At 38.1% G+C, this 104,341-nt stretch overlaps 10 protein-coding genes, 5 long non-coding RNA genes and 1 pseudogene across 28 annotated transcripts; 8 read left to right on the top strand and 8 right to left on the bottom strand.

Moving 5' to 3' along the window:
• Window positions 1-5,218: 5,218 nt before the first annotated feature.
• Window positions 5,219-14,144, bottom strand: LOC126587677 (pyrophosphate-energized vacuolar membrane proton pump-like). The gene is made up of 10 exons (XM_050252770.1): window positions 13,809-14,144; window positions 11,970-12,544; window positions 11,501-11,880; window positions 11,285-11,371; window positions 10,871-11,201; window positions 10,369-10,779; window positions 10,207-10,266; window positions 9,906-10,106; window positions 6,721-7,829; window positions 5,219-6,525 (listed from the first exon to the last, which is right to left on the bottom strand). The coding sequence occupies exons 1-10, from the start codon at window positions 14,053-14,055 to the stop codon at window positions 5,529-5,531; spliced, it is 4,398 nt and encodes a 1,465-aa protein (XP_050108727.1). The 5' UTR covers window positions 14,056-14,144; the 3' UTR covers window positions 5,219-5,528.
• On the top strand, window positions 9,427-9,751 carry LOC126592154 (uncharacterized). The gene is made up of 2 exons (XR_007612602.1): window positions 9,427-9,509; window positions 9,579-9,751. It is a non-coding gene; the product is annotated as an uncharacterized LOC126592154 (long non-coding RNA).
• Window positions 14,145-20,044: 5,900 nt separating the features above from the next.
• On the top strand, window positions 20,045-22,454 carry LOC126592146 (uncharacterized). Its single transcript, XM_050257896.1, has 4 exons — window positions 20,045-20,305; window positions 20,755-20,798; window positions 21,050-21,242; window positions 21,554-22,454. The coding sequence occupies exons 1-4, from the start codon at window positions 20,242-20,244 to the stop codon at window positions 21,856-21,858; spliced, it is 606 nt and encodes a 201-aa protein (XP_050113853.1). The 5' UTR covers window positions 20,045-20,241; the 3' UTR covers window positions 21,859-22,454.
• A 138-nt stretch (window positions 22,455-22,592) lies between these two features.
• Window positions 22,593-26,850, bottom strand: LOC126592138 (uncharacterized). The gene is made up of 3 exons (XM_050257890.1): window positions 26,689-26,850; window positions 25,427-25,779; window positions 22,593-25,248 (listed from the first exon to the last, which is right to left on the bottom strand). The coding sequence occupies exons 2-3, from the start codon at window positions 25,768-25,770 to the stop codon at window positions 22,719-22,721; spliced, it is 2,874 nt and encodes a 957-aa protein (XP_050113847.1). The 5' UTR covers window positions 25,771-25,779; window positions 26,689-26,850; the 3' UTR covers window positions 22,593-22,718.
• A 7,658-nt stretch (window positions 26,851-34,508) lies between these two features.
• LOC126587672 (uncharacterized) lies at window positions 34,509-37,446 on the bottom strand. The gene is made up of 2 exons (XM_050252758.1): window positions 34,710-37,446; window positions 34,509-34,522 (listed from the first exon to the last, which is right to left on the bottom strand). The coding sequence occupies exons 1-2, from the start codon at window positions 37,444-37,446 to the stop codon at window positions 34,509-34,511; spliced, it is 2,751 nt and encodes a 916-aa protein (XP_050108715.1).
• A 167-nt stretch (window positions 37,447-37,613) lies between these two features.
• Window positions 37,614-38,723, bottom strand: LOC126592131 (uncharacterized). The gene is made up of 2 exons (XR_007612601.1): window positions 38,658-38,723; window positions 37,614-37,841 (listed from the first exon to the last, which is right to left on the bottom strand). It is a non-coding gene; the product is annotated as an uncharacterized LOC126592131 (long non-coding RNA).
• A 7,266-nt stretch (window positions 38,724-45,989) lies between these two features.
• Window positions 45,990-49,047, top strand: LOC126611893 (monogalactosyldiacylglycerol synthase 2, chloroplastic-like). Its single transcript, XM_050280214.1, has 6 exons — window positions 45,990-46,693; window positions 46,987-47,159; window positions 47,566-47,869; window positions 48,001-48,225; window positions 48,329-48,466; window positions 48,549-49,047. The coding sequence occupies exons 1-6, from the start codon at window positions 46,364-46,366 to the stop codon at window positions 48,810-48,812; spliced, it is 1,434 nt and encodes a 477-aa protein (XP_050136171.1). The 5' UTR covers window positions 45,990-46,363; the 3' UTR covers window positions 48,813-49,047.
• A 2,704-nt stretch (window positions 49,048-51,751) lies between these two features.
• Window positions 51,752-54,176, top strand: LOC126585027 (actin-related protein 2/3 complex subunit 3). Of its 2 annotated transcripts, XM_050249433.1 has the most exons (6): window positions 51,752-51,918; window positions 52,222-52,285; window positions 52,516-52,624; window positions 52,725-52,994; window positions 53,727-53,906; window positions 54,007-54,176. In XM_050249433.1, exons 2-5 carry the CDS (start codon window positions 52,283-52,285, stop codon window positions 53,873-53,875), a joined length of 531 nt encoding a protein of 176 aa, XP_050105390.1. In that variant the 5' UTR covers window positions 51,752-51,918; window positions 52,222-52,282; the 3' UTR covers window positions 53,876-53,906; window positions 54,007-54,176. The 2 variants fall into 2 exon arrangements, with proteins under 2 accessions (XP_050105390.1, XP_050105382.1); XM_050249425.1 differs by having other exon boundaries at window positions 53,727-54,176.
• Window positions 54,177-54,753: 577 nt separating this feature from the next.
• Window positions 54,754-58,861, top strand: LOC126584968 (ubiquitin C-terminal hydrolase 22-like). The gene is made up of 3 exons (XM_050249349.1): window positions 54,754-55,909; window positions 56,031-56,155; window positions 57,698-58,861. Exons 1-3 carry the CDS (start codon window positions 55,014-55,016, stop codon window positions 58,468-58,470), a joined length of 1,794 nt encoding a protein of 597 aa, XP_050105306.1. The 5' UTR covers window positions 54,754-55,013; the 3' UTR covers window positions 58,471-58,861.
• Window positions 58,862-59,328: 467 nt separating this feature from the next.
• On the bottom strand, window positions 59,329-68,485 carry LOC126584994 (protein SRG1-like). Of its 6 annotated transcripts, none has more exons than XM_050249389.1 (5): window positions 68,347-68,485; window positions 60,971-61,225; window positions 60,324-60,571; window positions 59,907-60,225; window positions 59,329-59,816 (listed from the first exon to the last, which is right to left on the bottom strand). In XM_050249389.1, the coding sequence occupies exons 2-5, from the start codon at window positions 61,199-61,201 to the stop codon at window positions 59,577-59,579; spliced, it is 1,038 nt and encodes a 345-aa protein (XP_050105346.1). In that variant the 5' UTR covers window positions 61,202-61,225; window positions 68,347-68,485; the 3' UTR covers window positions 59,329-59,576. The 6 variants fall into 6 exon arrangements, with proteins under 6 accessions (XP_050105346.1, XP_050105371.1, XP_050105363.1 ...); XM_050249414.1 differs by having other exon boundaries at window positions 60,971-61,213; XM_050249406.1 differs by having other exon boundaries at window positions 60,971-61,240; window positions 68,347-68,482.
• On the top strand, window positions 61,935-75,457 carry LOC126585043 (uncharacterized). The gene is made up of 3 exons (XR_007610274.1): window positions 61,935-62,471; window positions 63,840-65,332; window positions 75,150-75,457. It is a non-coding gene; the product is annotated as an uncharacterized LOC126585043 (long non-coding RNA).
• Window positions 65,433-67,962, bottom strand: LOC126585036 (2-oxoglutarate-dependent dioxygenase 11-like; annotated as a pseudogene).
• On the top strand, window positions 67,255-67,660 carry LOC126585051 (uncharacterized). Its single transcript, XR_007610275.1, has 2 exons — window positions 67,255-67,376; window positions 67,539-67,660. It is a non-coding gene; the product is annotated as an uncharacterized LOC126585051 (long non-coding RNA).
• On the top strand, window positions 68,876-74,093 carry LOC126585057 (uncharacterized). Its single transcript, XR_007610278.1, has 2 exons — window positions 68,876-68,912; window positions 73,943-74,093. It is a non-coding gene; the product is annotated as an uncharacterized LOC126585057 (long non-coding RNA).
• Window positions 75,251-86,024, bottom strand: LOC126584975 (protein SRG1-like). Of its 3 annotated transcripts, none has more exons than XM_050249357.1 (4): window positions 85,412-85,859; window positions 76,326-76,573; window positions 75,831-76,161; window positions 75,251-75,708 (listed from the first exon to the last, which is right to left on the bottom strand). In XM_050249357.1, the coding sequence occupies exons 1-4, from the start codon at window positions 85,646-85,648 to the stop codon at window positions 75,472-75,474; spliced, it is 1,053 nt and encodes a 350-aa protein (XP_050105314.1). In that variant the 5' UTR covers window positions 85,649-85,859; the 3' UTR covers window positions 75,251-75,471. The 3 variants fall into 3 exon arrangements, with proteins under 3 accessions (XP_050105314.1, XP_050105328.1, XP_050105321.1); XM_050249371.1 differs by lacking the exon at window positions 85,412-85,859 and adding an exon at window positions 76,892-77,270; XM_050249364.1 differs by lacking the exons at window positions 75,251-75,708; window positions 75,831-76,161; window positions 76,326-76,573 and adding exons at window positions 83,766-84,312; window positions 84,438-84,765; window positions 84,931-85,178 and having other exon boundaries at window positions 85,412-86,024.
• Window positions 86,025-86,839: 815 nt separating this feature from the next.
• Window positions 86,840-101,454, bottom strand: LOC126613827 (codeine O-demethylase-like). 6 transcript variants are annotated; one of them, XM_050281433.1, is made up of 4 exons: window positions 101,338-101,450; window positions 88,476-88,653; window positions 87,961-88,211; window positions 86,840-87,632 (listed from the first exon to the last, which is right to left on the bottom strand). In XM_050281433.1, exons 1-4 carry the CDS (start codon window positions 101,412-101,414, stop codon window positions 87,065-87,067), a joined length of 1,074 nt encoding a protein of 357 aa, XP_050137390.1. In that variant the 5' UTR covers window positions 101,415-101,450; the 3' UTR covers window positions 86,840-87,064. The 6 variants fall into 6 exon arrangements, with proteins under 6 accessions (XP_050137390.1, XP_050137389.1, XP_050137392.1 ...); XM_050281432.1 differs by lacking the exon at window positions 88,476-88,653 and having other exon boundaries at window positions 101,160-101,445; XM_050281435.1 differs by lacking the exon at window positions 88,476-88,653 and having other exon boundaries at window positions 101,181-101,445.
• Window positions 101,455-104,341: the final 2,887 nt, after the last annotated feature.

Here is a 104,341-nt window from a genome sequence, read left to right as displayed (position 1 = left end):
TTCTTTCTGTAGTCAGCAGCAATGATTCAAGAGTTGGATACGTGATAGGAGTATCACGAGCTTATGCAGCGCTCACAGTCATCTCGAACGCTGGTCTTAGATTGTTCAACACAATCTAAACAAGTTCTTCATCACTCACAGGTGGCAGCAAGGGCAAGGTTGTCAGCTATCGCATTTATGCGATCCAGGTAATCCGCCACAGATAGATCACCTTTTTTTGGTTTGCAGCAACTCATTTCTCAAGAACAAAATTCGATTTTGGGAGGTGGATGCATACCTTTGCTCAAGAGCTTCCCATGTAGCTCGACCAAATCGTTTGCTTGCCACCACAAACAAAACAGACGCGGTCAAAGATCCATTAATCCAGTTGAGGATCATTTGATCCTGTTGAACCCAGGTTGAGTACGCAGGATTCACATTGGTGGAGCCAGCAACATGCTTTGGAGGACACATCAGTGTGCCATCAACATATCCCATCAAGTCCCTACTTTTTAGAATAGGAAGCATTTGAGCCAACCACAGTGGGTAGTTAGTTCTATCAAGTTTGATGTTCACAACAGTGGAAAAGGGGTGGAAGGTGTTATTTTGGGGATTGGGGTTAACAGGAAGGACATTATTTTCACCCATGGAAGCGTTGATGGAAAAGATAACAGGCGAGGATCTTGTCGTTACACAAATCATAAACCAACAGTTTACAAATATTTGAAAATGTATCCTACAAACAAGGAACCCTAATCAGATAATAGTTGTCAACTAAACTGAACTCTCAAAGTGTGCTGGACTCCTTAATTCACGGTGGGTGAAAGTTGGCATTGACTTCGTCTAACAAGGCCAATCCATATGAGGCAACTTCACATGTATTTAATTTGCCAAGGCGAGGACCATGTGACCATCCTAATCAGTCCAACGTCGACAAAAGGCAGCTTTTCTTGCAGGAACAAGTCACCTCCTCTTCTTCCTCTTTCATTCCTCTGGTGAGAAGAACGCCGGTCGATAAATACACAACAAACTCTCTCCACAGAAGAAACCCATCAAAGATTCCAAAACGAAAAGAAAATGGCGGAGAAGGGCAATCAGAGAAGCGATGAAGAGATGGCGAATTCGCAACCGGAGCAGCATCAGCTGAAACGGAAGAAGAGAATCCGATTGGGAATCTACATTACCGTGTTTGTTGTGTTTCAGATCATAGTGATCACCACACTAAGCCTCACCGTGCTGAAGGTGAAGACGGCGAAGGTGAGACTTGGCGCCGTCAACGTCCAGAATCTCACGGCCGCCCCTGCAACGCCCTCGTTCGACATGACATTCGCAACCCAAATCAGTATCAAGAACACAAATCTCGGTCGCTACAAGTTCGACGCAAGCACTGTTAAGTTTGACTACGATGGCGCGACTGTCGGGCAAGTTAACGCTCCCAAGAGCAAGGTCGGAATGTGGTCGACCAAGAAGATTGATGTCACGGTGAGTTTGAGTTCCAAGGGGCTGCCGAGCTCGAAAAACTCCGGACTTCGCAGTGAACTGAGCACCGGGGTTTTGCGGCTGACAAGCGAAGCGACGGTGAGTGGAACGGTGGTGCTCATGATGGTGATGAAGAAGAAGAAGTCTGCGAAAATGGACTGCACTCTGGAAGTTAACTTGTCTACCAAGAAAATTCAGTTTTTGAAATGCGAGTGAAGAAAAGTGACAACTTTATGATGATATGTGTTGTATGTATTATGTATAGCTCCTTAATTAATTAAGATTTCTTTATGGGGTGTGCTATCTACACATCATTTTTTACTTCTCACACACCCCTTGTTAATTTATGTCCGTTGATCTTCTTCAATTCATCTGATCTGATGGCCGAAAACCAAAAAGGTGTGGAAGAAGTAAAAAATGGTGTGTGGATATCACACCCCTTTCTTCAACTTTTGTTTAATGTACCATTTTTTACTTTCGAGGGGTAAAATTCATTTATAAAGGGAATTCCAATTTTCTTTCGTCAACTTTTTTTCTTCTAGCATTTCGATTGAATAAATTAAAATAGAATAAAAAACCACAGGATAAGTGCAAATAGAAAAACGGGAGTGTAAAGACGATTACCCTTATCCAACCCGCATTTTGTTGGATTGGACTGGATTACACAATTTATGTTGTTACCAAAGATTAGGGCATAGAAAATTCCACAACCAAATTCCAAATAAATATCCTTAGATATTATCTATTAAGATAAGATTTGATGATTAGGATATAATTAAGACACGTGTGTTCCAATAAAATAATAAGAAGTGTATGCTCACCATACATCTAATTAATTGACACGTGTCATTTCACTCAATCTTGGTTAATTTTTTTCAAAATTGAAAAACTAACATTTAATATGAAAGTTAACTAGAGTTAACTGAAATGACATGTGTTAATTGATTAGGTGTATGGTGAGTATACACCATAGTTTATGATGGTGAGCAAAAATGCTCTCAAATTTATCAACACATGGTTCTGCATGTATTATTGAATCGAAACGCTACATAATAGTGATCCCTTTCCTTATACACCATTCCCTTTTTTCAAATTGACTTCTATTTCCAGATGGAAAATTACACATAAGCCTAGATGGCATGAAAATAAAAAGAATTCGATTGAACACCCACAAATAACACAATGAAAGAAAGAAATTATGTTTTTTTTTTGAAAAAAAACCTCGACTGTACTTGGAGATTTTTATTTATAACGAAAAAAAAGTTACACGTAGTCCGGGGTCATAATTAGGCCTGGCAATTCCTGACACGACCCGATAACCCGACACGACACGACACAAAATTAACAGGTATTCGGGTCGACACGATAACGAATCGGATCGTTATCGGGGAACCCGATAAGCACATGTTAAGATAACGGGTTGATTTGGGTATACACGTGGGTAACACGATACACGATAAGCAAAATATTAATTTTATAATTTTATAACCCTAAACAAATACTATAATTATATATATATATATATTAATTTAACAATTTTATATCCCTAAAAACTATAATAATTATATATATATATATATATTAAATTTTAAATTAAATTTTATACCCCTAAAAACAATAACAATTAATATGCGTCTGCCATCCGCCCTTTGAAAGAAAAAGGGAGGGAAAAAGTTTTCAAAAAAAAAAGGAGGGAAAAAAGAAAATGATAAGAAAAGGAAACAAAAAAGAGAGGGAAATATGGGTGTACTAGTACCACTGTACCGTGTAATGCAGGTGAGATGAGGTGCCCGCCCTTTGAAGAAAAAGGGAGGGAAAAAGATTTCAAAAAAAAAAAAAAGGGAGGGAAAACAGAAAATGATAAGAAAGGAAACAAAAAAGAGAGAGAAAGATGAGATACGCATCCTACGAAACTAATTTTAACGATCCAACCATCAAACATGTTTGTATATGTTTAGAGATCGTATACGCCAAAAATTGCAAAAAACAAACATTAAGAGATCAAGTAACGGGACAAAACTTTTCGACGGTTATAAACGAAAAAACACGATTTAACGGTTATTTAAACTCCGATTTTGATGATTTTTTTACATCTACACTCCTTGACCCTATATGAATACAATGAATAAACTCGATCTTCAATTTAAAATATTTACAATAGTGGATACCACAAAATCTTATGTTTTACTTAATGAAAGTATGAATAAACTCTCAAGTATTAGTGAATCTATTGTTTTTATGGGATACGCATTCTACGAAACTAGTTTCAACGATCCAACCGTCAAACATGTTTGTATATACTTCAAGATCACATACACCAAAAATTGAAAAAAACAAACATTAAGAGATCAAGTAATGGGATAAAAAAATCTGACAGTTATAAAACGAAAAATCACGATTTAACGGTTATTTTAACTCCGATTTTAATGATTTTTTACAGCTACACTCCTTAACCCTATATGAATACAATGAATGAACTCGATCTTCAATTTAAAATATTTACAATAGTGGATACCACAAAATCTTATGTTATACTTAATGAAAGTATGAATCAACTCTTAAGTATTAGTGAATCTATTGTTTTTATGGGATATGCATCCTACGAAACTAGTTTCAACGATCCAACCGTCAAACATGTTTGTATATACTTCGAGATCACATACGCTAAAAATTGCAAAAAACAAATATTAAGAGATCAAGTAACGGGACAAAACTTTTCGACGGTTATAAACGAAAAATTGCAATTTAACGGTTACTTTAACTCTGATTTTGATGATTTTTTTACAGCTACACTCCTTGACCCTATATGAATACAATGAATGAACTCGATCTTCATTTTAAAATATTTACAATAGTGGATACCACAAAATCTTATGTTATACTTAATGAAAGTATGAATAAATTCTAAAATATTAGTAAATCTATTGTTTTTATGGGATACGCATTCTACGAAACTAGTTTCAACGATTCAACCGTCAAACATGTTTGAATATACTTCGAGATCACATATGCCAAAAATTGCAAAAAATAAACATTAAGAGATCAAGGAACGGGACAAAATTTTTCGACGGTTATAAAACGAAAAATCACGATTTAACGGTTATTTTAACTCCGATTTTGATGATTTTTTACAGCTACACTCCTTGACCCTATATGAATACAATGAATGAACTCGATCTTCAATTTAAATATTTACAATAGTGGATACTACAAAATCTTATGTTATACTTAATGAAAGTATGAATAAACTCTTAAGTATTAGTGAATCTATTGTTTTTATGGGATACGCATTCTATGAAACTAATTTCAACGATCTAACCGTCAAACATATTTGTATATACTTCGAGATCACATACACCAAAAATTGCAAAAAACAAACATTAAGAGATCAAGTAACGTAACAAAACTTTTCGACGGTTATAAAACGAAAAATCACGATTTAACGGTTATTTTAACTCCGATTTTGATGATTTTTTATAGCTACACTCCTTGACCTTATATGAATACAATGAATGAACTCGATCTTCAATTTAAAATATTTACAATAGTGGATACCACAAAATCTTATGTTATACTTAATGAAAGTATGAATATGCTCTTAAGTGTTAGTAAACCTATATATTAAATTAAATTTAAAAATTTGACTAGTAGTGTATAAATGTTTTTTTATTAAGCTCTTATTTTCGAGTGTAGATGTAGTATTTAAACGATAAATATGTTTTAATATTTTGAAATAATATTTATGTGGCAATATGTGATATGTGCAAATTTAAGAAAAAAATATATTTTTCTTAACGGGTCGGGTCACTTTACCCGTTTGTTAAGGACATGTTAAGATAACAGGTGTGACACGACACGACCCGTAAAGATAACAGGTGTTACACGAAAACGACATGAACACAGACACGATCCGTTTGCCAGGCCTAGTCATAATCCTAACCCCTTGTAATACAAGAACAAAGAATAAAAAATACATGAAAAAGAAAGAAAATTATGTGAAAATGCAGATAAATATGTTACTGAAAGATCACCATAGCAAATCAAAGACAGCAAAATAGGTCATCCTTGACTTAGTGCAGATTCACTCCGGATGGTTCTGGCAACAACGGTTGTTCCTGCGTAACTTGAGACTCATCCAACTTCCCAAAATTTTGCTCACTCTGGGATGGTTCTGGCAACAACGGTTGTTCCTGCGTATCTTGAGACTTATCCGAAGTCTCAAAATTTTGCTTCCGAACAAAACCATGCAAGCGCCCGAAAAGCTGCTTCCTTAAAGATTGAAATGCCATGTCCAATCTCTTCAGCTGCTCCATTGCATTTACATTGTACATGAACAAGCCGTAGTAGAGATCAAAGCTATCTCCCGCTGTATTCTCCACCAAATTCAACAGAGTCTCGTAACCTTTTGTGTTGATTGGTGTCGACTCCAAACCCAATTTCTCCAAAATCCTTCCTACAGTGTGTGTAATGAATTGTGAGCCTGCTGCATGCTTATCATGTTCTGCACAAGACATTTCCACCATTCGGCACCCTTCTCGTGCAAAGATATCAAGAAATTGCTCACACCGTGATACCCTAGATTCTTCACTTCCAATCCTGACCTCATCATAAACAAAAGAGAGACCATTCCACCCGTTCTTACCACTTTCTGGTCCGAACATAGGATGCGTGCATAGAATATCAAATTCCGGCGGCAATGTTTGAAGAAAGAGATTTCTTGGAAATTCTTTCACTGAAAGAACATCAACAAATAAAGTATTTCTCTTAAGCCTATGCAGGGGCAATGACCTCAAAACTTTCTCGGTTGAAAGAATAGACGTACAAAGTAGTATCACGTCAGGATGTTCTTCACATAAATCATCCACATCAGAGAAGTATGAAACGCCTAGTTTGTGAGCCACTTCAGAGTAATCTGATCGAGAGAATGCTAGAACCTTATGGCCTTGCCGTACAATAGTCTTAGCAAGGAACTGGCCAAAGTTACCAAAACCGACAATTGCAATCTCTAGCCTAGATTCATCAGAAACCTCTGCTTCTTGGTCATGTGGTCGAGCAATTTTCGGCGATCTGAAGGAAACCATTAAAATTATTTTGTTAACAACTCCCCTAATTAAATGGTCCATATATCATCAATCCAAACACCAACCAAACCAAGAAAACCAACAACTTCATTTCGAAAACAAGAACAAAAAAAGCATGCAGTTCAAAGCAAGGAAAGTTGAAACTGTTAACATTAAATTTTAAAGTTGGAACATTACCGACCTCGAAGCTCTAGAAGAAGATGCCAATGCAGGTCCATTCTGAGCCCGATTCGCATTATCCTCCTGCAAAGTTCTTCCCTTCTCCGCATTGCCAAAGATCTGGTCTCGCACAGAATTGTGCAGAAGCCCGAAAATCTTTTTCTTCATAGCCTCCAAAGCCACGTCTAACCTCTCCAACATCTCCAAGGTATTCTTGTTGTACATAAACAGCCCGTAATACAAATCGAAGCTATCCCCTTCCGTGTTCTTCACCAAATCCAACAATGTCTCATACCCTTTCGTATTGATCGGAGTCGACTCCAAGTGCAACATCCCCAACACTCTCCCAACCGTGTGGGTGATGAACTGAGACTCGGCCGCGTACTTATCATGCTCGGCGCAGCTCATCTCCACCATCCTGCACCCTTCTCCCTCAAAAATGCTCAGAAACTTATCACACCGCGAAACCCGCGATTCTTCGGACCCAATCCGGACTTTTTCGTAGACGAAAGGAAGCCCTTTCCACCCGTTTTTGGCGCTCTGGGGTCCGAACATCGGGTGGGTGCAAAGAATGTCGAAGTGGGGAGGCAGATACTTGAGCAGCAACGCCTTGGCGAACTCCTTGACGGAGAGCACGTCGACGAACAAGGTGTTGCGGCGGAGGCGCTGGAGAGGCAGCGATTTGAGGACGGGCTCGGTGGAGATGATGGAGGTGCATAGCAGGATGACTTGCGGGTGCTGCTCGCAGAGGTCGTGGGGGTCGGAGAAGAACGAAACGCCGAGGTCTTGCGCCGTTTTGGAGTAGTCGGATCGGGAATGGGCGAGGACGGTGTGGCCTTGCGCGACGAGGGCCTCGGCGAGGAATTGGCCGTAGTTGCCGAAGCCAATGACGGCGATTTTGAGCATGCTTGCGTAGCGGAATTGGGCGGCGAGCTTGGACTCGTAGTCGTAGAATTGGGTGGAGTCGATGGATCGGATTTTGAGGGAGCTGCGGCGGAGAGGGCGGGTGGTTGTTGGGTTTGGGGAAAGGTTGAGGCTTTGGGGGTTTACGAAGGAGGAGGGAGATAGATATGGTTTGGGTGGCGATGGGTAGTGGAGGCGGAGAGATAACATTTTAGGCGGCGGGCGGAGAGGTCAACTCTCGAACGGAATTAGATCATGATTGGGCTGCGCCCAAAAATTTTGACCGTTGGAGCTGGGTCTTACTTAAAAGATGGCTAATTCTAATTGGGTTTAGGGTTTAGGAAGGGATGATTTTTCTCGATCGCTATCAAGTGATGGCAATGCTCATCATTGTACTTATTATTATTGGATGGAAAATTTCAAAACTTAAATTATTTTAATGTTTAAATAAAACGGTAAGCATTAGTATCGCTCGAGAATGATGAGCAAAAGTATTATCGAAGGAAAGAGGATTCGAGGATTTTGCCTCCAAATTGGTAAATTACTGTCCCCCCGTATATAACAGTAAAATATAAGTTGGTTTTTGAGAAGTTTAACTATAAAACATAAGTTGGTTTCTTTTCAAATTGTTTTTCTTCTTATACGAATGATCACAAGGTAAAAGGAGATTCGAACTCTAAACTTTGAGTGTAAACATGAATACTCTTAGGGGGTGTTTGTTAGGAGAGACTGGCTTAGACTAGCTTAAATAAGACTATAATCCTATGTTTGGTAAGGCTCTGGACTAGAATAAGTGGGACTCGCCTCGACTACGAGGCACTCCGCTCTTCGCTAAACCTCATTAGCTAGTCCCCTGCTTTCGCTTGGTATTAAGCAGGACTACGGAAACGAGGCGAACATCCAATTCCAGTTCACGGGCTTCGCTTCTTTTTCTGCATCGTTGTCATCATGGCCAGGCCGTCGGTGGTGCTTGGAATCGGGAAGTTGGCTTTTTGAAAATTGGAGGAGTTCTCGGGAGGGTTGGGTCTTTGGAATTGAGAGGGCTAAGATTTTTTTTATTTGATTTGGGGATTTTGAAAATCGAAGGGCAAGACCTCCAAACCACAAACTCACCCCATCTTCCAGATATGCTCACGAATTTCAAGTGCAAAGGAGAGGGATGGAAGATTTGGATGTTGATTGTGAAAAGCTTCTAGTATGCAAACCAGATCTTGATTGTATAAAGGCTCTGCATTTTGACAGCGAGGTAATTTGGATTCCAATACCCCAATACAAATTCTCTTAATCGATGAAGAAAATTAAGAGATTGATGTAGGATTTAACAGAGAGAAAATGATGGGGAAGAGATAAACGATGAAGGATATAGGAAGGAAGGGAAAGAAAATGTTCTTGGTTCCATTCATCTCCAGACTTCACCCCTTTTATTATTAATTTTTGTTTAATTTTTAAGTGAATTAAAAATGACCAAAAACTTAGTCCAGCTTAGTCCGATACTGCACCAAACGTCTTACTAAGTTAGTCCAACTTAGTCTAGTCTAAGCCAGTCCAGCTTAGTTCATGAAGCTAGTCCAGTCCGAGATAGTCCGGTGCAACAAACGCACCATTAATCAACTGAACAAGCTCGTTACTTCAAATTGTTGTATTACCAATTGTTTGTTAATTTTTTAAGGACAAATTGACCATTGTTGTTACTTATAGTTAATATGATAAACATTTTCACATTTTTAAGATGATTCGAATCGAAAGTAAGGCGACATGTCGTCCTGATAAACTTTCCTAACCTATATTTACAGCACGGATGCTAAAACATTATTGTTGAATGAGAGCAAAAAGCAACCACACAATGTCTTCAAAACCCGTCACATTTGCATCCCCGTTGTATGAAAGTGATCTCTCAACGAGTTCTAAGTTACTTTAGGCTTGTCATTTGCCATTTGCCAAAGCAAAACCGGACGCTAAAACTAACTGGCTGGAAAGAGAAAACAACACAAAACCGCAGAAGACCGAAAGGCGATATGCATTAATCTAGTACAATGTAAGAAAATGGACAATGACCAGTTCTGAATAATGAAAGTTACAGAAGAAAATCCAAACTCTACTAAGTTCGACCATTATCATCGTCGTTATCATCATCGTCATCATAAACCCTCCTTCAGAAAGGGAAAAATTTGTCTGTCAATTCTCCCGTTGGTTACTAATTTGAGTCCCATCTTCTATTATTTCGCGGAGGACATTGGAAGGAAGGATCAGCAGATGAACGGAGAGGAACAACTTCCGGGTTTCTGTTGCACCGTTTTCAACTTAAATCTTGAAAAGCAGGCCACCGTGTGTGGCAAAGAACGGAGCAAACACAAGAGACTCAACGGCCATGAGCTTGATGAGAATGTTGAGCGATGGTCCAGATGTATCCTTGAGAGGGTCTCCAATGGTGTCACCGATGACAGCAGCTTTGTGGCATTCTGATCCTTTTGGACCAAGGGTCCTTGCATGCTCCGACGCACCAGCCTATTACACCGGCCAAAATCCAGACGTTAAGACCAAGCAAAAAGCCGATACAGCAAGCATAACCACAAAAAGGCATTTGTAAAACCCATCAAATGCTTACCTCAATGTATTTCTTGGCATTATCCCAGGCACCGCCCGTGTTGGACGCAGAAATGGCAATCTACAAATGCAAATAGGTGTTATTCAGATATAGCATAATTGTCCCAAACAATTGACGAGTGAACAGAAGAAAGATTCAATCCAGCAACTCGATCAGCATTACCTGTACACCGGACACAAGGGATCCAGCAAGAACGCCAGCGAGAGTTTCCACACCAAAAAAGATCCCAACAATGAGCGGTGTAAGCATGACAAGGGCACCAGGCGGGATCATTTCCTTGATGGAAGCATCAGTCGAAATCTTAACACATGTAGCGTAGTCCGGCTTGGCAGTGCCCTCCATGAGACCGGGAATGGTATTGAATTGCCGGCGCACTTCCTCAACCATCTTTAGAGCTGCACTTCCCACACTCTTCATTGTCATGGCAGAGAACCAATACGGAAGCATTGCGCCCACTAACAAACCAATAATCACTTTCGGGGTCAACACATCAACTGTTTTGATACCAGCACGGCTGACAAAGGCACCAAATAGAGCAAGGGACACAAGAGCAGCAGAGCCAATTGCAAATCCCTACAAACAGAAGCACATGTGACTCAGTGACGTTTAAATTTTAATAATAACTATCGGACAATCAATGAATACTTGAGAGAAAATTTCAAACCTTTCCAATAGCAGCAGTGGTGTTTCCTGCAGCATCAAGAGCATCAGTTCTCTCTCTTATTCTGTGGCTCATGCCTGCCATCTCAGCAATGCCTCCAGCATTGTCACTGATGGGACCATATGCATCAATCGCTAATCCAGTTGCAATGGTGCTCAGCATTCCAAGGGCAGCTACGGCAATCCCATACATAGCTGCAAAGCTAAAACTAACAAAAATGCTGACTGCAATGGCAAAAATAGGAATAATGACGGATTTGTATCCCAATGCAAGGCCAAAAATGACATTGGTCGCAGCTCCAGTCCGGCAAGAATCAGCAACATCTTGCACAGGGCTACAGCATAATTCAGAGCAACCGTTAGATTCAAAGACAATTGAATTACATATGGAACAGTAAACGCCAAGAAAACTAGTTACCTGTACGCATTGCTTGTATAATACTCTGTTACAAACCCAATGATAAGGCCAGCCCACAAACCAACACAGACACATAAGAATAGCTGCCTGCAAATGCAATTCAGTGTTCAGGTAAAATAAATCAGATAGAGAAACATACAAGTAGATCTATAACCGCACAGGCCTCCTTAATCACAGCACTGATTACAATAAATTTTCAAAAAAAGCAAAGCTTACCAGTTCTTCACAACTTTCTGTGTTCCGAAATTGAAGATTGTGAAGGAAGATGGAACAGAAATCCATGTAGCAATCGCAACTCCAACGGTCATGAGTACAGTGGAGATTATGAGCTGCCTCTTCAATGTTGGCTCAATTTCCTTTACAGCCTTGATCTCAAAGAAATCGGTTGCAAATAGGGTAGTGAGCAAACAAACAAGGATGCCGATGGAACTGACAATGAGAGGATATAGCATTGCAGTTAGCTCGTGATTGATCCCGAATGAGGAAATGGAAGCAACCACAAGGGCAGCACATGATGACTCAGCATAGGATCCAAAAAGATCAGATCCCATGCCAGCAATATCTCCAACATTGTCGCCAACATTATCAGCTATCACCTGTACAAATGGAAAACATCAGTTTTAGAAACACGGAGAATTAAATTAATAACTTGAAACAAACTTCCAAATGGTGGTGTATCTCTTACAGCTGGGTTCCTTGGGTCATCCTCGGGAATATTTCTTTCAACCTTGCCGACAAGATCTGCACCAACATCAGCAGCTTTGGTATAGATGCCTCCACCAACCCTGCCAAAGAGAGCCATGGAAGATCCACCAAGACCATAACCAGTTATAGCCTCGAAAAGACCACCCCAGTCATCACCGTAGTACAACTTGAAGACATTGATAGCAATGTAAAGAACCAACAGACCACTTGAAGCGAGGAGAAAGCCCATCACAGCTCCTGATCTAAATGCAGTAATAAAAGCCTTCCCAACACCTTTTCTTGCCTCCAACGTTGTTCTGGCATTTGCGTAAGTAGCAATCTTCATCCCAAGGAATCCAGAAACCACTGAAGTTACAGCACCAAGCAAAAAGGAAATGGTGCTGAAGATGGCAGTGGCGAGAGCTGGTTTGCACATCTTGGTTTGGTCATATGTACATGCACGGCTACTTGTACTAAATCCCTCGACGGATCCAAGGAAAAGGAAGATCAAGATTGCAAAAGCAACCATGAAAGCACCTACATATCTGTATTCCGTGAAGAGGAACGAGGTTGCTCCTGTATCACACAAGCATCAAGTTAGTGAAACATAAACTTTACCAACAATACAAGATCAAAGTTACCAATTCCACAATCACTGGCATTGAACCGAACGAGTCCAATAAACAATCATTGGACATGATCATACGTGGTTAAGATGAATTAGACTTAAGGAGGGATGTTTAACCATAGCACATTACAAAAAAATCAAATCTTAAAATTGCAAAAATTGGAACTGAATGTTTTTGGCTAGTGGAATATTTGGTAATGCCAGATTCAAGGGATATGGAATTTGATCATTTTGCAAATATTCCACTAGCCAAAAACATTCAGTTCCAATGAATCCCGCGTAGCCAGGAATACAATTCCAAATTGGCAAGATTAAATCATGTTAAATTAAGACATTCCAAATCCAGACTAAACTATATGAAGCTGAGACTCAAAGCTCAGTTAACATAATACATTTTGTTCCCAAGTTTAATAACAATAACAGTAATCCTAGAATTGTGACACAATATATATATATAGGAGACGGATCCGTGACACCACTTTTTTAAACCACTTTTGACAAAAGTTTTTGTGACGCCCACTCTATAATATATTTCAACTATTCGACTGTCAATCTTTTCAATATTCCTCAAAGATCATGTCTAACAAAAATCACTCAAATCTGAAATCATATGACCGTTGGATTTAGGGTTTAGGGTTCTTTGTAAAATCATACTCGTTCATTTTCTTGACTACAAATGAATGTCATATTGGTTTTAAATTTGTCTATTTTTTTTTTTGTAAGGATGATCTATTCAAAAGAAAGACGTTCTAGATTATTGAAATACATTACAAAGTTTTCGTAAAAAGTTATGTAAAAAATAGTGTCACAAATCCGTCCATTATTTATATAACTATATTGAAAACATAAGAAAATTAAAGTAAACATCTCACTGAATTCTTTTATACATAAAAAATACACAGATTTTCAGTACTCCAGAACTATCGACCGTAACCCTAGTAAACATATTAATAATTTAATCACACATTAAACACAGCTGGTAAAACGACGTCGGATACACAAAAAGGTGACAACTTTATTTTTTGCTCTGTTTGGCCTGCAAACTGGAGAACTCAAAGCTCAAAAAAAAGGGACACGATCACAACAATTAAGCATATAAACCGAACCCCGAAAACCAAATGAACAAATCCGACGCCGTTTTATCAATCAGAATTTCAAAAGACGTGAACTTTAGAGAGAGAGAGAGAGAGAGAGATGGTTGTGGAAATGGACCTTCTGAAATGGCGTTTTGGATTTCGGCGCATTTGAGGACGACGTTGTGGTCGTTACCGCCTTCTTCTTCCTCGATGAGGTACTCGTTGTGCCCATTTTTCCCGGAGTTGGAGTCCCGGCCGCCGCCGGGGGAGAGCTTGACCTGCGAAACGTACATCCACTGGACCAAGGAGAAGGCGATGCCGATCACCGCACACAGCGGGATCAAAATCTCGGCCCAGAGATCTGGGAGTATCGTCGCCCCCATAGCTTCTTTGCCCAGAAGAGGAAACACAGAGAAACAGAGGAGGCTTTGGAGTTGTAGAGAGAGAATGCGAACGAGGATGCGTCTGTGGATGGTTTGAGTGGGTTTATATAAGTGAGAGCGAGGATTAGGAGGGTGGCTTTTTAATTATATTTAATTAAAATGATTAAAAAAAATTAAATAAAGTATTAAGATTAAAAAGTTAATTAAGGAATAAAATTAAGGAAATTAGCAGTTTGTAGGGAGTGATGTTTAGGTCTATATCCATGGAAAATGTCCGAGTCTGAGGTATTAATTTTTTTACCACAGTCAAAATCTTTGCTTTCTCTTTTTTTTTTTCTTTTTTTAGATGATCTTTCCCTATTAGATCCTAAATTTGCTCAATTAATCTCTGTTATTTAAAAAAAATATATCATCCATAATTACAAAAACTTAATCTTTTTAAGTGAGCAGAAACAATCAACACGGTAATATTTTGTTACTAACCAATCAAATCTCGAATCTTTCTGTTAATCTATATGTCTGTTTTTACTTAACACGCTTTTCAGTTTTTTATCGTTGAATATAACAAATTAAAGAAAATTAATAACAAAAAATTAATAATTTTGTTTAAGAGGTAAAAATTAATGTTAATTATTTACCGTGGTTAACAAGTTGGATTTATAATCAGTGGCGGATGCATCGAAGGGCAGGCTCAGCTGAACCCCCGAACTTTGGTGAACGTCCATGGATACCTTAGGTGTTGACCCTCTAAATTTTGATGAATGTCCATAGATACCTTGGGTGCTGCCATTTTGAAGATTAGAGTTGGCTTCATACATGCCCTCCAACTGACTTCTGGCCTATCAAGACTCGGTGAATGTCCATGGATACCTTGGGTGCTACCCCTTGCATACATTAACAGGTGGGCAATATGTCTTTCCAAATGACTTTAGGCCTATCAAGACTCGTTGAAATGACTATATGCATGCTATTTCTAGTAAAAAAAAATTGCGCGCAATGCTCTATTCTTACTAACCCTCATAATATTATTTCTTGAATCCGCTACTATTTCTAATTCACGTATTTGTTATTACAGTGTGACAAACTCATTGAATACTCTCTCGCCAAACATGTTAAACATGACAATGACACCTTTCCTTAGCCAAAAGGAAGTTTCTAACTCTCCAATACCAAAACGACAAGTGAAACCGATGGAAAACGACACACTGTCTCATTAACACTAGCAAATAACAACACTACCACCTACATCGTTCTGTTAATGTACGAGAACTCATGACATGCTGTTGTGTTCACGGATTAGGTTTTATGTTTTCAAATGACCGGAAATGCTTTTGTTTAAAATATTTTTAAATTATTATCTAATAAAAATACAAGTGAATTTTAAAAAATTATTTAAAGTGTTTTTTGCAATAAACACTAAGGATTCGTTTAGATGTACTTTTAAAATGATTAAAAGCGTCTTTAGATAAAATGTTTTTGAATTCCAAAAATACTTAAAGTGTTTTAGGTATGAAACATCAATTATGTGCTTCTTTTAAGAAACACTTTAAGTACTTTTATAAGATTTACTTATATGTTTACTAAAAATTAATTCTAAAAATATTTTCACAAAAAACGTTTGATCATTTTAAAAACACATTTAAACAAACTCTAAAACTTTTTAGAACCAAAAACTTATTTAAGCCCTAAACGATGAAAATCGGGTGAAAGCTGACGTGGAACTTATTCGGATAACTCTTCACCGAACGTTTATTCCGTGCCCCCTACGGATCTTTCCTTCTTTGCTAAGCGTTTTATCCTCTTTGCAACTTTTTTATTTTTTATTTTGTTGTGGATTTGTATTCCTTTTTTTTTACTTTATTGGCTGACACGTGTGATTATTATTTGGAAGTTAAAAAGTCCATGTTATTCACATTCTATCTCTCACTACATGCAAATGATCCACCAAATTATGTATTTGAAGGACCCCACTTCATATTCTTCTTCCGGATAGATTTTTCAATATGCCGAAAATACTTCTCTGTACATCATGGTAATAATAAAAGTAGTTAATTTTTTTTTAAGTATCTAATCGCTTGTATTATGACACTTGATATTTTAAACCATTTTCTCTAGCACATTAAAAAATTTCTCATCCTCGTAATTATTACAATCTCATATTTTTTAACCTTTCGTTGTGTAATTAGCGAACGAAAAATATAGCTTGAAAAACGAGGATATAACAACGTATGCGCACGTAGTTTTCACGCTTGCATGTCTGCAATATCTCTCTTATTTATAGAATATATTTTGAAAGAATATTCTACCAGCAAAAAAATGGAAAAATCAATACATGATACGTGTGGAATACGATGAAGATTTGCAGTATGTAGACGACGAGAGAAAGTTGCAAAGGTTGTAGATGAGATAATGATCAACTGTGACGAAAAAAAAAGAATAAATAACGGTTAACAATAGCAATTATTTACATCTATTAATCAGTGCTAAAAATTATCCTAATTGTCTACTTAGTTAATATATTTTTTGTCGTCTCGTATTAATTTATTTGTTGGAATTGTAAATGTGTAGATTAAATTTACAAACTAAATGATATGTTATCAATAGGAAATGAGCAAGTTTATCAACGTTAAAGTAATAATTCAATCACTAACTTCCATGTCACTTAGTTTACAAAATTTAACTTACAAATTTAGTCTTTTTAGCATTACTCTTGTGGTTTTTGTCCCCGTAAATATGACGGGAACAATCATGCATGTGGTTGAGTTGGGACGTGAGACATTATCCTACCACCTATATTTTAATAGAAAATTTAATATAATTTATCTGCATGCACATAGAGATCGACCGTCGAATAAATAATTGATCTGCATGCATATATGGTTGGGTGGTTGGTTGGCTGAGTATAGTGAAGGTGAGACTGTGTTATCATGTCCGGCCAGTAGTCGTCCATGCCAGCAGAGCCTTTCCCTTCAAGTTTCTCCACCTTGCAGTTGCACCATTTCCGATAGATTTGGCTCACCATAATTCTTCATAATCTACATCTGAAGGCCTCATGGCATTGGTTGCTAACCTTTTGGAGTCTCTTCTTGTTGATTGTTACCACACGAATAAGAGTAATGTTATTCTAAACACACAGAATTGACGTACTTAGATATGTATAGATGAGTTTTACACAATAATAACATACATTTCTTTTATATCAGCAGTGTATGAGTTATGTATGTTTAAATGTAATTATTTGACACATAAATTATTGTTTACGATAAATTCTATAACAATTGAAATACATTTTTTATATAGAAAAGGAGACTAATTGGTGTCTTCGCTATACAGTTCACTCTTTCAGGGACCGAGAAGAAGCACTTTAGCCTTTTCTAACCACCATCGTGTGATTCACTAGCATAAAAATTTGAATTATAAAGTGTCATGTAGAATACGGACCTGAAATTCATCTTCAATCATTGAGCCACCCTGCAGTGGTTTATAACAATTGAAATATGAATATAGAAATGAAAATTTGATTCCGATAAGAAGATGAACATGATTATGCCAATTATGCATAGTGACTAACGTGGCATCAAACTCAACAAATATTCTAAGAATTAGAAAAAGATAAAATTCGAAACGAGAATAATAAAAAGCCAGGAAAAGACTATAGTATATGCAAGTGCCAAGTGTTTTTCGGACACGTGGACTGTAAAGTGAGGTAGTCCGAAGTCGAGTCAAGAGAATTTTTGAAAGTGCTTATGTGGAAAGTCGTGGATATTTCATCTTCCATCTTATCCCACGCGGAACCACCACAAGTGTTGCGTGAAAAAGCCATTCACAAGAAAAGTGCTTTTATCTATCGTTAAATAAGCGATGTTAGAAAAGTCATCTAATTAATTATATTTTGTAAGCTACAATGTACATAATGTGACGATTAATCGTTAAATTATTTTTTTAATCACGAAAAAAGAAAAATAATAATCAATTGTCACATCACGTAATCTACATATATAACACATTCATGTCAAAATGAAATCTAACTGGTAGTAAGGCGCCAAAGAGGGAAATAATATGGTTATTAACAATCCGAAATATTCTTTTAAGTATGTGACAATTAAGCGTCTCCAACCATGCTTTTTTATTTTATTGCAACGTTTTAACTAAAATTATTACAAAATTTGCTTTAAGAGCTCTATAAGAAAATTGTACTCCAACTGGACTCCCTGCTTTAGAAAATCTTAATGAACCTAAGTCAATAATTAGCCAATCAAAATTATTTATTTATTTAAAATAATATGAAAACAGTAAGCATTAATTAGAGATAGCAACTATAGGAGAAATTTTTTATTGTGACAGGAACACAGATGATAATTGGTACATTACGTGTTTTTATGTAAGTAATGGGAAATTTTACTTTCAAAGTTATTAACTTTTTGACGCACATATCTTCCCATTTGTATAATGACACGTGATGTACCACCTCGTATACCGGTCACATTGAAAAATCTCTTCAATTATAATTATAGGAGCTTCTTTCTCCCTACCTATATTTTAAGCTTCACTATAGCAGTAGAACAAAAGCAACCATCAGATTCAAAATGAACCATTGTTCCAATAAGTACATCGTCCGACTCAACTCTAGACTTTGTCTTCGTGACTTTGTAATGCATTTGGTTTGAGCAATTATACTACTGAAAATTACAATTTAACTTTCTTAGAGTGTCAAATAACAGCTCCCGAAAGAAATTGAGAATGATGCTTGTATCATTACGTGGGTTACGGGTTACCCCACTTTTGTCGATCTTCGTTCTACCTTCGAAGTCCACTTCGGCCGACGATGGGGGCTTGAATTTCGAGTCGTAGATCTCCCTTTGGGCCTTTAACCACCATTGCAATTTGCAATTTAGAAATAGAGTTTGAACCTATAATTTTCCTTTGAACTCTTTGTACACAAAAATAAAATAAAAAATGAATCTAAATAATATTTTTGTGCCATCCAACATCGTATTGGTCTCACATCCTCACTTATGTTGGTGATTGCCATATGCAATAGTCATGTTCAATAATCCTCTTATATGGTGGAGATCTTACTTCAATACCTAATCCTAAAGAAGATTTCAAATACAATTCACATAAATAATGTTAATCGTCTATATAAATTTTAATACCTAGTTGTGATTATCCTTATTACCATTACGTAACTTTATTTTTTTGGTGAGCTAAAGTTTGAGGAGATGTCACTTAATACTGCGATCTAGTGTTATTCTTCTTCAATTATAAGTGAGAGGTCTTAGGTTTGATTTTCGTCAAAGGGAATTTGAACCCATTATTGCTAATCCATTGTGAGACTTAGCTTACTTCCCACCCCTTTAATGTATATAATATCGTTTGTTCAAAAGTTTGGGAGAGATTAGTTACTTTCACCACTAGCGTTAGGGCATACCTACAATCTCGAGCTGAAAAGACTTACTCGTGACACCTAACTACCAGCTGTCACCGATATGAATTTACGTAAGAATTTACATATTACACACCAATGCGAATTACTGGCTCCAAGACTCAAACTTTGGTGAGGAAACACACAAAATTAAGACGTTACCAACTAAGCCAACTATAGTTGGCAATTACGTAGCTTTATTGTCATATTGTATATGCCTCGAAAGTTTTAGTAAATATCGTATTCCTTTGAGAAATGTCGTACTGTGAATGCCTCGAAAGTTGTTGTAAATATCGTATTCCTTTGAGAAATGGCAAATGCGAAGCATTAAAAGGGTCATTAAAAAGGAAAATATGAGCTACTCAATATTACGGTTTGGTGGTATTCTTTTTCTTTGAAAGTGAGAGGTTTTAGGTTCAAATCTCGTGGATGGTGAATTCGATATCAAGTTAGGTTCTGATCAAACTCTCCATCATCTTAATGTAAAAATATCGATGTACTTACAAAGAAAAAAAAAAAAAAGTGGGTTGGGTTCTGATGTGCACGTGTTCCCTTAATCACTTTCACCTCCACCACATCTGAAACTCTCTCTCTCTGTATCTCTCACCGTTTGGTTCCATTACATTGCGTACATTTGGTGACCGTACGTTCGAGTTCGAGAGACAAAAGCAAGAGTGTTTGTCCGCTGAGACCGCAGAGCCACAGATCGAACTAAAACCCCAAACACAGAACCTCTTCCTTCATCTGATCATTCAATTGCTATGAGCAAGAGGAAGCTCCCCTCTGATGATCACAGCCCTCCATCTTTCTCTCCTCGTTCTTCGGGTAATTAATCTTCTTTTTTCATGCCAATTTATCGTAAAAATGCCATGAAACAAAGAAATTTAATCTAAAGAAATCAACTTTTCTAAAGGGCATTCACCGAATTATCAAAAGACTCCACCTTTGTTTTTTGTTTAATTAAAACCCCAAATTTGGTCCTTTAATCCAAATGTTGCAAGTTATTGTGTTTCTTTGTTATTTTACTTTCCCATTTGGTATTATTATCTGTTAGTTGATCAATTACTTTTGTTTGCCTTCTTAATTAGTTCAGAAAAAAGCCGGAATTGGAATTTGAGTTTTTTTTTTTTGCCAATTTTATGGGGTTTTGTTGGCATTTACAGCCTCAGAACACGAGATTCGATCGAAAAATAGCCAATTTGATTGTGTTGGAAAACTGTTTAAGTGAATTTTTAATGACTTGTATTTGTTTGATGTTTTTGGGGATATTGCAGACACCATGCCGTGTTCTTCTGCAATGGAATTATTAACACAAGAGGTTAGCTGTTCTTCCCTTTTCGTGGTTTCGTGGTTTCGTGGTTTCGTGTTTTCGTGTTTTCGTGTTTTCGTGTTTCATCGACGTTGTATAATGAGTTGTTGATAAATTTGTAGGTTTAATGAACCTCTTTTGATCGACATTTTGCAACTCTGTTTACAATTTCTTCCTATTTCGTGTATTTGGAGTAGTAGTTATTTGTATTTTTTTATCTTTGTTTGAAGCTACTGAATCCCTACCCTTCTGTTATACAGCATCATCCAAGCCTCGGGCGATCAATGTTCTTTAAACGCTCACGTCATCACTATGCGCACCAGTACTCTCGACGTAACTCTGGCAATCTTGCTAACCCATCAACCTCTCGCGGAAAAGGAGTGCCTTTGCGTGACGATAAGCTCTCCTATAAGTTGGCTACTCAATCCAGCTCCGAGGCCAGACGTCATTCAGGTTTTATATTGAATTGTCCCCTTTTTCTTCTCCTTATTTTGTTCAACTTCAAAAGAACTTAATTAAGCTTTTTAGTATTTATGGAAGGTCTCGAGTATCGAGACAACGAGTGAGAACTCTAGTATGCTACATGGATGAATATTTCCTATGTCAGATAGGAGTGTAGGAATTTACTTCTTTGTGTATTGGATGACTATATATTCAATTTTCCAATGTGCTCAATTTATTTCCTTGATCATGACTTTTCTTGAAGAATGCTGTCAGAACTCTTGTTTTGCTGTATTGACTTTATTTTTTCAATTCCTCCCCAGAAACCAAGGAAAAACCTTTTCTTCTGCCAGCAAGAATTAGATCTGGTTTCTTGACAACGGATGCTGTATCACCAGATCCAGGGAAGATGGTATGTGCGATTTGTGACAAGCTGTTGAGGCGCAAACCTTTCTTTCTCGGTAGCACACAGTCTTCTACTGAAGTCTCTGTTGTAGCAGTTTTAGTTTGCGGCCATCTTTTCCATGCAGATTGTTTGGAGCAGAAAACAAGTTTTGAAGATAGACACAACCCCCACTGTCCGTTGTGTGCGGGATTATTGCCCAAGGTTGAAGATTCAAGAGAGTAGGGATAGTGAGAACAGCATTTGGGATTTTGTACTGGAAACCTTTGAGGCCTGAACTGTATTTTCTTGCGAACACCAGTCTACAACTGAACTCCGTGGCAACCTACATTTGCAGCCATGTTTTCATGAGACTGTTTCAAGCACAAAACAAGTTTGAAGACAGATGCTACCCACCTTCTCCATTGTGCGTGCCCGAGGTTCAAACCTTCAAGGTTGGATTCGAGCAGGCAGAGGTTGGTAGTAAAGTTGTTAACTTGACTCCATTAATAGCCTAATATTGATAATCTTGATGAAAGAATCACAGATGGATCCGTCGGAAGCTTTCTTGAGCAGATTAACTCGTAGACAGGCTAAAACTTTCGGTTTGTACTCCAACGTTGAAGTGCAGTTTGTATTCATCAGTAGCTAATGACTGTTTTTAATGCCCTAGAAGTTAGAGGAAGCAAACTTTGTGATCATGTAATGTACAAATTCTAGCTGTTTTCTACATTTCTGCAAATTTCATTTCTCTCTGTAAAAACGACCTGGAAGGCCGATGACGCGTTCACGTGTAACGGGTGATTATATTTTATGTGAAGTCATGTGATGAGTGAGACAAAGAGATGGCGATAAATTCAACGCTGATGGTGACAGTTAACCTGTTAACACATGCTTTGTTGGAACAGCAAGATTCGTAGTACACATTTCAGGAACAAGACGATTCAAATGCGAAATTTACGAATTTAAAACTCTAGACAAACTCAAGAACAAAACAACCTCGTTGCAAACCTAGTTCAAAGAGACCGGTTCGGAAAATGTCGATTAACACTGTACATGAATTCATAACAAACAAGCATCCAAGACGGTATGATTCAAGGATTACATCAAGGGATACTTGATGGAGGATCTACGGGAACGATACTTGATGAATGAGCATCTACGTGGTCGATACTCAACGGAGCGGCATCTATGGGGACGATACTTGATGAAGGAGCATCTGTGGGGACGATACTTGATGGAGGGGCATCGACGGGGATGACGCTTGATGAAAGGGCATCTACGAGGACGATGCTTGACGAAGGAGCATCTACGGGGTCCATACCTGATATAGGAGCATCTATGAGGTCCATACTTGACAAAGGATCATCCATGGGTTCCTTGCAGGTTTTTTTATTATGCCCTGAATCCTTGCACCTAGAGCAAAAAACTGTCCTTGCCGACAAACTCTTTGTTTTGGCCTGGCTTTTCTTTTCTTGTTGCTTGGAGACTGATGGAGGAAGCACATGTGCTGCATCAGTAATCTCACCATCCGAAGACTCGAAAGGGGCCAATGCAGAGTTTATGGACTCAGAATACGTCAAACGATAGGTGTCAGATTTATAGTAACTCGAACAATAATCATACACATCCCTACCAGTGCAGTTGAAGACAGCAATAGCATGGCAGCATGGTAGACCACTTGCATTCCAATCCAGACAACTACAGTACCGTTCACTAATATCCACAACGTTGATGGAATCCTTGTGAACCTCAAAGAGAGTATCGGATGAAAACAAGACTTTAAGACCATATGCGCAACAGGCTTCTTGTTGCAGTTTTTCCTCCTTGGATGGAGTAAGTTTTGTGGGCCACTTACTTGAATCTGTTCGACGAGTATTTATCAACTCCATCAACTTAGAACATAGCGCTTCAATCTTTGGCACAATGGGTAACTCCTGTACTTCCTCTATCCACTTGATGTATGTCTCTGCAACATCTGATGTGAAATGGTTATAGGGCTCTCCTTTAAATAATGCATTTGTCCAACATTCTGGTTCGATTTGCTGGACCCAGGCATAAGCTCGAGCAGAAACCCGTCTAATTTGATCAATACTTGTTTTAAACCCATCAAGTCGGATTGCATGGGCGGCAGCCATAAAATTGATTGGCAAGGAACCCTTCCCATCTCCATGGTATGGACCATTCAAGTTTCTCATGAAGCTTTGCAGAAGGTGGTGCATAGAATATCCATGGTGGGCATTCTCAAATACTTCGAGCACTGATTTCTTTAGTCCCTTCTCTCTATCCGAGACAAAAGTTAAGGATTGAGTGGTTGAAAGTACTGATCTTAACTGCTCCAAAAACCACCGCCAGTTATCATCATTCTCAGTGTCAACGATAGCAAATGCAACCGGGAAAAGACCGTCATCTCCATCCAAAGCAGTAGCTGCCAAAAAAGTCTCATGGTATCTTGATTTTAGAGATGCAGCATCGAGAAAAAGAATAGGGCGACAACCATGCTGAAAACCATGTACTGAAGCATGAAAACTCACAAATAGGCGCTGAAATTTACTCTCATCACTAGTGAAAAGCTTAATATTACTGCCAGGATTTGCCTCTGTCATCTTCTCACAAAATCTCGGTAACTGGTCATATGCCTCTTTATACGAACCCAGAAGTCGCTCCTTGGCATCCTCAACTGCACGCCAAACATGAGTGTAGTTCACAGCAATCCCAAAATCTTGACGAATGATGTTGGCAAGTTCTTTCGTCTTGAGATGTGGGCGCTCAAGTAATCTGTCTTTCACGATGCTAACCAACCAACTTCGTTTTGGATGATAAGATTTCATGAACTCTGATTCACAAGTATGCGTTTCAGTCATACTCTTTATCCTAAACTTTTTCACAGATGTGTCCCAAGATGCAAAAATTTTCCAGGAACAGTCTTCGACTATACATCTGCCACTTGCACGGTTAGTATCATTCTTTTTTAACTTATACATGAAACGATGGGCAACGGCATATTTTTGCAGCGCATCACGAAATTCTTTAGCACTGTTGAATTCCTGTCCAATGCCAGTGATAGCATTTTTCCATATTTTGAGTAAAAGTTCAGGTGGAGCATCATTTGATTCCACTAGACTAGCCTGGATAGGGTCATTGCTAGTACTACTATCTTTACTGTGGAGGATATCTTGCCTCTCATCCACGTCATCAGTTTCTGTAGCAATGTTCCGGCTAGGAATATTCTTCTTCTTGGACATATGTTTTCTTTTCTCCCCAACATGGTCAGTGACAGAACCAATGGTAGGACCGTTGGCACCAATTTTCCAGGCAGCAGTGCGCCTTCGCTTCTTAACGGTATCAGCAGGGGTACAGTTCATATCAAATACGTCCAAGCTGTGCTGACTTGCATCAGCAGTAGCAGATATGGAACCAGTTGGAATGGAACTAGTAGCATCCGCATTATTGGTGGATGTAAACGCAGGGGACATGGTAGGCATATGCGCCACTCCACCTGCAGTTTGGGTCCTTTCTTCCACAGACATAATACATCCAGGTTGTTTTGATAGAGGACTAGCATGTAAAGTGGCAGCTGAAGTCGTGAAGGCGGGAACAGGGGTCACCGATTCAGCCACTTTTATCCCACATGCCCTGCAAATGAGAATTTAAACTTTCAACGCAAGAAAACTTAGAAACTTACAATATGTTGTAATTACTAGTCAATATGCTTCAACTATTGTAAAGAGGGCAAATGGGCAATATGGCAATGTCATCATTTCTTCAAAAGCAAGGAAATTGTGATCCAATCAAACAAAACAAAAGAAAGTACCTTTTTGGTGTGTTGAAGGCCTCGGCATCAAAACCTGCTTTCCCCTGGACAAAAACATCAGCAGTTACTGAATTCCCATGGAATTCATACATCCTTTTCAGGTCCTTATCATTGGATAAAGTGATGAGAGTTCGCGTATTTCCAGGGAGAAAATACTTCATGATCACTGATTTATATTCTAAATTCAACATTTCAGCCAATTTTAACTTGAGATCATCAAATCGGGTTTCATGATTGATATCTACTGCCTGTGCATCTCCTCCCGTATATGACATGGATCCATCATCCTTGACAACAAATTCCCCACCAGATTGGCAGATCAGGATAAGCTTTGTCCTCGCCATCACAACGACCTTCAAACATTCGAATAAAAGAATTAAAAGCTATAGTTTATAAATATGCTAAATTCATAATTCAGTTCCCAAAACTATCTACTACTTTCAAAGTTTACCACGATCTAAATAATAAGTACGCAAAAGCCAACCGTGTCTTAAACATCAGTTACTATTGTCGATCAAAAATGAATTCACAAATGTTAGTATTTAATTGTTGAGTCTCACATTCTGGTGTATTTTTCATGCCTGCGGGCGCAGAGTGTGTGTATACTATTAGCTACTTACTAGAGCTTGTGTGCATACAATATCGAAAAACCATTGTCCCACCGGGCCTGCTTTACTAACATATACAGCCAAGCAACCACTATAAACAAAGCAAAAACCCAGCTAAAAACATCAATGGAAGCACACCAGGAACTGTAAACACTCCCTATAAAATTACAACAACAACAAAACCTTATCCTACTAAGTCGAGTCGGCTATATGAATCCTAGAACGCCACTATGTTCGGTTTTGTGCCAAATTATCAGAAAACAGCATGTGGGTTATCATCTGATCCCACCATCACCAACAACCCAGCTCCTAAATCAGTAAATTTCCCGGTGGGTTAACGGAAAAACAGTTTAAAGAAGTCAACCAATCCAACCCAAATGATCATCCTCTGAGAAATCCAGCAGATTAATCCCCCTTTTCCGAAAAAAAAAAAAAAACCATTAATTCAAAGTCCAAGATCACGACTTTAGCCCCCCAGAAAAACCCAAACATTCAACTTAATTTCCAGAATTATATGAACACTAACATTGGTTGAATTGGGTTACTAATTTACTCCTCCATGAAATTTATTTGTTACCGACATACCAGAAAGACAGTATTGGTATAAAGAATTTAACTTTTAGGTGTGAGGGGAGAGAAGAAGAAAGCGCTTACCAGAGAAGGAGGTGCAGGGTGTGATGAAACCCTAGATTTTGGGGCCTTCTGGAAATAACGATAAAAGAGGTGAATGATGCAAAAGACTTGAAAGCATAGAATGTCAAAAGGGCTCTTTGGAGAATTAGGGTTTTGGAAAATTCCAAACTTAACCCCAGTTAGTCACGCTTCCAAAATTCATAGAAACCATTTTATTTTATTATTTTTTATTTTTTGTAACAAACGATAGCATTGGAGGTTAATTAGTTAGTTGTTAGAAGGAAAAAGAATTGGTGAAGATCAAGCCCCCACCAGAGTGCATAAATATAATTGTTTTCCATTACTATTATGGAGCTTCATCTGCATCATTCATCCATTTTTAATTCTACACAATCTTATTTAGACAAACAGAGAAAAATAGAAGGATAACATGTTAACTATTACTACTGTCTATTGATATTTTTCTTCATTTGAAAGTGAGAAGTCTCAAGTTCGACACATGGATAACGATGACACATTATATTTATGTTGAGCTCGATACTTAGTGACTATCTTATTGTGTAGTCTAGCCTAATCTCTTTTCTTTAATATAGAAAAGTACGGCATAAGACAAGACTATCACAATGTAATGATTAATCTTCACTTATAGTTCCGCTTCTTGCTTTAATATAAAGACTTGTTGGAATCTGATTGGTCCAACAAAGAGTCGAATCTATGACGTGGGCTTCAAATGTGGCATCAAATGTCACCGGTGGCGCCGGTAGTACACAACAATTTTTTACCCAATTTCCGAATAAAGCATAAACATTTACAGAGGCCTGCATGACCTGTTTTTCATGACCATAAGGAGAAACTTGACTAGTCATTTCATCCACCCCACCTCTTCCTTTAAGTAATAAGATTTGGTGTATCAATATTAATGGTTGACAGAAACTCTAATGAACATAAATACAAGGCAAGGTTCTTGCTCATACCATGAAAAAACTTAGATGAAACGTCCTATTAGTTCGAGCTGAAGGGGTCGTGAGTGTGCAGAAGATTTTGGCTAACTAACATATTACTTTTCAAGATTGCAATGCGATTTCCATCGTAAGAGAAGTCTGCACATGTTTGAGTCTTTTCTGCACAGTTCTATCAAGTTGATTCATCTTTACCACATGACATGTTGACATAAAAAACACTATCAATCAATTATAGTCTATGGGTTCTTCCATATTAGTGTTTTTAGTTGTTATGAGATCTATGAAGTCTATCTCACACACTCTTAAAAGTTTTATGTTTTTCCAAAACGAAGAGTTTATAAGAGAACAAAATACAAGACTAACACAAAATTAGGAAAGTAATCTATCCTAATATGTTTTTTTTTTTTCTCAAAAAGAAGCATTTATAGGGTAGCTCTCACAAACAAGCGGGATTTTCTCTATTAAAGTTCTACATGCCCCATATTTGTGAGATCTGCCATTCAAATTAGATGATCAGGTTATCCTACCGAAAATTTTCTCCCATAAGAGACTACACAAGTATGCTCGATTTGGTAGTCTCAATCGCCATTGAGTGTCCCAAAAAAGCAGAAAAGCAAATGATACAAGCTAAATGAGAAATGGACATTCCTTTACTTTTTCTCCTCACTTTCTCCCATCCTCCCCAACGGCTCCACCTCCATAGGACCACCATAAACAGCCCTAAAGGTACGTACTTCCCCAGCTGTGCTATAAGTCTCTCATCATATCAACAATAAGAAAAAGGCCAAAGCAAAAGGCTTACTATACACAAGATCTCATCAAGGAAGCTGCTGCTTCTGCTGCTCTGCACATCATTGTCCCACATAAAAAAACACAAATGCTCTGGAGTATTTGATACTTCGAGCTTTATAACAGTTAGATCTTGGTTTTTATACAAACATTTAGTGGTGAAAAAATCCGAGGTATCCCAGAGTATCATAGAAAACCTCGAGAAAACAGATAATATCAAACGTAAACACTGTACTGCATTTTCTAAAAGTGAATAGCATTTTACCCTAAAGAAACCAAAAGAGATGATATATAACGAACTGTATAAACTGTTGGAAAGAAGAAGCGAGGAAACTTCACAGTTCATCATCTTCTGTTCTTGGAAGTTTTGACTGTTTGTTTGTGCCCTAATTTTCTACTGTGGAGTGACGACACGCTGCTAGGGTTTTTATTCTGCGATTATTGTAAGACACCATGAAGAAATGCTCTTCTTCTAGTAGGTTTTTTTTTAGGGAATTCTAACGAAAAGCCCACGGTACTTTTCACTTTAATGAAAAACCAAATTTTTACACTAAAAAGTCAAATCTAGTACTATTCACTTTTCCCTTATTTTGTCTTTATCGTTAAAACTTAAAGTTTTCAAACTATTTTCATTAGTTTTTTTTTTTTTACCGTCATGGTCCCTGAGCTTATATCCGAGTTTCATTTTGGTCCTTCTCGACCAAGTCCAACTTCTCTTGCAATTGGTTCTCCTTAATTAAACAGTCAACCTACTGTGCTTCTCGGTGAATGCTTCTACAAGTAAATGTCCTTTTCTCTCTTATCTTAACCCTAGATCTTTTTCCCCATCATTTTCATTGCGCCCACCTGATGCTAGCTGCTGCTTGCAAACATGAGAGAGTTGGCAGCGATGAGAAAAGCCAACCCCTGACAAAATAAGCTATGATTTTTCGTCGTCAAACTTTTTATTATAAATGTGAATGCTTTCTTCTTTCACACCATGACGCTCTTCTATTCGGAAATTTAGTGCATCAGCAACGATCATTATATATATAATTGTTGACCTTAAAAACTACCAAGCTTACGTGGCACGCAGGTTGAGTGACTAATGAGCTAACTACGTCATTCGGTTGTATACGGGGCGTGCCAACTCGTTGGCCGATGAGTAAAATGTGTTGATGTTGCGTTGAGCGTGCTGCTGACTTCTTGATCTTGCGACTGCGGCCGAGGAAGGAACACTCTCGACCTTCGGGTTGTAGAGCCTAAAGACAAGGCTGCTAGTTTTGCGAAGTTCACGAATCGTCAGCGCCGGATTCGGTCACAGTGATTATATTTGTAAGAGTATAAGCACGCCGAATCGACACCAGATTATATGGACACAAGTATTCAAAGCTGATGTACGTCTTAATCGTAAATGTGGTTCGGCCATCAGAATGTCGAACTCTAAATCCAACTTGTGAGTATCCAATCATAAAATAACCCGGCATTCAAAGCGCCGAATCTAGTGATTGGTAACACCTCACTTCGCCGAGAAAGCTCGTGAGATGACCTCTGCCAATAAGGATTCACTACTACAATATTAGCTTTAGGTGTCGGACGATTCTGGCGGTTAATAAGTCATTCTGACGGATAAAAGATATCCGACACATAATTTATTTACTGTCGGATTAAAGTTATTTTCTGTCGGATATATCTGACATAAATTTCTGTCGGATTTTTCATGGCGGATTTAACCCGCCATAAAATTATTATAACCCTCAGTATTTTTGAATTCTTTTTTTTTTAATATTTTTAACATATTCTGGCGGTTTCTAAGTTAATGGTGGCGGTTATTGACACACCCTAACCCGAAGACTAGGACGTGCTGGCCGTCACGTGAGTGTGACGTAACCATAACGCAAGCGGAAACGATTTAATAATAAAATACGAGTCAACGAAAACCACTAATTGCAGTTATTTACAACCTAGCATTCTATGTGCATAAGAGTGTACTAAACACACATAAACAGAGCATAAGCGTCTAGGTGCAGTCAAGTAGGACCATAACTATTTTACAACACCCTCGGGTGAATCCTACATTTATTTAGTCTGTCAGAACGCCGAAGCAGTCCTCGTAGGCCACCAACGCCTCAACTATCAACTAGAACCTGGAGGGGCGAAAAACAGAAAACGTGAGTGGGCGAAAATAAGCTTTTCCAAATCATTTCATAAATCCACAATTATAACCCCTTTTTGGAAAACCTGTATACTTTCCCAGAAAAATAGTATATAGCATATATATCTCAACTGTCTCAATCATCAATCTTATAACAGATTCAATAAAGAATGTACCATGCCAATTTCAACAGTGTAGTATGAATGCATTAACATAATATAATCAGGTAAAAGAAATAATCAATCGGAGGCCCTCTAATAGCCCTGAACGATTGAACCTAGAGCTCAACATCTATCAATCTCACTCTGCCGGAGTCACTCCGCGTGACCTGTCCGGCCTTCTGCACATCAGTCGGAACCACCTAATGTAGTCTGAACGACTCATGGTAATATTCGCTCTAGTGCTTCTCTCATCAATCATCTGTATACAATAACCTAAGGTCACCCACCAGTCATAATCTCACTAACACTCTACGACTGGCCCGTCGTACCCACTCCGCGTGGACTGTACGACCAGCATCTACTTGGATCCAAGGCGAGCGTGCGATGCGGTGAATACTATAAGCACTAAACCATGGTGCAGGATATGAGCTCAATATATCATCATCATCAACATAACAGTAATTAAATACTTACCTGTGCGTCCACAGCACCACCTTACATATATGCATCATACGACAGTTCATAATATCCATAATATTCTATGCATGGCAATCACATCATATTTCATTTTAATATACTTTTCATTTAAATTTGATTTCTGGGGAAATCGAGTATATAGGTATATATAAAAACAAATGCCCACTCACTGGTATGTCGCCGGGTCGTAACCCCCTTGACGCCCCTGGATGTGCTCGTCCTCGTTAAAAGTTCCACCTAGAAGTGAAATAACTTAAAACAATCATTTAACGCACATTTAACGCACCTAAACCAAACTAGGTAATTAATTCTTCATACGATGCTCAAATTGGGTATATGAATATACCACAGTGACCTACACAACCTCAGGATCATCCCCAAATTTTTAAAATAATTTTTGGAGTCCTCACGCGCCCCCACGCGCCTGACGTGGCACGGACCTACGCGCGGCCCACGCGCGGCCACGTGACATGCACACTGACGGCTACAGTGAACGGCGTTAGGGAATATTCCGTCAAATCCTAGCATATTCCGTTAAAAACTAACGGTTTCCGTTAAAGTTAACTAACGGCGTCGGAATATTCCGTCAAACTTAACGGAAGATTCCCTGTCTTCTCCGGCGAGTCACCGGTCGCCGGCGACTGTTCGCCGGTTTCTGGAAAATTTTCAAATCCACTATTCTCCTTCGTTTTTCAACCAATTTCTTCGCATTTTATACAAAAATGAAGCATTTAACAAGTACTATCACGTTGGAAGGGTTTTAGGGCCTAAAAACTACTAGATCATACCTTCCAAAATCTTCCAAATTCGGCCAAACGTCGAACTGGGTCACTTCGACGTCCAAACTTTCCAAACTTCACACCCCGAGCTTCGTGGGAACCTCCTAGAGCTCCCTATGATCTTAGTTTGGCCTAAAAATCAACAAACACAAAGTTCATGAATAGTGTCATTTCACGGGCTTGAGTTTTCTACGTGAAATCGTGGGAAATCTTACCTGAAAACAATACCAATGTGTTCGTATGGTCCTCACAAACACGATGCTACCTTCCTCAACCTTAACTTGTGAAGTTTTCAAGGTCTTGGGTGTTTGTCCGAGAGTTTGAGAGAGAATGAGGGAGTGTGAGAGTGACTGAGGGAAAGATGAGGAAGAGAGAGAGAAGGAGACATGGATCCAGAATTGAGGGAATGATTTAGGGGGTAGGGTCCCACCTAAAGTCCAACACAGATAATTTAACACATACTAATAACAATTCTAATCCCTAGTTTAGGATCTTAGTGTAAAACAAATACCAAATTTACGCACCTTAATCCCGTTTAAGGGCGTTTCTGTAATTTCACGTCGTCGGAAATTGAAATTCCGGGACGGGCTGTGACAATCTCCCCTCCTTATAGAATTTCGTCCCCGAAATTCCAGCCACTAACCAAACCCTCAATACTCATAGAATAACCTTGGATACATATCTCTCATCCTTTCTTCTGTCTCCCAAGTAGCTTCTTCCGTTGAATGGTTCCTCCACAATACTTTTACTAAGCTCACGGTCTTATTCCTCAAGGTCTTATCTTTCCAATCCAGTATAGTCACTGGTTCTTCATCATATGTCAAATCCGGATTAATTTCCAATGGTTGAGGAGGAATCACATGTGAAGGATCTGACACATAATGCCGAAGCATCGAGACATGGAACACATTATGTACCTTAGACAACTCTGGAGGTAGCTCCAACCTGTAAGCAACTTCACCAATCCTCTCAGTGATCTCATAAGGTCCAATGTACCTGGGACTTAGCTTTCCTTTCTTTCCAAAGCGAACCACACCTCTCCAAGGCGATAATTTCAGAAAAACATAGTCGCCCACATTATACATTCTGTCCGTGGTATGTCGATCCGCTAGGCTCTTTTGTCTATCCTGGGCCACTTTCAGGTTAGACTTAATTACCTGAATATTCTGAGTAGTCTCATCCACAATCTCTGGGCCCTCAAGTATTCTTTCACCGACCTCTGACCAACATAATGGAGTACGACAAGCTTTACCATAAAGTGCTTCAAATGGAGACATTCCAATACTCGAATGAAAACTATTATTGTAGGCAAACTCCATCAAATCCAAACGATCATGCCAAGAATCACCAAATTGCATCACAGAGGATCTCAACATATCCTCGAGTGTCTGAATAGTTCTCTCCGACTGACCATCTGTCTGTGGATGATAAGCTGTACTGTAAAGCAATCTAGTACCCAAAGCTTCTTGAAAAGCTATCCAAAACTTAGAAGTAAATCTTGGATCTCGATCAGAAATAATATTCACTGGGACACCATGATACTTTACAACCTTCGATATGAATAACTGAGCCAACTTATTTAAAGAATACTTCTTCCTTACTGGAATAAAATGTGCTGATTTGGTAAGTCGATCTACAACCACCCAAATGCCATCAAAACCATTTTGTGTACGTGGCAGCTTATACACAAAATCCATCGTTATATTCTCCCATTTCCACTGGGGAACGGGAAGTGGTTGCAATCTCCCAAACGGCTTCTTTCTTTCAGCCTTAACCTGCTGGCAAACAATACACCTACTAACATACTCCGCAATCTCCCTCTTCATACCCGGCCAATAATAGAATGGTCGAATGGTATGATACATTTTAGTTCCTCCTGGGTGCATAGCATAAGCCGAACAATGTGCTTCATCCAAGATTTCTTTCTTCAGTTCCTCATTATTAGGCACATACATCCTGTTCTCTTGCATAAGCATACCATCTGATCCTCGGATCTTGAGATCTTTCTTCTTCCCTTCATTTCTTAAATTGATCAATTCTTGAATTTCTTCATCCCACGATTGAGCTGCAAGCACCCGATCAATTAAAATTGGCTTGACTTGAAAATTGGCAAGAAAAGCTTCACTTTGCTCTTCCCATTCTAACTCTACTCCAGTAGATCTCAACTCTGCCAGAAGAGGAACACGACTGACATACAAAGCATTAAGTCGCCCTTGAGGTTTTCTACTCAGAGCATCAGCTACCACATTTGCACGACCCGGATGGTACTCAATCGTGCAATCATAATCACTTAACAATTCCAACCATCTTCTCTGACGAAGATTAAGATCATGCTGAGTGAAAAGGTACTGAAGGCTTTTATGATCGGTAAAGATCTTACATTTCTCGCCATAGAGATAATGTCTCCAAATCTTCAAAGCAAACACAATAGCTGCCAACTCAAGATCGTGAGTCGGATAGTTTCTTTCATGAGTCTTCAACTGCCTAGAAGCATAGGCAATCACTCTACTATGCTGCATCAAAACACAACCCAAACCATTCAAAGAAGCATCACTATAGATCTCGAAGTTACCATTATCATCAGGAAGTACTAACACAGGTGCATGAGTAAGGCAATACTTCAACTGCTGGAAACTTTGCTCACAACTTTCATCCCACTCAAACTTAACATCCTTCCTGGTTAACTTCGTTAATGGCAAGGCAATCATAGAAAAGTCTTGAACAAACCGTCTATAATAACCTGCTAAACCAAGAAAACTCCGCACCTCAGTGACCGTTCGAGGTTGTTCCCAATTTTCCACTGCTGCTATCTTTTGAGGATCCACTTGAATTCCCTGAGCTGATACCACATGTCCCAGAAATGCCACTTGATCCAGCCAAAATTGACATTTACTAAATTTGGCATATAATCGGTGTTCCCTCAATTTCCTTAACACCAAGTTAAGATGTCGAATATGGTCTGATTTCGACTTAGAATATACCAGGATGTCATCAATAAAAACAATAACAAACTTGTCAAGATATTCCTGGAATACTTCATTCATCAATCTCATGAAAGCTGCAGGAGCGTTCGTTAATCCAAATGGCATCACCAAAAACTCATAATGCCCATAACGAGTCCTGAAAGCTGTTTTATGAACATCCTCATCTTTAATCTTTAATTGATAATACCCAGACCTCAAATCGATCTTAGAAAACACACAGGCACCTTTGAGCTGATCAAACAAATCATCTATACGAGGCAAGGGATAACGGTTTTTAATCGTCACCCGATTCAATTGCCTGTAATCAATGCACAATCTCAAAGTTCCATCTTTCTTTCTTACAAACAACACTGGAGCTCCCCAAGGTGAAGAACTAGGCTGAATGAAACCTTTATCAATTAACTCTTGCAATTGAATTTTCAACTCTCTTAATTCCGCTGGTGCCATTCTATAAGGAGTCAAAGAGATAGGGTTCGTACCTGGAAGCAAATCAATCGAAAATTCCACATCTCTATCTGGAGGCAACCCAGGTAAATCATCTGGAAATACATCAGGATAGTGTCTGACTACTCCGACTTCCTCCACACTACCGGAATCAACATCATTTAACACCACATGTGCCAAGTATCCCTGACAACCCTTGGATAACAATTTCTTTGTCCTTATGGCGGAAATAACACCATGCCTCACCCCACTTCTTTCACCCACAAATGTAACCTCGGGTAGTCCAGGACGAAGAAAAGTAACTGATTTCCCGTAACAATCTATATGGGCGCGATTATAATGCAACCAATCCGCCCCTAAAATCACATCAAAATCCACGATGTCTAACGGGATAAGATTAGCAGGCATAATGACATTATCTACCATCACTGGACACCCAGAGTAAAAACTATCAACATAACATTTATCCCCTCTAGGCATAGCAAACTCTAAATCAAACCCTAGAGGTGAAGGATGAGGTTGCGTTATTTGAGCAAATGTATGAGAAATCACAGAGTGTGTAGCACCACAATCAATCAAGACTCTAGCAAAATGACCAAGAACATTCAACGTACCCATAATCAAGTCTGGATGGTTCTGAGCATCTTGCAGCGAGATGTGGTTAACACGTCCCTGAGCTGGCTGTCGTCCTCCACGACCTCTGCCACTCTGGTTACCTCGTCCCTGATGAGTACGTCCTTGACCTGTCTGGACAGGCGGCCTAAACGACCCTGTACTACTAGCAGCAACTCCGCTCTGTTGGGGCTGACCCCCCTGATACCACTGAGATCCGCTAGCTGGCATAGACGGATATGAAGTATAACCTCCCTGATCCTGAGAATATCCACTCTGAAAATAAGGATCCTGAGAATAGTGATACTGTCCCGGAGCATAAGGAGCAGCATCACCCTGATAGTGATAAGCACCACCACGACCACCCTGGCCATAACTGCCTGAATTAAAGTTCTGTTGAGTCGGTGCTGAGGTTGGCATAACAGGCTGCTGGGGCCTCTGCTGATTCTGGGGACAATACATAGCTCTATGTCCTGTCTGACCACATGTAAAGCATGCACCACTGCTTCTCCTACATTCCCCATGATGTCGGAAATTACAACGGCGACATAACGGAGGACCCGAACTACCAGTACCACCAAAGCCTCTCTGACCAGAAAATCTAGGTCCATTACCAAACCTACCACCTCCTCTCCTCGGACCTGTGGCACTAAATCCACCACTGGAAGAACTCGAACTCATTCCACTTTTCTTGAAATTCTGCGTCTGACGAGGTCCTGGAATGGAAACACCTTTACCTTTCTCATTTTTCTTCTGACCATTACCCTTATCCTCTTCATCCTCATTGTCCGGAAGATTATCAGAGTCTTCCATCCTGACCAGAATCTCAAAATACTCATGATAATCGGCACAGGGAAGTGCATTGGCAAACGTTCTGTACTTCTTCTTAGATCCTAGCTTGAAACGACGAAGCATTTCTGCTTGATTACCCGCTAAATCAGAATCATAACGGGATAAATCAGTAAACTTCCTGTAGTACTCATGTGCAGACATATTTCTCTGCTTCAGACTGGTGAATTCCTGTTTCTTGCGATCTATATATTCCGGAGGAACAAATCTCTTCATAAAATTTTCCTTAAATACCTCCCATTCGGCTGCCCTTTCAGGTGCCATGTGCCTCGACTGATTTATCCACCACGCAGCTGGCTCACGGCCCAAAAACCAGGTGGTGGTCTCCACCCATCTATTAGCTGGCAGGTTTCCCTGACTTTGCATCACTTGAAAGGTCTGTTCAATTCGATCCAACCACTTTTCTGCCCCTTCATAACCTTCATTTCCCTCAAAAGTTTCCAATTTCAGATTATACATCGTCTCTACGGGCGTTCTCTGAGGAGGACGGATATTAGCCTGAAAAGCTTGAGCCATTGCTGCCCCTAACTGAGTTATATCGGGGAAATTAGGCTCAGCAGCACGGCGATGATCTCTACGAGGCGGCATAATTCTGACAGAAAACATCCAAAAATCAATAGAAGAACTCATTAGTTATACAGGACTGCAACCTATGCTCTGATACCAAACTGACACACCCTAACCCGAAGACTAGGACGTGCTGGCCGTCACGTGAGTGTGACGTAACCATAACGCAAGCGGAAACGATTTAATAATAAAATACGAGTCAACGAAAACCACTAATTGCAGTTATTTACAACCTAGCATTCTATGTGCATAAGAGTGTACTAAACACACATAAACAGAGCATAAGCGTCTAGGTGCAGTCAAGTAGGACCATAACTATTTTACAACACCCTCGGGTGAATCCTACATTTATTTAGTCTGTCAGAACGCCGAAGCAGTCCTCGTAGGCCACCAACGCCTCAACTATCAACTAGAACCTGGAGGGGCGAAAAACAGAAAACGTGAGTGGGCGAAAATAAGCTTTTCCAAATCATTTCATAAATCCACAATTATAACCCCTTTTTGGAAAACCTGTATACTTTCCCAGAAAAATAGTATATAGCATATATATCTCAACTGTCTCAATCATCAATCTTATAACAGATTCAATAAAGAATGTACCATGCCAATTTCAACAGTGTAGTATGAATGCATTAACATAATATAATCAGGTAAAAGAAATAATCAATCGGAGGCCCTCTAATAGCCCTGAACGATTGAACCTAGAGCTCAACATCTATCAATCTCACTCTGCCGGAGTCACTCCGCGTGACCTGTCCGGCCTTCTGCACATCAGTCGGAACCACCTAATGTAGTCTGAACGACTCATGGTAATATTCGCTCTAGTGCTTCTCTCATCAATCATCTGTATACAATAACCTAAGGTCACCCACCAGTCATAATCTCACTAACACTCTACGACTGGCCCGTCGTACCCACTCCGCGTGGACTGTACGACCAGCATCTACTTGGATCCAAGGCGAGCGTGCGATGCGGTGAATACTATAAGCACTAAACCATGGTGCAGGATATGAGCTCAATATATCATCATCATCAACATAACAGTAATTAAATACTTACCTGTGCGTCCACAGCACCACCTTACATATATGCATCATACGACAGTTCATAATATCCATAATATTCTATGCATGGCAATCACATCATATTTCATTTTAATATACTTTTCATTTAAATTTGATTTCTGGGGAAATCGAGTATATAGGTATATATAAAAACAAATGCCCACTCACTGGTATGTCGCCGGGTCGTAACCCCCTTGACGCCCCTGGATGTGCTCGTCCTCGTTAAAAGTTCCACCTAGAAGTGAAATAACTTAAAACAATCATTTAACGCACATTTAACGCACCTAAACCAAACTAGGTAATTAATTCTTCATACGATGCTCAAATTGGGTATATGAATATACCACAGTGACCTACACAACCTCAGGATCATCCCCAAATTTTTAAAATAATTTTTGGAGTCCTCACGCGCCCCCACGCGCCTGACGTGGCACGGACCTACGCGCGGCCCACGCGCGGCCACGTGACATGCACACTGACGGCTACAGTGAACGGCGTTAGGGAATATTCCGTCAAATCCTAGCATATTCCGTTAAAAACTAACGGTTTCCGTTAAAGTTAACTAACGGCGTCGGAATATTCCGTCAAACTTAACGGAATATTCCCTGTCTTCTCCGGCGAGTCACCGGTCGCCGGCGACTGTTCGCCGGTTTCTGGAAAATTTTCAAATCCACTATTCTCCTTCGTTTTTCAACCAATTTCTTCGCATTTTATACAAAAATGAAGCATTTAACAAGTACTATCACGTTGGAAGGGTTTTAGGGCCTAAAAACTACTAGATCATACCTTCCAAAATCTTCCAAATTCGGCCAAACGTCGAACTGGGTCACTTCGACGTCCAAACTTTCCAAACTTCACACCCCGAGCTTCGTGGGAACCTCCTAGAGCTCCCTATGATCTTAGTTTGGCCTAAAAATCAACAAACACAAAGTTCATGAATAGTGTCATTTCACGGGCTTGAGTTTTCTACGTGAAATCGTGGGAAATCTTACCTGAAAACAATACCAATGTGTTCGTATGGTCCTCACAAACACGATGCTACCTTCCTCAACCTTAACTTGTGAAGTTTTCAAGGTCTTGGGTGTTTGTCCGAGAGTTTGAGAGAGAATGAGGGAGTGTGAGAGTGACTGAGGGAAAGATGAGGAAGAGAGAGAGAAGGAGACATGGATCCAGAATTGAGGGAATGATTTAGGGGGTAGGGTCCCACCTAAAGTCCAACACAGATAATTTAACACATACTAATAACAATTCTAATCCCTAGTTTAGGATCTTAGTGTAAAACAAATACCAAATTTACGCACCTTAATCCCGTTTAAGGGCGTTTCTGTAATTTCACGTCGTCGGAAATTGAAATTCCGGGACGGGCTGTGACAGTTATAACCGACAGAAATTTACTATTTTATTATTTTAAAATGTTACATTGATTAAAAATAAATAAATAAATAAACAAATGGTTTAAATTTTTTTTTCACTCATGGTCCCGTTACCTAATCTCTGAATGTTTTTTTTTTTTTTTTTGCGATTTTTTACACATGCTATCTCGGATTATATACAAACATATTTGACGGTTGGATCGTTGAAAATAGTTTCGTATAATGCATATCCTATCAAATTGATAGATTTAACAAACACTTAAGAGTTAATGTTATACTTCCATTAAGTATAAAAAATTATCCACTAGTGTAAATATTTTAAATTGAAGATCGAATTCATTCAATGCATTCTTATAGGGTTGAGCAGTGTAGCTGTAAAAAATCATCAAAATCGGAGCTAAAATAACCGTTAAATTGTGATTTTTTGTTTATAACCATCAAAATTTTTTGTTTCGTTACTTAATCTCTGAATGTTTGTTTTTTACGATTTTTTATGTATACAATCTCAGAGTGTGTAAAAATAAGTTTGATGGTTGGATCGTTGAAAAAAGTTTCATAGAATGCATATTGCATCAAAACTATAGATTAAACAAACACTTAGAGTTAATGTTATACTTCCCCATCAAGTATAAAATAAGATTTTGTGGTATCCACTAGTATAAATATTTTAAATTGAAGATCGAATTCTTTCAATGCATTCTTATAGGGTCAAGGAGTGTAGCTGTAAAAAAATCATCAAAATCGGAGCTAAAATAACCGTTAAATTTTGATTTATCGTTTATAACCGTCGAAAACTTTTGTTTTGTTACCTAATCTTTGAATGTTTGTTTTTTGTGATTTTTTTACGTTTGTGATCTCGGAGTATGTACAAACAAATTTGACGGTTAGATAATTGAAAAAAGTTTTGTAGAATGTGTATCGCGTCAAAACGGTAGATTAAATAAACACTTAAGAGTTAATGTTATACTTCCATTAAGTATAAAATAAGATTTTGTGGTATCCACTAGTGTAAATTTTAAATTGAAGATCAAATTTATTTATTGCATTCTTATAGGGTCGATGAGTGTAGCTGTAAAAGATCATTAAAATCGGAGCTAAAGTAACCGTTAAATTGTGATTTTTCGTTTATAACCGTCGAAAACTTTTGTTATGTTACCTAATCTCTTAATGTTTGTTTTTTGTGATTTTTTACGTATGTGATCTCGGAGTGTGTATAAATAAGTTTGACGGTTGGATCGTTGAAAAACGCTTTGTAGAATGCGTATCGCATTAAAATAGTAGATTAAACAAACACTCTAGTTAATGTTATACTTTCATTAAGTATAAAATAGGATTTGTGGTATCCACTAGTGTAAATATTTTAAAGTGAAGATCAAATTTATTCATTACATTCTTATAGGGTCGAGCAATGTAGCTGTAAAAAATCATTAAAATCGAAGCTAAAATAACCGTTAAATTGTGAATTTTCGTTTATAACCATCGAAATCTTTTGTTCCGTTACACAATCTCTGAATGTTTGATTTTTACAATTTTTTACGTATGCAATCTCAGAGTGTGTACAAATAAATTTGACGGTTGGATCGTTGAAAAATATTTCGTAGAATGTATATCGAGTCAAAACGGTAAATTAAACAAACACTTAGAGTTAATGTTTTACTTCCCCATCAAGTATAAAATATGGTATCCACTAGTGTAAATATTTTAAATTGAAGATCAAATTTATTCATTACATTCTTATAGGGTCGAGGAGTGTAGTTGTAAAAAATCATTAAAATCGAAGCTAAAATAACCGTTAAATTGTGAATTTTCGTTTATAACCGTCGAAATTTTTTGTTCTGTTACGTAATATCTGAATGTTTGTTTTTTACGATTTTTTACGTATGCGATCTTGTAGTATCTACAAACAAGTTTGACGGTTAGATCATGGAAACTAGTTTCGTAGAATGCATAAATTTGCCTAAATTTTGAAGTGAGAAAAGTAATTTGTGCTAAATTTTTATTTATGTTTTTCAAGTATTGATTAGACAATATTTAGTTTGTGTGATGACATTTTCATTGTACAATTCTCTTTTTGTTTCTTTATCGCATATTTTACATGGATTATTATCTATTAAACCAAAAGTGTAAAAATTATCTATTAAACCAAACAATTATTTATTTAATTTTTAAAAACATATTCTATTTAATTACATATTATTTATTTATTTATTAAACCAAACAATTATTATTTTATTTTTTAAAATCGTAACAAAATTTCGGGGGGAATTTAAAATTTTCAGGGGGAATTTTGCCGCCATTTTTTTTTCTGTCAGTTATCACCAACAGTAATAAAAATTTTCTGTCGCTTTTTATTTAAAAAAAATGTTTCTGTCGATTTTAACCAACAGTAATGAAAATAACCTAAATTTATAAAACTCCTCAATCTTCCCCGCACCGCTGCTTCTCCCTTCCCCCTTTTCTCCACTCGACTCCACTCCTGTCATCCTTCTCTGTACCTCCCTTTATAACACCTACACCATAAACCCCTCTTCTCATTCTCTCTCTTCTTTAGCTCCATCTCACTCTCCGTTCTTCCCCTTCTTCTTGGTCTGTGAAATCATCAAATCTCCAAGGTATTTTCACAGCCTCTAATTTCTCTCAAATTTTTCGATTTTAATTACCGAATCTTTGAAATTGGGCATGGATTGCACCAGTTTTTTTTTATCTCTAATGTTGTCCTTCTCAGAGGATTTTAAGAAGCTATGAAGCTTGACACTAGCGGTCTCGAAGCATTTAAAAGCAGAGTCGCGCCTCCGTCTCTTCTAAATCGACCTCATCGACTACAACTCCATGCTCGTCGCCGTAAATGGTTGCTCCGGCGTCTTCCACCTCGCCTCTCCCTGCATCATCGATCAAGTCCATGACCCCGAGGTTCGCGCCAGTACACATTATCAAATTCCTTCTAATTTTGATTATATTTGATTAATTATGTGTATTTTGAAAACGTGGTGCTATTTTTTGTTTAATATGCAGAAGGAGCTTCTGCAGCCGGCGATCAAAGGAACGCTCAATGTTCTGACGGCGTTTCTGCTCCTCCGTCATTCGAGGTTCCTATCACCAATGATGTGAGTTCCAATGTGCTTTTTGTGCTCTCTTTTCGTGGTCCTTAGTCTTTTGTGTGGTACGGTTTGACTAATTTATGGTTTTTTTTTTCTTCTTTTCCTGCTATTTCAGTTTGAAGGATTTCAGAAGGAAGCTATCTAGATGGTGAAGCCGGCCAAAGGGACAACCTCGCTTGCATTCATCTTCAAAGATGGCGTCATAGTGGCGGCCGATTCCCGGGCTAGCATGGGCGGCTATATCTATAAGTTGCTTTATAATGTTTATCCTATTGCTTGCATATATGAAGTAGTTGTATGCCTTGCGCCATGAAGTTTTGTCAGAGTAATTTGTAGTGATGCTTAAAACTTTTTAGTACCATGAAGGAGGGAGATAAGCTTTCTCTGTACTATCTGAAACTGCAAGTAGTGGTTGGATGGTGAATGCAGGGGATATGGAAAATGCAGAAAGTGATTTAAAATTTTTATTATTATTAATTAATTCATGTCGGTTTTAGCCAACAGAAAATGCTAATATTTAATGATTATTAATTCTTTTCTGTCGGTTTTATCCGACACGAATTACTATTATTTATTCTTTGTTAATTCATTTCTGTCGGTTTCAGCCGACATAAATGCGCTTATTTATTTATTATTAATATATTATCTGTCGGTTATATATGACACAATTTTTGTCGGTTTTAGAATATTTTATGTCGAAAAATTCATTTCCTGATGCAGGCAATGCTGTCGCTTATTATATCCGTCACTGCATCCATTTTCTGTCGGATTTTGCTTAAAATCCGATAATAATATATATTTTTTGTCGGTTTTCAAAACGCCATTGATAACTGGTTTTCCAGTAGTGATTTGAAAAATCATTCTCGACTGAAACTTGGATAGATAACCAGTCTGCCTCGTCGCAGTACTGTTTATCCAAACTGAAGGTGCTTCGTGATCGGCTGATTCTAAGGCGACAGTGCTGTTTATCCAAACTGAAGGTGCTTCGTGATCGGCTGATTCTAAGGCGACAGTGCTGTTTATCCAAACTCAAGATGTGTCGGGGAAAAAGAAAACAAAAATCTCAAAGTTGTTGAGAGGTTTCGTGAAGAGCGAGAGTTTACGCATGACAATTTGTGTATTGAAATTGGAAGGGTTGAATGTTGTCCGCAACATTGTATTTATAACTCACCATCAGCCTTAAGATTGTCGTCGTAAGTCGCAGAATAATAGGAATATTATCTTTCAGATATGCATGATCCCTTGTGACCTTGAATACTTCATAGAAACCAATTGAAACTTAAATTCGTAGAATTAAGGCTGATCCATGGCATCTATCTGTGGCATAGGTTCAAGCAAGATGAAACCTATCCTATCACCCATCCAAAAGCCTATCTGTGGCAGACTTATCCCATCATAATTCCATTAAATCACTTTCACCAATTGAATCCCTGAGACCAAGTGCAAGCATGATGACTCCCTCACCAACTTAAAACTCTAAATTCTAAATTCTAATTGATGAAATAATCCACATATTCCAAGAAAAGTCACGTGCAATAACCCCATCCATAAATTCCAAGTCAATTTGAATTGTACCACCCACTTCCATATCAGAAATAGGACATGTATGAGATTGCATGCACCTGGGATGAGCCCATTCGAGCTAAAGACGGATCAGATCATCTTTTCAACCGACTGGATATATCAAATATTATGTTTGAATATCCTAGTTAATATTAAGAGATAATATCATGATTAAAATCATCATACTATTTCTCTATAATAACTAAAAGTCATTTCAACCACTTGTCATCCGACGGTCTAATATCCGCTCATTCAACGACCTCGATTGTTCAGACCGATGGTGTAATTTTGGGGCCAAACAATAACATATGAATAAATCTTGGATCTTAGTTTTAGTATGAAGACATATATTGTGTGAATCAGATAATTAGGCAGTTGTTCGAACAATAGAAAGTGGGATCTTAGTTTTAGTATGAAGACTTTATTGTGTGAATCAGATAATTAGGCAGTTGTTCGAACAATAGAAAGTAGGTATTCCCATGCTATTTTAAGGTGACTATATATTTGAAATTCAATTCGATAATATTGTTAAGGTTGGTGACAATGATTGTATAAGGAATCACATGCTTGACATCACTGTTACACCGATGCATTGCATAAACAATATGACCGACATGGGTTCAGTTGGGGAGAAATCTTTGTAAGTGAGTGGAACAATCCACCTTGCATGATACTTAAAAAATCTTGTTAGTGATGAAATTGAGGTTCCACCATAAAATCAATTGGCAATATGGGGAGTAGCCCAAGACAATATAAGCACATAGCAAATCTTGTCCCTCATCGATGTGGGACAACTCTCAACACACCCCCGCACGTGTGACGGATATTCAAACCTACAAGTGGACAACAACTGGGTAACGTGGAGCGAGTGTGGCCGTTTGGCTTCACATGTGGACAACCTTGCTCTGATACTAAGTTGAATATCAGAGTGCGCAACGAATAAGATTACAAGAAAATAAGAATATTATTAAATAAAAGAGAATGCCGAAACGGCTACAAAACCCTAATAGACTATATTGTGAATGAATTATTTTCTAATGAATAACAAAGCACCATATTTATAATAAACTAACCATAATCTCTAACAAAACCTAATTCTAACGAGCTAAACCCATAAAACTAAATATTCAAATAAACTAAAACACTAATATTTTCCAACAGTTAGTCAACTATCCCTCGCAGGCTCACGAGCCTTCAAACCAAAATACATGAACTATGTTGCTCTGTGTCTCTTGTCGTGGGATGATCTAATTCGAACGGCTGTCCCTAAGTATTTCTGTGAGAAGAAACGTAAATAAGTAATTATTTTGGACCAAGACCCAGGAAGAAAGCCAACCAAATTCCAGCCCCACCTAAGCAAATACCCAAAAACCCAAGGGCCCCAAAGCAGGCAAACCCACACAAGTGCAGAAAAGCAGAGGGTTTAACAGATAGAAACACTATTGACCAAAACAATGGAAACACTTCCAGCCTTGTGAAGATTCGAATCTTTCCCATCGAACATTCCAAAACAAAACTAAATGCGGATCCGACGGCTGGAAAATTCCTTCCCGACCCAAAAATTCCAAAGCATAATTCCAGCATCCAGACACCAATATAGCCAGCTCCCCACACATTTGCCAACTCAACCGTCACAAATCTCACCACCGCCAAAAAACGTCGCCAATTCTTCAAAAAATCGTTCCTTATTCCTTCAGCTTATAACCCCTGTTTCTCTCTGGACCAAACTTTCTCCTCCGCCGGAAAACCATCGTTTCCGGTGGCGGGAAAGCCAATTTGACCGTTGACGGCAACTGGGTTTTTCTTAAAGTTCGAGTCTTTGCAGGTTATTAATTTAGTTATGATGTCCGTGGCGTCGCCGAGAAAGTCAATAACAGAGAAGGTGTTTGAGAGGGTTGGCGGGTATTCTTACCTGAGCAGCTACCTCAAGAACAACGGCGGAAGCCACAGAAGCCAGAGCCACCACCGCCACAACCACCACAAGGCGTGCGATATCGACGAGAGTGATGACGATTATTACGAGGATGAGGGGACGATGGAGCTCGTGCAGATTGGAGCTGAGCGGACCAAGAACGTCTTGATTCTCATGAGCGACACCGGCGGCGGCCACCGCGCTTCCGCTGAGGCCATTCGTGATGCCTTCCGTATGGAGTTTGGCGACGAATACAGGGTAATTGCTGATCTAGGTTCTTGATTTCTCTTCTGAATTTTCTTGGGTTTTCTTCTGATCAAAATTTAATGGTTTTTATTTCATTTTATTTTATATCGTTTTTTAATTTGCATCTGACTCTTTTTTGTTCTTGAAGTTCATAGTTTAATTTGAATCATCTTTGCCAAAGTTTTTGCCTTTTTCTACTCGGAAATATCTGCATACATGTAGAGAGAGAAAGAGAGCATTTTTATTCATCTTTCCATATTCTTTGTTCCTGCAATTATTCATGAGTCATTTATTCGATGTTTCAGATATTTGTGAAGGATGTGTGGAAAGAGTACACAGGTTGGCCGTTAAACGACATGGAGAGGTCGTACAAATTCATGGTGAAACATGTGCAGCTGTGGAAGGTTGCATTTCACAGCACCTCTCCTCGATGGATCCACAGAGTCTATCTCGCTGCTATAGCCGCCTACTATGCCAAGTATGTTCCCTTACCTCCTTCCACTTTTCGCTTTCAGTTCAACAAATACCCCATTAATAATTCTGCAAGTGGAGAGAAACTTCGGTAGAGTTGCCCTTGTGTTGGGCGTTCGTGAGAGGTGCCCTGCAGAAGGTGTGTTCGGGTGCTCCTACCGAATTAGTCACAAAAAATCCCATTGAAGTTCGATAAAGCATGATATTTAGTTGTAATCAATTGAAGGAGCATTTTACAACTTCTACTTGTGCTTTAAGGTTTTATTTTCTCTTTGAAATGATTCTTAATCATCTGCTTTTCTCCTATTCAACTTTTAGAGACTTCAACTAATTGGTGGAGAATCTGATTCTAATCTTCATTTTTACATTGATTAGCTAATTAAGTACTAATTAGTGAAGTGTTTTAACTGAAGGGAGGTGGAGGCTGGTCTAATGGAGTACAAGCCCGACATTATAATCAGTGTGCATCCTTTGATGCAACACATTCCTCTGTGGGTGCTCAAATGGCAAGGCCTGCAGAAGAAAGTTATTTTCGTGACGGTTATCACTGACCTCAACACCTGCCATCGTACATGGTTTCATCCCGGGGTCAATAGGTGCTACTGCCCGTCACAGGAGGTAGCGAAAAGGGCTCTAGTAGACGGCCTTGACGAGTCTCAAACATGTGTCTTTGGTTTGCCCATCCGACCCTCTTTTGCCCGCGCGGTTCTCTCCAAGGTGTGTAGTGTTGTATGCTTGCAACCCATCTGAAAATGTGTTTGTATGAATGAAGGTCGATATTGAGTGTTTGATTACTGAATTTTCTTAATTGTGTCCTTTTTTGCTCCCTCTAATTTGCGGTTGCGTAGGATCAACTCAGAGAAGAACTCGAAATGGACCCTGACTTGCCTGCGGTTCTGCTCATGGGAGGCGGCGAAGGAATGGGACCTGTAAAGGAAACTGCAAGGGCTCTCGCAGAAACACTCTTTGATAAAGAAGCTGGAAAACCGATAGGGCAGCTGATCATCATATGCGGGAGGAACAAAACCCTCGCTGCCACACTTGAGTCCGATGAATGGAACATACCAGTGAAGGTACAAATTAGTCCTTGCTTGTTAAAACATGTTGTCTCGACAACTTTGACGCAGTTTTTGTCAAGATCTCGATGTAGGATTTTTACATTCTTTGAATTTTCAGGTTAGAGGATTTGAGACACAAATGGAAAAATGGATGGGAGCTTGTGATTGCATCATAACAAAGGCAGGACCTGGCACAATAGCAGAAGCATTGATCAGGGGACTTCCTATTATCCTCAACGACTACATTCCCGGACAAGTGAGCGATGATCATGCATATTCTTTCCTTCTTGCGCGATTTGTTTCAACATTTCAATTAACATCTCCGCTTCGATTGACAGGAAAAGGGCAATGTGCCTTATGTGGTGGACAATGGGGCCGGCGTCTTCACCAGAAGTCCCAAGGAAACAGCAAGGATTGTAGCGGAATGGTTCAGCACCAAAACAGACGAACTCAAAATGATGTCGGAGAATGCACTTAGACTAGCGCAACCTGAGGCCGTGTTCGACATTGTCAAGGACATCCACGAGCTTGCCCTCCAACGTGGTCCTCTCACGAACATCCCTTACATGCTTACATCGTCGTTTTCGAGTTTAATTGATTGATACCTGGGGTTTAATCTTTTAATTTGATAATTCCCAGTAGTAGAAGGTCATGCTATGTACAGGTACAATTAGTTTCTAATATCATCCATCATTCTTTGGCCGCAGTGGTTGTAAATTATAATTAAGACTTCAACCTCTGGTGTGTTTTAAGATTTGTGATTTTCTTTGTTTCTTTTAAATTTTTAAATTTTAGGATGTTGAAAGTTTAGATTAATACGGAAAACTTTGCGCGAAACCGGGTTTTTAAGATTTATACAGTGAACCCTACTTAGTGGGATAAAGCTTTGTTGTCGTTAAGTTATGATTAATATGGATAGGATGTTGCCGAAGTTGACGATGTTGTATATATCAATATGTTTGCATTGTTATGCTTTGTGTTTTTGCTTCAAAGTTAACTCACTTGAGGCTTCAAAGCATGCCAAAAGTGGTATTGTCTGTAGGAAACTTTTACCCCAAGTATCTTCCCTTGGCCTCTTCAAAGCATGCCAAAAGTGGTCTTGTCTGTAAGAAACTTTTACTCCAAGTATCTTCCCTTGGCCTTTAACTATCGGCATCGTCAAGCTTATTTAAGCGGTATTTGAATCTAATCTAAATTACATGTAGGATTTATTCAATCGATATTTAAATATAATCTAAATTACGTATAAAAGAATTCGACCTTGCAGAAAAAGGAATGCATTATTCCATCCAACAAACACCAAGTTTGAATTGAACCATGCTGTCGCAACCACGTTGCAAACATAATTTCTCGTGGGCCCAACGGAAAGAAAGTGACTTTAGCACTCCGGTTCTCCTCCTAAACTTGGATGTAAACACAGAAAAATAATAATGTGCGGAAATCATTTCAAACACGAAATTAAAAGTTTGGTATTATAAATAATTGTGTAACAAAATACTTTAATGATTTAGCTAAACATAGTGGTGTGGTGTCACGTGGTTTAAGAAATCGGAAATAGATTTTCTCCAGATCCCTTCTTTCTACTCTACCAAATTAAGGGATTTGTGCCATTGAAATTTAATTAAACGGCTACAAACAGAGGCCCATTTTAAAAGTTATAATAACTTCAGTAGTTTGATCAATTTTCAATGATACAGATCCTTTAATTTAATAGATTAGAAGGAATGGATTTGGAGAGGATGCCTTTCCTAAGAAATGAAAGGCTCAAAGCCGTGTGGGTCTCATCCCTAAATCAGGCAGCTCATTGGTTTGGGTTTTATAGTCAATAAAAAAAAATGGGAAATACTTTTCCTCACCCTCTAAAGTGGGAGATATTTTTTCCACTTATATAATAATATGTGGTGTCACATCGTGTTCTGAGTACATTGAATTTTTTTTTCTTTCTAAAATGTGAAGATGCTCATACTGTATTGTTTATCGTTAAATTAGTCTAAATTTTGAAAAATTTATTTTATGAGAGATCTTTTAATATGTCATGAACACATGCCGATACATCATAGAGAAAAGTGTCCCTTGTATAATGACATATGGAGTCTCTGCTGCCCTGTTCGAAACACATTGAAAAATCTTTTGTGTTTTAGATCAATTAAACTAAACTATTCTAAATGGTAATCAATTAGGTGGTGAGCTCCCTTCCACTTTAGGAGAAATTTGTTAGTATGCAGGAAAAACATGATTTAGTACACCAAGTGCCATAACACAAGGGGTTGAATTTTTTTTTTTTCTAAATCTCCAACCATTTGTATTATGACATTTAATATATCTGATGGTGTTTCCGCATATTGAATAATTTCTCCCACTTCATGAGTAATAAAAAATGACCCAAAAAATTCTAGGCTGGCTTCGGTCCCCCTCCAACTCGAACACTTGATCTTCCATCTCAGCTATCTTGTCTCTTTTTGACAGGTTTGGTTGTTCACAGTTGGGGGAAAATGTCATTCACCGAAAAAGGAGACAAATGTTGGATTAATTTTGTAATTTTGTTTTTTTAAGCATAGACTTTTGACTAAGATTGGTAGTGGAGACCTAATCACCATTTTAAATTTAATTTGATTGTACATAATTTTGGAGGACAAAAAGTCTTCAAAGGACATCACAACGGAAAGGGATCCTATTCAGATTCCTTCCACTTAATCCTCATGATCCACAAATTTGGGCTTTTGAAATTTAATTCAACAGTTAAAATTATTATAATTTTTAATGGGCCCTCCTGTTTGTAGTCGTTGAATCAAATTTCAAAGATTTGGATTTGTGGGTCATGAGGCTTAGGTGGAAGGGATCCGGAGAATATCTTTTTCCCACAACATTAAAATAAGGGACCGATCCATAAAAATAAATATTTATTAAAAAAAAACTTAAAACAAGGGCAACATAGAAATATTAGAGGCAAACAAGGACACAAAAAAACAGATAATGATATCACATATTCAATATGACATCTTTCTTAACTAATTTTGTAAGAAGTATTTTGGTGTTTGCGTCGTTTTTGTGTTGTATCTATTAACCTAACGAGTCGTGTCGTGTCTAACTTGTTATCTTAATGTGTTCTTAACAGGTGATTCGATTCATTAATGAGTTGTGTTATTTTGTGTGGAGTTAACGGTTATACAAGAAATTGCCATTCTAATGCATGGATCTGGCAAACAATATCTCATCGAGTTCTTAAACAGATGACCCGATAACATCCAATTCGTTAAAAAACTTTTAACAAGTGATATGATAACGACCAAATCCTTAACTAGTTGATTCAAAACCTATTATTTTCGTATAGTGTAGCGAATTAACTGGTCGTGCAAAATTACTAGGATTCTCCAAGAAAGCACTTCCATGCCCCAACCACAATGTACACATTTGGGCCTTTTTAGTTGTTCAACCCAATATATGTTGAACAAATGGGCCTCATGTTTGTGATTGAACAAAGTAAAAAACCCGGGTGGCGCGTAGATGTGATCGACGGTTAAGATGGCGAGTTGCAGCGTACTCTCGAAAGCGAAGTGTCACCGATTCACCTTACAGGATCCAACTCCCTTCTTCCTTCCTCCCACCCACCAAATGCCAGGTCTCTGAGAACTCTCCCTCCTCCTCTAATCTCTGAAAGCTGAAAGCTTCAACATTTCCAAACCCCCATTGGAGATATTATTCGATCAGGTACTGAATTTACTGCCCAATATTTACTCCTTTAATATTAATTTTTCTTTCTGTTTTCCTGGTAATTGATAAAATCTAGAGAGAGAATGGTGTTTGGTAGCTGAGAAAATCTAGAGAGTAAGAGAAAATAACGAAACCGAATTCCTTTTCAATGATCGAGCAATAATAACTACAATTTATGTTCTCTATCAATTGCAGTCATAAGCTTCTTATTTGGGTTATTTTTCTGTTTTTTAATTTTAATTTTTCGTCATTTTTTCACCTAAATTATTGTGTAATGTCTTCATCGTTGAACATTTTCAGGGACCCAATTGGTTGTTTGGAATCAAAGCAGTGGTGATACGTCGTCGTTTGGCTCGGAAAGATGGTAAAGACTCAATCTTTTTTTCCTAATTTTCAATTTTATGCTCATCATTTGATAGATTGATGAGGAACATTAGCTGGTAATCGTCAAATTTTCGGTTTATCGGAGGAACATTGTCTGTTGATCGTCAATTTTTCGGTTTTGATACATGTTTCTTTGATACACTAGGGAGAGAAATTATTGTTAGTGAAAGATTTGGTTAAAACAACACTTGACAACAGCTATGGTGACAGGTTTATCACTCTAGTTTCGTCAACGATGAAGGAATTACTAAAGCTTGTGGATGCCCTCTGTTGCCGTTGAAAAGCCACATAAAGGGACCTGCCCCGGTTTCAGAGCAAGGTCTGATATGTGTACAAACACATTCATATTGTTAGCTGATGAAATTGTTTGATTTGGTTGTAGTTTTTGTTGTTGATATGAGGAATCTTCTTGTGTGCAGATAGAACGGATATTGTTGATGAAGCGATTTCATTCTTTCGCGCTAATGTTTTCTTTAGGAACTTTGATGTTAAGAGCTCGGCCGATAAGCTCCTCATTTATTTGACATTTTATATCAATGTGGCTTTGAAGCGGCTTGAGGGTTGCAGAACTTTGGCTGAAGGAACCAAGGCCATTATTAATTTGGGACTAGAAAAAGTTCCTGTTCCTGGAGAGCCGAGTTTCCCTTTCCCGGGACTTTTCCCTCTTCCTCAGTCCCAGCAGGAAGCAGGTGAAGCTCTTTCTCATCTGTTCTTACATTTAGTTGCCAGCAAAGCTGATTCATATTATTTACTCTTATATGTTAATTGAACTTCAGCTTAATTATCTAAGGGTTTTGTTACCAAAATAGACGTTTATTCAAAAAGCCGATTAAAATTATAAGCTACTCTTATATGTTAATTGAACTTCGGCTTATTTGATGTTAATTGAACTAGGGTTTGGTTTTTGATTAAGGTACTCTTGATGTCTTCTCTGTAACTACCAACTTAATGGATATTGATGAACATAAAAGTCAAGCTGATTTGAAATATTCCAGCAGTTAACATTTCGAACAAATGCTATCACTCTAGTTCTCGTGAACTCTCACAACACAAGGAGCCCTACCTTTGTTTGCATGCTTGACTTGCCTTGTTTGTTTTCAGTATTGGTTGATTTTTGACTTTCTGAGTATGTGACCTTGACGTGCCTTTATATTTGTCGGCATGCTTCCCAGGTTACGGAGTATGCCTTTATTTCTTTCATAGATGGTCTTGAATCGTCGGACTTGTTGCTAGACTATCAATTCCATGTAAATCAAGAAACAGACCCTCCACAGGGAATGTTTTTGTTAGAATTTCAAATGTTTAGCTACAAACTGAACTTGAATTGTTAGCAACTATCGTGTGTTTTTCGTCTTTTGATCTTCAGTTTCACTCTTTTACATATATAGACTCTTAACTTTCAAAGTATTGAATGACTGCAGAATTGCTGAGGAATTATTTGAAACAGATACGGGAGGAAGCAAGCGGTAGATTATTGAGCGTTGCTTATAGACCGAACGGGACTCCCAATAAGTGGTGGTTGGCGTTTGCCAAAAGGAAATTTATGAACATCATTGTTCCATCAGCCTGAATCGAATAGCTGCTGTTGTGGATTCTAGACGGTCAGTAGTCTAGTGATGTTGAGCCACCAGATTACCTTGCAAATCAGAGATACCTCTTTCCGCAACCTACGGTTTATTCTCTCTCTTTCTTTTCCTACAGAGTCCTGTATTCGAATAAAAAAACCGACTATTCTATCGACGATGAGTTACTTATCTGACAACTACTCTTTCATACCAAGTTACGAAAAATGCACCAGAGTACACACAAAATACGCCCATGTGAAGGATATTCATTTCATACTCAGTCATTTGTTTGTATTTTGACCAAAATATGTTCTCTCTAGCATCCCTGTCATCGACCCGCTTCACCTTCAGGAAATGATACAGTGCGCGGAGGACCATGTCATTCGTACTTTCATAGACGGAGTAGTGATGACGTGGTCCTCCGTATTGGCACAAGGATTCTTCTCAAGGTTTATATTACTCTCTAGGGATAGATTCAATTGTTTGCTGGAAAAGGAAAACAACACGATTTGTAGTAATGATTTGAGATTAAATTTGTGTAGGCAAATCTACATGAGCTAATGGCCGAAATCGTAGTCCCAAGCAATCCATAGGTTTACAGTCCAATCCCATGGCTGTGAGCCAACAAAATGATTCGGGCGGTGGTCAACCGTCTAGTGCAAGTTTAGGCACATTTCCTATTTTCCAAGTGTTGAGAGGCTAATCAGAACGATGATTAGCCGTCTAGCGCTTAAGCGAGGCTTAGGAGATCCTAAGCGGAAATTTTTAGAATAATGTTGATATTTTTTCTTTCTCAAAATCAGTGTCGATGTGACGGTGAGCATAAACCAACAATTTAAGATGATTATCGAAAATGCACTATGTAACTTGATATTCATTATCACATGAAATGATGAAAATGATTTAATGATTCGAACTTGAGAGCTTCCGTTTGTAAGTTACTGATTTTTTAGTACCAATTCTTAACCCTTAAAGAAGCTGAACTGCCACTACGGTACTCATCACACTCCATGACTCTCACTCCTATTCCCTTTAATCTCAGCCGTTGATCTGTCCCCCCATCCATGAACCTTGGGTCCTTTAAGCCTAGGGTTTCCACCATTTTCACCCCAATCCCCGCCACCGCCACCATCATCACCGTCCATGTCGTCGATGACCAAGATCACTCATCCCCGCCAACAGATCAACGGCCAGATTTTGCCCCATCCCTGTCCCCACCTAATCGAGTTCCTCTCCAACAACGGCTCCAAGCCCTTCCGCGCCTTACAGGACTGTCTCCGGGTCAAACCGCCCGGTGGCCGCGCCTCCATCCGCCGCGATCCCAAGGAAGTCCCGCGCTGTGGCGCGTGCGGGGAGTCTGCGCGTCCCAGGCTCTATGCGTGCATCACGTGCGCTGCCGTCCACTGTCACGTGCCATCCGGACCATCCCACGCGGCGGCTCACGCCCTCTCGATGCGTCCCGGTCACGAGATCGCCGTCGACGTGGACCGAGCCGAGCTCTTCTGCTGCGCGTGTAGGGACCAAGTCTACGATCGCGACTTAGACGCCGCAGTGGTCTTGGCTCAGACCGCCGCTTCGACGCTAGCATCCTCCGCCGCGTCAACGGTCCAGCAGTACGCGCCGGAGAATCTCCGGAAGCGACGCCGTATCGATTACAAGCCGTGGATGCCTGATCTGAGAGAGCAATACTTGGTGGGAAGAAATTCCAGTCCTCTAAACGGCGACGTTTCAGATTTACCTTGGGGATTGCGCGGGCTCAACAATTTGGGAAACACGTGCTTTATGAACTCGGTTCTGCAGGCATTGCTCCACACGCCGCCGCTGCGGAACTACTTCCTCAGCGATCGGCACAACCGCTACTTCTGCCAGAAGAAGAGCAATGCTGAGAACGCGGGGAAGAAAGCCACCGCCAATAATATTGAAAGTGGCGGGAACAAGGGTGCTGCGCGTGTGTGCTTGGCCTGCGACATGGACGCCACGTTTTCGGCGGTTTTTTCAGGGGATCGGACGCCTTATAGCCCCGCAAAGTTCTTGTACAGGTTTGTACTCTGTACAAATCGCATTTTAATTACAATGTAGGTGGTCAGGGATGCAGCGATGGCGAAAATATTGTTTGATTTTTCGGGTTTTTGCTGATTTGTTGTTGTGGTAATGCCGTAGTTGGTGGCAGTACGCTGCGAATTTGGCGAGTTATGAGCAGCAGGACGCGCATGAGTTCTTCATTTCTATGCTTGATGGGATTCATGAGAAGGTGGATAAGGATCAGCGGAGACCCGAGAGCCAAGGTTAATTCTTTCTTAATCCGAAACTTGTCTCTGTTAATTTTCATGTTGTGTTTTATGTGCATTTTACTTGAAATTCATGGGGATATCATAACATACAATTACCAAAGAACCAAATTTGAATGTGTATTGTTTCTGAATGCATGTATGGAATTTGAATCAGTAGGCCCCTGTGTATTTAATTTCTTTCTGGAAGCTCCTATAGTTGAAACCGCATTCGATTTTGTGCAAGTTGATTATTTTCTGAGAGCTTTTGAAGTTCATTTAATATTGAAATTTGTAGATAGAATCCAGTCTCAGTCATAGAGCATAGAGTAATATAAATTGTTGATTTGAAAAAAGAAGAAGATTTTATTGAATTATCTAGTTTTACTAGCTAGGGAGTTGTTGGCTTTGGGTTTGTACATTTCATAAATCGTAATTGCTTTTCATTAGCCAGCTTAGAATTTTATATTAATATCGCGTCTTTAATTTATGAGTGGCCGCATAGTGGTAAACTAGTGGTGTGAACCCGTTGATGGCTTGAGAGCTTCCCGTAATACTTCTCTCTTATATCAGAAAATGAGCTGATCATGAACTTTTACAAGATGAAGTGAAAAATTAGGTGCTATGGCAATATTGCAAGACAACTAACATAAGAGTTCCTAAGGAGCAGTTGACTTCCCCAACATATGTATTTTTTTATAGTTTTCTTTAAACTAAGGTGACTTTAACATGTAAATGCAGGGTGTGGGTTTAGGTATCTTGCTTGTTGCCCTAGGAGTTGACAAGTGCTCAAAGATTTAGGGCTAATTTTCAACCTCTACCTGCTGGCCTGAAGACGTTATCCGCTTCACCCAGTAAGTCAACTTTCATTTAGCTGTCTTGGGTTTATCTAGCTTGGGAGTTCTCGTATTTCATAATCCTCAGTTAACTCAACCTTTTTGCCATGTTTAGGGTTTAATTATAACAAGGATCCCAAACCCAGAAAATTGGAAGATTCTTTTAGGTTGGCAGCCAGAAAAAGTTTTCTCATCAGTCCTTGTGGGAGCTCCAATTCAATCTTTTCTTGCATCATCAGCCATCTTGTTGATTTCTACCTACTTGTTGGCATAGGTTATTGTCTGACTTAACTACGTTTTCTTATCATCTTGGATACTGGGTATTTTCTGTTGCCGTCCAACTTTCCTCTTGTCTGTTGCCGCTATTGCTTCTTATGACCTCATGTTGCTTGTTAATATAGTTTTTCATCATCACTGCTTAGAAAGTAAGGGGGTGCATTTTCCAAATTTTGTTGACTAATCTGGGACGTATAGGATAGCTGACTGATCTGGGACGTATAGGATGTAGAGGCTGTACACATTATCAGTAAAGCTTTCAGTGTAATTGTTATGTTAATGTTTGTCAGATTGAGATGGATTCCAAGGCATTCTATCTAGTGTATCCAGACATTAAATTTTTTTTGATATGCATCTTGACATGGATCTTCACCTGTATTTTTCCATGTACTTATTGAAAGGGAAAAAAATGTGATTCTGATAAGTTTTCATTTCTTTTATAGTGCAGGCAATGGAGATTGTTGTGTTGCTCATAGAGTTTTTTCTGGTATCTTGCGATCTGATGTCATGTGTATGGCCTGTGGTTTTACGTCTACAACATATGACCCATGTGTGGACATCTCACTGGATTTGGAACCTAACCAAGGAGGTTCTGCAAAGACTGGGTCCACGAAGTCAAGTCATTCTTGCAATGGCGAGGCGGATTGCATGAATTCCAGCCAAAACTGTGGAGTATCTACCCTCATGGGATGCTTGGACCGTTTTACGAGACCTGAGAGATTGGGCTCTGACCAGAAATTTTTTTGCCAGCAGTGTCAGGTGAGGCAGGAGTCTCTCAAGCAAATGTCCATAAGAAAGCTTCCTTTGGTTTCGTGCTTCCATATCAAGCGATTTGAACATTCTTCGGTGAGGAAAATGTCAAGGAAGGTTGACCGTTATTTGCAGTTCCCGTTTTCACTCGACATGGCTCCTTATCTTTCATCTTCCATCTTGAGGAGCCGATTTGGAAATAGGATTTTGCCTTTTGATGGGGACGAGCCTGATGCATCAAATGACTTGTGTTCAGATTTTGAGTTGTTTGCTGTCGTCACTCACACAGGCAAGCTCGATGCAGGCCATTACGTGACTTACTTGCGATTGAGTAATCAATGGTACAAGTGCGACGATGCTTGGATCACACTGGTTAATGAGAACATTGTGAGGGCAGCACAGGGCTACATGATGTTTTATGTACAGAAAATGCTGTTTTACAAGGCAAGTGAGAAACCGGGTCCTGCGTAATTGATGAAATTTTGTTGCGTGAGATGAAAGATGGAAAAAACAAAGAAGGGAAAAGTATGGAAAATCACGGTGCGGATTGTTTGCCGGAGAACAAATGTTATGGAGCTGCTTCAGCCATGGGTTAAAGAAACCAGGCAGCTCTCTACGTGCTCGGAGCTCACCGAGGACGAGGACGGGGACGGGGACGAACTCTCAGATGGAGCGTAGTGAGCCTGAGTTTTTGGGGCAGTCCTGCATTTGGGAAAAGTATTTAATTCATAAGGTTGATATTGGTGATGGCTGATTATTTTCTCCTGGATCTTCTGTCACAGATGTTAACTGGTGACTAATATCGATGTCCAAATCCGCGAATCTCATCTTTATAGATATATCTAATGATATTTATTTGGAATTTGATTGTGGATTTTCCTTTACCCTAATCTTTGGCAGCAACATTCAGCCTCTCGTTTTCTCGTTATGCACTCTTCCTTGTAGTTATGTCATTGGATTCTCGTTTCATTTATTCAATCAATTCACAGGCTATCAAGGAGTGCATGGCCAGAAAATCGGACCGAGATTTAAAAGTCATAGAAGTGATCTTTGAGATTGTTCACTTTCAATCATTTTTGTCATTCAGTGAGAAATCAACGTTAAAACTGGTAGTTTCTTCAATTTAACGAAGATTTTTCATAGAAGTACTAAAATATTTTGATTGACAGTGTACAATCTCATCAATCACTTTTATCGATTTTAAATCTTCAAGATTAAAGTGAGAAATCATGTCAATTTCAGAGACCATTTTGATTATAAAGCCAAAGAAATTTAGCCTTTGAAAATTAAAAAAAAAAAAGTAAAATTGTAGAAACGTTGAAATAAAACTTAGTTAAGGAGCTATGCATATCAATATATCGTCATAATTTACGTACAATTTCTTTGCAACATAAGTTGCAGAGAAAATAGGTAACTAAGTTTCAACTTCAAGCTTCAGCCACTCTAATTTACAACATCTTATGAGTTTTTGGTTCATGAGAGTTCGAGCCAAACTTGACGGTTTTATTATGCTAGAAGAAACACCTCGACAACTATAAGTTTTATGCGCAGGGGAGAGTGTGTTACGTCACATAACGTTACACATATATTTTTGCTTCTTCAATTGTTCTCCTCCCTTTCTGATAGTTTTCCATAAAGATGTCCCCATAATTTTCCATCTTTCTGTACAATCTTGGCCTCGACTCATCCACCAACCTTTCAAAGGGTTCAATTTTATACGACTCCCCATAGCAGAATGCCGCCACCGATATCCTCTCCTTGTCTGGATGTATCACCACCTGGTGTACAGCGCCCTTGAATGCTCCGTTGCTCAAGATCTGCGGTGTCACAAACAACAACTTACGTAAACCACGCGTAGTTTAGTAACACCACGTCAACACATAGTGTCGAGAACGTTTTTGATTTACCTCTACTTGGTCGCCAACTATGATGAGAAGCGCGTCAGGAACAATGGGAGCACGAAACCACTCATCACCTTTGAGAAATTGAAGACCTTCTACTTCCTTGTCTTGCAAGACATGGGTGATTAGGGATGAGTCTGAGTGTGATTTGAAACCGAGGACGAGATCAGGCCTCGGATATGGAGGATACAAGTTGAATCTGATATCCATGTTCCCATACAGGTCGGAAAAGCAGTTGTCCTCCAAACCCAATGACCTTGTCATGGCCTTGAGGACAGTTTTTGTTACTACATTTAACTCCATGACAAGTTGGTCTAAAGTCCGCCTGCAGAATGATTTGTGTCAAAGACGATATTTTAAATTACTTTAATCTACAGCCGACTGGCATAACACACGTCTGCAGAACAACGACAAGTTGATTACCTAAAAGATTCGGGATTTTCAGGCCAAACTTCGAGCTTGCGGTTGTCTTGTGGAAACACAGTAAGGTATAGTCTATCAGTCCAATCCAGTTTTTGTTGCTCTGTATAAACCACGTCGTTTCCATATCCTTGAACGTCGTTGCCTTGTCTCAAGTACTTCTTCTTATCTTCAACTGGTAGTGCAAAAAACTGCTTCGTAATCTCTCGGACCTCGTCTAAGAATTCTGGCGACATGCCGTGGTTTATTACCTGGAACACCAAATTAATTAAAGCAACCTCCAAACACAACATGACTTTTCTTTTTATCAAGTAGAGGATTAGGTGAGGTTAACTCTTTGGTAGCGGTTGCTCTCAAACTCGAACGAGAGAAGACCAATACTGACACATGGTTTACAAACACCAACATGATTTGCCTGGAACACCAAATTAACTAAAGCAACCTCCAAACACAACATGACTTTTCTTTTTATCAGTAAAGGATTAGGTGAGATTAGCTCTTCAGTAGCGGTCGCCCTTAAACTCAAACGAGACCGACACTGACACATGGTTTACAAACACCAGCATGATTTGCAATAATCACAAAAACAAAACGGTCATCAAACGAGACCTAAATTGTTTCAAAGTACAAGAAGTTTGAATATTTGAGACCTGGAAGCAACCCAATGTGTCAAGAGCTGATCTGAGTTTCTCATATTCATCTGCAGTAATTGAAGAAGCTGCGAGGAGAGCAAGATCAATAACTGGAACATCCAGTAACTGGGGAGGAGAAGCATCTGGGACTGGGACTCCACCATCTTCAACTTTATGGATATATTTCTCTGGCACCTGTTCCTCTTGGATGAGCACCTCCTGGACAGTTTTGCATCCGAACAACTCCATCTTGGCAAGCTTCTGTAATTTGAGCTGCAAATTAAAGATCTGCGTTCATTGCTTTCACTTCTTTGAAAGCCCATCAACTTGGAAGGAAAACAAAAGAAAGAGGCTAAAGGAGTCATCCTAATTAAATTTTATCGTCTCTAATGTGTTTTGAATGGTATGAATGTATTTAAAGATGGTGATAAAATTCTACTAATAAAATAATGAAGATTACATATAGAGTTTAGCTTTCAAACCCAAAACTTACATACACTAAAAAACTCTCACTCAAACAAAGAGCGAAGAAGATGAAATTACATACCAAATCTCCTCTTTCAAAAACCACAAAAGTAACACTAATATGGAATTTGCTCAGAAGGATCAAAAGTTCAGGGCTGCTGCTTCCTTATCTCCCTCGATTCTTTTCCTAATCGGTTGCTCTCTCGTCTTTGAAACAAAAGTCATCATACCTTAAATCAAGTAGAGTGCTGCTGGAAATGCTCAAACTGAGAATTTTTTTATGGAATTTCTGTTACTTATATTTTTAGTACAATGTTTTATAATATTGACACGAAAGTTAATCTTAAATTGTGAGTTAGACTCTCTATAGACTTTCGGATACTCATAATTTCACGTCAATTACTGTTCCAACATTATAAAACATTGTATCAAAAACATAAAGGAAAAAAGTCTATTAAAAATTCCACCTCCAGTGAATCCCTTAGCATTTCTCTCCCAAAATTGATGAGATCATGGATGATGATCAAGTGGAATTATTGCCCCCTCAGTTGCCCTACTTTGAGTCACGGGCTGGAGATTTTTTCCATCTTCTGGCAGTTAGTGCCTGACCAATTTGAACGGGCAGCAACTCTCCAACTATCAAAAGTAAAGTTTCTGTCATCCCTTTCAATTTCATTGAATATGTCAAACAAAAAAATGATGAACTACATTGATGATGATAATAACAGTCATATATATTAATAATACATCATCATTATTATTAACCTTAGTTTAAGAAGAAAATACATTGATGATGATAACAGTCATATATTAATAATACAAGCATAAAATGGCCATTTGTGAACACTTTTGTAGTGTGCCATTTACACCGAGCTTGAAGCTCTCAGATTCGAGCTCAGGTGAGGCTACCTCTTTTCTATCTAAGATTCTCTGGGTTGTTCTTGTTGTGTTGTGATTTCGAGTGTGGTTTCAACGGTTAAATCTTGTTCCTTTTTCTGTGCATGCAACCTGCGTTCTAAATCCCCGAATCCGGCGTCGGCCCAGACTTACAGTGGTATACAATCGTTTCCTATCACTTTGGCTTTATTTTTATGTTCGATTCATATCTTTTAATCAGAATCAGGAGGACTTTCCGATCAAATTTCCGTTGTTCTCCCTCGAGGGGTCCGGTGACCTATTTTTTAACTCGGGTCCACCCGACCCATTTGCTAACCCAACCCTTTTAGCCCTGTTATATTTGTTAGATTTGACATGGCCCACAACTTAAACAAGACCTAAGCCTAATAGCCCTTATGAACCCAAGCCAAATCTCTTGGGCCTAAACCCAATACCTAAATCCAAGACTATTAGGGGGCGTTTGTTTCACCTCCTTAGGAGGGACTGGACTGGACTACAGTCCCATGTTTGATAGGTGTTGGGACTAAGTTAAGTGAGACTAAAGGGGACTCGTGTGGACTACGGGGCTCGCTAGGTAGTCTTAGCGAGACCCCCCAAATACCACCGGATTGCTAAGATCGTTGCTCTGCTCGACTCCTCAGCGCTTTGCTCGACTGCTCACCCTGCTCGACAACCTCACCGGACCATCCCAGGACAACCGTCGCGTCCTCGTAAATCGCCGCTCTCATTTCCTTCTTCCTCACTGCCTCGCACATTAAAAAATCCAAAACATCCAACCCCAGATTCAGAGTCCACATCCTTCCACAGCCACAAACAGTGACAAATTTAACAAAGAAGACAAAATCCAAACAAAAAAACAGCAGCAGAGAAGACAGAATCCAACCCCAGATTCGGAGTCCACAACCTCTGAATTCTGCAAAATGAAGAATCGAGCTTTGTTTTTCTCGTTTGTCCACCGGGTCTTCCTCTTCGATTTGTCCTCCACCGGGTCTTCCTCTTCGTTTTTCTCCTCCTCTGGTGGACATGCCCGACGATCCCATTAACAAAAACCAGAAAAACGAAGCTCGATTCTTCATAGAATTTTTTTGGCAATTAATCAGTTTTGGCAATTAATCAGAAAAAAGAGGAAAGGGACGGAGAGTGTGGGACGGAGAGAACGAGGAAGAAAATGATGGAGGCTTCCAGAGAGAGGGAGAGTATTATTAGAAGAAAAAAAGATAGAATTAATTAATATAATATTATTAGATATGAATTAAAAAAATATAAAATATTGTAGTTTGTTATTATCCTTCTTTTTAGTCTGACACTGCACCAAACGCTTCACTAAATCAGTCCAGCTTAGTCTAGTCTAAGCCAGTCCAGCTTAGTCCCTGAAGCTAATCCAGTCCGAGATAGTCCGGTGCAACAAACGCACCCTTAGTTCCTTATCTTCCTAAATTGAAGTCTTGGTAATTTTCTAAACACATTTGTGAGATTTTAGTTTAAATTGGTGATGATGGGAAATGCTTAAATTCATGTTTTATAGGTGCAAATATTTTGAGGCACAAACAAGAAGATTAGGCACCTATTAAGGATTGTGCTCGCAATTTGGTGAGTGGACCCCTTCTAAACTTATATATTTTTATAAATACTAGCCTAGCATGTATTACCTATATCATGATTTAGGTATGTTTTATATATTGTTTTCCGAATTTATATATTTACGGTTGATTGAAATATATTGATTTACCAACTTTACATATTACTAAAATTTACGAATTTAATCATGGCTTTTTATAAATTATGAAATATGGTTTTTATGGATTATGATTATGATTTACATTACGGATTTTATGAATGTGTTTTGCCATGGATTTATGAAACAAGGTTTGAGCTTTTGAGATTCGATGTTTGATATGAGATTTTGAGGTATGTTTTCAGTACTTAGCTAGTGGGTTATCATACAGCACATCCGCACACCACGGGTATTATGTCTATGGCCATAGGACACATATGATGGAGGAGTGAGTGATGATGTGTATATATATACACACACACTACACTATACCCCCCAGCTTCACCGCTGAAGGCGGTGTCAGACAGCTTCACTAGTCGCGGCTAGTGTCGGTGTGGATGTACGCTATTTTATTCAGCTTCACCTTTGGGTGATGGACATGTTATTCAACTTCACCTTCAGGTGATGGACAAGTATTGCCTTCGGCGACTATGATACCCACATTGCATATTTGATTTACAGAGGTTGTACAAATGTTTTACATGGCATGCTAGGATTTTTATAAGACCTATTATGTAGTATTATATATGTTTTCAAAACAGGGGGTTAGTATATTCTTAAATAAACTAGTTTTAGTACTATTAGCATTATTATAAACTTTGGTCCACTCACATTTTCTGTTTTGCGCCCCCTCAAGGTTCAGTTTCAAGGCACATGATCCCAGTGTCAGGACGCTTCGACTTAGTTATTCTCGAATCTTCTCAGTATAGGTACCATTCTTTGGGTTGTATATTTTCCTAGTAATTTTTCTACGTTATTCTAATAGTTGTATGTTCTGAACACATTCATGTTTTGATATAATTGTGCTAATTGCATATTTGTTTTAATTGTATGCATGTTTAAAAATGGCTTCGTCACCCTCGGATGTTGGCTAGCACGTGTTTACCCTGATATTTGGGGATATCGAGGTTGGGGCGTGTCAAATATTATCAATATATGATGTCATGTTCATGGAAGAATAGTTGGTTTGAAAGGTAAGCACATAAAATGTGTAATCCCATACGACAAAATGCTATTGGATAGATGTAGTGATTTCTCTTGTTTTTTCCTTATGCACTTCTCCTTTTAGTTCTGCCATCCGTGGTGGAGCTAGAATTCTTTGTGAGAGGTCTTTCATATATGTATTGAGAAAAAAATTTTGAATTCATAACAAGAGCAATTGAAGTAATCTTCACAAAACTGAAATACCCATTAAATTTAAGATAAAAAAATCAAAAGAAGTGTATAATACAACTAAGTCGGAGGTAGATAGCATGATGATCCATAAAAATTTTGAATTATATGAAGAAAATACAAAGAAATTTGGTGTGAATCATTTGACATAAAAAAGAGGGCAAAAAGAAGGACTGCAAATAATAGTTGATTAGGTTGCTTTAGAAATAACATTAAAGTCGATTTTAAAATCCATCCTTGAGTTTCACTGAACTACAAAGGCAAGACAAACAAAACTGTTAGAAAAATATAAGACACGACATCGATCGATCAACTTCTTCAAAAAAGAATTCTTCTTCTTCCTCATTTCTCACGATTCTACAACTGACAACTTGAGGCCACTCATTTTTTTTGCACAATGATCAGAATGGGCTCAGAGCTACTCTGATTCCTTAGTGGTCCTGCCTATGTCTGCCATTGAATCTTCTCTTCATTTATTTAGTCCTTCCGCATGCTATGAGAGGAGCGTCTGGCCAGAAAATGAGATTGGAAAAAGCACTAGACAAAACATGTCGACAACTATAAGTTTTATACTTGGGAGTAACGTTACACATTATATAATTGCTGCTTCCATTGGTCTACTCCCTTGCTGATAGTATTCGAAATAGATGCCAACATAATTTTTCACCTTCTTGTACAATCTTGGCCTTTACTCGTCTACCAACCTTTCAAAAGGTTCAATCTCTTTATCCGACTCTGGTACGAGGGACAAAGTTTGCTATGTGCTTATATGATTTTGGGCTACTCCCCATATAGCCAATTGATTTTATGATGGAACTTCAATTTCATCAAATATATCATCATAATTTACATACAATTTCTTTGCAACATAAGTTGCAGAGACAATAGGTAATTAAGTTTCGACTTCAGGCTTCAGCCACTCTAATTTACAACATCTTATGAGTTTTTGGTTCGAGAGAGTTCGAGCCAAACTTGTGGGTTTTATTACACTAGAAGAAACACCTCGAAAACTATAAGTTTTATGCGCGGGGGAGTGTGTGTGACGTCACATAATGTTACACATATATTTTTGCTTCTTCAATTGCTCTCCTCCCTTTCTGATAGTTTTCCATAACGATGTCCCTATAATTTTTCATCCTTCTGTACAATCTTGGCCTCGACTCATCCACCAACCTTTCAAAAGGTTCAATATGTTTATAAGACTCCGGATACAAGAGTGCTGACACCGATATCCTCTCCTTGTCTGGATGTATCACCACCTTGTGTACAGCACCCTTGAATACTCCGTTGCTCAATATCTGCGGTGTCACGAACAACAACTTACGTAAACCACGCGATATTTAGTAACATTACGTCAACTCATAGTGTCGAGAACGTTTTTGATTTACCTCTACTTGGTCGCCAACTATGATGAGAAGCGCGTCAGGAACAATGGGAGCTCGAAACCACTCATCGCCTTTGAGAAATTGAAGACCTTCGACTTCCTTGTCTTGCAAGACATGGGTGATTAGGGATGAGTCTGAGTGTGGTTTGAGACCGAGGACGAGATCAGGCCTCGGACATGGAGGATAAAAGTTGAATCTGATATTCATGTTCCCTTCTTCACCACACAGGTCGGAAAAGCAGTTGTCCTCCAAACCCAATGACCTTGTCATGGCCTTGAGGACAGTTTTTGTTACCACATGTAACTCCATTGCAAATTAGTCTAAAGTCCGCCTGCAGCATGATTTGTGTCAAAGACGATACAGCCGACTAGCATAACACACGTCTGCAGAACAACGACAAGTTGATTACCTAAAAGATTCGGGATTTTCAGGCCAAAATTTGAGCTTACGGTTGTCTTGTGGTAACACAGTAAGGTATAGTCTATCGGTCCAATCCAGTTTTCGTTGCTCTGTATAAACCACGTCGTTTCCATATCCTTGAATGTCGTTGCCTTGTCTCAAGTACTTCTTCTTATCTTCAACTGGTAGTGCAAAAAACTGTTTCGTTATCTCTTCGGACCTCGTCTAAGAATTCCGGCGACATGCCGTGGTTTATTACCTGGAACACCAAATTAATTAAAGCAACCTCCAAACACAACATGACTTTTCTTTTTATCAAGTAGAGGATTAGGTGAGATTAGCTCTTCAGTAGGGGTTGCTCTCAAACTCGAACGAGAGAAGACCGATACTGACACATGGTTTACAAACACCAACATGATTTGCTTGGAACACCAAATTAATTAAGCAACCTCCAAACACAACATGATTTTTCTTTTTATCAAGTAGAGATTAGGTGAGATTAGCTCTTCAGTAGCAGTCGCTCTCAAACTCGAATGAGAGATGACCGATACTGACACATGGTTTATAAACAATAGCATGATTTGTAATAATCATATACACAAAACGGTCATCAAACGAGACCTAAATTGTTTCGAAGTACAAAAAGTTTGACTAGTTGAGACCTGGAAGCAACCCAATGTGTCAAGAGCTGATCTGAGTTTCTAAAATTCATCTGCAGTAATTGAAGAAGCTGCGAGGAGAGCAAGATCAATAACTGGAACATCCAGTAACTGGGGAGGAGAAGCATCTGGAACTGGGACTCCACCATCTTCAACTTTATGGATATATTTCTCTGGCACCCGTTCCTCTTGGATGAGCACCTCCTGGACAGTTTTACATCCGAACAACTCCATCTTGGCAAGCTTCTGTAATTTGAGCTGCAAATTAAAGATCTGCGTTCATTGCTTTCACTTCTTTGAAAGCACATCAACTTGGAAGGAAAACAAAAGAAAGAGGCTAAAGGAGTCATCCTAATTAAATTTTATCGTCTCTAATGTGTTTTGAATGGTATGAATGTTGTGCGAAAGCGCGAAATATGAAAGGATTAATAAATTAACATAAAAAAAATTGACAAAACAAACGATTTAAAAATATGCAACGATTTATAATGGTTCGGTGTAAGCGTATATTTAAAGATGGTGATAAAATTCTACTAATAAAATAATGAAGATTACATATAGAGTTTAGCTTTCAAATCCAAAACTTACATACACTTCATAACTCTCACTCAAACAAAGAGTGAAAAAGATGAAATTACATACCAAATCTCCTCTTTCAAAAACCACAAAAGTAACACTAATATCGAATTTGCTCAGAAGGATCAAAAGATCAGGGCAGCTGCTTCCTTATCTCTCTCGATTCTTTTCCTAATCAGTTGCTCTCTCGTCTTTGAAACAGAAGGCTGTTGAATAAGTGGCGGCTAATAAACAAACAAAAAGAAAAAAAAGTGAAAAACATCATGATTATGTTTGTTGAAAAGAAAAAGAAAAGTCATGATGATGTTTGTAAAGTAATCATTATGTCTTTACTCTGGTTTTGTTTATTAGTTGTTTTAGGATGGATGAATGTTAGCATACGGAAGTAAGAAAGAGAGAGGAAGGAGTGTGCACCATTTTCTGTTTTAGTAGTCCATCTTTGAGAGAGCAAAGAGAGCTGCAGAGAGCAGAAAACTGAGAGCAGAAAAGAAGAAGAAGGTGCTCTTCTTTTTTGTTAGCAATCATTCATCATAGTTATTGTTGTAATAGTTTTGAGCTACATGTATAGAAAAGAAATTATTCATTATATTTCTTTCTCTATTTGTTTATGTGGTGTGTGAGAACTATTGGGTGTATTAGGTTATTTGGGTTGTGAGATTGCCAACACTTTGTAAACTCCCATTTGGTTGATAGTGGATTATTGAGTGAGCTCCTACTGCTCCGAGGACGTACTCCAGTTACACTGACTGTTGAGGAACCTCGTTAAAATCTTGGTGTCTTTAATATTTTGTTCTTGCACTTCATTTGATATATTTCCTGTGGGTTATCAAGAGTTAGTTCCATAAGGTTTGGTGCTATCCTAGCACAACAATTGGTATCAGAGCACTGGTTGCTCTTGGGTACTGTCTAGTTGCCAAATATGTCAGACGGACAAGATGAGAATCCTTTTGGAAGCAGCTCCGGGTTTGCAAGAACTACGGTGCAAAATGCAAAGTTTGAAGTGGAAAAGTTTGATGGCACAAACAACTTCAGGATGTGGCAATGTGAGGTCAAAGATGTGTTGGCTCAACAAGATCTACTTGCCGCTTTGGGAGAGAAGCCGGAAGCTATGTCGAAGCCGGAATGGGAGAAATTAAATTTGTGGGCTTACTCTTCAATTCGGTTGTGCCTTGCAAAAACTCAGAAGTATTTTGTGATGGGGGAGACGGTAGCAAGTGTGTTGTGAAAAAAATTGGAAGACAAGTATATGACGAAGAGTGCAGAGAACCGGCTACACTTGAAGAAAGAACTCTACCGCTTCCAATACAAAGAAGGTACAAAAATGATTAGACACCTTGATGCTTTTAATAAGTTGATTGCCGACTTGTTAAATTTAGATGAGGATATTAAGGATGAAGACAAGGCCTTAATATTGTTGAATTCCTTGCCGGACTCTTATGAGCATTTTGTTACCACTATTATGCATGGTAAAGAAACTGTGAAATTTGAAGATGTGTCAAATGCCTTGATGAATTATGAAATGAGGCATAGAGACAAAAATCATGATAGTACCTCTGAAGCTTTATTTGTTAGAGGTAGATCATCGGATAGGAGGTCCTCTACTAGTAGGAAAAAATCACAGTCTCGACCTAGAGGAAACTCTAAAGGTAGAAAACCTTTGAAAAGGGATGAATGTGCCTTTTGTCGTAATAAGGGCCATTGGAAGAAAGATTGTCCTAAGTTGAAGGCCAAAGGAAAAGAAAGTTCTGAAGCCAATGTTGCTGAGGTTGAAACAGATTTTGTTGATTTTGCTTTAACCACTTCCTTATCATTTAATTGTGTCACTAAATGGGTGTTGGATACGGGTTGTACTCATCATATGACTCCTCACAAGGATTGGTTTTCAAGCTTGAAAGAGTTTGATGGTGGCATTGTGTTCATGGGAGATGACAATCCTTGCACAACAAAAAGGATTGGTACAGTTCGTTTGAAGTTGCATGATGGCATGGTTAAAGAGTTGACAGGTGTTCGGTATGTACCGAATTTGAAGAAAAATCTTATTTCTTTGGGTACTTTGGAATCCAAGGGCTTCAGGTTTCATTCAGATGGACAGACATTGAAAGTTACTTATGGTGCACTTGTTGTGATGAAAGCTCCTCGATGTGGCCATTTGTATTTATTGCAGGGAAGCACTGTGACAGGTGAAGCATCTGTAGTCTCTGAAAATATGGGCATATCTGATTCAGATACTACTAGACTGTGGCATATGAGATTAGGCTATGCCGGTGAGAAAGCTCTACAAGAGCTTGTAAAAAAAGGTCTTCTAAAAGGTGCCACGACTTGTAAGCTTGATTTCTGCGAGCATTGTGTCTTGGGAAAGCAAACTAGAGTGAAGTTTGGTACTGCAGTACATCAGACGAAGGGCATTCTTAATTATGTGCATTCAGATGTTTGGGGTCCTAAAAAGACTCCATCTTTGAGTGGTAGACATTGGTTCGTGACCTTTGTTGATGATTATTCAAGAAGGTCTTGGGTCTACACTATGAAGCACAAGAGTGAGGTGTTAAGCATTTTCTTGTCGTAAAGGTCGTACCCAGTGCACAAGGCTCCCACTTTACGCAGGGTCTGGGAGAGGTGAATGTCGGCTAGCCTTACCCCCATTTTATGGAGAGGCTGCTCCCAATGTTAAGCATTTTCTTGGGTTGGAAGAAAATGGTTGAGAACCAGACTGGGAGAAAGATTAAGATTTTGAGATCGGATAATGGTGGTGAATACACATCCGATCCTTTCTCTAAAGTTTGCAAAGAGGAAGGAATTGTGAGACATTTCAGTGTTCGGGGAACTCCGCAACAAAATGGAGTTGCAGAAAGATTGAATCGAACCTTGCTTGAGAAGGTTAGATATATGTTGTCTCAGTCGGGTTTAAGCAAGTCATTTTGGGCAGAGGCAGTTAATTATGCATGTCACATCATCAACCGATTACCCTCAGCTGCTGTTCAGGGTAAGACACCAATGGAGGTATGGACTGGAAAACCTTCTACTGATTATGACTATATCCGTATTTTTGGTTCACCTGCTTATTTTCATGTGACTGAAAATAAACTTGATCCTAGAGCCAAAAAGGCTATCTTTCTTGGTTTTAGTAGTGGTGTCAAATGTTATAGGTTGTGGTGTCCAGAGATGAAGAAATTGGTAATTAGTAGAGATGTGACATTTGATGAAGAAAGTATGTACAAAGACTCTGAGAAGAATGTGAAAGATGTTCAACAGGTGGAGCTTGAAAAAGTTGCCTCTGGTACTTCAAATCCTATTTCCGCTGATGTCAAAGCCACTACAAGTGAAGAAGTTAGAGACCATGAGGATGTTGAAGAAGTTGAACTTGAAGATTCTATTCAAGTTGAAGAGCAAGTTTCACCTCAAGAGTATATTGCCAAGAACAGAGGAAAGAGACAAATTACCAAGCCAGCTCGGTATAGTGACTATGTTTCTTTTGCTCTTCCTATTATCACTGATGAGATTCCATCCAATTTCGAGGAAGCCATTGAGAGTGAGGAGAAAGAGAGGTGGAGCAATGCCATGGGTGAAGAGATGAATTCTCTCTTGAAGAACAAGACTTGGGAGTTAGCTAAATTGCCTAAGGGCAAGAAAGCTATCGGTTGTAAATGGGTGTATGCCAAGAAGGAAGATGCTGATGAGAAAAGCAATGTTAGATTCAAAGCAAGATTAGTTGCTAAAGGGTATGCACAAAAGGAGGGCATTGACTACAATGAAATATTTTCTCCAATTGTGAAGCACTCCTCAATTCGCATTAAGTTAGCTCTTGTTGCACAGTATGATCTTGAGCTTGTGCAACTTGATGTGAAGACGGCTTTCCTACATGGTGATTTGAATGAAGAGATTTATATGTGTCAACCGGATGGGTATACAGTGAAAGGGAAGGAGAATTTGTTTTGCAAATTGAAGAAATCACTTTATGGCTTGAAGCAATCTCCAAGGCAATGGTATTTGAGGTTTGATAAATTTATGAGAGGCCAAAATTATTTTAGAAGTCAATATGATCATTGTGTGTACTTCAAGAAGTTGCAAGATGGGTCTTTCATTTATTTGTTGATATATGTTGATGATATGTTGATTGCCTCAAAGAATGTTGAAGAGATTGAGAAATTGAAGAAACAAATGAAGAACGAGTTCGAGATGAAGGATCTTGGTGAAACGAAGAAGATTCTTGGCATGGAGATCACTAGAGATAGAAAGAAGGGTTTGGTCAGTTTGAATCAAAGAAAATACCTTGAGAAGTTGATCCGGAAGTTTGGAGTTCATGATTTAACCAAACCGGTTAGTACCCCTTTGGCTCCTCATTTTAAATTAAGTTCTCTACAATGTCCTAAAACTGATAAAGAGAAGCTGCAAATGAAAAATATACCATATGCAAATTTGGTTGGTAGTTTGATGTATGCAATGGTATGCTCTAGACCAGATATTGCTCATGCAGTTGGCATGGTAAATTGATATATGCATAATCCAGGTAAAGAGCATTGGCAAGCAGCTAAGTGGATATTGAGATATCTCCATGGTACTCGAGATGTTGGTTTATGCTTTGAGAGAGATGACTTTGGTATTGGTCATTTTGCAGTTGGTTATGTTGATTCAGATTATGCAGGTGATCTGGATGGAAGGAAGTCTACTACAGGCTATGTGTTTACTATGGCTAAAGGGCCAGTTTGTTGGAGGTCCATTTTGCAGTCGTCTGTTGCTTTGTCTACTACAGAGGCTAAATATATGGCAGTTGCTGAAGCTATAAAGGAGGCCATTTGGATACATAGGTTGATTAGAGATTTGGGGGTTGATCAGAAACAGGTGGAGGTACATTGTGATAGTCAGAGTGCCATTTATTTGTCTAAGTATCAGGTTCATCATGCAAGGACCAATCACATAGATGTGCGTTATCACTTTGTTCGTGAAGTTGTTGGTGAAGGAGAAATCATTCTCCAGAAGATTCCAACTAAAGACAAACCCGCTGATATGTTGACTAAGGTTGTTGGTGTAGCCAAGTTTGTTCATTGCTTGAACCTGGCTCACATTTTGCCTATATAAAGAAGGCGTTGAACAGTAGGAGTTTTTTGGAGCATTTGGCTCGGCATGAATTGTTCTCTTGCTAGTGTTTGGGAGTGACGTTGTGTGTTAATTGTGTTGGTTGGCTTATCATGACGTTTTTCGGAATTTGGCCAAGGTGGAGATTGTTGAATAAGTGGCCAAGTGGACAACAAAACAAAACAACTTTCGGCTAATAAAAAAACCAAAAGAAAAAAAGTGAAAGGCATCATGATTATGTTTGTTGAAAAGAAAAAAGGAAAGTCATGATGATGTTTGTAAAGTAATCATTATGTCTTTACTTTGGTTTTGTTTATTAGTTGTTTTAGGATGGATGAATGTTAGCATACGGAAGTGAGAAAGAGAGAGGAAGGAGTGTGCACCATTTTCTGTTTTAGTAGTCCATCTTTGAGAGAGCAAAGAGAGCTGCAGAGAGCAGAAAACTGAGAGCAGAAAAGAAGAAGAAGGTGCTCTTCTTTTTTGTTAGCAATCATCCATCATAGTTATTGTTGTAATAGCTTTGAGCTACATGTATAGAGAAGAAATTATTCATTATATTTCTTTCTCTATTTGTTTCTGTGGTGTGTGAGAGCTATTGGGTTATTTGGGTTGTGAGATTGCCAACACTTTGTAAACTCCCATTTGGTTGATAGTGGATTATTGGGTGAGCTCCTACTGCTCCGAGGACGTACTCCAGTTACACTGACTGTTGAGGAACCTCGTTAAAATCTTGGTGTCTTTAATATTTTGTTCTTGTATTTCATTTGATATATTTCCTGTGGGTTATCAAGAGTTGGTTCCATAAGGTTTGGTGCTATCCTAGCACAACAAAGGCATCATGCCTTATATAAAGTATAGTGCTGCTGGAAATGCTCATACTGAGATTTTTTATTGAATCCTCTGTCCACCTTCTATTTTTAGTACAAAGTTTATAATATTGACACGAAAGTTAACTTTAAACTGTGAGTGAGACTTTTCATGAACTTTCGGACACATCATAATTTCACGTTAATTGCTATGTCAATATTATAAAATATTGTGCCAAAAACATAAAGAAAAAAATAGTATTAAAAATTCCACTTCCTAAGAATCCCTTGCATTTCTCTTCCAAAATTGATGAGATCATGAATGATGATCAATTGGAATTATTGCCCACTCAGTTGCCCTACTTTGAGTCACGGGCTGGAGATTTTTTTCCATCTTTAGGCAGTTATTGCCTGACCAATTTGAACGGGCAGCAACTCTCCAACTACTCAAAAGTAAAGTTGCTGTCATCCCTTTCAATTTCATTGTATATGTCAAACAAAAAAAATGTTTCAAAAAAATAAAAAAAAACAAAAATGATGAACTAGATCAACTCCTGCGAAATCCTTAATTATTATCATTATTATTATTAACCTTAGTTTAAGAAGAAAATAAATTGATGATGTTAACAGTCATATATTAATAATACAAGCATAAAATGGCCTTCTTGATAATGTATTAATAACACGTCGCTACTATTATCATGTTCACTATCAATATTATTGATATCTCATGTCATGTTCATAGAAGAATAGTTGTTTTGAAAGGTAAGCACATAAACTCTTGTTTTTTTTTCTTATGCACTTCTCCTTTTAGTTCTGCCATCAGTGGTGGAGTTAGTATTCTTTGTGAGAGAAACCTTTCATATATATATATTGAGAGAAAAAATTTCGAACTCATAACAAGAGTAATTGAAGAACTCTTCACAAAACCGAAGTACTCATTAAATTTAAGAGAAAAAAACAAAAGAAGTGTATAATACAACTAAGTGGGAGGTAGATATCATGGTAACCCATAAAATTTTTGAATTATATGAAGAAAATACAAAGAAATTTGGTGTGAATTGTTTGACAGAAAAAATGAGGGCAAAGAGGAGGACTGCAAATAATAGTTGATTAGGTTGTTTTAGAAATAACATTAAAGTCAATTTTGAAACCCATTCCTGAGTTTCACTGAACCACAAAGACAAGACAAACAAAACTGTTAAAAAAATATAAGACACATCGTTGTGTCGGGCCAGAAAATGAGATTACGAAAAAACACTAGACAAAACATGTCGACAACTATAAGTTTTATACGTGGGAGTAACGTTACACATTATATAATTGCTGCTTCCATTGGTCTCCTCCCTTGCTGATAGTATTCGAAATAGATGCCAACATAATTTTTCACCTTCTTGTACAATCTTGGCCTTGACTCGTCGACCAACCTTTCAAAGGGTTCAATCTCTTTATCCGACTCTGGTATGCAGAAGGCCGCCACCGATATCCTCTCCTTGTCAGAATTTGTCACCACCTTGTGTACAGGGCTCTTGAATATTCCATTGCTCAGTATCTGTGGCATCACAAACAACTTATGTAACCACAAGTAGAATAGTAACACCACCTCTTATGGTGACTGTTACGCCCAAAATTTATTGCCACAAAATACATAATGTTGAGAACACTTTGATTTACCTCTACTTGATCACCAACGTTGATGAGAAGCGCATCAGGAACAATGGGAGCTCGAAACCACTCATCACCTTTGAGAAATTGAAGACCTTCAACTTCCTTGTCTTGCAAGAGAAGGGTGATTAGGGTTCCGTCTGCGTGTGCTTTGACACCAAGGACGAGATCAGGCCTTGGACATGGAGGATAAAAGTTAAATCTGATGTCCATTTTCCCTTGTTCTCCCCCATACAGGTCGGAAAAGCAATTGTCCTCCAAATCCAATGACCTTGCCATGGCCTTGAGGACTGTTTTTGTTACCACTTGCAAGTCCATGGTATATTGGTCTAAAGTCCACCTGCAATAATGTTCAATAACATTAACATGATTTGTGCCAAAGACGATATTTTAAACGACTTTAATCTACGGAGAGAGGAATTTGAACTCGAGTCTTAGGTGGTGGACGCACTACCCTGGCCAACTGCATAACACACGTCTGCACAACAGAGACAAGTTGATTACCTAAAAGATTTGGGGTTTTCAGGCCACAAGTTGAGCTTCCGGTTGTCTTGTGGATACACCGAAAGGTATAGTCTATCACTCCAATCCAGTGTTTGTTGCTCTGAAAAAACCATGTCGTTTCCATATCCTTGAATGTCGTTGACTTGTCTCAAGTACTTCTTCTTATCTTCCACTGGAAGTGCAAAAAATTGCTTTGCAATCTCTCGGACCTCGTCTAGGAATTCCGGCGACATACCGTGGTTTATTACCTGGAACACCAAATTAATTAGCATGATTTACAATAAACATACTCTTTAAATTATTTTTAATGCAAAATTTGTTTGAAACACCAAACTAATTAAACCAACCTCTAAACATTACATGATTTTTCTTTTTATCAAATTGAGGATTATGTGAGATTAGCTCTTCAGGGGTCGCAAGACAGAAAGTGCCCCTCTCAAACTCGAACGAGAGAGGAACGACACATGGTACAAACACCAAAATGATTTGCAATAATCGTATAAACGAAATGGTATCAAACGAGATTTAAATTGTTTCAAAGCACAGGTTGTTTGAATAGTTGAGACCTGGAAGCAACCCCATGTGGAAAGAGCTGATCTGAGCTTCTCAAGTTCATCGGCAGAGATTGAAGAAGCTGCGAGGAGAGCAAGATCAATAACTGGAACATCCATCAACTGGGCAGCAGAAGCATCTGGCACTTGGACTCCACCATCTTCAACTTTATGGATATATTTCTCTGGCACCTGTTCCCCTTGGATGAGCACTTCCTGGACAGTTTTGGATCCTAATAACTCCATCTTCGCAAGCTTTTGTAATTTGAGCTGCAAATTAAAGATCTGCTTTCGGTGCTTTCACTTCTTTGAAAGCACATGAACTTGGAAGAAAACAAAAGAAAGATGCTAAAAGAGTCTTGTCCTATTTAAATATTTATCATCTCTAGGTAATGGTCAATTTTATCAACTCTTTGCATATTTTTTTTTTAATATCAACTCTTTGCATATAAAATTATGCAAGTTTAAAAATGTAGATGATATATTTGACCGTTTGGTGGCGTCTAAATATTCAAAACAATGGAAATCTCGACTTTTGTAAAGGGAGATGATTTTATACACCTCTGCTTGTGCTCATTCAATCGGAAGAATAGAAATAAATCGAAGTTAATAGAGACAGAAAATAGGTGTATAAAAATCAATTGCATTTGTAAATACAGGTACCAGCCCATGATGGGGATGCGGAAGACTTATCTACACTTTTCAGCGCTACTATGATATCTCGTGTTAATAACACGATGGAGTTACGGGGGTTATAGTTATAGGTAATTCTCTCCCGGTGGTGATCCCTTTCAAAACAATACAAGCTAAAGTGGCATTTTATGGTGATTAACTTTCACTAAAACAGATTAAACAATATGAGAAAAGGTTACATAACTCATTGTCTTTTTAATACGATTCCAAAATTGATGAGATCATCAATGATGATTAATTTGGAATTTTGTTGAGTTACGTGGAACCCATTTGTCACCCCAGAAAGACACTGAAATTGGATTTTTGCCGTCTAAAGACTCGTTCACAGCAACACTCAACTACTCAAAAGTAAAGTTACTATCATAACTTGTGTAATCATTTTTTTGTCAAACTAACTTACTCTAAAAAGACAAGTACACAGAAAAAAGAGCCAAAAGGCAACTCACAACCTAAATACAAGCCTAGCAACAGATAAGAAAATACAGTAGATAGACGTAAAAGTGGCCAATTGAACAACAACTAAAAAACCTAAGACTAGAATGGAAACCAGCAGCAATCATATGCGCCTCCATTGCAAGGCCACCACCACCACTAAGAGAACGAACCAATGGAACAACTGGATCAACAGAAAATGGGGGTGAGCGAGCCACCCTAGTAGTGAGCGGTCTCGTAAAAACTCCTTTCGAGGAATGGGCCAAACCACTCCTATAATTCTACCAAATAGTGCTAAAAGCACTTTAACAACTACCCAACACCTGAGGAGAAGCACATGGGCCGAGTAGCAGAGGCCGATGATTGAGGACGTGAAACATAAAGTAGCATCGGAACAGGAGAGGGCCATGAAGGTCCAAACCTGATATAAAGGATAATATTGTAACTACACTATCTAGAGATATTACTTAGTGGTTAAGTTTTCTGTTAGATTGTTACATTTTGTTTGTCTAGTGGTTACAGTATACTTGTATATAAATACCCAAAGTGTAATATTATTTTTAATGAAATGAAATCATATTTTTCCTAATATGGTATCACCCGCCTTTCTGTCTCACGACTCTTCTTTCTTCGATCCCAATCGTCGCACTTCCTTCTGCAATCTTCTTTGATTTCTTGCTCGCAGTGTGATCTTCGTCTCTATTTCTTGATCGTCGTTTGTGTTCTTTGATCCTCCTTCATCGCTATCTGTCAATGGCGACCTTTGCATCTCATTCGTCAGAATCGGTTTCTCCGACTGTACCTTCAAACCCTAATTCTTTTGTTTCTTCCTCCATTACGATCCAAAACATTGGATCCATGGTGCCGATCAAGCTCACCACCACAAATTACTTGACCTAGAGTGCTCTCTTTGCTCCAATCTTTCGCAGGTATAATCTTACTGGTCTCATTGATGGATCCATGGTAGCGATGCCTCAGTTCACTCTTGATTCTTCAGGAAATTGTATCCTCAATCCTGCCTATGTTTCTTGGTATGAGAATGATCAGAATATTCTAATCTGGATCAACTCTACGCTTTCTAAATCTTTCATTCCTTATACTGTTGGTGTGAATTCTGCTCGTGAACTTTGGGCGAAATTGGAATCCAGACTTGCCACGGCTTTTCAATCCCACATTCATGAGCTTCGATCTCGCCTTCGTAATCTTATCAAAGGTGAATCCATTGATGCTCATTATCTTTAGCAAATTGAGGCCATTGCTGATGCACTTACTAGTGCTGGTTCTCCGGTTGAAGACTCTGATTTGATCTCGGTCACTCTTCATGGTCTTCCTCCTGAGTATGATTCGTTTGTTGATGCTATTCAATTTCGCCTTGGATCCACCACAATTGATGAACTGCATGGTCTGCTCCTCAGCAAAGAGATCTAGTTGGCCAATCGCAAGAAAAGTGGATCTGATTTATCATCGTTTCAGGCTCTACAAACCTCTACTGGTATTCTTCCACTTCCTGCATCAAACCTTACCTCTCAAGCCTTTGTTGCTCAGTCTTCTACATTCACTAATCAAGGTCATAGACTGGATTGTAATCACAATCGTGGCAATTCTCGATTCTGTAACAATCAAAGGTCCAGTAACTTCAATCGTTTTAACAATACTAATCAGCGTTCTAATCGTGGAGGTCAAACTACTTTCTCTTACAACAAGAAGAATTCTTGTCAAATCTGTCATCAGTTTGATCATAAGGCTTGTGATTGTCCTTATCGCATGAATCCGGCCTATGTTAGCAAATCTTCTCATTCATCAATGGTGGTAAACACATCATCTTCCATTCCTACTTGGATTGTGGACTCTGGAGCCTCTTCACACATGACCAATTCTTATGCTACTCTGCAAAACCTTGAGGCTTATATTGGTCATGAACAAGTGTACATTAGTGATGGCAAAGGTTTGCCCATCACTCACTCTGGTTCTACTATTTTGCATACTCTCAATAGTGTGTTTCATATGAATAAAGTCTTATATGTTCCTGATTTAAAACACAATATTTTATCTACAAATCAGTTTCTGATTGACAATCACTGTTCATTGCATCTTTATCCATCCTACTTCACTGTGAATGATCTTTCTTCAGGGAGGATATGTTTTAAATGACCTGTTCAGCATCTTTATCCCTTTCCATTCTCCTCCTTAACAACTGGTTCTCCTAAAGCTCTTACTGCCTCTGTGAAAGCCTCAAGAGATCTCTGGCACAACAGATTGGGTCATCCTTTTGTGAAGATCATCAATAAACTAGTCTCTCAATCTTGTATTTCAGTTTTACCTAATGTTGCTAAGTTTTTCTGCTCATATTGTGTGTTAGGCAAATGCTCTCGGATTCCTTTTGTATCTACTATTTCTACAACTAGCAAACCTTTAGAACTCATTCATACTGATGTTTGGGGCCCTCACCCATCACATCTTATCAAGGTTTCACGTACTATGTCATTTTTGTGGGTGACTATACAAGATATTCCTAGTTTTATCCCTTGAAATACAAGTCTGATGTACTGTTCACTTTTATTCAAACAAATCTATGGTTGAAAATGCTTTGTGCACAAAGATTATTGCCTTACGGTCTGACTCTGGTGGAGAATTCTTGAGTACCTCTTTCTCAACTTTCTTGGCTCAACATGGCATTCAGCACCAACTTACCTGTCCACACACCCCCAAACAGAATGGGTGTGCAGAACGTAAGCATCGCCATTTAGTGAAGATTGCTCAAACCTTTTTGGTAGCTTCTAAAGTTCCTCACATTTATTGGGTTGAGGCCTTTACCACTGCAATATATCTCATTAATCGATTGCCTACAATTTCTAGATCATCTCCTTGGGAATCATTGTTTCATCGTCCACCCAATTATGTTTCTTTGAAGGTTTTTGGTTATGCATGCTTCCCTTGGTTAAAGCCTTATAAATCCTACAAGTTGTATCCTAAAAGCAAGGCTTGTGTCTTTCTTGGCTATAACTTGAATCACAAGGGGTACAAGTGTCTTGATATTGCCACCCAAAGACTGTACATTTCTAGACATGTTTTGTTTAATGAATCCAGCTTTCATTTTCATCATATATTGCCTTTCATACCTGCCACAAATTCACCTTCTAGCTCCGGATCATCCATTCCTTCCACTTTAACCTTTACTTTTCATCATTCACCTACCATTTCACCTACCACTTCACCTCTCACTTCACCTATCACTTCCTCAATACACATTTCCACTTCACCTTCAACTTCTTCCTTACATTTTGCTCATTCCATCACTCATCTTCCAAGTCCTCATGTAGCAGTCTCCAAACCTATAACCACCAACCCCACCCAACTCATTAACATTCATTCAATGAAAACAAGGTCTAAATTGGGAATTTTCAAGCCTAAAACCCTCACTGCTACTAAACACCCCTTACCTTCTTATCTTTCAGTAGATTATCTACCTACAACCTATCTTCAAGCTTCAAAGTACCCTCATTGGCGCAAAGCAATGCAAGAAGAAGTAACTGCACTTCTCACTACTGGAACCTGGTCCTTGTTCCTAAATCTTCTTCACAGAATGTTGTCGGATGCAAATGGGTGTTTCGTATTAAGAGGAAACCTGATGGTATTGTCGACCGGTATAAAGCTCGGTTAGTTACAAAGGGTTTCAACCAACATGAAGATCTTGATTATACAGAAACATTTAGTCATGTTGCCAAACCAGTGACTATTCGGCTTCTCCTTACTCTTGCAGCTCAGTATGATTGGTTCTTAAACCAGCTTGATGTTAGTAATGCCTTTTTACATGGTAACCTATCTGAATCAGTGTTCATGCACCAACCTCCTGGTTTTGAAGATTCTACTAAGCCTTCTCATGTGTGTCACTTGCACAAATCATTATACGGTTTAAAATAAGCTCCGAGAGCTTGGTATGAGAAGCTACATAAGGCTCTTCACTCTCTTGGATTTGTAGGATCTCATAGTGATCATTCTATGTTCATTAAAAAGGCTCCCGATTTGGTTTTCATTCTCATCTATGTGGATGACATTTTGGTCACTGGTCCTAATGCTGGAGCATGTAAACAAGTGATCCAACAGCTCAGTTCTTTATTTCCTATCAAAGATCTTGGAGCTTTACATTACTTTCTTGGCATTGAAGTCAAATGATCTTCTTCATGTATCTTTATCTCTTAGACCAAGTATATCTTGGATTTTCTATCCAAAGCAAATATGGTAGGGGCTAAACCATGCAGCACACCCCTTAGCACTTCTAAACTTGATCATGAGTCTCCCTTACTTGATAATGTCACTGAGTATCGTTCTTTAGTTGGTGCTCTCCAGTACCTTACATGAACCCGACCAGATCTTAGTTTTGTAGTTAATCTTGTCTGCCAATTCATGCATAGCCCCCGAATGTCTCATTTTCAGGCTGTTAAGTGCATTCTCAGGTATCTTAAGGGTTCCATCAATCTTGGCTTATGGTTCTCCAAGTGTTCTACTTCTCTAACTCTTACTGTATTTTCTGATGCTGATTGGGCCGGTTGTGCCCTTGATCGAAGATCAATGGGAGGTTATTGTGTTTTTCTGGGCAACTCTTTAATTAGTTTGAGTGCTAAGAAGCAACCAACAGTAGCTCATTCCTCCACTGAGGCCGAATACATATCACTTGCAAATACTGCTTCAGAAATTACATGGATTTGTCAATTATTGGTTGACATTGGATATTCCTTACCTCACTCTCCTCAACTATGGTGTGATAACATTTCCGCTATGTCTCTTGCTAAGAATCCAATTTTTCATGCTCGGACAAAGCATGTGGAAATCGACTATCACTACATTCGAGAAAAAGTTTTGGCAAAGCAAATTTATGTGCATTTCATCTGCACTTAAGATCAAATGGCAGACATATGTACTAAATCTCTTTCCAAGTCCAGTTTTCTGTATCTCCGTGACAAACTTCAGCTTCGGATTCCTCAGTTTCGTTTGAGGGGGGATATAAAGGATAATATTGTAACTACACTATCTAGAGATATTACTTAGTGGTTAAGTTTTCTGTTAGATTGTTACATTTTGTTTGTGTAGTGGTTACAATATACTTGTATATAAATACCCAAAGTGTAATATTATTTTTAATGAAATGAAATCATATTTTTCCTAATATCTGAAACCAGCTCATGGGAATTGAGACAAATTTCAAAGAACAAAGCTCAACGAAAGCCAAAAAAAGGACCAAAAGAGAAAAAAGTTCATAAATTCAAGGGTGGAAAAGATAGGGAAAATATGAAGGGAAGAAGGGAGAAGCAGAGGGTGGAGATGGATGGGAAAGAGGGCTAGAAAAAGGTGGGAAGGATGGGAGAAGGATGGGGGAAGAGGGAAGATGCAAAGGATAGAGAAGGAAGAGAAAGAGGGAAGGATGGCTAGAAAGAGGTGTGAGATGGGCTGTTGCCGACCCCAATCCGGAGCAAGGAGTGACGACTAGGAGGGTTTCTTTTTTCTTGAAGGCAGAGGGGAGGAAAGGCTTTAGAGAGAGAGCAAACACATATCGAAAACTTGTGTAATCCAATCCGACAAAATACGATTGAATAGAGGTAGTGATTTTTCCCTCTCGTTTTCTCCTTATGCACTTTCAATTCAATCATTGAATTCTCGTTTTATTTATTCAATCGATCCACATGCTATGAGAGGAGTGTATGGCCAGAAAATGAAATTGCGAAAAGCCTTTCTTTGAAAATAAAGATAAAAAGTTAAAAAATTGTAGAAACGTTGAAATAAAACTTCATTAAGGAGCTATACATATCAATATATCACCAGAAGTTCACCTTTATTCACTCGCATTTCAAACATTGAATTTTCTTGGTTGACCTTAACTTCCAAAGTGCGGTACATTATGAAGGCCTTAATGGCAGAGAAAATAGGTAAGCTTCAACTTCAACTTTCAACCACTCGAATTTACAAGATGTTATGAGTTTGTGGTTCGAGAGGGTTTGAGCCATACTTTCGTTTTCTTAGTAAAGTAGACGAAACATCTCGACAACTATAAGTTTTATTCGAGGGAGTAATGTTACACATTATATTCTTGCTGCTTCAATTGCTCTCCTCCCTTGCTGATAGTATTCGAAATAGATGCCATCATAATTGGTCACCTTTTTGTACAATCTTGGTCTTGACTCATCGACCAACCTTTCAAAAGGTTCAATCTCTTTATGCGACTCTGGCATGCAGAAGGCCGCCAAAGATATCCTCTCCTTGTTTGGATTTGTCACCACCTTGTGTACAGGGCTCTTGAATATTCCATTGCTCAATATCTGTGGCATCACAAATAACAACTTACGTAACCACATGTAGAATAGTACCACCATGTCTTCTGGTGACTGTTACGCCCAAAATTTCTTGCCACAGAATACAGTGTTGATAACAATTTATGATTTACCTCTACTAGATCACCGATGTTAATGAGAAGCGCATCAGGAACAATGGGAGCTCGAAACCAGTGATCGCCTTTAAGAAATTGAAGACCTTCAACCTCCTTGTCTTGCAAGACAAGGGTGATTAGTGTTCCGTCTGAGTGTGGTTTGAGACCAAGGACGAGATCAGGCCTTGGACATGGAGGATAAAAGTTAAATCTGATATTCATTTTCCCTTGTTCACCATATAGGTCGGAAAAGCAATTGTCCTCCAAATCCAATGACCTTGTCATGACCTTGAGGATAGTTTTTGTTACCACTTGTAACTCCATGGCATATTGGTCTAAAGTCCGGCTGCAATAATGTTCACTGACATTAACATGATTTGTGCCAAAGACGATATTTTAAACTACTTTAATCTACGGGGAGATGAATTTGAACTCGAGTCTTAGGCAGTGAAAGCACTGCCCTAACCAACTAGCAAAACACATGTCCGTACAACAAAGGCAAGTTAATTACCTAAAAGAGTCCGGATTTTTGGGCCAAAATTTGAGCTTACGGTTGTCTTGTGGATACACAGAAAGGTATAGTCTATCAGACCAATCTAGTGTTTGTTGCTCTGAAAAAACCATGTCGTTTCCATATCCTTGAATGTCGTTGACTTGTCTCAAGTATTTCTTCTTATCTGCAACTGGAAGTGCAAAAAACTGTTTTGTAATCTCTCGGACCTCGTCTAGGAATTCCAGCGACATACTGTGGTTTATTACCTGGAACATCAAATTAATAAAGCAACCTCCAAACATAACATGATTTTTTTTTTCTTAGATAAGGATTATGCAAGATTAGCTCTTTAGTGCCCATCATAGGCGCAAAATGCTCTTCTCAAACTCGAACGAGAGTGGACCGACACACCAACGTGATTTGCAATAATCATATAAATGAAATGGTCAAACGAGTCCTAAATTTTTTTCAAAGTACAAGTTGTTTGAATAGTTGAGACCTGGAAGCAACCCCATGTGGCAAGAGCTGATCTGAATTTCTCAAGTTCATCTACAGTGATTGAAGAAGCTGCGAGAAGAGCAAGATCAATAATTGGAACATCCATCAACTGGGCAGCAGAAGCATCTGGGACTGGGACTGGGACTCCACCATCTTCAACTTTACGGATATATGTATCTGGCACCTGTTCCCCTTGGATGAGTACCTCTTGGACAGTTTTAGATCCTAATAACTCCATCTTAACAAGGTTTTGTAATTTGAGCTGCAACTTAAAGATCTGCGTTCATGGCCTTCACTTCTTTGAAAGCACATCAACTTGGAAGAAAACAAAAGAGCGAGCTTTATCCTGTTTAAGTATTTTTCATCTCTAGATAATGGTCGACGTATTCAAATCTTTGCATATAAATTGTGCTGGTTTAGAAATGCAGGTGATATATTTGACTAAATATTCAAAACCATGGAAATCTCGACTTGGGGAATAATTTTTGTGCACCTATACTTATGCTTATTTAATCCGAAAAAACAAACATAGGAGTTAATAGACACAGAAAATAAATGTCTTAAAAAGATGTATTCAACTCTTTGCATATAAAATTATGCAGGTTTAGAAATGTAGGTGATATATTTGACTGTCTTGGTGGCGTCTCAATATTTAAAACAATGGAAATCTCGACTTGGAAAATTATTTTTTTATAGGAAAGAATCCTCTCCGGATTCCTTCCACTAAGTCCTCCTCATCAACTAATCCGGGCTCTCGAAATTTAATTCAACAACTACAAATAGGAGCTAACTTTAAATGTTATAATAACTTTAACCGTTTGATCAAATTTTAAGGGTCCAGATTGTTTGATGAATATGATTTGGTGAAAGAAATCCAAAAAAGAATCCCTCTCCATTTTTGTACACCTATACTGATGCTTATTCAATGATGCTTATTCAATCCAAAGAATATAAATAAACACATCTCAATATTGTCTTTTTAATACGATTCCAAAATGTTGAGATCATCAGTGATGATCACTTGGAATTTTGTTAAGTTACGTGGAACCCATTTGTGAGCCCACACAGACACTGAAATTGGATTTTTATCGTCTTAAGACTCGTTCACAGCAACACTCCAACTGCTAAAAAATAAAGTTGTCATCCCTTTAATTGGAATTGGGTCCTCTTTGGATCTTTGTATCCGAAGTTTAAAGACTTGGACATGTGAACCGCTTATTTTAAATTATGTGATCTTTATTAATGTATTCCTTAGTCAATTCCAATGATCCATCTCAAATAAATCAAGAGCCCAGATCTCTATTTTCTCTTCAATGGCTCAGATCTCTAGATCTTTAAGCTTTAGGCTCAGAGATCCGGATAGGATCTCGATTTCTTTCATTGTAATATATCAAATAAAAAGTGATGAGGTAGATCAACCCCTAACAAATCCGTAATTATCATCATTATTATTGTTAACCTTAATTTAAGAAGAAAATACATTGATGATGATAACAATAATAAATTAATAATACAAGCATAAAACGTCATTCGTCTTGATAATATATTGATAACATGTTGCTACCTTTTACTATCATTAAAATCACTATCAATGTTATTGATATCTGATGTCACGTTCATAGAAGAATTGTTGTTTCGAAGAGTACGCACATAATTAGATTTTGACGGTTTCAAGTGCGATTTCCCCTCTCTGATAGCATTCATAGTTGATACGACCATAGTTCTTGACATTTTTGTACAGCCTTGGCCTTGTCTCGTCGATCAAGTCCTCGACCGGACCAATTTCCGTTTCGGGATCCGGCTCATTGAACAAAGCAACTGATAGCCTCATGCTCTCTCCATTTGTCACCACCCTGTGCATGGGGCTCTTGTAAATCCCATTGCTCATGATCTGCATTTGATCACCAAGATTAAGAACAATAGCATGAGGAACAATGGGGACTCTAACCCATTTTCCATCTATCAAAACTTGAAGGCCTTCCACATCCTTGTCTTGCAAGAGACATGTCACGCCGGACCTATCCGTGTGAGGCTTGACGCCGAGGACCAGGTCAGATCTCGAGCACGGCGGATAAAAGTTGAACCTTGCTTGCATCAGGGATTGATCTCCAAGCAGCTGCGTTGCAAAGCTCTTCTCTTCCAAGTTCAATGACTTTGCCATTGCCTTAAACACTAACCCCATCATCAACTTTATCTTCGTTGCATATTCATGTAACATCTCTCTACAAATTACGCACATTATATGGTGATGATTCTTTACTAAATATGTTATATACATATACAAAAATTCTCTTACCCAAACGTTAATTCGTGAATTTTATTTTTTCAGATGAAATAACCCTACGGCTAACATTTGAGGTCTTAACTCTTGAGTTATGGTTATAAACTAAAATTAAGCGACAAAACTGTGACGGTTCAATGATGGTGGAGAAAATAGACTCCCGATCAAGGGGGCCGGCTGACTGGAATTGGCTCAAGACAAAAGACTAGACATTAACGTTTGTAAAAGAGAATAGTATTAATTAAAATACCCAAAATATAGGTACGTACCCAAAATCATTTGGAATTTGTGGCCAAAGATGAAGCTTTCTTTGATCTTGCGGGAAGACCCTAAGGATGAGACGATAGGACCAGTCGAGAACTTGTTTGTCGGAGACTATGACATCATTACCGTATCCCTCGAAGCCGCCGTCAATAGTTCGGGAGTATTTCTCCTTCTCTTCCACCGGAAGTGCAAAGAATTGTTTTGCTGCTTCACGTACTTGGTCAAGAAGTGAATCCGAAATCCCATGGCCTGTTGCCTGAATTCATTAATCCATCATGAATATAAATATTGAATTCCATTAGTTCAGTTAATCAGATATGAACTTGTTTATCCATAATCCGTCCAATTTCATCAACGAAAAAACATCAGATTATCAGATCGGATCAAATTATGTTCTTCTTTGGATTGAATTGGATTAGATTGGATAAGATGTAGTCCAGTCCGATTCGTTTATATGTCTAACATGGTAACATGGAGAATACAGAGACAACAAAATATACTTTAACATATATAATATTACCAAGAAAAAGAAAATGGAAACCTGGAAGCATCCTGCCGAGCTGAGTGCTGATCTGAGTTTCTGTAGCTCATGATTTTCTGCTTGTTCAGAATATTGAGGAGATGATGGGGAGAAGAGACTGATATCAATGATGGGGATTTCATCAGCCAATGGTGGAGAAGAATCTATGGATCCAAACCTACTTTCTTTAACAATATATTCCGCAGGTGGCTGCTCACCATTCATAGACATTTCTTGGACATTGGTCATGGCCATTTTCTCTCTGTCAATCTGTGACCGACATTAATCCACTGCTGGGGAATATACACACACACACAGACATTAATCCACCGCTGGGGAATACACACACACATACATACATACATACATATATATAAATACATACATACATATATATATATATATATATATATATTATATGTGTGTGTACACATACACACAAAGCTCAAATAATTTAGGGTATATTACATTTTACCCTCTTAGGTTTGGGGTCGACTGCAACCTCATACAACATCTTTAAAACATTTCAATTTCATATATATACTTACCATTTTATTTCAATTTCATACATACATTAGAAAATCCGTTAAGTAAACCGTTAAGTGATGATGCGGCAAATATGATATTCACATTTGTGCTGACGTGATTGCCAAATTTGTGTCACGTGGCAAAAATAATAATTTTTCTATGCATTTAAAAAATAATAATTTAATCAGAATATTAAATACTAAAATAATTAATTAACAAAAAATAATAATTTATTGTCATCCCAAATGCTATTACCTCTTTGCTGAGCACAGGAATGCTTGATCGAGAAAAGCAAGCAAAGAAGCCAATCAAGATATGGTATATAAGTCATATCATTGTAGCAATTGAAATCTTTTTTGCATTAAAAAAAAATCTGATTATGGGTTGTAAAGCAATATAAAGTATATATATAAATGGAAGGGTGAGAGAAAGATATAAAAAGAATATAATGATATACAATTCTAAGGAATCCACGATCGTATCCATTCCAAAAACGTCAAATGCTATCCATTCCAAAAACGTTAAATGCTATAGTCACTAAACGGGTAAGTCGTCAATCCCTAAAACGAACTATGTAATGTACTTTATCAGTTGGATTACGGGTTGGAAGTTTACCAGAGGTTTCTATTGCATCAATCTACCTTGTGTGATTCTTGTTGAAGCATATACTTAAGGGGTGGGTGCAGGGTAGACGATTTCAAAGCAGTCTCCTTATTCATTAGATAGAGAAGATCACTAAGATTTCTTGATCCGCTACCGAACTTATTCCAACTTGGAACCATGTGCATCTAAAACACCTTTTACTTTTGAAAATTGAGTTAACCCGCATTACCCACCAAAAACTAGTTTACCTACTATACAAACAAAATTCGCCACACTTTAAAATTAAGAGACGAAAAGTGAAATTTAGTATCGAACTCGTTATTTGTGAACTACTTGTTGGTGGGTAACATAGGACGGATTACGAGACTTCCTTAAAACTAAAAACTAGAGGTCTTGGGTTCGAAACCAGCTACTGGTGTAGAAGCCAGACTTGTGGCTAGGAAATGCCTCTGTGAGTCTTCTCAACCCCCAAAAGGGATGGATAACCGTGACTTGTCACCAGTTATCCCCCTTTATAAAAAAAATTTAAAAAAAATAAAAAAAACTTCCTCACAATAAACTGACAATAATTTAATATCAAACACTGTATTGTGAGAACTTCTACTTACCTATATAAAATAAGAGATAAGTAAAATCCCTCACTCATCTTTTACATCTTTTTATTAAACATTCGTTCCTTTTCAAACTTTAATCAAGGCGCTTTGACTAAAGGCCATGTCAACATATTTGTTTTTATTTTATTTATATGGAACTTTTGTTTTTTAAAACCAAAATGCCATATATTTAGGGTGTTTTTATTAACATCCCATAATTTTATGAATACATCCAAACTTCAAAATTATTCTTTAAAATTCAAATATTAGCCCTTTCATTGTTTAAGACCACCATTTTATAATAGTTAAGAAATTAAAACCTTCTAACATCCTATCTCAACCGCTCACCCATCTGCCACCTTTTAGTCGGTGTCGGCCAATGATAACCACCCCATTTCTCGCTATTCTCTCTCTCTCTCTAGAATTCTCGCTTCCGCTAATATTTTGCAGGATATGAAATACCATAAAATTAAATTTTATAATGTCGATATTAGCCTAATCAAGGATACCAACTTGATGGCCGTGAAAGTTTTGAAAAATGTTACTTGCAGAGAAGCAATCCTTCTGTGTCAACTAGGAATTGACTTTCTATGAGACTATTGGCTAGTTTAATTGTAAGTCGGCATATGTTTTGGCATACTTTAGATCATTTTGTTAATGGAGGTGCCAAGGTGGGGAGCTATCGAAAATGAGTAGGATTTAGGATGATGAAGGTGGTGCTGGTTTTGTTTGTTTGCTTTTATCTAATTTAAATTAGGGTAGATGTGACATCCCACATTGACCAACGGAGAGGGGGTAATGTGTCTTATATGTACATGCCCACCTCCTTATAACATGAGGCCTTTTGGGAACTCATTGGCTTCGGATTCCATAGGAACTCCGAAGTTAAGCAAGTTTGAACGAGAGGAATCCTAGGATTGGTGACCCACTGGAAAGTTCTCGTCTGAGTTCCCAGAAACAAATCTGTGAGGGACTGGTAAGCCCAGAGCGAACAATATCGTGCTACAGCGAAGTCGAGTCTGGGATGTGACGGAATGGTATTAGAGCCACTCTGTCGTGTGGTGCGAGTGTGCCGACGAGGACGTCGGGCCCCTAAGGGGGTGGATTGTGACATCCCATACCGACCAATGAAAAGGGGGTGATGTGCCTTATATATACATGTCCACCTCCATATAGCACGAGGCTATTTGAGAACTCATTGACTTCGGATTCCATAGGAACTCCGAAGTTAAGTGAGTTCGGATGAGAGCAATCATAGGATGGGTGATCCACTAGGAAGTTCTCGTCTGAGTTCCCAGAAACAAATTCGTGAGGGAATGGTAAGACCAAAGCTGACAATATCGTGCTACGACGGAGTCGAGTCTGGGATGTAACAATTTTTGACTCACCAACTCTGAAGTTTCGACTTGTAGGTGACTGCACTTAGAGCAAGCTTTAGGTGATCGTAGCACTAGAGCGTCTATTATTACACCTAGCTTGTTGTAATGTCACATTAGGTGACTCCGACTCGTGTGTTAGTATAGACTGATGTTAGTATATACTTGCGTGTTAGTATATTGTCAAACACATGCCTATATTTCTATTGTGGCTGAATTATTAATGTTTTGGCACATTTCTGAGATATATATATTGTTGGCATGCGCTTGATTCTTCATACTTATATTGTAGTATGTTTGATTTTAAGGAAACTATACTTATTTTATAGCGATGGGTTATTATGTTCGAAAATAAAGGTTTTCCTTACAAACGTTGTTTTGCTGACCCACTCAACTTTGTTTTTCGCCCTTTCAGGTTTAGTAGTTGGGCTTACGTGTAAACGAGGGTTCTGGCAAATTTCAGGAGATGGTTATCTTCAGTGGTATAACCCTCACCCTAATTACTGTATTGTTTTTATGCTCTACCATCACGCGTGAAATAGGTGCAATCCCGCTCACCCGCACACTCTTTTGTTTAGGCACTTTTATGTTTAAATTTATTCACATTCTTTTTCCACTACACTACACTTTATGGCTTCGTCACCCTATAGGCCAGCACAACTCGATTTGGAGTCCAATTGGACTTTTCGGGTCGGGGTATGTCAATTTGGTATCAGAGTTACTCTGCCGTGTGGTGTGAGTGTGCCGATGAGGACATCGGGCCACTAAGGGGGTGGATTGTGAGATCCCACATCGACCAACGGAGAGGGGCTGATGTGCCTTATATGTACATACTTCCCTCCATTTAGCACGAGGCCTTTTGGGAACTCATTGGCTTTGGATTCCATCGGAACTCCGAAGTTAAGCAAGTTCAAGCGAGAGCATTCCTAGAATGGATGACCCTCTGAGAAGTTCTCGTCTGAATTCCCAGAAACAAAATCATGAAGGCGTGGTCAGGGCCTAAAGATGACAATATTGTGTTACGACGGAGCCGAGACTGGGATGTGACAGAATGGTATTAGAGCCACTATGTCGTGTGGTGCGAGTGTGCCGACGAAGACGTCGGGCCCTTAAGGAAGGTGGATTGTGACATCCCATATCGACCAACGGAGAGGGGGTGATGTTCCTTATATGTACATGCCCACCTCCCTATAGCACAAGGCTTTTTGGGAACTCATTGGCTTTGAATTCCATCAGAACTCCGAAGTTAAGCGAGTTTGGGTTAGAGCAATCCCAGGATAGGTAACACACGGGAAGTTGCTCATGAATTCCTAAAAACAAAATCGTGAGGGCGTGGTCCAAAGTGGACAATATCATGCTACAACGAAGCCGGTCTGGGATGTGACAGTAGAAAAGGAAATTCAGACTAAATAAAAGAAAATGGGGTGTATTCATAACATTGTGGGGTGCCAATAAAAAAGGCCTATATTTATTTTCAAATTTTTCCTTTTAGTTATAGGTTTTATTTTTATTTCCTTTGCCGAGATATTAGTTATGAATTATTGGTAATTAATTTAGTCAACAACATTATCTCCTTTTTAATTCAAAATTATCTCTGTTTGTTTCCTTATTCCTTCAAAAGTAATTTTTTTTTAATTTACACCTCGATTTTTAAATAATACTCATTTTTTTTCTTCATATTTTTTGTCAATAAATTTAACATTTTCTTTCTTTTTCTTTGGGTACATTTTCTTGTTCACCCACTACCGTTATTATTATTTATTTATTTTTTTTAGAAAAGAAACCATAGTGGTTTTATTTATAACTAGGAAGAAGGCATACAATCTTCAAGGATGACATCCGCCAATAAATTTGGAGGTTCCTCAAACCAACAAAAATTGAAATTGGAAATTAAAGTCAACTTGACCATACGATGTGCTGCAACATTGACAGATCTACGGATATGATATACTCGAAAGGAAACAAAGCCCCTCATACTTACTTTAATGTCCTCAATCAACAAATCAGAGGTCGTGGATCTCCTCCTTCAGACTTCCAATTGCTTGAACTATTTGTAAAGCATCACTCTCCAATAATACTTGCTGCCAATGCTGATTTAATTCCCAACAAACACCATCCCGAACAACTAAAAGCTCAATCATCTTGGGGTTTTTCACTTGTGATATTTTACGATTGAAACCTCCAGCATAGCTACCGACTTCGTCGTAAAAAACCACACCAACACCCTCAGTATCTGTGGCAGCACAGAAAGTGTTGAAAGTTGTCCCACATTGGTGAGGGACAAGGTTTGCTATGTGCTTATTATTAAGGGTACCAGTGTAATACAATTAGAAATACAGTCAGTAATATAGTTAGTAAGGTTGTTAGCATTTGGTTAGAGTAGTTAAGTTTTCTCTTATAACAACAGTTGTGTAACCTTCATTCAATTAATCAATACAAAAGCATATTTCTCTCTCTAGATCTCTCTCTCTCTAAAACTCTCTGTGTTGATCTTTCTTTTCTTCATCTTCCTTCTTGATTTTCTTTCAATTCCCAAACATTACAATGTAGTTAACATGCTATCAGAGCCACCAGGCTCACGCCATGGATTCTGGTGGTTCCACTTTTCATTAGATTTCATTGTTTTCATCATTTTACTCTTTTGAATAGTTCTACAATTTTATCATTTTACCCTTATGAATTGCTCCTACTGTTAATCGTCCGCACTAGGAATCTTTCATTTTCAGTCATTTCTAATCGATTTTAGATTTTTGGGTTGTTGAATTCTTATCTGGGTCGTGATTGATTCGGTGTATTTCGCTCTGTTCGTGCAGAACAGGAATCAAGAACCTCAAATTTTCATCTGGGTTTTTCTAATTTCAGTCTGTTAAAAGTATCGTGCTAGAAATTTGGTCTAGGTCGAGGCCAAGTTTTTTTGAAATTTTGGTGCTTTTTCACTCGGTTGGAGCTTATTCCTCTTTGGTCTTCATGTTATTCACCCTAATGGACGACCAAGAGGTGTTTTCGGGTGCAAACATGGGCGGTGAACTTGCGAGTAGTTGCTCAATGGACAACTTCTTCGATGACCTATTTAAGGAGACACATGCTTGCACTCACGCACACACTTGCAACCCACCCGACCATGATTACTTCCGTTGTGCTATCTTGAATGGTTGCCGATCTCCAATGTGTTTTCTGGGCTTTTTTTGCTCAAGAACCGAAGATTCAGGAACTGAGGAGTACTCCATTTCTTGATCCGAAGCTACCACACAAGAGGAAGGCATTTAACTGACTTGCATTCCATGAGAATTTGAGAAATATTTTATCTCTGAAAATTTTCTAGCACTGTTTTTCAACTGGATGCCTTGAATTAGTCTGCACCTGAACTGTTGAAGGAAAGAAGAGTACTTCAACTGCTGATCAGTACGCAATTATGGTATCATGTCGGTGCAACTACACTGAGTTGAGATTATTTTTTCTTCGAACAGCCAACAAAGTAGTGTCCTACTAGTAAAGTTACTCTGTAAGACCTTGAATTTCTGATGTCTTGTCATTGGGTTTAAATTGTTCAGCAGCTTATCTCAGCCTATAATTTCAAAGTCTAACCAACTCAGTTGTTAGCATGAATCTACAGCAAGTCCGGTTATACGATGAAGTTTGAAGAAGTTGTTAACGGTAAATCCCACAAAGGGTAATTCCGTGATGTGAATAGGTAAATCCCACAAAGGGTAGAAGAAGTTGTTAAACGGTAAATCCCACGAAGGGTAATTCCGTGATGTGAGTAGGTAAATCCCACGAAGGGTAATCCTACATAGATTTTGATTTTGTTATTGTTGAAATTGTGAAGGCCGTAGTTGTTTTTTGGTAAAATCCACAAAGGGCGATCCCGTGGTACTATAGTTAAGGCCGATGCCACACTATAGTTTGTTAATTTTCTGTTTTAAAGGCCGATGCCAATGTTAAATGAAGTTGATGACGGTAAAGGGTAATCCTGCAAGGAATTGTTATAACCGGCATGAGGGTGTGTTACAACTTTATAAAAGGCTATTCTTTGATTCTGTATTCTATTGGAAACAAAGGCTTTTGCATACAAAATGGCTTCATAATCTTGCTGAGTATGTTGAAAGAAATATTGGAGAACATTCTGTTTTTGGAAGATTGTATCTGCAAAAATGATGTGTGATGATAATGGGATGAGCAAAGAGAACAGTAGCTACACAATATGGATTTAAGTTCTGAATACCTGTCAGTTTAGTGAGCAAGTAGTTGTGCAAGTAGCATGTTGAGTATGGATACCTGTCAATTTGAGGAAGGTGCATATTATGCAGTTGAATGTGATTTGATTGTTACAGAAACCCATGAGAGAGTTGAGAAGAATTGGGTTTTTGGTGCACTTATGGTGAAGAAAAAATGAAATTTGGAATTTGATATTGCGGTTGAGAATTTGAGAGGTGCAATGGTGCCGCATAAAGACTGTCGAAACTATACCACTCTCCACTCACTTTCCGGATACAAAACCAATGGTCCTGCAAGTGACAGCTAAATGCATTTTCAAGCTCAGGATCAATTTGCAATGCGTCCATTTGTCCATATTTCAGTGTTTGCTATTTGAGACTTTGCTGCAATCTCAAAATGGGATACCCTAGTTGAGATTGAGGGGAAGTATTAAGGGTACAAGTGTAATACAGCTAGAAATACAGTCAGTAATATAGTTAGTAAAGTTGTTAGTATTTGGTTAGAGTAGTTAAGCTTTCTATTATAAAAATAGTTGTGTAACCTTCATTCAATTAATCAACACAAAATCATATTTCTCTCTCTAGATCTCTCTCTCTCTCTAAAACTCTATGTGTTGATCTTTCTTCTCTTCATCTTCCTTCTTGATTTTCTTTCAATTCCCAAACGTTACAATGTAGTTAACACTTATATGGTATTGGGCTACTCCCCATATTGCCAATTGGTTTTATGGTGGAATCTCAATTTCATCATGGTATCAAAGCGGATTGTCCATGTGTGAAGCCCAACGGCCACACACGCTCCACATCACCCAGTTGTTGTCCACGTGTAGGCTTGAAAATCCACCACAGTGTGGGGGTGTGTTGAGAGTTGTCCCACATCGGTGAAGGACAATGCTTGTTATGTGCTTATATGATCTTTGACTACTCTTCATATGGCCAATTGGTTTTATGGTGGAATCCCAATTTCATCATGGTATCAGAGCGGATTGTCCTCATGTGAAGCCAAACGGCCACACGCGCTCCACGTCACCCAGTTGTTGTTTACGTGTAGGCTTGAAAATCCACCACACGTGCAGGCTTGAAAATCCACCACACGTGCGGGGGCGTGTTGAGAGTTGTCCCACATCGGTGAGGGTCAGGGTTTGCTATGTGCTTATATGGTCTTGGGCTACTCTCCATATTACCAATTGATTTTATGGTGGAACCCCAATTTCATCATGGTATCAGAGCAGGTTGTTCTCGTGTGAAGCCAAATAGCGACACGTTCCACGTCACCCAGTTGTTGTCCACGTGTAGGCTTAAAAATCCACCACACGTGCGGAGGCGTGTTGAGAGTTGTCTCACATCGGTGAGGGACAATGTTTGCTATGTGCTTATATGGTCTTAGGCTACTCCCCATATTGCCAATTGGTTTTATGGTGGAACTTCAATTTCATCAGAAAGAACCATCAACATTGATTTTGATCCATCTTGGGGAAGGAGGGGACCATTGAGCCGTATAATGTAGAGGTTTAGGTTGAGAAGCAAGTTTGGCTTTCTGGAATTCGTTCAGATGATGGCTAGTCAAACCCTAATGTATTTCCGACTGATTGATGACTCAATGTTTGATGCAGTACTGAGACTACAATATTTAAATCGATGAATGCCGGCCCGTGTTTTATTAGGGGCCATGCTAAATTTTTTTTTTCATGCAATATTTTACTCTAACCTACATTAGGAAGAAAAATGAATTTGAACCGAACATAATAGATAAAAGAAAAATGCATTAATCATCGTAGCAATCCATCCGTGCGATATATTTAATTTGATTAATTTGGTCCCTTCTACTCATAACAAAGCGCATTAGTGGCAATTTTACTTCTTTGTTTTCTGGGTTCCTTGCACAAGATAACAAGAATTATAGCAATTTAATTGGCCCTTTCCTTGAATATTTTATTCATTGCATTTTCCTTGGGAGAGACATGATAATTAATTTATATTATCTCTTCATTCATCCATCTTTTTTGTCACAAGAAAGAAAAAAACAATGAGTAATGCAAGGTAGAGCAACTTTTTAGACCAAATTTGTAAATCAGGTGATGTATCATCAATATAAAATAAATATATTAATCAACACGTAGGTATACCATCTCTGACATTGGGACGCCCTATGCGAATTTAATGAAAAGGGCCTCCTTATTTAAGATTTTTTTTTAAAATACATTCATACAGAATCCAACAATCAATATTCTAACTTAATTGAAATTAGCATCTCACTCTTACTAGCTGAATAATTCTAATTGCATGAAATCATCATGATTTAGGGTTCATACATGAAAAAGTGGAGCACGACTGGAAGAGAGATACGGAAATACGCTTGTGTATGTGGAAGAAAGTAATACACAAGTTATTTTTTTTCTTATTAAAAGAAAGTGGAAGAAAATAACACAAGTGTTTTTACTGCTAAAGAAAAGTAGAAAGTTAATATATTAAGTATATGCTCCACTTAATCAATTGTAATAATAATATAGATAAAATCATATGATGATGATTTTTTATTTTTCAGTTAAAATATTTTTATTAGAAAATTTATACTCATATGTAATGTATAGGAGGATAAAAAAATTTGGGGCCCTCAGAAATTCAGGGCCCTACCTTGTGCAACTACACCTTTTGCACATCCCAAACGCCCTCTCTATTAAAAAAAATTAATCCAATAATCAACAACCACATTATATTATTTACAAAATAATATAGTTTAAATAGATAGTCTACCTAACATTATCTAAAAAGAATTAGTCAAAGTTTTTTTGATTAATTTTTTTTCTTTCTCAAACTTTTCTACGTTGATTAATGAAAAATATAAACAAATTTTCACACACAAGAATCTATCGAATCGAAGTCTTATTGTCATAAACAATATACTACCACGTATTTTCACATCATAGAACTATTAAAAAAATATAATTAACCCAATTCACAAGGTTCACGTAGGATAATGTAAACACCATATCATGATTTAAAAAACAGATAATATCCCTTGTCCATGGAATAATTGTTGTTTCGAAAGATAAGCATATATTAGGTTCACGTAAAACAGGAAAATTAAGATAGCTAGTGTGCAGAAAAATTAGACTCTGACTGTTTCGAGTGCAATTTCCCCTCTCTGATAGCATTCGTAGTTAATACGACCATAATTCTTGACATTTTTGTACAACCTCGGCCTTGTCTCGTCGATCAAGTCCTCGACGGGACCAATCTGGGTTTCAGGATCGGGTTCATTGAACAAAGCAACTGATAGCCTCATAATCTCTCCATTTGTCACCACCCTGTGCATTGGGCTCTTGTAAATACCATTACTCATGATCTGCATCTGATCGCCAAGATTAAGAACGATAGCATGAGGAACAATGGGGACTCTAACCCATTTTCCATCTATCAAAACTTGAAGGCCTTCCACATCCTTGTCTTGCAAGAGACATGTCACGCCGGACCTATCCGTGTGAGGCTTGACGCCGAGGACGAGGTCAGATCTCGAGCACGGAGGATAGAAGTTGAACCTTGCTTGCATCAGGGATTGGTCTCCAAACAGCTGCTTTGCAAAGCTGTTATCTTCCAAATTCAACGACTTTGCCATTGCCTTGAACACAATACCCATCATCAACTTTACCTTCGTTGCATATTCGTGTAACATCTCTCTGCAAATTATACACACATTCATAGATATGTTATATATTAATCTGTGGATTTTGTCCAATTATATCAAAGTGACAGTCGCAACTTGCTTCAACGAATACCATATCCCTTTAGCATCTTTCTACAAATTATAATATGGAAAAATTAGTATCTGATCCCTAGTTCTTACTGTTCATTGACTAAGACCTTATTAGTTCTCAAATTTTGATTCAAGTCCCTAGCATTAATGTGATAATTAATTTACATGCTTATTATATATATTTTTAATATAAAAATTAGTAATTAATTTAGGGTTTAATACCTTCTAATTAATTTTCAATTCAAACATTTCCAAAATAATAAAAAATTAAATTAAATTAAGTTTGTACCTTTTAGTTTTTTTTATATATAAAAAGATTCTCAATTTTTTAATCTTAAATGTACCCATTCATATAATTTTTCAATTTTTTTAATCTTAAATGTACCCATTCTCAAATATATCAATTTGTTATATGTAAAATGTACCTTTTTTTAATATAAAATCCATTCAAATTTTTTAATCCATGTTTAAACTTATATGGGTACATTCTTTTTCATTGATTTGAGAATGTATCCATGTTTTGGTACAATAACTTTTTTTGTTAATTTTGGTTAATGTACCCATACATATATGTATATACACACACAATATAATAGAGAGTATAATTTATATTTTATTATTTTTAATCCCATAAATTATGGGTTTTATTTAAAATCTCATTAATATAAACAATTACAAATTTCAATTTTTAATTTAAAAAATATAGTAATTTACATTATTACATTAATGTCAGGGACCTCAATAAAAAACTAAAAACTAACAAGGTTTCAATTAAAGAATATTGATAGCTAGGGACCGCATCCAAAGTGTCCCTTATAATATTCTCTTATTTGAATGTTAATTTATGGACTTTCCGTCAATTATAAAGATGTGGAGAAATTTTTTAGGGTGCCGGAAAAATGGACCACTACACAAAGTGTAATAATATAATTTGTTTAAATATTTTGTTCAAATTTCCAACTAATTGTATAATTACACTTAAGGTACCGAACTGTATTTTCAACCCACTGAAAAATCTCTGCAAGATGTGTCCATAGTAGACTAGCTATATAATCCTCAAGGCAGGCAATAGTAATGCAAACCCTAAAGTGTACGGACGTACCCAAAATCATTTGGATTTTGAGGCCAAAGATGAAGCCTTCTTTGGTTTTCTGGGAAGACCCTGAGAGTGAGACGATAGGACCAGTCAAGAACTTGCTTTTCCGATACTACGACATCGTTCCCATATCCTTCGGCTCCGCCATGAACTGCGCGGGAGTATTTTTCCTTCTCCTCTACTGGAAGTGCAAAGAATTGTTTTGCTGCTTCACATACCTTGTCAAGAAGTGAATCCGAAATCCCATGGCCTATTGCCTGAATTCATTAAATCATGAATATAAATATTGAATTCCATTAGTTCAGTTAATCAGATATGAACTTGTTTATCCATAATCCGTCCAATTTCATCAACGAAAAAACATCAGATTATCAGATCGGATCAAATTATGTTCTTCTTTGGATTGAATTGGATTAGATTGGATAAGATGTAGTCCAGTCCGATTCGTTTACATGTCTAACATGGTAACATGGAGAATACAGAGACAGCAAAATATACTTTAACATATATAATAGTATACCAAGAAAAAGAAAATGGAAACCTGGAAGCATCCTGCCGAGCTGAGTGCTGATCTGAGTTTCTGTAGCTCATGATTTTCTGCTTGTTCAGAATATTGAGCAGATAATGGGGAGAAGAGACTGATATCAATGATGGGGATTTCATCAGCCAATGGTGGAGAAGAATCTATGGATCCAAACTTACTTTCTTTAACAATATATTCAGCAGGTGGCTGCTCACCATTCATAGACATTTCTTGGACATTGGTCATGGCCATTTTCTCTCTGTCAATCTGTGACCGATATTAATCCACTGCTGGGGAATATATATATATGCGCGCGCGCGTGTACATACAAGCTCAAATAATTTACTCAAAATTTATTTTCCACGATAATCATGCTTGGTCATAAATTAAACTGAAAATATTACTTTAGTCCCTGAAACTTAATTTTCTCCACATAAAATCCGACATAAATTTTTTGCTCGAATAAAACTCATTAACTAGACTCCACATAAGCAAATTCTTTAATTATGTTTGACTTTACCCATTTAAAATTTTTCAGATGCCTAAAACACCCTTGTTGAATATTTAATGTACACAGTTAATTCTATGCAAATTGTAAGGGGGAATTAATGATTTTACAAAAATAATATTTTGCATATAAATGTAGGGATTTGTTGGTTAGTTTGGCTCTCGAATTCCAATTTACCATTACAACGTGTCCATATTATATATAGGTAAATTATTGTACTTTAAAATATATAAAAAAATTTGTTGTCAAAATAAAAATATATAAATTAAAGAAGATAAAAATTGCACGTAAATAAATTTTAGGACAAAGAAAAAGAAAAGAACCAACTATACGTAAATTATTTACATATACAATCTAGATATTTGATTCACATAAAAAATGTAGGTAAATCACGAACATAATTTACCTACTATTATTGAAATTTACCTACTTGCATAATTTAGGAAAAATGCCAATAAAACATGAGAATATTATTTGCATATATCATAGGTAAATTGCCAAAAGAAATATGAGAATATTTGGTTTATATATTGTAGGTAAATTACATATTATAGTGCGATATTATTTATATAGGTAAAGTAGAGACGTTTAAATATTATATATAAGGAGAATAATTTACACCGAATAGTAATGTAGTCATGATTTAAAGTAATGCACTAGAATGTTGTAGAAATTAAAAATAAATAAATTGAAAAAACATCAGGATGATTAATTAGATTATAAGGCCCCTGATTGAAGCTAATTTTTAAGTGTGGGTTGTCGCAAAAATTGTAAATAATTTGTATTAGTAGGTTACTTATATTATTATGTGGCAATTTATTTGACTTTTAGATTTTTATTGGATGTTTAATTATATGTGGGATTATGTTTAGAAATCATGATTTTTCAGGATCAATGTCTAACCAATCATAAATTAAACGCATCCCATCCATAAGCTTAAATAATTATCTGTCCAAATTTATATGGTTTGGTCCCATCTACTCATAACGAAGCACGTGCAGATCACCTTTTACATCGTTATTTTAAGGAAACTTGCGCGAGAAAGACGAAGGATTCCAGCAACTAGGCCCTTTCATTAGCATATTTTATTTATCACATTTTCCACCGGTAAGCTCATGATAATATAAATAATCAATATCTATGCATATTCGCAGAAAAACAGCAGATATGCCTCCATATTTTATATGGCTTCTTCCAAATTCAAGTATGTTGATAAGAGATGAGCTAAAGAGGTGGCCGGGCAGTTGACCAGACCTTATCACATAAGGATGATATATGAAGTGCAATTTAAAAAATAAACGATTCGGATCATTAAAATTTGATGTGATAAGGACCCTACAACTAATTCTCATTTTTATAAAAAAATTGGGTATCCCCTTCCCTTAAGAGTTTCCTCTCTCTCTCTCTCTCTCTCTCTCTCTCTCTCTCTCTCTATATATATATATATATACACACACACACACACAAACTTAAATAATTTTCTACTCAAAATTTATATTATTTGGTTCCTTCTACTCATAACAAAGGACATGCAGATCAACTTTTAATTCACTATTTTAAGGTTTTAATTCACTATTTTAAGGTTAATTGCACGAGAAAAGACGAAGGATTCCAGCAACAAGGCACTTTCATTAGCATATTTTATTCAGCGGGTAACGCTAAGGAGATCAAATTTGATGATTAAATTTGTAAACTAATTAATATATCACTAATAAGAATAAGCATGTTTATCAACATATAAGTAATAAACCAATTATCAATTTCCATGTCTTTTAATTTTCAAAATTTAATCTACAAATTTAATATTACTAACATTACTTTTTATTCATCAACTTTTCCACCGGAAAGCTCGTGACAATACAAATAATCAAATATTTGCATCTTCGCAGAAAACAACAGATACATGGCTTCTTCCAAATTCAAGTATGTTATAAGCTACTTTATTTTGAAGTAATGTTTTTCTTATTTTTAAATTCAACCTCTCCTTTGTCATCCATAAAAGATAAAAATAAATATTCAGTAAAAAAAAAGTTTCGCTTCTTTTTATGTAAGTAGGGTCGACCCGCCATAAAAGAGTTACTTTTCTCTCTTGAAGGAGTTTTATTAGTTCTTTTCCAAAGGTGCCATCCGCCGAGAATTGGCGAGGTGTGACGTCTTCAGCCGAAGCTGAATGGTTTGAGTGAGAACGGAACAATAAAGGATAATAAAGGGATCTTTCTCAATATAAAAAGTGAAATAGAGTGGTTCGTAGACAATCTAACTCGCATAAATTTAAGAGAAGAAAATGCATATTGTAAATAGATAATTGAGTGAACCCACATTTCCCACCGAAAACTAGTTTACATACTAAACGACCAATTTCCCACACTTGAAAATTAAGATACAAAAGTGGAATTCAGTATCGAACTCACCTATTTGCGAAATACCTGCTGGTGGGTAACATAGGTCTACTCAATTTTCTCACGATGGGCTGACATATATAGTTTGATATCGCACTTGCTATTTGTGAAAATCGAACTTAAAAACTCTTTTTTATGTATAAAAAATGAAATTTTAACGAAAAGCTCCCGGAACTGTTCACTTTAACGAAAAACCACATTTTTACACTAAAAAGTCAATCATGTTACTATTCACTTTACCCTTTATTTTGTCCTTATCATTAAAACTCAAA

The sequence above is a fragment of the Malus sylvestris genome, chromosome 2, assembly GCF_916048215.2.
Source record: "Malus sylvestris chromosome 2, drMalSylv7.2, whole genome shotgun sequence".
Classification (NCBI taxonomy): domain Eukaryota; kingdom Viridiplantae; phylum Streptophyta; class Magnoliopsida; order Rosales; family Rosaceae; genus Malus; species Malus sylvestris.
This window is presented reverse-complemented; position numbering and strand designations above follow the sequence as displayed.

Bases quoted from the DNA above. Each gene is read 5' to 3' on its own strand.
- LOC126592146 (XM_050257896.1), top strand. From the start codon at position 20,242: ATGAGCAAGAGGAAGCTCCCCTCTGATGATCACAGCCCTCCATCTTTC. The intron at 20,306-20,754 runs GTAATTAATCTT...GGGATATTGCAG, and splicing joins TTTCTCTCCTCGTTCTTCGG to ACACCATGCCGTGTTCTTCT. The intron at 20,799-21,049 runs GTTAGCTGTTCT...TCTGTTATACAG, and splicing joins TGGAATTATTAACACAAGAG to CATCATCCAAGCCTCGGGCG.
- LOC126613827 (XM_050281433.1), bottom strand. From the start codon at position 101,414: ATGGCCATGACCAATGTCCAAGAAATGTCTATGAATGGTGAGCAGCCA. The intron at 88,654-101,337 runs GTTTGGATCCAT...TAAAGAAAGTAG, and splicing joins TATATTGTTAAAGAAAGTAA to GTTTGGATCCATAGATTCTT. The intron at 87,633-87,960 runs GTACGTACCTAT...CGTAATTTGTAG, and splicing joins CAAATTCCAAATGATTTTGG to AGAGATGTTACATGAATATG.
- LOC126584994 (XM_050249389.1), bottom strand. From the start codon at position 61,201: ATGGAGTTGTTCGGATGCAAAACTGTCCAGGAGGTGCTCATCCAAGAG. The intron at 60,572-60,970 runs GTCTCAAATATT...TTGGTGTTCCAG, and splicing joins ACACATTGGGTTGCTTCCAG to GTAATAAACCACGGCATGTC. The intron at 60,226-60,323 runs GTAATCAACTTG...ATCATTCTGCAG, and splicing joins GAAAATCCCGAATCTTTTAG to GCGGACTTTAGACCAACTTG.
- LOC126584968 (XM_050249349.1), top strand. From the start codon at position 55,014: ATGTCGTCGATGACCAAGATCACTCATCCCCGCCAACAGATCAACGGC. The intron at 55,910-56,030 runs GTTTGTACTCTG...GTAATGCCGTAG, and splicing joins CCCGCAAAGTTCTTGTACAG to TTGGTGGCAGTACGCTGCGA. The intron at 56,156-57,697 runs GTTAATTCTTTC...TTTATAGTGCAG, and splicing joins GCGGAGACCCGAGAGCCAAG to GCAATGGAGATTGTTGTGTT.
- LOC126587672 (XM_050252758.1), bottom strand. From the start codon at position 37,446: ATGCCGCCTCGTAGAGATCATCGCCGTGCTGCTGAGCCTAATTTCCCC.
- LOC126592138 (XM_050257890.1), bottom strand. From the start codon at position 25,770: ATGGCGAGGACAAAGCTTATCCTGATCTGCCAATCTGGTGGGGAATTT. The intron at 25,249-25,426 runs GTACTTTCTTTT...TCTCATTTGCAG, and splicing joins GCCTTCAACACACCAAAAAG to GGCATGTGGGATAAAAGTGG.
- LOC126611893 (XM_050280214.1), top strand. From the start codon at position 46,364: ATGATGTCCGTGGCGTCGCCGAGAAAGTCAATAACAGAGAAGGTGTTT. The intron at 47,160-47,565 runs GTATGTTCCCTT...TTTTAACTGAAG, and splicing joins ATAGCCGCCTACTATGCCAA to GGAGGTGGAGGCTGGTCTAA. The intron at 48,226-48,328 runs GTACAAATTAGT...TTGAATTTTCAG, and splicing joins AATGGAACATACCAGTGAAG to GTTAGAGGATTTGAGACACA.
- LOC126585027 (XM_050249433.1), top strand. The intron at 52,625-52,724 runs GTCTGATATGTG...TCTTGTGTGCAG, and splicing joins TGCCCCGGTTTCAGAGCAAG to ATAGAACGGATATTGTTGAT. The intron at 52,995-53,726 runs GTGAAGCTCTTT...GAATGACTGCAG, and splicing joins TCAGTCCCAGCAGGAAGCAG to AATTGCTGAGGAATTATTTG.
- LOC126587677 (XM_050252770.1), bottom strand. From the start codon at position 14,055: ATGGGGGCGACGATACTCCCAGATCTCTGGGCCGAGATTTTGATCCCG. The intron at 11,881-11,969 runs GTAAGAGATACA...CCATTTGTACAG, and splicing joins ATGACCCAAGGAACCCAGCT to GTGATAGCTGATAATGTTGG. The intron at 7,830-9,905 runs TAAGTTGAAAAC...GAGAGTTGACCT, and splicing joins GTGGCCTGCTTTTCAAGATT to CTCCGCCCGCCGCCTAAAAT.
- LOC126584975 (XM_050249357.1), bottom strand. From the start codon at position 85,648: ATGGAGTTATTAGGATCTAAAACTGTCCAAGAGGTACTCATCCAAGGG. The intron at 76,574-85,411 runs GTCTCAACTATT...TTGGTGTTCCAG, and splicing joins CCACATGGGGTTGCTTCCAG to GTAATAAACCACGGTATGTC. The intron at 75,709-75,830 runs GTAAATCAAAGT...GTGATGCCACAG, and splicing joins ACGTTGGTGATCAAGTAGAG to ATACTGAGCAATGGAATATT.